The following is a 142049-nucleotide window of genomic DNA, read 5'->3' as shown; positions in this document are numbered from 1 at the left end:
CACCACCTTGCTAAGGTCTCTAGAAGAATCCTGGCTGGCTTGAAATGCCCTTTGCTGAATCACTACCTTTCACACATTCCCTCTTTACAGTCCTCAGGAAGACCGTGAAAAAGAAACACACACACACACACACACAAAACAAAGACAATACTCCATCCAGTAGTTGGGCTACCTGAAAGACACATATTGACTGAACCAAAGGAGATTAAAAAAAAAAAAAAGGAAGACAGCATCACAACCAAGAATTCTGGGGTGCAAAGAAGGGAAGTGTAGGTTAGGTAGGCTTAGGTTAGAAGTCTTGAAGAAGCTGGAGCTGAGGTGGTGGCTCACTGAGTAGAGGAACCCTAGGTTTGGTCCCCCACACTACTTATACCTGAGCACAGCAGCACTCTGTTTGGGCTCTGATATTCTTTTACAAAATAAAATTTTAAAAGAGGAAGGCCAGGCAGTGGCACACCTGGTTAAGCACACACATTACAGTACACAAGGACCCAGGTTCAAGCACCTGGTCCCCATCTGCAGGGGGAAAACATCTCAAGTGGTGAAGCAGGGCTGCAGGTGTCTCTCTGTCCCTTACCCTCTCAATCTTCCCCATCCCCTCTCAATTTCTCTCTGTCTCTATCCAATAATAAATAAATAAATATACTTTAAAAGCGTAAAGAAAATTTGGCAGCCCAAACAGTAGTGCAGTGGATACAGCACTGGACTCTCAAGCATAAGGCCCTTGGCACTGCATGCGGCAGGCTGATGTTCCGCTTCTCTCTCCTTCTCTCTCCTTCATAATAATGAAAGGGAGTTTAGAAGTCAACTCTCAATTTGGAAGAAGCGGAAGACAAACGGCTAGTATCCAAATGAGGAAAAGCAGGAAAATCTAGGCAGACACACAGACAACAAGAGAGGAGGCTGTGAAGGATGACAGTGATGAGTATCTTCTAGCTCCAGACACTCAACAGGGTTGGTGTGGTCAAGGTCAAGTGCCGAGCTGGAAGGCAAGTTCACTAATTGGGCTCCGGCACTAGGCATGCCTCCCGAGTGTCCTTTTTCTCCACAATGTTACAGTATTGCTAGGGCTAACCGAAGTGGTGCAAAATGATGACAGTGATGGCCCCAGTAACACATATGCACATATGCCAGCACTTTGTTCAGTGCTAGTCACATAATCGCCTCAAAATGCCCAAACAGCAAATAACAGAGCAAAAGAATTCAAACCTAGAAAATGTAACTCAACCACCTCACCGGGGGTAAGGTAACTCAAACAGCATGTGGGAAAATAAGACTTTAGTGGGTCGATGTATGAGTCACTGTATTAAGTAACCAAACGACTGGGGCCAGGTGGTAGCTCAGCTGGGAGGGAGCACACACCGCCACAGCTGATGGCCCAGGTTTAAATCCCCCGTCCCCAGCTCAGGAGGGAAGCTTCATGAGAAGTAGAGTAGTGCTGCAGATCTCTCTCCTCTCTTTCTCAACTTCTATCAAAAATAAATAAAATAAAAAAGACTATCAGCAAAGGCAGAGTCATGCAGGCACCAAACCCTGCTAATAACTGGTGACAAAAATAAATATTCAAATACATAAAACCTTTTAAACCAATCTCAACAGCTACTGAGAGGAGGTGCTTCTCATTATCTATAAATACTCCACTACACGGTGCCTCACATCAAGTTCCTGATATCATACAAAGGGTGATGAGCTGTGCAACAAAATTCTCTGCGATGGAAACGTTCTCTTTCTTTACAGAAACTTATACGTGGCCCAGGAGTTTGTCATGCGGTGGATAAAGTATTGGACCCTCAAACTTGACCAGTATTGGACCAGCAACACATAGCCAAAGTGATGCTCTGGCTCACTCTTTCTCACAAAGAACTAAATCTAAATGAGAGGGAGAGAGTTTATTCTACACTGAAAAATTAAATAAAAAACCTTCAGAACTCTCTAAAGAAATAGGAGTGAAAGAAGTTATCTCTCAGAATCCAGTAATAATCTTTATCTTTTCACAAATAAAATAGGTTTCTAGTTATACTTGAAACTACAAACTTCTATGCTTTTAAGGTTTCATTTTTTAAAAATCTTTTTACTTATTATTGGATAGAGACAGAGAGAAATTGAGAGGGGAGAGAAAGAGACAGAGAGAAGAAACAGAGAGAAATTGAAAGGGGAGGGAGATAGAGAGAAGGAAAGAGACAGAGAGACACCTGCAGCCTTACTTCACCAGACGTGAGGCTTTTCCTCTGCAGATAGGGACCAGGGACTTGAACCCGGGTCCTTGCACACTGTGATGTGTGTGCTATCACCTGGCCCCAACATTGTTTCTGCCCTGCACTGATTATTGAGAGGATAAATACAATTCAAAAATGTTCTCTAATAGCATGCTGATCTAAAATTCCAAATCCAGCTAGAACCTACTTTTTCAGTTCTGGAATCTCTGCTGGCTTTACAATTTTTATCAATCCTTTAAGTCTCTGTTGTTCTTTCCTCAGTTCAAAAGTTCTCAGGTGAAGCTTCTTCCGGGACACACCATCTAGAGCACTCCCTGATTTCATTTCGGACATGAACGCATCTAAAGAGTCCTGAGATGGTGACTCTGACAGACCTGTTCAAGACATAGTACATGTTCAAAAAGAGTATTAAAATTCAGCTGAATTTTCCATAGAAAAGTCTCTAGCATATTTAGACAGAGGTCACTACTAATAGTAGTTTTTCCTAATTAGATTACAGCTGGGAGACTGTATGTCACTTTGTTTCAGTCACTTCATTCCCCTCATTTACTAAGTAGAGACTTTACAATGTCCTCTCCAGTCCTAGAATGCTACATTGTACCTTAGAAAGCTTTGCTCCACACTCTTCTGTAGATCTTATTAGCCAGCACAATCTCAGAGCCCAACACAGGGGACTACACACTGTGGAATGTTTCGTGAGTCATTATTACCTTTGCTTGAGGCTTTCAATTTCTCTGAAATTTCAGTGAGTTCCCTTTCAGCATCATTTAACTTTGCAACCTGTAATGCCAAAATTAACAGTTAGCAAAGGTCTCCCTTCTTCCAAACTATAGTAGCTTTTCCTATTGTCCGCCACTTATTTTTACTAGTATTTTAAGTGTTTTCTATCTAGTACTGGCACCTCACCGCATGCACAATTTCATAGCTCTTGGGCTGTTTTCTTCAACCTTTTCTTTTTTAATATTTGTTTATTTATTCCCTTTTGTTGCCCTTGTTTTATGATTGTAGTTATTATTGTTGTTCTTGATGTTGTTGTTGTTGGATAGGACAGAGAGAAATGGAGAGAGGAGGGGAAGACAGAGGGGGAGAGAAAGACAGACACCTGCAGACCTGCTTCACCGCCTGTGAAGCAACTCCCCTGCTGGTGGGGAGCCGGGGACTTGAACCGGGATCCTTATGCTGGTCCTTGTGCTTTGCATCACTTGCACTTAGCCCGCTGCACTACCGCCCGACTCCCTCTTTTCAACCTTTTTACTTTATTTCAATACAGAGTGAAAAGGAAAAAGATTAAAGCACCATCTGCGGAGCCTTCTCAGGTGCTACCAATGATGTTCATATTTGGTATTGGGACTTGAACCCAGAGCCCAAGCATGATAAAGCAAGCGCTCTATTATCACACATTTTGAGAGGCTTAATTCAGAAGTTCATTGAAATCTGCACCTGATGGGCTTAGTACATGTCAATTATTTTATTCTAAAAATTAAGTTAATTTCTGAATGAAAGAACTCAGAAACAGAAGGAATTGAGAACACAGACTTCACTTTACCCAAGAGTTCAAGGAACTTATTTTCACCGATGAATCAAAAGGATGTCGGGAAAGCTTTAAATTCTGGGAACTACTGTGAAAACCTGCCACCTTATAACTTCATAATGAATATACTGTTTAATATACTCTACCAAACTATGTTGCTTATAATTTCGTTCATGATTCTTGACTGTGAGAAACCTAAACTCAATTTCACCCCAGAATGCCCTAATTTGCACCTTTTACCTTTGGGGAGGAGAGATTTAACATATCACAGAATATTTATTAATGACTCATTTTTCTCTCTAGAAGTAGAGTTTCTAGCTACTATTATGGTCCCAATGGTGAGCAATATTTTTTTCAAAATTAGCTAAAGAATGCTTGAAGCTGGTGGTGCTGGGGACTGACCCTGAGGCCTCAAAATCTCAGGGATGAGAATCTTTCATATAACCATTATGCTATCTCCCTAGCCCCGAGTTTCTAGTAACAAGCCAAACATTTACCACCAACAACCTGATTAAGACTACCTGATTGGGGGCCAGGCGGTAGTGCAGCGGGTTGAGCACACATGGCGCAAAGCGCAGGACTCGAGGAAAGATCCCGGTTCGAGCCCCCGGCTCCCCACCTGCAGGGGAGTTGCTTCACAGGCAGTGAAGCAGGTCTGCAGGTGTCTATCTTTCTCTCGCCCTGTCTTCCCCTCCTCCCTCCATTTCTCTTTCCTATCCAACAACAATGACAACAATAGTAGTAACTACAACACTGATGGACAACAAGGGCAACGAAAGGGGGAAAAAAAAGTGGCTTCCAGGAGCAGTGGCTTCGTAGTGCAGGCACCAAGCCCCAGCAATAACCCTGGGGGCAAAAAAAAAAAAAAGACTGCCTGATTGTTATCAAATGTAGACCCCCTTCTCCTCCACCTTGGGGAAATGAAAAACAGTGCACATTTAAATCATCTCTTCAGAAAGTGATTAATTTTTTTCTAATTCACAGATCAAGATCTCAGCACTTTTTAAAAAAAATTATGACAAATTTAAGTAATATATCACTCTATCAAAAAATTAAAACACCACAGCTGCTTGTGTAAATGAACTTGCCAATGACTCAAAGGTCTCTGGCTTCTCATCAATCTTCCCAGCTTTCTTCATTCGGTTCAGCCGCTTCTTTTCAACCAGGCCAGTGCGATCAAGAAAGGTGTCATCGTCACTATCATAAAAGTCTTCATCTTCCCAGTTTTTGGCTTTTCTTTTCCGAGATACTTGAGATAGACAAAACAAATGACAGCAAAATAAGATTTTTTTAAAAAAGATTTACTTATTTACTTTTTTATGAGAACAAGAAAAAGGAGGAAGAGAAAGAAAGAACCAGAGCATCACTCTAGCACATAGTAGGGCTCAAACTTGGGACCTGATGCTTGAGAGTCCAACACCTTATCCACTGAACCACTTCCTGGACCTCAAAAAGTAGATTCACAAACTGAAACTAGGCAAGCAGACTAGAAGCTTAAAATGTCCCCATCATTTACTGAAAGACAAAATTCAACAAGCTACCAACCTACATACAAAAGCAAAAGGACAATAACTTTTTGATATGAAATAAGTCACATAAAAAGGGTAGACTATGCAATGTCACTTACATGAGGCACCTAGAGTAGTCAGATTCAGAGAGAATAGCGCTCTGCCTTATGACAATAAAAACCCTGCAAATCAACATTTCCTCAAGAAAATGTTATTGAGTTGACAAAATAAATAAGTAAATACATTTTTAAAGAAAGCAGAATAATGGTAACCAGGAGTTGGGGCTGGGAAATGTGGAAGGAAAAGGATGGATATCGTTTAATGAGTATAAAGCTTCAGGACGGCAAGCTGAAAGAGGTCTGAGATGTACAGTAGGCATATGGGAACAACAATTTAAATGTGTTTAATGTATTTAATGCCACTGAACTAAGTACTTTAAAATGCTTAAAATATCCAGTGGGGAAGCAATTACAGAAGCCAGACCTTCCACTTTCTGCATCCCATGGCGACCCTGGGTCCATACTCCCACGGGGTTAAAGAATAGGAAAGCTATCAGGGGAGGGGATGGGATACAGAGTTCTGGTGGTGGGAATTGTGTGGAGTTGTAGCCCTCTTATCCTATGGTTTTTGTCAGTGTTTCCTTTTAATAAACAATTTTTTAAAATAAAAATAATAAAACTTTTAAATGGGGCTAGGGAATGAAAAACTGGCGCAGGAAGAACACTCTGGCATAGCACATACACAAGGTGCCGAGTTCATCCCGTGGTGTCACATAGAAATAGAAGAATAAGAAAGGAGGAGGCGGCAGAGGAGGAGAAAGGGGTAACAGCGGTTCGCACATCCTCACCTGCCTCCTGCCGCAGCAATCCCAAAGTATCAAGAATTCGACAAGCTTCAAGTGAACATTGGATCATCGCCTCCTTTTTCTTTCCTGAATGGACAGCCTCAGCCACCAGCTGTTTTCCAGTTGAATCATCCACAGGTAATCTGTATTGAGTAGAAGGGATTGAAAGCACAACTCTAAGCTCCAATTATCATGAAAAAAATGAAGATGCTGTGACCGACCATGGGTGGGGGGCAGAGTAGGGATAGGCCGTCTCTCTGTCTCTCAGGCTTTAAGCTACATGATTCCAGCGCTCTCAGGTCAGCATGTCTCATTCTTTTTTCCAGATAAGGAGTGAGAAATAGAGTGAGAGACACCACAGCACTGCTCCACCAACTATGTCGTGGTGCTCTCATGTTGTCCTGGGGTTCAACCCAGGGTCTTTTCAGTCTCCCAGCTCATTTTGCTCTACTGTGCAAGGAGGGAAATTCAGATCATTTCCTTCCACTTCTTACCAATCCCAACCAATAGCATGAGTACTACTGAACTATGAAGGCCCCGATTTAAGAACAGGCTAAAATTAAGATTAAAATTACTCTTGAGAATGTTATCTATAGTGGAGGTAGGACAGTGGATAGAACACTGGACTCTCAAGTATGAGGTCCCAATTTCATCACGTATGCCAGAATGATGCTCTGGTTCTCTCTTTCTCTCATAAATAAATAAATACATAAAAAAAAAAAAAAACCCGTTGTCTATCACAACCAAAACTTTAACCTAAAATAGGATACTTCCTAGAATGGGTTTTGAGGAGTAAAGAGCATACCTCACCCTGCAGAGCCACGTGCTATGTCCCTGCTCATCAAATTCATATTCTAATTCTTCTCCTGTGGGAGGGAGAAATAGAAGACAATTTTGACAGCGTCCGAATGCTACTAATTGATATAAAGAGAAAAGAAAGCAGAAGCTAGCTGTAAATATAGTTCTCACATGACACTGAAACTAAATTCCAGAGAATAGCACTTCTCATTCCTGGGGACCATAATAAATAAAACTGGAATAAAGCTGGAATGAGGCTGAGCCAAAGAAAATGTATAAAAAAGTAATCTCATATTTTAGTAAGCTGTAGACTTTACATGTTAATTTGCCACTGTTGCCTGGTTCTTTGTTATTGCTGTTTAATTTTTTAATTTTTATTTTTTTAGTTTCTTTATTGAGGTATTAATGGTTTACAGTCAACAGTAAAGTACAATTGTTTGTATATGTGTGACATTTCTCAGTTTTCCATTATTTCCATTCAACCTCACTAGGTCCTGGCCCCCAGCCCTGCTTTTCTCATAGCAACATTAAGTGCCAATTTTTTAAAATATTTATTTATTCCCTTTTGTTGTCCTTGTTGTTTTATTGTTATAGTTATTATTGCTGTTGTTTGATGGGACAGAGAGAAATGGAGAGGAGGAGGAGGAGGGGAAGACAGAGGGGGGAAAGAAAGATAGACACCTGCAGACCTGTTTCACTGTCTGTGAAGCGACCCCCCTGTAGGTGGGGAGCCAGGGGCTTGAACCGGGATCCCTATGCCAGTCCTTGCACTTGGCTTTGAGCCACCTGCACTTAACCCACTGCAATACCGTCTGACTCCCTAAGTGCTAATTTTTAAATTGATAACTTTGTATGGCCTGTGAACGCTACTATAACCACATGGCGCTGGACAGGAGATGGTATATTAAGTAGGGTACCCAACATGGAAGCAAGGATCCTGAGCTTGATCTCTAGCATCTCACATGCCAGAGTGCTTTCTATCTTGTATTGATAAATAAATATCAAAAATGGTCACTGCCAGAAAAAAATTCCCCACCCATGCTCTAGTCACTGTATTACCTCCCTGACCACACAAGTGCCTGTTTTTCTTTTTTTAGATTTTATTTATTTATTCCTGAGAAATGATAGAAGAACCAGACATCATTCTGGTACATGTGCTGCCGAGGATTGAACTCAGGACCTCCTGCTTGAGAGTCTAGTCCCTTGGCCACTGTGCCACCTCCCGGACCACACAACAGCCTGTTTTTCTTTTCTTTTCTTTTTATTCTTTTTATTTATTTTTTTTATAATTATTCATTCCCCTTTTTGCCCGTTGTTTTATTTTTATAGTTATTATTGTTGTTATTGATGCCATTGTTGTCGGATAGGACAGAGAGAAATGGAGAGAGGAGGGGTAGACAGAGGGGGAGAGAAAGACAGACACCTGCAGACCTGCTTCACCACCTGTGAGGTGACTCCCCTGCAGGTGGGGAGCCAGGGGCTCAAACCGGGATCCTTCCTCCGGTCCTTGTACTTTGCGCCATGGGCGCTTAACCCGCTACACTACCACCCAACTCCCTGCAGAAGACTTTCATGCTTGAGGCTCCAAGGCCCTAGATTCAATCCCCAACACTACCATAAGGCAAAGCTGCCCTCCCTCTCTGTATCTCTCTTTCACTAAAAATAAACAAAATAAAATATGAAGAGGCAAAAAAAGCCTCGTAAAAAAAAAAAAAAAAAAAACTAGGAAAGATCAAATGAATTAGAAATAAAGAATTACAAGAAGTTGGCTCAATTCCCCAACCACTTAAGTCCAAGATCTTTTAAGAATCAGGAAAAAAAGGGAGTCGGGCGGTGGCGCAGTGGGTTAAGCGCACGTGGCGCAAAGCGCAGGGACCAGCGTAAGATCCCGGTTCGAGCCCCCGGCTCCCCACCTGCAGGGGAGTCGCTTCACGGGCGGTGAAGCAGGTCTGCAGGTGTCTATCTTTCTCTTCCCCTCTCTGTCTTCCCCTCCTCTCTCCATTTCTCTCTGTCCTATCCAACAACAAAGCAACGTCAACCGCAACGAGGCTGCAACAACTAGGGCAACAAAAAGGGGGAAAAATGGCCTCCAGGAGCGGTGGACTCATGGTGCAGCCACCGAGCCCAGCAATAACCCTGGAGGGAAAAAAAAAAAAAAAGAATCAGGAAAAAAGACTTCCCTTTTTACAAGATGGGAAGAAAAGCAAGGTTTCCACTATTTTTTAAATAAATCTGAAGCAACCGAGCACAAAGGTAAGCACTGAACAAGGAGGACAGCAGATGAAACATGACATTTCAAAATACCTGAAGATCTAGGAAACAATACTGCTGTGGAAACATTTCACTGGCAGAGTAAGAATGTTTACTTACATACCTTCTCGGTCAAAAAACCCTTGGAGTGCCTTTTTGGGATCTTTGATATAAAAGGCCTCCCTTTCTTGTTGAAACTCTAAGACAATGGGGTTCTCTTCCGCTTCATCTTCTATAGCATCTTCTCCTACGGGATAAGAGAAAGACAAAAAAGGGCAATCGGATACATCTAATAATCCATCCACATCCCTGCAGGCTACACAAACACAGAGTTATCAGGGCAAAAAAGAAAAGACAGGGGCAGAGGAGGAAGGAACAAACACAAAACCACACACTACGCATCTGTATGAACACCTTTAGGTTTTCCAAACTGTGTGACGAGCTAAGACTTGCATTTATGGTATTTAATTTTTCCATCATTACATTTCAAAGCAAAACTATCTACCATATTGTCTAAGGGGGAAAAAAAAAAACAGAAATAAAAACAAAAACCTACACTCCTGGAGATGAGATGGCTCACACAAGGCACCCTGGCTTAAAACCCGGGAGCACGGGGACGCACGGGGGAGTTCCGTGTATGGTGGAGCAGTGCCGCCCCGTCTCTCCTCCATCTTTCCCCCTCCCCCACCAATCAAAAGGAGGGGAAAGCTGGGGAGGGGGTTTCAGTGTCTTACCCATCCCCCAGGTACAGCCCATCTCATCCTCTTGACTACTAGAATTCTTCTTCTGTTCCCCGGCATCTACATCCTCCTCTTCATCTGAATCTTCTCCTAGCATCTTCTTCTCCAGCTGGATCTGTCTCTGTTTGCGCAGTTCCTTCAGCTGAGTTACTGTCAGCTCGGATTCGGCCTCTCGGTCTTCTTCTGGCCCCTAAGGAAGCAAGGGGAGGGTGGCTGGGGGGAATCCGCAGAAGAGCTCCCGATTGTGGAAGTCACTTCCATAAACATGGCATCAGGTACCCAGGTCCCGACACTCCTCCACTGATCACCGCTGACCTGAAGAGCCCCCTTCCTCCGCCAAAGCTCCATTAAGAAGCACGGCTCCCAGAGAAGCAATCACAGAAGCCCGAACTCCAACCCTCTGCACCCCAAGAAGAATTTTAGTCCATAATCTCAGAGGGAAAAATTAAAAAATTATTCAGTGGGAGTCCGGAGGTAGCGCAGCGGGTTAATCGCACCTGGCGCAAAACGCAAAGACCCGGGTAAGGATCCCGGTTCGAGCCCCCGGCTCCCCACCTACAGGGGCGTCGCTTCACAAGCGGTGAAGCAGGTCTGCAGGTGTCTGTCTTTCTCTCCCCCTCTCTGTCTTCCCCTCCTCTCTCCATTTCTCTCTGTCCCATCCAACAACAATGACATCAATAACAATGATAATAATAACCACAACAATGGTAAAACAACCACTGTAACAAAAGGAAAAAAATGGCCTCCTGGAGCAGTTGATTTGTGGTGCAGGCACCGAGCCCGGACAATGACCCTGGAGGCAAAAAAAAAAAAAAAAAAGATTCAGAGAAGATGACCAGAGGGCTCTGACCCCCAATTCCATCAGAACCGGGAGAGAGAAGAGGAAAAAAGGAAGGACATTCGGAAGTAGTAACAGGTGTTAAGTGTGACTTAGAAAGGAAGACGGGACCATAGGGGGGCCAGGGCCAGTGTATATATGTATGTGTATGTGTGTATATATATATATTGAAATAATAGTCAAGCCACATCTGGGACCTTGGGAGAACCACCGCAAGCAGCCAAGCGGGACTCCGCCCCGGATGGCCCCCCAGCAGGTAATTCCAGGCCCTCCTCGGCACCTGCAAAATGAACAGCCGGGTGCTGCCCCCGAAGCGAAGCACATGCCCGACGTGGACCCGGCAGTAGGTGCGGGGCGGGATGCGGGTTTTGTTGAGAAAGGTGCCGTGGGTGCTGCCCAGGTCGTAGAGGTAGAAGCCCGGCCCGGGGTCGTCGGGGTCGTCGGGGTCATGGGGGTCCCCGGCGGGGCGCGCGGCCCGGTGCTGCAGCGCCGCGTGGTGGCGGGACACGGACGGATGCTCCAGACACACGTCGCAGCCCGGCAGCCGCCCGAACACGCAGCAGCTCATCCCCGTCAGGCTGCGGCTGCCCAGGATGGCGCCGCCCTTCAGCGTCTCCAGGCTGTAGGGGGCCGTGGCGGGGCCGCCCCACGAAGGCTCTCGGTAAGGGGGGGCCCGGGCCGAGCCGCCGGGGCGGGGTGCGGCCGTAGGGGGACGCGGCGGCTCGTCGGGGGCGCTCCTGGTTTCTCCGTGGTCCGGCCCGGCCGGCGGGTCAGCGGGCTCCCGGGAGTCGGCGCCCGGCGGTGTCTCCTCGGAGTCTGCAGGACTGGTGGCCGGGGCCTTGCTCCGCACGGCCGGGGGCGCCGGCAGGGCTGGCTTTTTGAAGTCGCCATGGAGCTCTGGCGAGGCCGATGGCTCGGACAGAGAGGGACTCTCAGCCATCCTCCGCGGGTGCCGTCGCGAAGTCCGCCCCCCCGGCAACTTCGCCCACCTGTCTCTACGTTCCTCTCCGCGACAGCCTCTCTCGGCAGGCTCCTCAGCGGCTCCTCGCTCGAGCCAACCATGGTGGCCTTGCTCCCTCCACACCTAGAGAGTCGTGAAGTGGCGCAGGTCACTCACAAGTTATAAGGGGTTAAAAGGAAAGGGGACTCGTTTAGAGGTTGCAACCGCAGCCAGTGACTTCCGGTGGCCTGGCCCGACGGCGAGGAATCGCTTCCGGCAGCTTGGGACCACTTAATAACAAACCGGCACTGGGACCTGGCGCGACACTGACCTGGAATCTCCAGGTGTCCAGTGCCCAGGTGAATATCGGCGCCTTCAGGCCTCCGTCCACGTCGCCTCCTAGTCTCCCGGCTGCCTGGGCATCGGAACCCCTATCCTGTGATGGGCACCTGCTGACAGACCAAGAGCCCGACGTTGGACCAGGAGCCTGTTCTTTGGTGACTTCTGGGGAGAGGGTGACTTCTGTTTCCTCGTCACCCCGATCATCATTTATTCATTCCTTCTCTCCGAAACCCATCTCGAGGCAGCGCAGTATAGTTGTTAAGAGCGCGGAACCTGGAGCCTGCCTTTATTTTCCCTCTCAGCCATTTCTGACTTGGAGCATGACCTCCACTTCCACATCTGAAAAATGGGATCATAGTCAAGGGAGGTGGCCCGGAGACAGGGCTGTGGTTTTCTTTCGTGATCTCTGGTTTCGACCACCAGCATCACAATAGAAAAAATATTAGTGAGTGTTCTGGGAGGTGGTGCACCCCATAAAGTTTGGGACCCTCAAGTGTGAGGTCCCAAGTTCAATCCCGGGCAGCGCAGAATGATGTCTGGTTCTCTTCTCTCTCTCCTCTTATTGCTCTCATAAATAAATAAAATTTTAAAACGGGAAAATTTTTTTCTTTTTTTAAATTATCTTTATTTATTAGATAGAGACGGCCAGAAATTGAGAGGGAAGGGGAAGATAGAGAGGGAGACACCTGCAGCACTGCTTCGCCACTCGCAAAGCTTTCCACCTGCAGGTGGGGACTGGAGGCTCGAACCCAGGTCTTTGTGCAGTGTAATATGTGTGCTCACCAGGTACACCACCACCCCACCCCAAAATATTTTTTTAATTGGGTAGTAAGGGGGCAGGTGGTGGCACACCCATGTGCTAGGACCCAGCTTCAACTCCCGGTTCCCACCTGCAGCGTCTTTTTGCATGACCATTCTGTTATCGCCACACTTTAATGTTGAAATGTCCTGTTTCTTTTTCCTCTCTGAAGCTCAGACATCTTGCATTAGCCTTTGTTTCCTCACATTACACCTGGCAGTCTAAATGTTTGCGGAACTTGAAGATACTTATGGGCAATGAATCTAGAAAGGTGAGTTGAAACCAGGTAATTTTGTTGTTGTTGTTGTTGTTGAATGACACACTAAAGAATTTTGCCCAGAGCACTGCTCAGCTCTGGTTTATGGCAGTTTATGTGACATCCAGTGCCTCAGGCATCAAAATATGTTATAGCAGCCTGGGAGATGACATAATGAATAAAATAAGGGACTCTCAGACATGAGGTCCCAAGTTCAGTCCCCAGCGTCGGATATGCCAGAGTAATGGTCTGGTTCTCAAACACTCTCTCTCTGTCTCTTAAGTAAACATATATGTATTTTTCCCCCGGACCACTGCTCAGCTGTGGTTTATGGTGGTACAGGGGATGAAACCTGGGACTTTGGAGCCTCAGGCATGAGAGTCTGTTCACAGAACCACTATGCTATTTCCCCCACCCCTTCCCTTATTATTATTTTTTAAAGTATGTTGCATTACCAGTGGTGCTGTCTCTTCTGCCCAACCATATTGAATTATTCGAGGGGGACATTTCCTGAGTTAAAACAATACTAAGTCTACTCTCTCTTTCTCTACCCCTTTATATTTCTCCCCTTCCCTCTCAATTTCTCTCTGTCTCTATCCAAAATAAATAAATAAATAAAATATAATTAAGTCTTGGTAAGGGAGATAGCATAGCAGTTTACACAACTGACTTTCTTTTTTAAAATTTTTTTGTATTTATTTATTTCCCCTTTTGTTGCCCTTTTTTATTATTGTTGTTGTTATTGATGTCATTGTTGCTGGATAGAACAGAGAGAAATGGAGAGGGGGAGAGAAAGATAGATACCTGCAAGCCTGCTTCACCACCTGTGAAGCAACTCCCCTGCAGGTGGGTAGCCGGGGGCTCAAATCAGGATCCTTATGCTGCGCACCACATGTGCTTAATCTGCTGCACTACCACCCAACTCGCCACAACTGACTTCCCAAATTCAATCCCTGGTACCACCACCATAAGCCAGAGCTATAAGTGACAGATTAGAGATGTGGAGAGGACTGAAGTAAGACATGCTAGTTTGGAAGCAGAAATCTCACATTCTTCACCAGACATGTCAGAAGTTGAATGCATAAAGGCATTTAGGTTACTGGTTCATAGATTTTCCTACTAGGATCATGTAAAAGATTCCCATGCAGGCATGGGAATAAAATAAGACACAGAATAAGAGCCACTAATATCTTTTTTAAAAAATTTTTTTAATTTTTTTAAAATTTTTTAAATTTTACTCCTTTTTCTCCAACTGATGCGAAACAGATTGCTAAGGGTTTCTGAGAAATATTCCCGGTCTCCTTCAGGTGTGATTACCTTATAAAATGGGTCCACAATTTGACTTGATGTTATTATAGTTTTAGTAGTTAGTGAGGTGAGGTGGAGAACATGGGCAGTACCGCGCAGATATCAAATGCAACTGTTTGTCTAACAGTCCAGACTTTCCCTTATGTTTGAGTTCCGTAGGAGCTTCGTTGTGTGAGATTGTGACGAGTGCCATCTGACGGTTATTTTCTTCATTTCTCCAGGGAGAGCGACTTTGATTCTACAGCGTTGCTGACACTGACACTTTTCTAGGGGATCCTGAACAATCTACCTTTTATATCAGGAACTGCCTAAACTTCCAACTTCTCACAAGAGCCTATAACGCACAGTTGCCAGACATTTAAAACTTTGGTGTTTGAGGATATCGCTTCCATTTAACCTGAAAGCACGCCCTCTCTCTCGCTCTCTCTCTCTCTCTCTCTCTCTCTCTTCCTCTCTCTCTCTCTCTCTCTCTCTCTCTCTTATTCCAAAATGTTAAGATACTGGGGAGAGATTCCAATGTCCTCAAGCCAAACCAATAGGAGTTCCTTTGATTTGCTCCCACGGGAGTTCCGGCTGGTAGAAGTGCATGACCCGCCCCTACACCAGCCCTCTGCCAACAAGCCCAAGGCCCCCACGACTCTGGACGTGGTCCCCTCAGAGCCATGCAGCATCACCATCCACACTATTCAGCTGATCCAGCACAACCGGCGTCTGCGCAGCCTCATCGCCACAGCTCAAGCCCAAAGTCAGCAACAGACGGAAGGCATGAAGACGGAAGAGAGCGACCCACTGCCCTCCTGCCCCGGGTCACCTCCTCTGCCTGACGACCTCCTGCCCTTAGACTGTAAAAATCCCAATGCGCCATTCCAGATTCGGCACAGTGACCCAGAGAGTGACTTCTATCGGTAAGGCAAAACTTGGCTGTATTTTGCTTTAAAAAAAAAAAAATCTTTTATGAGTGGTGAAGTAGGGCTGCAGGTATCTGTCTGTCTCCCTCCTTCTCTGTCTCCTGCTCCTCTCTTGATTTCTTTCTGTCTCTATCCAGTAAATAAAGATAATAATAGTAATAATAATAATAATAATAAAATCTGCTTGCTGGGCCAGCAAAATGGTTATCTGGATAGTGCACCTGCTTTGCCATAGAACTGACCCAGGTTTGAGCCTGAGCCCTGTTAACAGTTGGTAACATTTCCATGAGGAAACTAAGACTAAGAGTAACTGACTTGGCCCAAGATGCTCAGGTTGTAGTGGGATGTCTGAGACTTGAATCCCGAGTCTTGGACCCTGCCGAGACCTGCTGAATCAGAAGCTTTATTTAAACAAGATCTCAGGAGATCTGCATGTGCGTTTACTTTGAGAAGCCCTGTCTAGACCCTCTCAACAAAGACCTTCTAACCTGGTCTTATTTCAAGAGGTGTGTCTAAATTTGCATTTGATGTCAAACAGGTACATTTTTCCTTTTGGTATTTGTAAGACCTACAGAAAAGTTAAAATAAGAAGAGTTTCTCTCTCTCTCTCTCTCTCTCTCTCTGTCTCTCTGCCTTCAGGGTCATCACTGGGGCTCGGTGCCTGCACTACCAGTCCACTTCTCCTGGAGGCCATTCTTCCCATTTTTGTTGCCCGTGTTGTTGTTGTTATTATTGTTATAGCTGTTCTTGTTGTTGGATAGGACAGAGAAATCAAGAGAGGACAGGAAGACAGAGAGGGGGAGAGAAAGATAGACACCTGCAGACCTGCTTCACCGCTTGTGAAGTGACTCCCCTGCAGGTGGGGAGCTGTGGCTCTAACCAGGATCCTTACATCGGTCCTTGCACTTTGTGCCATGCGTACTCAACCCATTGTGCTACTGCCCAGCCCCAGTCATGCTCTTAAAAAAACTTTTATTAAAAAAAATTTTAGGGGGCCAGGTGGTGGCACACCTAGTTAAGCAGACACACTACAGTGCATAAGAACCCAGGTTAAATAATAGAGCAAACATCCGAATACACCTGCATTTACCACTTGTTAACATTTTGTCAGATCTGCTCTCTCACACAGATACACAAATGTTCTTGTTAACATTTTGTCAGATCTGCTCTCTCACACAGATACACAAATGTTTTAGCACCAGTGAAATAATAATAGTTAATGAATCTGTATTTTTCTGGTTGTCCCCAGACTTTTCTAGTTTGTCTCCAGAATACCTCCCCCCCCGCCCATCACTGGAGCTTCACCATTGCATGCCTGCTTTACCAGACAGAGACAGAGAGTCAACGAACTCTCTCACTTGGACAGTGCACTGCTTTGCAATATGCAATATGCACAACTCAGGTTCAAGCCCTGGGTCCCCACCTGCAGGGGGAAAGTTTCAAGAGTGCTGAAGCAGTGCTGCAGGTGTCTCTCTGTCTCTCTCCCTATCTCCTCTCAATTTCTCTCTGTCTCTATCCAATAATAAATAAATAAATATTAAAATTTTTAAATTATCTTTATTTATTGGATAGAGACAGTCAGAAATCAAGAGGGAAGGGGAAGATAGTGAGGGAGAGAGACAGAGAAGCCTGCAGCACTACTTCACCACTCGCAAAGCTTTCCTTGCAGGTGGGGACCCGGGGCTTGAACCTGGGTCCTGGTGCACTATAACATGTGCGCTCAACCAGGTGTGCCACCACCCAGCCCCATTGCTCACTCTCTCCAGGTCTCTTTCTCTTAAGAAAAATAAAGAGGCAGGAGTCAGGTGGTGGCGCAGCGGGTTAAGCGCACGTGGCGCAAAGCACAAGGACCGGCATAAGGATCCCGGTTCGAACCCCGGCTCCCCACCTGCAGGGGAGTCGCTTCACAAGCGGTGAAGCAGGTCTGCAGGTGTCTGTCTTTCTCTCCCCTTCTCTGTCTTCCCTTCCTCTCTCCATTTCTCTCTGTCCTATCCAACAACAATGACATCAGTAACAATAATATCTACAACAACAATAAAAACAACAAGGACAACAAAAGGGAAAATAAATAAATATTTTAAAAAATTTAAAAAAAAGAAACTATAGAATAAGTAGCAGAAGTAATTTGCATCAGCTGTGGGGGGCCAGAAGTAGACTCTTCCTTTGCGGTAGGTCTGTGCTTCTCACGTAAAACAGGGCTGCTTGGCTTGTACTTCTGAGGCCCAGAGAGCCTGGCCATGGAGAATGATAATGGAAGTCATAAATGAAAGGTTACCTGGGGGGGCCAGGCGGTGGCACACCTGGTTAAGCGCACACATTACAGCGCTCAAGGACCTGTGTTCAAGCCCCTGGTCCCCACCAGCAGCGGGAAAGCTTCACAAATGGTGAAGCAGGGCTGCAGGTGTCTCTCTTTCTGTCTCTCTATCTCCCCCACCCTCTTGATTTCTGGCTGTCTCTATCCAATAAACAAAGATAATTTTTTTAAAAAATTTACTTGGCAATTGACTTTATTTAGTTTTTTAATTTTTAATTTGTTTCTCCTTTTTCTTTTCCTCTCTTTTCTTTGCACTGCTCAGCCCTGTCTTTATGGTGGCGCTGGGTGCCTTTTGTTGATTGGGACCTCAGAGCCACAGGCATAAAAGTTGTTAACGTAACCATTATGCTACCCCTTCAGCCCTTTAATTAATTTTTTTAAATTGAAGTCATGCTGCCTTACAACATTGCACAAGTTTCAAGTATGCATACATGTGTCACTGCCCAACCCCCGTGTGTAGGACAGACATGTATTTCCTAGTCAACATCCATAATTGGAGCCCAAAGATTTAGCTGGGGTTACTGACACATCTCCTGAGAGCAGCACGATGAAATTCAGCTACATAAACTGCACAGAATTCCCCAGGAAAGCTGGGCCAGCACGGTGATTAGAGTTGTAGAATGCCTGCTCACTCCTTTGCAAGAGCACTGCTAACGCTACCCTGTCTCCTTCCAGTGGGAAAGGGGAGCCTGTGGCGGAACTCAGCTGGCATTCCTGCCGGCAGCTCCTCTACCAGGCAGTGGCCACAGTCCTGGCCCATGCAGGCTTTGAGTGTGCCAATGAGAGCGTCCTGGAGACCCTGACTGACGTGGCCCACGAGTACTGCCTTAAGTTCACCAAGTTGCTGCGTTTTGCTGTGGACCGGGAGGCCCGGCTGGGCCAGACGCCTTTCCCTGACATCATGGAGCAAGTCTTCCATGAAGTGGGCATTGGCAGCGTGCTCTCCCTCCAGAAGTTCTGGCAGCACCGCATCAAGGACTATCACAGTTACATGCTCCAGGTGAGAGGTCCCGTGGAGAAGCAAGTCAACATGCGCAGTCTGGGGGTATCCAACACACCCCACACTTACTCAGAAGTGTAGACCACAGGGCCTTGGGATGGAGTGGACTTTGACCTCCTCTATCCTTACGGTCCTGCCAGTGTTCCCAGGGCCTCGTTTCTGACCGGGCCAGACTCTCAGGTCCTCTATAGTCAGTGAACTTTTGCTAATTCTTCCTGTAGAAGAACTTATGGATGGATGGATGGATGGATGGACGGATGGATGGATGGAATCTGAGAGTGTGGTTAGTATGCTTTTAAAAAAAAAATTAAAAAATTTTACTTATTTGATACAGAGTGAAATCCGAGAGTGAATGAGGAAAACAGAGGGAACTAGGGAGAGAGCTTAACAGTTCTGCAAAAGACATTCGTGCCTGAGACTCTGAAGTCCCAGGTTCAGTCCCCAGCACCATCACCATAAACCTGAGCTGAGCAATGCTCTGGTAAAAAAAAATAGAGAGGGAGTTGGGCTGTAGCACAGCGGGTTAAGCGCAGGTGGCGCAAAGCACAAGGACCGGCATAAGGATCCCGGTTCGAACCCCGGCTCCCCACCTGCAGGGGAGTCGCTTCACAAGCGGTGAAGCAGGTCTGCAGGTGTCTATCTTTCTCTCCTCCTCTCTGTCTTCCCCTCCTCTCTCCATTTCTCTCTGTCCTATCCAACAACGACAACAACAATAATAACTACAATAATAAAACAACAAGGGCAACAAAAGGGAATAAATAAAATAAAATAAAAAATTAAGAAAAAAGAGAGAGACCTGTGGCACTGCTTCACTACTTATGAAACTTTCCCCTCTAGAGGTTGGGACTGGGGGCTTGAACTGGGTCTGGGTCCTTGCACGTGCTAACATGTGCTTAACCAGATGCACCACCGCTAGGCTCCAGTTAGCATGCTTTCACTCAACAAATATTTATTGAGGGCTTGTTATAAGTCAGGCACTGCTGGGTATGGCAGTAAACAAGATAGTTTCCTTGAGCTAGTGTTCTTTTTCTTTTTTTTTTAATATTTATTTATTCCCTTTTGTTGCCCTTGTTTTTTAAAAATATTTATTCTCTTTTGTTGCCCTTGTTGTTTTATTGTTGTTGTTGTTGATGATGTTGGCATTGTTGGATAGGACAGAGAGAAATGGAGAGAGGAGAAGACAAGGGGAAAGAAAGACAGACACCTGCAGACCTGCTTCAGCACCTGTGAAGTGACTCCCCTGCAGGTGGGGAGCCGGGGACTCGAACGGGGATCCTTATGCCGGTCCTTGTGCTTTGCGCCACCTGCGCTTAACCTACTGTGCTACTGCCTGGCTCCCTCATTTTTTTATTACTGTTGTAGTTACTGTTATTGATGTCGTCATCATTGTTGGATCAGACAAAGAGAAATGGAGAGTGGAGGGGGAGAGAAAGACACCTGCAGACCTGCTTCACCGCCTGTAAAGTGACACCCCCAGGTGGGGGGATGGGGGCTCAAACCGGGATTCTTACACCAGTCCTTGCACTTCGTCGCACCACGTGCGTGCGCTTAACCAGTAGTGCTACCACCTGACCCCCAAGCTTGTGTTCTTGAGAGGAAAGCCAAAGTAAGCAAACATAGAATGATGAAAACCAGATTCAGATGGCATCACATGCTAAGGAAAACAGAATGTGAGATGACACTGCCCGCAGGGGGAGGGGACACCATTTGGCATTTCACCAGAAATATCTAAGCTCTTCATCCCTCTGATATTACACAAGTCATTTGTTCACTTTTGACTTTGCCAAATTTAAAATGTGATTAAGAATTTTTTATATTTATTTTCCCTTTTGTTGCCCTTGTTGTTTTATTACTGTAATTATTATTGATGTCATTATTGTTGGATAGGACAGAGAGAAATGGAGAGAGGAGGGGAAGACAGAGAGGGGGAGAGAAAGACAGACACCTGCAGACCTGCTTCACCACCTGTGAAGCGACTCCCCTGCAGGTGGGGGGAGCCAGGGTTTTGAACCGGGATCCTTACGCTGGTCCATGTGCTTTGTACCACGTGCGCTTAACCTGCTGCGCCACTGCCTGACTCCTGTGATTAAGAATTTTTTAATGCCTAACAAATTCTTTTCTGAGTGACCCAGATCTCCTGTGTTACTCATTGCTCACCAAGTGTACATGTCAGCTATTAGTTTTTCTAAAGTGTGATCTTCTGTCCGAGTTCTGATTCATCATTGACACAGTCTACCTTTTCCACCTTATATAACTTTTATGACACATTCTCTGCCAAACAAACCTTTCCATGTCTGTCACTCTCGAATGCACACCAGACACCTTAAACAGATTCCTTCCGTTATGATACTCAGATTTGGGGGTTTTCCATGGGATGTCCTCTTGATTTTAACATTTCCTTGGAAACTCACATCTGACTTGCCAACAGATTAGTAAACAGCTCTCTGAAGAGTATGAGAGGATTGTCAATCCTGAGAAGGCCACAGAGGACACTAAACCTGTTAAGATCAAGGAGGAGCCTGTGAGCGACATCACCTTCCCTGTCAGCGAGGAGCTGGAGGCCGACCTTGCTTCTGGAGACCAGTCTCTGCCCATGGGTGTGCTCGGGGCTCAGAGTGAGCGCTTCCCATCCAACCTGGAGGTGGAGGCTTCACCGCAGGCTTCCAGTAAGAGAAATCAACTTGGGTGGAGGATGTAACAGTGGTTATGCACTTACACACTTGAGGCACCAGCGGTTCCAGGTTCAATCCCCAGCACCATCAAAAGCCAGAGCTGAGTAGTACTCTGGTTAAAAAGAAAAGTTCAACTTAGCTTATTTATTATTATTATTATTGCCACCAGGGTTATCGCTCGGCTCAGTGCAGGCACCACAAATCCATTGCTCCTGGTGGCCCTTCACCTCCCTCCCCCCATTTTTAGATGGGACAGAGAGAAATTGAGAAGGGGAAGAGACACCTGTAAACCTGCTTTAGCACTCGTGAAGTTCCCCTGCAGGTGGGGAGCTCAAACCTGTGTCTTTGTTCATGGTAGTGTGTGTCCTTAGTTGGGTGTGCCACCGCCCAGACCCCAACTTACTCACTTTTATTCTCAGAAATCTGTTAACCTTAGTACTTTCTAAGATGAGAGAACAAAAGTGAGGGTAGGCAGAAGGCTAGGAAAGTCTAGCGACAGATACAGCGTCCCTGATCTAGAGATGATGTTCTTTGTAGTTAGTGGAGACAGTTTTATAGGCATTCTTTAAACTGGCTCCGGACTAGGGTGTAGATGCAACGTGCACCTTTCTGTTTGCTCCCTGAGTTAGTTCAGCTGGCAGGCGGGATGAGAGGTGGCCTTGCTTACGGGGTTAGACTGGCTCTTCCTGATGCATTTACTGCTAATAGCTTCTAGAAAGATGTGTGTGTTCATTGCTGAAGGACCCTTAGTTGGGGTCCCTTGCTGGAGTAACTCAACAAATTAGAGCCAATAGTTAGCCAGTTAGAGGCCTCTGGCCTCTTCCAGACAGACTGATTACTTTAAGAGTGGAGACATTGTGGTCCGGGAGGTGGCACAGTGGTAAAGCTTTGGACTCTCAAGCATGAGGTCCCGAGTTTGATCCCCGGCAGTACATGTACCAGAGTGGTCTGGTCCTTTCTCTCTCCTCCTGTCTTTCTCATAAATAAATAAAATCTTTGAAAAAACAAAAGTGGACACATTACAATGTGTAAGGACCTGGATTCAAGCTCCTGGTTCTCGCCTGCAGGGCTGACACAGTGCTGTAGGTCTCTTTTTTCTCTCCCTGTCTCTTCCTTTCCTCTCAATTTCTATCTGCCCTATCAAGTAATCAAGGAGAAAGGAACAAAGGAAGGAAGGAAGGGTTGTCAGGAGTGCAGAGTTGCCATGCGGGCAGGCACCAAGCCCAAATAACCCTGGTGGCAATTAAAAGACAAAAGATCCAGGACGAGTGGCCCAGCAGATGGTGCAGTGGATAAAGTACTCTCAAGCAGAGGTCCTGAGTTTGACCCTCAGCATTAAATAGCCAGTGGTGCTCTGGTGCTCTACATAATTAAAGGGGAAACTGAGCTCAGAGTCCTGTAGTCACTAGTTTATTCTTCTACGTCCTTGCAGCCATAGCCTGCCACAAGTCCTATATTCTTCCCTGTATTTCTAGGTACAGAGGTAAACGCTTCCCCTCTTTGGAATTTGGCGCATGTGAAAATGGAGCCTCAAGAGAGTGAAGAAGGCACCGTCTCTGGACATGGCGTGCTGGGCAGCGACGTCTTCGAGGAGCCCATGTCAGGCATGAGTGAAGCTGGGATCCCCCACAGCCCAGATGACTCAGACAGTAGCTACGGCTCCCACTCCACTGACAGCCTCATGGGCTCCTCCCCGGTGTTCAACCAGCGCTGCAAGAAGAGGATGAGGAAAATATAAAAGACAAGGGCTCCTGGCTCCTGTCCAGACTGGCACTGCCAACCTTGATGAGTTTGCATTTGTTTCCATAGTGACTTGACTGTTCTTAAACACAATGGATTTTTCTGACTTCGGAGGAACTGGACTTAACTAGACAAGTTTGCTTTTTATTTTTAATCTATTTTTTTGCACCCAGTTTTTGTAGTTTTTCACCACAACCCAGCCACCTTTCACATAGAGATTATGCTTCTGGGATAGCGTGGTCCCTGAGATGTGACTAGACAGTTTACCTCCTAGAGCCATTTCTCTTACACTGCTGTGGAGAATCAATTTAGTCTGTCTTGCAGGGATGTTGTAATACTGAGGAAACTTTTGGGGTTTTTTTATTATTGTTGGTTTTTTTTGTTTTGTTTTTTTATTGTTATAATTTAAATATTTAGTTATTCATTCCCTTTCGTTGCCCTTGTTTTATTGTTGTAGCTATTATTATTGTTGTTGGATAGGACAGAGAGAAATGGAGAGAAGAGGGAAAGATAGGGGAGAGAAAGACACCTGCAGACCTGCTTCACCACTTGTGACGCGACTCCCTTGCAGGTGGGGAGCCGGAGGCTCAAACTGGGATCCTTACGCCAGTCTTTGCGCTGGCACCACCTGCGCTTAACCCGCTGCGCTACCGCCTGACTCCCTGTTTGTTGTTTTATCAAGCACTACTAAGCTCTGGCTTATCGTGGTGCTGGGGACTAAGAGGGAAGATTAATGTTACTAAACCTCAGAGCTGTGCTTGAATCGACTCACAGGTAAACATATGCTCATATCAATGTCAGGTTTCTCATTTAACGTGCTTCATTTTGAGTTCAAGACTTTGGGAATCTAACACTCCTACCTACCTAGCAGGACCTAGTAGTCTTCTATAAAATCAGAGGTCTGTGGCCGTTCTGCTTATTCAGACAGTCCTCTACCATCTGTTTCATCCACGTATTTTCTTCTTCCCCCTATTGACTTTTTTAAAAAAGATTTTACTTACTTATGAGAAAGGAGGAGTGAGAAAGAACCAGACATCACTCTGGCACATGTGCCGTCGGGGATCAAAACTCAGGACCTCATGCTTCAGAGTCCAAAGCTTTACCACTGTGCCACCTCCCGGACTACTCCCCTATAGACTTAATCCATCTAGCTTCATCCTTTCTTGTCTCCTCTATTTTTTTTTAATATTTATTTTATTTATTATTCCCTTTTGTTGCCCTTGTTGTTTTATTGTTGTAGTTATTATTGTTGTTGTCGTTGTTGGATAGGACAGAGAGAAATGGAGAGAGGAGGGGAAGACAGAGAGGAGGAGAGAAAGACAGACACCTGCAGACCTGCTTCACCGCCTGTGAAGCGACTCCCCTGCAGGTGGGGAGCCGGGGTTCGAACAGGGATCCTTATGCCGGTCCTTGTGCTTTGCGCCACTTGCGCTTAGCCCGCTGCGCTACAGCCCGACTCCCTGTCTCCTCTATTTTTAAAAAAAATATTTTCGCTGACATTTTTCGTTTCTTTCATTTTATCCTTTGAGAATGAAGTGGGCAGACTTGTCCAGGGACAAGCTTGTGTTATTTGTTGTACCCTTGGCATACTGAGATAACAGCTTCCGACGCTCAGCATCAGCTCCTGCCCACAAAGTAACCGCCTAGTAGTTACTAGGTAGCGCAGGAGACAGTGTAGTGGATAAAGCAGTGGACTCTCAAGCATGAGATCCCAAGTTTGATCCCCAGCATATGTGGCAGAGTGATGCTCTGGTTCTCTCTCTCTCTTCCTCCTCTCTCACAAATAAATCTTTAAAAAAAATAATAGTAATAATTAATATGTCCTGGGCAAGGGAGATAGCATAATGGTTATCCGTGACTTTCATACCTGAAGCACCAGAGGTTACAAGTTCAACCCCCACCACTGTAAACCAGAACTGAGTAGTGTTTTGGTTAAAAAAAATAAATAAAAAAAAAAGAACTAATGAATGAATTTTTTTAAAAAGTACCCTGCCCTTATGGAGCATACAGGGCAGGCAAAGTTCAGTTCCTTTAAGGAAGGAGTATTTAAAGGCACTAAAGGATAAAACCAAGTATGTTCAGAGTTTTGCTTTGCAAATTGTTTCCTTTAAAAAAAATTTTTTTTTTGTCTTGTTAGAGAACCAGAGTATCATTCTGGTACATAGGATGATGGGTTAATTAGACTTCCTGTTTTAAGACTTCTCTACTATATCAGCTCCCAGGCCCTAAGTGCTTTTCTTTCTTTTTTGCCTCCAGGGTTATTGCTGGGGCTTGGTGCCTGCACTATGAAGCCACTGCTCCTGGAGACCATTTTGTTTCCCCATTTTTACTGGTTGCCTCTGTTGTCATTATTGTTGCCATTGTTGTTGGATAGGACAGAGAGAAATCGAGAGGAGGGGAAGATGGAGAGGGAGACAGGGAGGGGGAAAGAAGAATAGATACCTGCAGACCTGCTTCACCATTTGTAAAGCAACTCCCCCACAGGTGGGGAGCCGGGGGCTCAAACCAAGATCCTTATGCTGGTCCTTGCACTTTGTGCCACTTGCGCTTAGCCCGATGCGGTGCCACCTAGTCCCCTTAGTTTTCTTTTTCTTTTCTTTTTTTTACGAGAGCACTGCTCAGCTCTGGTTTATGGTGGTGCAGGGGATTGAACCTGGGACTTTGGAGCCTCAGGCACAAGAGTTTCTTTGCATAACCATTATGCTATCTACCCCCACCCTGAGTGCTTTTATTTATTTTCCCTTTGGTTGCCCTTGTTTTTTATTGTTGTTGTAGTTGTTGTTATTGATGTCAATGTTGTTGGATAAGACAGAGAAATGGAGAGAGGAGGGGAAGACAGAGAGGGGGAGAGAAAGATAGACACCTGCAGACCTGCTTTACCGCCTGTGAAGCGACTCCCCTGCAAGTGGGGAGCCGGGGGCTCAAACCAGGATCCTATGTCGGTCCTTTCACTTTGCACCATGTGCGCTTAACCTCCTGCGCTACCACCCGACTCCCTGAGTGCTCTTTTAAAAACATTCTCAGTTTTAGACCAGTGGTTCCCACTAAGTATAGAATATTAATATTGATAAATATTGGTAAATTTAAAATATAGCTAATTTGTTTTCAGAATGTTTGAACTGGACAGTAGGCACCAGACAGTCAAAGTCAGGGGCCCTAGTACAGCAGGCCCTGTGAGGACACCTGACTCACCTAGCCTGGAACTGTCTGTCGCAGGCTATTTTAGAACAGTGCTTCTTAGCATTAATGTGTGGCAGACTTCCATGGAGGGGATGATGGTTAAAAAACAGACTGTTGGACACCTCCCTCAGATTCTGCCCAGTTTCTAATGATTTCTGAGGCCATACTGGTGCTTCTGATGAGACACCATCCTCTGATTAGGCAGCAGCCCTTCAGAGGAACATGTTATGCTTTAAAATACTATAAACACGGAGGCAGGGCAAATCCCTGCTTAACCACGGCTGTTATGTAAAGATGTGCAAATGGCCCAAGTTCACAATCTCTTGAGTAAATCCACAGTATAATACAAACAGGGCCTGACTTCTACCTGCTTTCTTGGAAACATAATCTACTGAGACAAGTTTAGACATGTGGCTTTAAACAGAAAGCCTATTCTATTAAACAGAAGTAAATCAAATCGCAACCATAATTGTCTTACTCAAAATTATGACAGGCTGGCTTGCAACAAAATTTGAAACTCTTTATCCAAGTGACCGCTAAAAGCACAATCTTATCCGTTAACCATCTTTGGCCCATTTTTTCCCAGCAACCTTGAAGTCAAACGTGCTTGAGGCACATTTCATATACTGGCTGCCAAGGGGACTCCACTGCCACTCTGGACAAGCTTGTGTTTCCTCTTTCCTTTCTATTAAAGGGGGGTGGGGGCGAGAAGCCTGTGCAGGGTCAAAGGCAAGAGGCTAGAGAAGCAGACACAAGAAGCCCAGCCTAGTAATAGAGATTTGACGTGAGCACTAAGTTCTCTCTCTAGGCCCTCTTCCATCAGCAGCAACAGTACTTGAGTTTAAATGATAAAACTTGAAGTTTTAGGCTTCGAGGGACACAGGTCAGCAGCCAAGAACCATCAAAATGTCTGTTAGATCCAAGGAGAAGGCCCAGGGTAATCAGGATACATCTGCTGATCTGAGGGTGTTTTGCGCTGGGCTTCATCTGAACCAGATTTCCCTAAAAGGAGAAACTGCTATTCTGAGCAGACTTGTCTTTTATAGTAGCCCCTAGATAGACAGCTGTTTTTGTTTTTAGAGTTCGTTACTGTGACCCTGGCGGAACTACTTGGCGCTTCTCTTCCAGTACTGTGCCACTGATTCCTGCATGAAATTCTGGAACGCTGGCTCTTCGTGACTTTCCTCTGTAACTGCAAGGGAAACATGAGATCAGTTCTATGTTTGAGAAACTGTTTCTCTCACTAAGGAAGTATCTCCCAGAGGCATGCTATTGATCATGCTTTGTTTCCAATAGGTCATGAAAATATTTCCCTCACACAGTAACTGAGGCCCCACTCCTAGGTGTTTTTAACCAAGAGAAATGAAAATGTGTCCACACAGAGACCTATCAATAAGCATTAGTCACAGAAGATAAAACCAGGAAACAATTCAAATGTCAGCCGACTTGGTAAATGGCTAAACAAATAAAGGTACATCTGCATACAGGGTACTTCTCAGCAATAAAAAGGAACACTAACAAATGCAACAATATGGACTTACAACAAAAGCATACATTGAATGGAAAAAAGAGGCCACACGTAAAAGGGTATTTACTGTGATTCCAAGTATTGATACCCGGCATTCTGGAGAAAGTGAAATTATAGGAACAAAATCAATGTGAGGAGGGGAGTGAATGTAAAAAGACATGTTGGGGGCTGGTGGTCATGCAGGCTGAGCACAGGCATTACCACGCACAAGGACCAGGGGTTGGGCTCCCGCTCCCCACCTTCGGGAGGGGCACTTCACAAGCAGTGCAGCAGGTCTGCAGGTATGTTAACTTTCTCCCTATCTCCCCATTGCCTCTCAATTTCTCTCTATCCTATAAATAAAATGGGCGGGGGGGAGGCTCTGTATCTTGTTTTTAGTGATGATTATAAGACCATACATATGTGTTAAAACTCATTAAATTAGACCCTTTAGGGGCCAGGAGATAGCTCACTCAGCAGAGCACACATCTTACTGTGCATGAGGCCCTGGGTTCGAGCCCTAGCATCACATGGGAGCACTATGGATGAAAAAGCTGGCCCAGGGAGGCTTCTCAATGGTGATATCAGGCATGTGTGAGGCCCTAGATTGATTCACTGGCACTGCATTAAAAACAAAACAATAAAAAAGAACACACATTTTCAGAGTAGGTTATACTTCGTGTAAATTATATACCTCAACAATTCTGATCAAATGAGGCAATTAAAAATTAGGATCCAACATGTTAGAGTAAAGAAAAGTTTGCTCTTAGTCTTTACAAAAACTTAAAAGTTGTTTCAAGGAATAGATTCTGACAGCTGGAGAGGTGGCTCAGTAGGCAAGACACAGGACTAGCTACTGTAAGAGGTTCAACCTGGTGCTCTGGTCAGGGTCTCTCTTCCCCTCTCTCTCTCTCTCTCTCTCTCTAATAAATAAATTGAAAGGAAGGAAACCCAGGAGATAATGTTATAATGAGCACAGGAGAGATCCCTAGCACCACCATCAGCCCAGAATTAAGCAGTGTTCTGTTATCTCTTTCACATAAAATAAATGAATAGTGGGAGGGGGAGAGAAAGAAGGGGGGAGGAAAAGAATTCTGTTCGCAGTCCATAAAATCATGTCACGTAGAATCCCTTTGGTTCCCAGGGCCTATCCTTGGTGATACTGTTCCTTCTGCCTGGTCTGAGTCCTTGTGTATTCTTTAAAAATATCCTGGATTCCTCGGAGTGAGAGCCAAGAAGGACAATTCAGACATGAATGTGAGCTCCATAATCAGCCCCAGGAGGGAGACCAGGAGCTCGATGTGGGACACTCCTGGTAAACAGCCTTTACCACCTCCCATCCCCTAAGACCAGCTGCTCCCTGGGCTCTCAACCACAAGCAGCTCCTGAGTGACAATGCCAGGATAAGCCCCGTGACTCTGCTTCCCGGAGCCAGCCCAGCCACCTCTTACCTCTGTGGTCAATATCATCTGTGTCACTGTCTGCTTCTTCATCCTCTTCGTCCAAGGTTCCCCGTGTCAGGATCAGGTCAGAAGGGTCCAGCACGGGAGACAACCTGTCTACAGAGAAAACAGCCGTCAGTGGTGCATCAGGGGCACACATGTCCTCATAATGGCAATTTCCATCAGACGGAATTAGGGTTATGCATTGCCAGGATGAAGTGCTATCCTTGGCACCACATGGAAGTCCTAGGCACAAGGGAAAGTGTTCCACAAGCATGAACAGTGCTGTGGTCTTATCCTTCTCTGTCACTCCCTCCCTCCCTACTTCTGTGATTGAAAGGAAGGAAAAAGAAAGTGAGAAGTGGTGGAGTTGTGCAAGTACAAAGGCCCAGGGAAGCCCCAAGGGAAGTAAAAAGGAAAGGAAAGGGGGCTGGGTGGTGGCGCACCTGGCTGAGTGCACACGGTACTATGTGCAACGACTGAGGTCTGAGCCCCCCGCCCCCCACCTGCAGGAAGAAAGCTTCACAAGTGGTGAAGCAGCGCTGCAGGTGTCTCTGTTTCTCCCCCTACCCTCTCAATTTCTGGCTGTTTCTATTCAATAAATAAAGATAATTTAAAAATTTTTTAAAAAAAGAAAAAGGGGGGAAATAGAAAACTAAACATTCCCAAGGCCAAGGAAGTACAATGCACACCGTGCCTGGGTAAGAACCTGGGTTCAATTCCAGCACTGTGTAAGAGTGACAGGGCAGGTGGGGTCACCAAGACAGCTCACTCAGAGACTGTGCCACTCTGCCTCAGGACCCAGGTTCAAATCCGCCCCCCACCATCTTGAATCAGGAACCTTTGGTACTATAGTCTCTTTCACTCTTTCTCTGCCTCTCTATCCAACCAATAAATAAGCAAATAATTAAGAATGATGGGGCAGGGGCTGGGTGGTGGCTTGCCCAGCAGTGCATAAAGCCCATGGGCCCATCAGCAGGGGAAGCTTCACAAGTGGTGGAGCAGTGCTCTAGGCATCTTTCCTTCTCTGTCTCTCTCTCCCTCTCAAGCTCGCACCTTCTGTCCAAACAAGGAAGAAGGAATACATGGCTATAGGGAGCAGTGGTGTGCAGGCATTGAGGCCCAGTGAGAACCCTGGGGGTGAAAACATGAAATTTATTTTTACTTAAAAAAGCAAAAACAGGGTCGGGCGGTGGCGCAGTGGGTTAAGCGCAGGTGGCGCAAAGCGCAAGGACCGGCGTAAGGATCCGGGTTCGAGCCCCCGGCTCCCCACCTGCAGGGGAGTCGCTTCACGGGCGGTGAAGCAGGTCTGCGGGTGTCTGTCTTTCTCTCCCCCTCTCTGTCTTCCCCTCCTCTCTCCATTTCTCTCTGTCCTATCCAACAACGAATAGCGTCAACAAGGGCAATAATAATAACCACAATGAGGCTACAACAACAAGGGCAACAAAAGGGGGGAAAAATGGCCTCCAGGAGCGGTGGATTCATGGTGCAGGCACCGAGCCCAGCAATAACCCTGGAGGGAAAAAAAAAAAAAAAAAAAAAAAGCAAAAACAAAACAAACAAAAAAAGGATGACAAAGAAGGGACTGGGGAGACAAAATAATGGCTCTGCAAAAGACTTTCATACCTGAGGCTGTGAGGTCCCAGGTTCAATCCCTAGCACCAGCATAAGTGAGTTGATCAGTACTCACTCTTTCCTTCGCTCTCATTAAAAAATAAATAAAGGATGACAGAGCAATACTATTCTCTCTAGCAATAAAAAGTACATATATATGAGATTGGAAAAAAAAATAGATAAAAATTCTCTGCTCAGAGAAACAATGAGGGATGAGCTGCAACCATGATGGGAATGGGAGTAGTTCCTGAGCACAGGGCTCCGTCTGCCCCACGCTCAGCAGAGAAGCAGCTACAGAAGCCAGAAGTCCTACCTTCTACTCCCCCAAAACAACCTTGACCCATACTCCCAGCGGGGGAGAAGTGATAAGATGAAGATGACTGCACTCCAGCTCCATCAGCACCCAGAGACAGAGAAGGAAGAGGAGAGGGACATATGGAGGTAGCTTTGATGTCATGAGTGGTTTAGAGGGAAAGAGAGGATTGAATCAGAAAAAGAAGGGGCAACTATGTATAAATGTGGACAGATAGTTGTAGAGAAGATGGTTGGCCCATGTCTACAACTTTAGGGGAACTGCGGTGAATTGCTGTGGGGAGAGTGAAGATTCAGAACTCGGGTGGTGGGAATGGTGTGGATTCAAACCCCTGTTGACATGTAATTCTGGAAAATAAAAATATTTTTAAAAAAATTTTTTTAAAACCTATGTAACATAATTAAAAAAAAGAAATCATGTTGAGTGAAATAAGTCAGAAACAGAAGGATGAATATGGGATGATGTCACTCACAGGCAGAAGTTGAAATAAAAGATCAGAAAACACTAAGCAGAACCTGGACTGGAGCTGGTGGATTGCACCAAGGTAAAAGACTCTGGGTTGGGGGGGATACAGGTCCTGGAACAGAGGACCTAGTGGGAGTTGTATTGTTGTGTGGGAAAATGAGAAATGTTAGGGAGTCGGGCGGTAGCACAGCAGGTTAAGCACAGGTAGTGCATATCACAAGGACTGGTGTAAGGATCCCGGTTCAAGCCCCTGGCTCCCCACCTGCAGAGGAGTCACTTCATAGGTGGTGAAGTAGGTCTGCAGGTGTCTATCTTTCTTTCTTTCCCCCTCTCTGTTTTCCCCATCTCTCTCCATTTCTCTCTGTCCTATCCAACAATGACATCAATAACAACAATAATAACTACAACAATAATTAACAAGGGCAACAAAAAAGGGAATAAATATTTTTTAAAATCTTAAAAAAAAAAGGAAAGATGAGAAATGTTATACATGTACAAACTATTGTATTTACTGTTGACTGTAAAACATTAATCCCCTGGGAGTCAGGTGGTAGCGCAGTGGGTTAAGCGTACGTGGTGCAAAGTGCAAGGACCGGCTCAAGGACCCTGGTTTGAGCCCCCGGCTCCCCACCTGCAGGGGAGTCGCTTCACAGGCGGTGAAGCAGGTCTGCAGGTGTCTATCTTTCTCTCCCCCTTCTCTGTCTTCCCCTCCTCTCTCCATTTCTCTCTGTCCTATCTAACAACGACAACATCAATAACAACAACAACAACTACCAAAACAATGAAGAACAACAAGGGCAACAAAAGGGAAAATAAATAAAAATAAAAACATTAATCCTCCAATAAAGAAATTAAAAAAAAAAGACCATAAGCAGTGGATTCATAGTGCAGGCACCAAGCCCCAGCTACTAGAGGCAAAAAAAATGACACTAAAGTTCATGTGGAACAATAAAGATCCAAGCATAGCCAGGGAAACAGCAAAAAGAAAACTAACCTGAGAGTCAGGTGGTAGCACAGCAAGTTAAGTGCAGGTGGCGCGAAGTGCAAGGACCAGCATAACCATCCTGGTTCAAGCCCCGGTCTCCCCACCTGCGGAGGTGTTGCTTCACAGGCGGTGAAGCAGGTCTGCAGGTGTCTGTCTTTCTCTCCCCCTCTCTGTCTTCCCCTCCTCTCTCCATTTCTCTCTGTCCTTTCCAACAACAACATCAATAATAACTACAACAATAAAACAACACAAGGGCAACAAAAGGGAATAAATAAATAAAGAAAGAAAACTAACCTAACAGGTATTAATGCATACTAGGACGACTTTACATAATCAAAACAGTATGGTACAGGCACAGAATAATCCAGAATAATAAAATAGGAAGTTCAGAAATAAAATCAAGTACGTTTCTATACATTTTTCTTTTACTTTCTTTCTTTTTTTTTTTTTTTCCCTTTCACCAGAACACTGCTCAGCTCTGGTTTATGGTGGTGTGGGGCTTTGAATGTGAGACTCTGGAGCCTCAGGCATAACAGCTTATTTGCAGAACCATTATGCTATTCACTCCTGCCCTATCTACATATATGTTGTTTTAAAGTGGACATGTACTGGGAGGGGAGACAGTACAATGGGTATGCAAAAAGACTTTCATGCCTGATGTTCCAAGGTCCCAGATTCAACCCTCGGCATTATCATAAACCAGAGCTGAGCAGTGCTCTGATAAGAAAAAAATAATAATTTAAAAAATACACACAATCTATAAAGCATACTTATAGGGTAAACGGACATTATTAAATAGTACGCATAAATATAATCTATTATATCACACTAAAGTTATCCTCTCTCTAAAGTGGAAAAAAGTGTAGCCTCCTTTTAGCTCCTAACCCATGAGCCTCTCCAGTACCTTTAGCAGCCCCTGGGTCCAAGGCTATGGAGCCCATGTCCTTCCGAAGGCGCTCCAGCTGCTCTTTCTGCTGCTGGCTCTGTGCACTGGCCTGTACAGAAAGAGAAAAACGCCATCGTGTTTAAGATAGAGTGAGTCAGACGGCAGATCTTCTAACTGAAAATTCTTCTTGTTTAAACATTAAGGCTGCTATGGACCCAGATTAGCAGCTGTCCAGACAGGAAGGCCCTGCAGATCAAATACAAGATTTCAAAATCTTCTATCAAAAGAATTCTCAGATTCAGTGACAGAGCAGGGAAAGGAGGAAGATTCAGTGACAAAGGGCCCAACAAGGCTGATGGAGACAGAACACCTGCTCATTTAGAATAAGAACTGTGGGGACCAGGTGGTGGCACACCTGGCTAAGTGCACATGTTACCATGCACAAGGACTGGGGTTCAAGCCCCCGATCCCACCTGTAAGGGAAAAGCTTCATGAGTTGTGAGGCAGTGCTGCAGGTATCTCTCTCTCTCTCCCTCTAAGTTTCTGCCTCTAAATAAATAAGACTAAGAGCTGTGAGTCATCTCTTTCCTAAACAAAACTCTGTAAGTATTCTTTATGTGTAACTTGGAGTAGAGGTCGAGGAAAGAGCATGAGAAGAGTTTAACATCTGATCTTCAGGGATACTAATAAAGAGAAGAAAACTACTTAGGGGGGGCATCCAGATAGCATACATATAACTTTACAAACCTAAGTATCTGAAAGATACACTGAAAACTGAAACCAAAGCATTTGTGGCAGGAGGGTTCGTAGGTGGCTCTAGATCCCCAGTGCACTGCTAAGTGTGGGAAGGTATACACTGTACTGAAGGAACAGCCCCCCAGCCCTCGATCTCCTTGCTTACCAGTGATTTCTTCAGACGTTCATATTCAGGACGATATTCCCTAGAAAGAGAAACACTTTCTAAAACCCTCTGTTAAATAATCTGTACTGCCTTCCACCTCACATCACTTTTTTTTTTTTTTTTGCCTCCAGAGTTATTGCTGGGGCTCAGTGCCTGCACCATGAATCCGCTGCTCCTGGAGGCCATTTATCCTCCCTTTTGTTGCCCTTGTTGTTGTAGCCTTGTTGTGGTTATTATTGTTGTTGTTGACGTCGCTCACTGTCGGATAGGACAGAGAGAAATGGAGAGAGGAGGAGAAGACAGAGAGGAGGAGAGAAAGACAGACACCTGCAGACCTGCTTCACCACCTGTGAAGCGACTCCCCTGCAGGTGAGAAGCCGGGGGCTTGAACCGGGATCCTTACGCCAGTCCTTGAGCTTTGTGCCACCTGCACTTAATCCGCTGTGCTAACGCCTGTCGTATGCTTTACATTGGTTTGTTCTAGCCCTCCCCCGCCAAGAGAATTGGATCAGTCCAGTTAATTTCGCGGCCCGCTTGGCCCCGCCCCAAGGAACCCCTAGAGAGGGTTCCCCGAGAGAGGGTTCCTGAGTTCGAGAGTGCCAGAGTTGCAGAGTTCCTGAGTTCGAGAGTAAGAGAGAGTGCTTGCGCCGCCGCAAGGAGACAGCAGAGTTCTGTTTGGTGATTAGTTTGTCTTAGTTTATGAATCATTGTTCCTGAATAAAGAAATACAGTTTCCCTGCCCAGCCGTTGTCTCCGCGTCTCTGTTACCCGCCTGTGAAGCCAACCCGCCTGGCAAGAGCCTCCGAATTTTTAATAACAAACGCCCGGCCCCCATCACATCACTTTTATTTTCCTTGGATTCTGACAATAACAAAAGCTGTTACTTCTCGGAACATTAGATATAACAAGTCTTGGTCACTGAGAGGCTATCCCTGTGGAATTAAATGCTAGTTTAACTTTTTTTTTTTTCAAGAGAAGATATTTATTTGATGGATTAATTTGTCAACTGTCTTGACATCTTCAATTCTTTTTTTTAATTTATTTTTTATTTAAGAAAGGATTAATTAAAAATAAATAAATAAATAAATAAAAAATAAAAAAAATAAAAAAGAAAGGATTAATTAACAAAACCATAGGGTAGGAGGGGTACAATTCCACACAATTCCCACCACCCAATCTCCATTTCCCACCCCCTCCCCTGATAGTTTTCCCATTCTCTATCCCTCTGGGAGCATGGACCCAGGGTCATTGTGGGTTGCAGAAGGTAGAAGGTCTGGCTTCTGTAATTGCTTCCCCACTGAACATGGGCGTTGACTGGTTGGCTAGTTTAACATTTTTAGGGTACCTGTCCCTACCCTAAAACCAGCAAAGCAACAGAAGACTGCTGAGCTGGACAAATTAATTCTAGAGACCATGAGACCATAACTGCTGAGCTGATCATCTGAGTATCTGAGATGAATAAAGGAAGGTAGGACTGCTGGGTTCATTCAGGCTAGAATGTAATTATGTGATTTATATGGGGAACCATAAAATGATGGAGAAAAACAATCTATCCTGAAGCTTTGAAAAACCACATACTCAAACACTCATGTGATGAATCAGCATCGAAATAATGCATCTGTATCTAAAAAGACTTTCATGTCTGAGGCACCAAAGGTACCAGGTTCAATACCCAGCACACCACCAAAGCAAAAGCTGAACAGTGTTCCCCTAAGACTTGCCTTCGTCCTCACCTTTCATATTCTTCAGCAGCACTGGTAACTTGCACAAAGAGCTCATCTAAGCCAGTTCCCAGGACCGCAGAGACACCCACCACCTATCAAAAGCATCATTAATGCCACTGAGGGAACAACTGTGTATTGTTAAACAGTGTGTTATTTTCAAACAATCAAGTTTTCAAGTGTCCAAAACTCAAAAAAATCTTCATTCAAAAGGTTTAGATTTATCACCTGCAAGGTGGCACAGCAGACGAAGTGCTGGACTCTCACAGGCAGGGAAACAACATAACGGTTATGCAAAAAAAAGGTTTTAGGCCTGAAGTCTCGAAGTTCTAGGTTAAATACCCTGCAGCACCCTCGGCCCTAGATGAACAGTGTTGGAGGCAGAAGGGGAGGTTTGCAGCCCTTAAGAATAAGGTCCTGGAGGGGGACTCGGGCTGTAGCGCAGTGGGTTAAGCGCAGGTGGCTCACAGCCCAAGGACTGGAGTAAGGATCCCGGTTCAAGCCCCCAGCTCCCTACTTGCAGGGGAGTCACTTCACAGGCGGTGAAGCATGTCTGCAGGTATCTATCTTTCTCTACCCTTCTCTGTCTTTCCCTCCTCTACCCATTTCTCTCTGTCCTATCCAATAACGACAACAATAAGTACAACAATAAAACAACAAGGGCAACAAAAGGGAATAAACAAATTATATATGTGTATATATATATATATATGAATAAGGTCTCAAGTTTGATCCCCAGCATGTGTCAAGGTGATGACCTGGTGTGTTTTCTCTCTGTCTCTTATTAATGAAATAATGAAATAATAAATCCAAAAAAAATTTAAAAGGTGTTAGACTCAAGCATGAAGTTCAGTCCTCAAGACTGCATGTACCAGGGTGATGCACTGTTTCCACCTTAAGTCTAATACAAAACAAAACAGCATGATACATGCTCAAACCTCATGGAAATAAGTCTATGGAAAATTGAGAAATGGAAAAAAAAAGGGGGGGGAAGATAGGCTGTGGCACACCTGGTTAAGCACACATAGTATGAAGCAACAAGGACCCACACAAGGATCCAGGTTCTAGCCCCTGGCTCCCCACCTGTAGGAGGGACACTTCACGAATGGTGAAGCAGATCTGCAGGTGTCTTTCTCTCTCCCTATCTTCCCCTCCTCTCTCAGTTTCTCTGTCCTGTAAAATAAAATGGAAAAAACAGCCACCAAAAGCAGTGGATTTGTAGTGCTGGCACTGAGCCCAGCGATAACCCTGAAGGCAAAAAAAGAAAGAAAACTAATAATAATAAAGACTAAATGAGCAGCAGGAGTTTCTAATCTACTTCCTGTCAATTCAGTTGTTCTCTGTCCTTTTTTTTTTTCCCCTCTCTCCTTTTGACCATCAGGTTATTAATGGAGGGGAAAGTAGAGAGAGAAACAGAGATATGTGCAGCACTGCTTCACCACTTGTGAAGCTTCCCCCCTGCAGGTGAGGGTAAGGGCTTGAACCTGGGTCCATGCACATAGCAAGGAGTGCACTCAACCAGATGCACCCATGCGCAGCCCTGTATGTCCAATGTGAACAAGGTCTCTGGGCCAAAAAAAATCATCTAAACAATGAACGGGAGTAAGCACTTACCCTAAGTGAGCTATAAAACTCATCCAACACCAGGCTCATTGAACGAGTCAGGTTGCTGACGTATGTAGTCTCTTGATTCAAAGCATCTTGGAAAGTCTCAAAATCCTGCATCCATTCCACTGCAAAACTGTGATCAATGATATCAGTCTGTACCAGAGAGAAACCAACTGTGAGCAAGCAGATATGATCTCAGACATCAAAGCAAGGCCAAAAAAAAAGTTTAATTACTGACAGCAAAGAGCAATCATTTATATTTTCCTTTCTCTGCTTCCCCCACTTCCACCTCCACTGCAATAAGTCACCAAGAGCCAACCCTATTGTGTAGTGTACATAATTAACTGAAGTCATGAGCTGTCCTAATTGAAGAGCCTTCCCAATCCTCTGCCAACTTGGCATGGCCGCAGTGGATGCCAGCACACTCAATGTTAAAGGTGAAGTAGTCTATTGCATCCAGGTCATGAACCAACAACAGAGTATTGGTTTGGTCTTAATTGCCATTCCTAATAGAGCAGCAGTCCCTCACCCAGCACACAGTCCTGATTCGGAGGTAGAGCCTGTATGCCATGGTTCAAGGGCTACTCAAGTCTAAAGTGGGAGGGAGGTTATGATAAATAATCACTCAATTTAACAGAATACTTTCTCTAGGAGAGTTCATGACTTTGTGGGGCCAGGTGGTGGCGCACCTCACTAAGCGCACACATTACAGTGAGCAAAGACCTTGGTTCAAACCTCTGGTCCCACCTGTAGGGGGAAAACTTCACAAGTAGTGAAGCAGGACAGCAGGTGTGTCTCTCTCTCACACTCCCCATCCCCTTCCTGTCCCCTCCACCTCTCCTCTCAATTTCTGTCTCTGTCCAATAATAAATAAATATTTAAAAAAGAGTTCATGACTGGGAGTCGGGTGGTAGCACAGTGGGTTAAGCGCAGGTGGCACAAAGAACATGGACCAGTGTAAGGATCCTGGTTTAAGCCCCTGGCTCCCCACCTGCAGGGGAGTCACTTCACAGACGGTGAAACAGATCTGCAGGTGTCTGTCTTTCTCTCCCTCTCTCTGTCTTCCCCTCCTCTCTCCATTTCTCTCTGTCCTGTCCAACAACGACGACATCAATAATAACTACAACAATAAAACAACAAGGGCACCAAAAGGGAAATAAATAAATAAATATTTTTTAAAAAAAAGAGTTCATGACTTTGTTTTGGCAAAGACTGTACCTGCTCTCTAGCTGAAATAGCCCTTCCCACCTATCCAAGGCTTCTCATAGCACAAGATTCTGGAAATAAAATCACTACAAAAGTACCCACTTACTTTATTCATGACCACAATGAAAGGCAGCTTGGTTTTGTACAAGATGCTGAAAATCAAACAAAGACATTATAAGTAAAAGCATGAAGGCTCTTGTTTGCCTGAAATCACTGTGTTGAAACTGAGTAAAAAGAAAGAATGAATGGCTGAGACATTAAAAAGAGGACTGTTGGTCTGCTTCTAAATTCTGCTCTAAGACCCCTTCTGTTGCACTGCTTGTGGTCTATTGATTCATAATGCAGGCACAGAGCGCCAGTAATAACCCTAGAGGCAGAGAGAGAGAGAGAGAGAGAGAGAGAGGGAGAGGGAGGGAGGAGACAGATGCTAGCCATGGCTCTTCTGTATCCCCAAATCACACTCTACCAGCTTGAGCAAAGGGCTGTCTTGCTTCTAGGTCAAAGGCACTAGGCACTATCACCTGAGTGAGGCATGTCCTTCTCTTGTTTTTGGTCTCAGGGTTATTGCTGGGCCTTGATGCCTGCACTAGGAATCCACTAATCCTGGAGGCCTTTTTCCCCACTTTTGTTGCACTTGTTGTGGTAGTTATTATTATTATTATTATGTCATTGTTGGCTAGGACAGAGAAAAATTGGGGGGGGGAGTGAGGGGGAAAGACAGACACCTGCAGACTTGCTTCACCACTGGTGAAGTGACCCCCTCCTGCAGGTGAAGAGCTGGGGGCTCGTAACGGGATCCTTAAGCCAGTCCTTGCACTTTGCTCCATGTGCACTTAACCCGCTACCATCCGACCCCATCCTTCTTCTCTTAATGGTATGACACTAGGGAGAAACCTATACATTTTAAAATCTGAATGGAGATATGTGTGTGCATGTGTGTGTGTTGTGGTGCTGAGGCCTCTCACATGTATAGTTCCACTGCTCCTGACCAGTTTTTCTTTATTTTTAATTTTAGATAGCGACAGAGAGAGGAGAGACACAAAGCCCCACACCCACTGTTTGTGGAGCTCCTTCTGAATCCATGGTGCTCCCATGTAGTGCTGGGACTCAGACCTGGGAACTCGTGCATGGGAAGGTGTGAGCTCTACTAGGAGAACTAGCCCCCACTCACCATTTTGAATGATGGATAAGTCTTTTTGTTTTTGTTTTGTCTCTCTCATGTTATAATTTCACAGTCCCCACCACAATGCAGAAAAGCAACAATTAGACCACGGAGCTCTATTCTATTTAGACTTGGCACTCATTCAATGGAAGGAATCGCCACAGTATCCACCCACCTCCTCTGCATTAATAAGCAAGGAAGGAAGGAGGGAAGTTGCTGATTCAGGATGCCAACACACGTGCGCCTCTCTAAAGAGATGCATAGACACTAAACTGGAAGGAAACTCTGAATGGAGGGGCCAGGCAGTGGAGTGCCTGGGTTAGCACCCATGTTGCCATGCACAAGGACCTGGGTTCAAGCCTCTAGTACCCACCTGCAGGGGTGGGGGAACTTCACAAGCAGTGAAGCAGTGCTACAGGTGTCTCTCTTTCGTCTCTTTCTATCTTTCCCCACCCCTCTCAATTTTTCTCTGTCCTATCAAAATAAAAAGAAATGGCTGTCAGGAACATGTGAATTCATCATGCAGGCACCAAGCCCCAGTGATAATCCTGGTGGCAGTAAAAAAAAAAAAAAAAAATCAACATGAGCACCAATAGAGGGAAAAGTTCTCAGGACTAAAGAAAAAGAAAAAGAGAGAGAGAGAGATCTTCAACCTTGATACAGTGTAATCCCCACCATTCAACTACCTGCATGCATAAAGCATATTGGACATGAAGGTCACCGGATTGGTACTTCTCGATGTGTCCATTACATAAATGACAACTGTCGGGAACGAGGATGCCTAAAACCACAAGATAATACAAGGTTTACTTAGAGGGCTCACAACATGACCCCAAACTCTTTTCCTACTTTCCTTAGCCACTTCAGGCAGATGAGCAAAGCAGACACAACTCTTCTCTTGTGAGGTGCCAGTCAGGCAAGCTCTCTAATCACTGTAGCAAGAGCTCGGATACTCACCAGGGCCTCAGTGATGATTGTCCCGGAAGCTGACCAGGTGAATACCTCAATCTGCCCAGGTGTGTCGATCAAGACATATCTGTGTCAAGAAAGACCATTAAAGAAGTATTATGCCTGCACAATGCTGAAAGACATCATTCACATCATCTGCACTGTTAAGCACCTACTTACTGGAGACTGGGATATATTTTCTTTTTATTTATTTTCCCTTTTGTTGCCCTTGTTGTTTTATTGTTGTTGTGGTTATTATTATTATTGTTATTGATGTCCTTGTTGGATAGGACAGAGAAATGGAGTGAGGAGGGGAAGACAGAGGGGGAGAGAAAGATAGATACCTGCAGACCTGCTTCACCGCCTGTGAAGCAACTCCCCTGCAGGTGGGGAGCCAGGGGCTCAAATCGGGATCCTTATACTGGTCCTTGTACTTAACCTGCTATGTTACCGCCCAACTCCCTGGACTGGGATATATTCTTCACGTTGCCACACCTAACTTCCTCCCGCTGCCTTTAAAATGGCCCCACATTCCTGCAGGCTTTGTCCAATGCCCACTGTTCGGGGGCTGGAGCAACAGTTCTGAAATAGCTACATATAATCACAGAGGAAACTCTTTTAGAAAAACACACTGCATGAAAACTGCCAGCTAAGTGGGGGCTAGGTGGTGGCACAGCTTAAAGAGCGCATGTGCTATATGTACAAGGATCCAGGTTAACAACCAGGGGCCCCCACTGGCAGCAGGAAAGCTTTATGAGTAGTGAAGCAGTGCTACAGGTGTCTCTCTTCCTCCCATCTCAATAAATAAAATATTAAAGAGAGATAAACAAAACAATTTCTTGAGAAAGCATCAGACTTACATACCTGAAATTCACTCTCCCTTTCTCATCAATAAATAAATATTTAAAGAGGGGGGGAAAATGTGTTTTAGAGATTTTAATACCAACAAGCATGATGCCCCAAAGAAGGCAGCTATCCGGGTTCAAACTCCCAGTCCCTTCCACCTGCAGGAGGGATGAGGGACAGGGGACGGGGGATGAGGGACAGGGGGGCCGAGAGGACGGGCACCAGTCCCCGCTTGTGGGGGGGGGCAGAGAGGATGGCCACCAGAAGTGGTGGATTCATCACACAGGCGTGAAGCCTCCCCTGCCATTACCCTGGTGGCAATTATTTAAAAATTAAATTAAATTAAAGATAAAAAAAAAAAAAGCAGCTAGCAACTGAGTTTAGACAAAGACTCAGAAGATTTCCTCGGCAGTCATATGCATATACCAAAGGGACTGGGAGATTAGTCACACTGTATGGCGCCTTAGTGATGCTCTTGGTTGCTTTTTCTGTTTTACTTCTAATGATTTTGTTTTGATCTACATCTTTTCACATCTTGACAACATCCCTAAACCCTTCAAAAAGCCTAGAGATATGTAAACTAAAAATCACTTACTTAGACATGTTCTGGGCCTTCTCAATAAATTTCATTACCTATAAGAAAAAGATGCAAGTCACAACACAATCTAATTTCAACAGAAAACTAGCAGTACACCTTTTACCAGGGCTCTGGCAACTATGGGTCTCTATATTCTCAATCTCAAGACATCAACTAATGCACTGAGTGAAAAGAAGCCACGTCAGTAGTACTGCAACACCCCAAGCACAGCACAAGGATCTGAGAAGCCCAAGACGTGATCTGTCAATGTCAAATCACGTCTCCGGTAAGTGTCTTCAGTAAAATGTTCCCCTCACAGCCTCACCCACATCAACAGGACAGCACTGCAGACCAAGAAAAGAATGCTGGTCTCTTGGATTTTTTACTGGTTGCCACAAGTACTAAATGTACTGTATTGCATAATACCGACCATACCCTCTCACTCTCTACTCCTCTCATTCTACTTACTTTCCTTTATTTATTTATTTATTTATTTATTTATTTATTTATTTATTATTGGATAGAGACAGAGAGAAACTGAGAGGGAAAGGGGAGATAGAAAAGAGACAAGAGAGACACCTGCAGCATCTACTTTACCACTTCTGAAGCTTTCCCCTGCAGGTGAGGACCAGGGGTTTGAACCTGGTTCCTTGCACACTGTGATGTGTGCACTTAACCAGGTGCATCACCACCTGACCTCATTTTCTATAATTATATTCATATTTATTCCTCTTCTTCTCCAATGTGATCACAAAACGCTATTTAATAATCACAAGCATTTACACAGCCATATCTACACAAGTAAATGGAGACATACCTGATCAAATCTGGTAGCAAAGAGATTGAGTGAGGTCACTATGCCACCATTGGGTCCAAGTCCATATCTAGATACTAAGCTGAGGTGTAAATTGCTTATATGTCAGTTTAGCCAGTAAAGTTCATACCAAGGGTTCTCACTTACAAAAAGCATTGTAGGGCTGGAGAAATAGCACAATGGTCATAAAAAAAAACACTTTCCTGCCTGGGGCACCAAAGATCCTTGGTTCGATTGCTAGAACCACCATAAGCCAGAGCTCAGCACTGCTCTGGTAAAATAAGTAAATACAAGTAACATTGTAATACTACTGCCCTACTGATGGAAATTAGCAAATGAATCCCTGACTGGTGCATGCCACACTACCTTAAGCTCCCAGGTGACATTTATGATCAATGTCTTCCCCATTCCACTTCTCTAAAAAGGAAGAGTCAAGCAAAATGAAGAACTACTAGGAACATCTATATAATACTCCTGGCAGTACTCTTTACCAATCAATTAACCTGCTGATTAGAATCTTTCTGCATGGATTTACCTAAAGGCAAAGTGCACATATCTTAATGCAATGTACTAAAAGTTGATCCAGTAAAGCCCTCATAGTTATCAGAGAGGGATAAACCAGTCCCGGAGTAAATGTGGAAAAGGATACTGTTTCATAACTTCTTTATATTTCACAGTGTCACGTATATCTGGAGGAAAAAGAATTTAACACATATAACAAAAGTTTCAGAAACGATATGTAGGCAATCATTTCAGGAAACAATATAGTTTAAAACACTGCATCCAGGAGTCAGGCGGTAGCACAACGGGTTAAGCACAGGTGGCACAAAGCGCAAGCGCAAGGACAGGCTTAAGGATCCCGGTTTGAGCCCCCGACTTCCCACCTGCAGGGGAGTCGCTTCACAGGTGGTGAAGCAGGTCTGCAGATGTCTGTCTTTCTCTCCCCCTCTCTGTCTTGCCCTCCTCTCTCCATTTCTCTCTGTCCTATCCAACAACGAACAACATCAATAACTACAACAATAAAACAACAAGGGCAACAAAAGGGAGAAAATAAATAAATATTTAAAAAAGAAAGAAATAGGTGAACAAATGAAAAAGAAGCAAGAGCAGGAGAACAGAAAGGCACGAGAACAGAGTGCCCCATACCTTTTTTCTAGCTTCACAGTGGTTTCCTTCTTTACAAAGGGTAAATGCCAATTATTCTGAGACTATCAGGCTAAGAGTTCTCAAGTTATACTAGAGGTGATCTAAGACAATGAGAAAGTTCTAAATAGCTTAAATGTCTTTTCAACAAGCATAGGCACAGAAAAGGGGAGTCAGAATTAAGTTTTATGGGGGGCTGGGTGGTGGTACACTCAGTTAAGAGCACCTATTTCAATGCACAAGGACCCGGGTTGAAGCCCCTGCTACCCACTGCAGAGGGGACACTTGACAAGCAGTGAGGCAGGCTTGCAGGTATCACTCTTCCTCCCCCTCTAGCTCTCCTCTCAGTTTCTCTCTGTGGAGGCCAGGTGATGATGCACCTGGTTAACCGTTGACATCAATTTCTCTCTGTTCTATCTAGTAGAAAAAAAAAGAGAGAAAGAAAGTAAGCATAACTGCCAGGCGCAGTGCATTCGCAGTGCTGATACTAAACCCAGTGATAACCTGGTAGCAATTAAAAAAAAAAAAATCTGGGAGTCGGGCGGTAGCGTAGCAGGTTAAGCGCAGGTGGCGCAAAGCACAAGGACCGGAGGAAGGATACTGGTTTGAGCCCCCGGCTCCCCACCTGCAGGGGAGTCGCTTCACAGGCGGTGAAGCAGGTCTGCAGGTGTCTGTCTTTCACTACCTCTCTCTGTCTTCCCCTCCTCTCTCCATTTCTCTCTGTCCTATCCAACAACGATGACATCAATAATAACTACAACAATAAAACAACGACAACAAAAGGGAATAAATAAATAAATAAATAAATAAAAATCTAAGAGAGTCCGGCAGTAGCGCAGCAGGTTAAATGCAGGTGGCGCAAAGCGCAAGGACCAGCTCAAGGATCCCGGTTCAAGCCCCCGGCTCCCCACCTGCAGGAGAGTCGCTTCACAAGCAGTGAAGCAGGTCTGCAGGTGACTATCTTTTTCTCCCCCTCTGTCTTCCCCATCTCTCTCCATTTCTCTCTGTCCTATCCAACAACGACGACATCAATAACAAGTACAACAATAAGACAACAAGGCAACAAAAAGGGAATAAATATTTTTTTTAATTTAAGTTGTATTTTTACTAATTGTTTCTAGTAGCAAAATAGACATGATTTTTAAAAAGAAATTAATCTGCCTAGTAACATATAATAAAGCAGTCTGTATATTCACCCCATCAACTATTAGAATTCTCTCATTTGAGATGAGCAGTTTCCCCAAAAAAAATTATTTCCAGAGGTCAGGCATGATGCACCTGGTTAAGCACACACATTACAGTGCACAAGGACCGGAGTTCAAGCCCCTTGTCCCCACCTGCGGGGGGAAAGCATCACATGGGGTAAAGCAGTGCTTCAAGTGTCTCTGTCTCTCTCCCTCTCTCTTTTTCCTTTAATACTTATTTATTTTCCCTTTTGTTGCCCTTGTTGTTTTTTTATTGTTGTTGTAGTTATTTTGTTGTTACTGATGTCATCATTGTTGGATAGGACAGAGAGAAATGGAGAGAGGCGGGGAAGACAGAGAGGGGGAGAGAAAGACAGACACCTGCAGACCTGCTTCACCACCTGTGAAACGACTCCCCTGCAGGTGGGGAGCTGGGGGCTCAAACTGGGATCCTTATGCTCGTCCTTGTGCTTCGTGCCACATGCACTTAACCTGGTGCTCTACCGCCCGACTCCCATCTCTCTCCCTATCTCCCTTTCCCCTCTCAATTTCTCTGTCCCTATCCAATGATAAAAATAAGTAAACACATTTTTACAATCTTTCCAAAATGATATCTGCTTCTTAATAAGTTTTCCTTTATTAGTCACATTTGGAATTCAAGAGGGTTAATAGGATAAGACGCAAGGACAGGGCCTGGGTGCAGCCTAGGAGGTGGTACAGTGCCAGCTATTGGACTATCAAGCATGAGGTCCTGAGTTCAATTTCCAGCATTGCAGTACTGAAATGATGCTCTGGTTCTCTCTCCCTTGCACCCCAGACCGGTACTTTTTTTTTTTTTTTTTTTTTAAAGGATGGTGCCGGGGAGATGGTTCAGCAGGGACAACCACTCTGCATGAGTGAGATTCTGGCTCTGCATCCTCTCTCTCTCTAAAATTAAAAATTGAGTCAGGGGTCCAGGGGCTGGGTGGTGACGCATCTGGTTGAGCATATATGTGGCAATAGGCAAGGACCCAGATTACAGCCCCCGGCCCCCACCTACAGGGGAAAGCTTCACAAGGGTGAGGCAGTGCTGCAGGTGTCTCTCATTCTTTTTCCCTCTCTACCCCTCCCTACCCTCTCAATTTCTGGCTGTCTCTATCTAATAAATAAAGATAATAAAAGTAATTTTGTGGTCTGGGAGGTAGCACAGTGGATAAAGCACTGGACTTTCAAGCATGAGGTCCTGAGTTCCATCCCCAGTAGCACATGTACCAGAGTGACGTCTGGTTCTTTTTCTCTCTCCTCCTATCATTCTCATGAATAAATAAAATCTTTAAAAAAAAAAAAAAAAAAGCAACTATATAATTTAAAAAATAATTAAAAATTAAGTCGGGAAGTGGTTTAGTGCTAAAGTATATGTATAGGCTAGGGGGAGATGTCATAATGGTCATGCAAAAAGACTCTCATGCCTGAGGCTTCAAGGTCCCAGGTTAAATTTTCACATCACCATAAGCCAGAGCTTAATCTGGCATCAGATTAAAATAAATGGAAGATAAGGACAAGATAAAGGGTTAACACACAGCAGTTGCCTAGAACTCTGGGAGTCTAAATTCTGTCAAGAGTCTTCTATCAGGGAGTCGGGTAGTAGCGCAAGGGGTTAAGTACAGGTGGCGCAAAGTGCAAGGACTGGCCTAATGATCCCAGTTGGAGCCACCAGCTCCCCACCTGCAGGGGAGTCGCTTCACAATTAGTGAAGCAGGTCTGCAGGTGTCTGTCTTTCTCTCCCCCTCTCTGTCTTTCCCTCCTCTCTCCATTTCTCTCTGTCCTATCCAACAACAACGTCATCAATCATAACTACAACAATAAAACAAGGGCAACAAAAGGGAATAAATAATAAATAAATATCTTTTTTAAAAGAGTCTTCTATAAACACAATAAAGTAAAAGGTTTATGTATCCAAACCTGCTAGAGGGTTCATAATCTAAAGGTGAGACAACAGACTTTCTGTCACTTCATGTCCCCAAATTAGCATAGCCTAGGATCAGAAAGAGAGGTGACAAAGGTGAGAAGAAGATAACAGGGAAGAGAGGAATGAGCGCAGACAGCTCGGGTAAGCACAGAAGTCTGCTCAGCGATTCTAGCAAAACTAAACAAGTGAAAACAGAGAGTTTAGAAAAAGAGGGAAATGAAACGGGGCAGGGCTGTGGCGCACATAGTTCAAAGCTCAAGGACCCTCACAAGGATCCAGGTTCGAGCCCCGGCTCCCCACCGACAGGGAGTCGCCTCACAAGCAGTGAAGCAGGGCTGCAGGTGTCTATGTTTCTCTCCCCATCTCTACTTCCCCTCCCCTCTCCATTTCTCTCTGTCCTATCCAAGAAAATGAAAAAAAAAATGGCCTGCAGGAGCAGTGGGTTTGTAGTGCAGGCACCAAACCCCAGCAATAACCCTGGAGGGTAAGGAAGGAAGAAGGAAAGGGAGGAAGGGAAAGAGGAGGAAGGAGAACTAAAGGCTTTCCCATCTCTGAACCACTCCTCCCAATCCCAGTACTGTTTACTCACCAATGTTGGCGGGAAAGGGAACTTCATGCACCGCTGGGTCCAGATTGATCACATAAGGTGGAGAGCCTTGACTGTGCAGGTGTCCCGTAAGCCTCTGCAGAGGTAGGAGACAGGATGGAGTGAGCCCACATGGGCGTTAGACCACAGGAGAGAACTTGATACGAACATACCTGAAATTTTCTGCCAGAGCAATCAGGCAGAAGCTAGGAATTAAAGGGATACAGATTGGAAGAGAAGAAGTCAAACTCTCCCTATTTGCAGATGACATGATAGTATACATAGAGAAACCTAAGGAATCCAGCAAAAAACATCTGGAAATCATCAAGCAATACAGTAAGATGCTAGGCTACAAAATTAACATTCAAAAGTCAATGGCATTCCTCTATGCAAACTCTAAGTTAGAAGAAGTTGAAATCCAGAAATCAATTCCTTTTACTATAGCAACAAAAACAATAAAATACCTAGGAATATACCTAACCAAAGAAGTGAAAGACTTGTATACTGAAAATTATGAGTCACTACTCAAGGAAATTGAAAAAGACACAAAGAAGTGGGAAGATATTCCATGTTCATAGGTTGGAAGAATTAACATCATCAAAATGAATATACTACCCAGAGCCATATACATATTTAATGCTATCACCATCAAGATTTCAGCCACATTTTTTAGGAGAATAGAACAAATGCTACAAATGTTTATCTGGAACCAGAAAAGACCTAGAATTGTCAAAACAATCTTGAGAAGAAAGAGCAGAACCAGAGGCATCACACTCCCAGATCTCAAACTGTATTATAGGGCCATTGTCATCAAAACTACTTGGTACTGGAACATGAATAGACACACTGACCAGTGGAATAGAATTGAGAGCCCAGAAATAAGCCTCCACACCTATGGACATCTAATCTTTGACAAAGGCGCCCAGACTATTAAATGGGGAAAGCTGTCTCTTCAACAAATAGTGTTGGGAAAAATGGGTTGAAACATGCAGAAGAATGAAACTGAACCATTATACTTCACCAAATACAAAAGTAAATTCCAAGTGGATCAAGGACCTGGATGTTAGACCAGAAACTATCAGATACTTAGAGGAAAATATTGGCAGAACTCTTTCCCACATACATTTTAAAGACATCTTCAATGAAACGAATCCAATTACAAAGAAGACTAAGGCAAGCATAAACCTATGGGACTACATCAAATTAAAAAGCCTTTGCACAGTAAAAGAAACCACTACCCAAACCAAGAGACCCCTCACAGAATGGGAGATCTTTATATGCCATACATCAGACAAGAGGCTAATAACCAGAATATATAAACAGCTTGCCAAACTCAACAACAAGACAACAAATAACCCCATCCAAAAATGGGGCAAGGACATGGACAGAATATTCACCACAGAGGAGACCCAAAAGGCCGAGAAACACATGAAAAAATGCTCCAAGTCTCTGATTGTCAGAGAAATGCAAATGAAGACAACAATTTCTTCTTCTAGCGTTTGCCCTTCTTCCATAGACAGTCAACAGCGTCAGGTTGAGCCTGATGTAAAGTTTCGAGACCTCCTCTGAATCTGGAGAGGTGGCAGTTGTTGACTATGTGGGTCATAGTCTGTCTGGAGCCGCAGGGGCAGTTCGGGTCGTCTCTGGCTCCCCAGCGATGGAACATAGCGGCGCATCGGCCATGGCCTGTTCGATAGCGATTGAGGAGGGCCCACTCATAACGTGCTAGGTCAAAGCCGGGTTGACGCTTGCAGGGGTCTGTGATGAGGTGTTTGTTCTTTACCTCAGCTGACTGCCAACTCTGTTTCCAAGAGTCTGGAACAGAGAAGTTCAGTGTAGGCGTAGGGGACCAGATTGGGTGACGAGACGTCAAGCGTTGGACAGGGTGGGCGAAGATAACCGCGTATATTGGCAGGTCTGGTCGAGCGTAGACGTGGGAAATGAACTTTGATGATGCCGCATCCCGACGAATATCTGGCGGGGAGATGTTGCTAAGAACTGGCAGCCATGGAACCGGGGTGGAACGGATGGTTCCAGAAATTATCCTCATGAGGATAATTTCTGGAAGACAACAATGAGATACTACTTCACTCCTGTGAGAATGTCGTACATCAGAAAAAGTAACAGCAGCAAATGCTGGAGAGGTTGCGGGGTCAAAGGAACCCTCCTGCACTGCTGGTGGAAATGTCAATTGGTCCAACCTCTGTGGAGAACAGTCTGGAGAACTCTCAGAAGGCTAGAAATGCAACTACCCTATGACCCTGCAGTTCCTCTCCTGGGGATATATCCTAAGGAACTCAACACACCCATCCAAAAAGATCTGTGTACACATATGTTCTTGGCAGCACAATTTGTAATAGCCAAAACCTGGAAGCAACCCAGGTGTCCAACAACAGATGAGCGGCTGAGCAAGTTGTGGTCTATAAACACGATGGAATACTGCTCAGCTATAAAAAATGATGACTTAACCATTTTCAACTGATCTTGGATGGACCTTGAAAAACTCATGTTAAGTGAAATAAGTCAGAAACAGAAGGCTGAATATGGGATGATCTCACTTTCAGGCAGAAGCTGAAAAACAAGATCAGAAAAGAAAACACAAGCAGAACCTGAACTGGAATTGACGTATTGCACCCAAGTAAAAGACTCTGGGGTGGGGAGAAGACAGGTCCAAGAAAGATGAGAGGGCCTAAAGGGGGTTGTATCGTTATATGAAAAACTGAGAAATGTTATGCATGTACAAAGTACTGTATTTACTGTCGAATGTAAAACATTAATTCCCCAATAAAGAAATTTTTAAAAAGGGGGGGGGGAATACCTGAAATATTCTTAGTTTCCTCTGCCTGAGCTATTCGCTCCAACATCCAACACCCAGATGTAACGCCACCTTTCCTTTCCGCCTGTGCAACAGTGTATCCCACACTTCCTTCCATCACTTACCTGCTTGTGGGGGACACACGCGTCTGTCACCCCCACTAAAACGTTAAGCAGTAGTCTTCATCAAGCTCATTTGTGCTATTCTCCCTGCGCTAGCATACATTCTTTAGCGACCTAGTGGGCTTCTCCTTCGAGGAGTTGGCAATTTTATCGGCAAGTACCAAGTATTCCCTAAGTGTGGGCAGAAGAAAGTTTTCATTACCTCGGCTGGGGTCCCAGAAGGCTCCGCCCAGGGAGAAACTGAAGTTGCTAGCCAGCCCCCCAAAGCCACGCGGGTCCCCAGGAAGCCATCCCTCCAGCTTCTATCTTCCGCAGAAGACCCTCCCCCGTTACGCCCGCGCCGTGCACTTCACCTGCACAAAGGTAGTCTTCCCAGATCCCGCCATCCCCAACACCAGCAGGCACACTGGGGGCCTGGGACCTCCCGAAGCCTGCGGCTCCTCAGCCGCTACAGCGGGAGCCGTGGGCGCCGCCATCTTCCCCCTGGCTCCGCCCCCTAGGTCACAGAGACGCCAGGTTCCCCTGGCTCCGCCCACTCCACCAGCCGGCGCCCCGGCCCTTGGCCCCGCCCATTCTACCATAGAGCTGCCGGGAGGCTAGAGAGGCGTCCTAGAGAGACGTTCGGCTCACGCTCCGCTGGAACCCGGGAGACAGAGGCCAAGGGGCGACGCGAGCTGCGCAACGTCTTCGGCTCCCGACCAGGCTCCTGGGGCCGTGGGTGGCAGTGACTAGGAAGTGCGGGAGCTGGAAGGAGTGCAGAGGGGGCCGGGGAAGGAGCCCGCAACGCGGTGAGGGAGAGGCTGGCGTAGGGGCAGCTTGCACTGGCCCCCAGGAAGGCGAGACGAGCTGGGATCCCAAGAGCAGGGCTCCCACGGAACCGCGATGAAGGGAGTGCGTTTACCTCTCAGCCCGAGCGGAAGAGGGGGCCGAACTGGTGGAAGAGCGGCCCCTGAGTCTCTCCCGGGTGGACCTTCCCGGCCGTGCGAGCCCCAGGGTGGCTGTGCGGCGCGGAGGCCGGCGGAGCGCGGGAGGGAGCAGCTGTCCCCGCGGACCCTCCCTCCGCGCCTGGCGCCGGGCGCCCCCGCCAACACGCGCCCCTGGGCTGTCAGCCCCCGCGAGCTGAGCCAGGGTCCCAGCAGTCAGCGCCTGGAGACCAGGAAGAAGTAGGTCCTGAAGGGGGCCCTCCTGAGGAAGAGGGGAAAGACAAGTGTGTTCCTGCCCCCCCCCTCCACACACACACACACACACACACACACACACACACACACACACACGCAGTGTCTTCCTGGGACCCTGTGCCGCAGCTGCTAAAACTTTGGCCCTAAATTTTAGGGACAAGGCTGCTTGCCATGACCCTAAATCACAAGCGTACCAGCCATGGATAAATGGTGTTGCATGAAAACAGCCCTTTCACTTAGTTTTGCAGGAGTTTCCTCGCAGAAGCAGTAAATACTTGCAACTGTACACCGTTCATGTTTGCCCCCCAAATCTTCTCCATCTCTTTCTCTGTCTCTGTCTCTGTCTCTCTCTCACACACACACACTCCCCCCTCCCTTCAAGTAATAGCCGCAAGCCAGAATTTTCCCATCTTTCCTCCATCTGTGTAAACACTTCATAAAACAAAGGGGCTGGAAGGTGTCATTTGGGCATCAAAAGCTTTTCCTTCCTGCAAAAGCTGATGACAGCAGTACCAAACCCACTTTCTCCTCTGTAATGTTCGGTAAGTCCTTAGATCTTGGGGGCCGGGTGGTGGCACACCTACTTGTCTGAGCGCATGTTGCAACGTGCAAGGAGCCAGGTTTGAGCCCCTGGTCCCCACCTGCAGGGGGAAAGCCTTACAAGTGGTGAAGCAGTGCTGCAGATGTCTCTCTGTCTCTTTCCCTATCTCACCCAACTCTCAATTTCTGCCTGTCTCTATTCAGTAAACAAAGATAAGAAAATTTACAGAAAAAAGCCCTTAGATCTTGGATTTCATACCCAGACTCTTCCCCTTGACAACTGAGATAGTATTGGGGCGGGGGAGACAGCAATATTCGTTATGCAAAAGACTTTCATGCTTGAGGTTCAGTCCCCAGCAGCGCCATAAGCCAGAGCTGAACAGTGTTCTAGCCTTTCTCTCTGCATCTCTTTCATTAAAATAAATCTTTTTAAAATTGAGATAGTACTTGATAAGGTTGTAGTGGACGTGTATTATTAATTATAGGTTATACTGCCTCATCTTTATACCCAATACCTTTGGAAGTTTTTTTTTTTTAAGATTTTGTTTATTAATGAGAAAGGAGAGAAGGAAAGAACCAGACATCACTCTGGTACATGTGCTGCGCTGCTAGGGATGGAACTGAGGACCTCATCCTGAAATTCCAGTGCTTTACCCACTACCCCCACCCCTTTGCGTGAAGTCAGGGACATACTAGGTGCTCACATTTTCTTGTTCCCTCTGCAGGTTTCCTAAAGACTCCAGTAGTCCTCTTCCAGCATACCTTAGTTTAATAAATAATGTTCTTAAGTCAGAGACTCTAACACAGGCCGAGCTGAGGTATAAAAAAAGGGCAATGGTAGAAATGTTGAAGCTGGACCAGAAAATAAAACGAGCTCAAATCCAGCAAGAACCACTAATCAAGGAAATTAAGCAGCTAAATACCGAAAAGTCCCATGTCCAGGCTGAAAACAAAATTTTTCTGGACTACCTGGCCAACAAAACTGAGGAGTACAGAAAGCAGCCTGAGACAGTGTGGAACAACTACATAATGAAAACGCAGGACATTGAAAGGAGGAAGAACGAATCAGCTGTCAAATATGCTAAACAAACGTTAATGCTTAAAAGAGAACTCTTGCAGAAGGAAACATTCCATCACAGTTTGAAACAACAATTGGAGAATATGAGAAATCTTTCCATGTTAAAAGTGAAACAAGATGCAGAAATTAAAAGCTTAGAGAAGCAGCATATGAAAACCGAAGCTGAGACACATAGAAAAGTGAAAGCAGCCCAGTTCTCACTCCTCCAGGAAAAAGCATTACTGGAGAAACAACTGAGTGAGCCAGACATGTGGCAACCTGAAAAAAGAAAAAAGTTTAACAAGAGGATCCAAGCCTTGGAGCTGGCAGCAAAGCAGTACACTTCTGAGTACTACCGTAACGCCCAGAGAGAGAGCCTGCGATTGCAAAGTAAACTGTTGCAACTGACTCAGCAATGCCAGGAGTTGCATGCTACTAAAAACCATTTAAAAAAACAGATGCAGAAGCTGCAGCAGGAACAATGGTATATGGAGAGCTTACGCAGGGGGAGGCAACGTCTGCAAAGTAGGCATAATTGGTGTTCAAAAGAACAGGGTGTCTCAGAGACGGCAGTGATGCCTCCCCTAGGCACCAAATCAAGTTTCAGTCCAAAGTAATTCCTAAAATAACACTTGACTCAATAAGGACTGAAACAGGTATTAATTTAGGTGGTACATTAAGCTGGGTGAGAAGGCTCTGAGATCTTGGATTGCTATGAAGTATCCAGCACAGTGTGTTTGGGGCGTGAAGGATCTCGTGTTCTTCCTCTGCTTACTGCTTGATATTTGTTACCAGCTTCCCTTAAAGGTTTTGCCTTGATTATTTTAATAAAACAAGCTGTCCCACAACTTTCAGATAACCTAATACCATCTGCCAACCACACAACACCCATGTATTCAACCAGCTCAAGAAAATCACCTTGAAGTGATTTGTTTCATCTAGACTTCCTAGAGAAAACATAAAGGATAACATTTCAGGCTAGCTTTATACACAGCAAATTATCAGTTCACCTTCACTCCTTTTGGCCAACTAATTCAGCAAAGTGTTTTTAAGTTCTTTTTAAAAGTGTGTGCCAGTAGTAATCAGGTAGCTCTTCTGTAGTTTTCTCATGAGTAAAAAGGACTATTCTCCTAAGTTCAGTAAGTGCCAGGCAGAATGACCTTTACCCTGGGGCTGGGCTGCTGTAATTCTGGCTTTGAGTATACTGAGAAGAATAAAGAAGAGATGTACATTATTTCAATTATTAATTTTAAAAGTGTTTTCTGTGAAGAAAAAGTATCTCTAGCATTAATAGGGTAACTGACTCCCTCTACTTGTTTGAAGAAAGTCTATTCAAAGTTTTCAAATATTTGGAAGACTTTTGAAAGAATTATGTGATTGATTTTCCTAGCGGTGATCTAAATTCTAAGGTTACAAGATCACTTCATGTTAAATCTAGTACTTTTGTTTTAGGTCAGTTATTACATTTTATTTTGCACATAATTGTACATGAAATGAAAACAGGATGATATTAATATATGCCAAATATGTATAATCAACAGAACTGGAAGTAGTTTTAAATTAATAGAAAATTTTAGTTCTATTTTCTGCGTATATGATGTGTTGGTGATTAGACTATTCATTTATTTGAATTCTTTTTTTTAAATATTTTTTTTATATTTATTTTTATTTATTTATTCCCTTTTGTTGCCCTTGTTGTTTTATTGTTGTAGTTATTATTGTTGTCATTGTTGTTGGATAGGACAGAGAGAAATGGAGAGGGGATGGGGGAAGACAGAGAGAGGGAGAGAAAGATAGACACCTGCAGACCGGTTTCACCGCTTGTGAAGCGACACCCCTGCAGGTGGGGAGTCAGGGCTTGAACCAGGATCCTTATGCGGGTCCTTGTGCTTAGCGCCACCTGCGCTTAACCCGCTGCGCTACAGCCCGACTCCCTCATTTATTTGAATTCTACCACAGGATTACAGACCTGTGTGTTAACTTTCTTCCACTATGGAAAAAGTCAGCTTTGCTTTTTTGAAATTATGATGAATAGCTCCAAAAGAATTTTCAGTTATATTTATAGGTAAGCTGTATTCTGTTAAAAGTGAATTTGAAGGATGCTCCCTTAGTGTGTCTTTAATTTCAAGCATTAACATTTTTCCTACTAAATATGCAATTTGGTATTAAACAAGGCTCGTTCTTGAAAATAAAAACCCTAGGGTGCAGGGCAGTAGCGCAGTGGGTTAAGTGCAGGTGACACAAAACATAAGGACCAGCGTAAAGATCCCAATTTGAGCTCCCACCTCCCCACCTACAGGGAGTCACTTCACAGGCGGTGAAGCAGGTCTGCAGGTGTCTATCTTTCTCTCCCCCTCTCTGTCTTTCCCTCCTCTCTCCATTTCTTTCTGTCCTATCCAACAATGATGTCATCAATAACAACAATAACTACAACAATAAAAAGGGCAACAAAAGGGAATATTTTAAAAATACCCTAGTGTATCTACCAACTTCATTATTATTCCGGTGTATTGTCTGCTCCATCACTCTACCAATTTGCATTTTTTAAATTTTTATTATCTCTTTTTATTGGATAAAGATGGCCAGAAACTGAAAGGGTAGGGGGAGATAGAAAGGGAGAAAGAGCCACCCCGAAAGCCCTGCTTCACCACTCACAAAGCTTTCCCCCTGCAGGTGGAGACCAAGGGCTAAAGCCCAGGTCCTTAAGCACTGTGACAGGTGCACTCAACCAGGTGCGCCACCACGCAGCCCCTCAATTTGCATTTCTTATATTAGCCGGCATAGAATAAAACTAGTTTCAATGTATCAAGTAGAACTTTGAGATCATTCTTAACTTTTTAAAAAAGATTTTATTTATTTATTCATGAGAAATGATAGGAGAAAAAGAACCAGACTTCACTCTGGCACATGTGCTTCCGGGGATTGAACTCAAGACCTCACGCCTGAGAATCCAACGCTTTATCCACTGCACCACCTCCTGGACCACTCAAGTTCTTAACTTTTAACAACTACCTTAACCTGGATACTTTGTGAACTGAAAACAGACTAAATTTCAGGGGGCCGGGCCAGGTGACACCTGGGTGAGGGCACACACTACAGTGCACAAGGACCGGATTTAAGCCCCTGGCCCCCACCTGCAGGAGGAACTTCACAACTGGTGAAGTAGAACTGCAGGTGTCTCTGTCTCTCCCTCCCCTCTCAATTTCTCTGTTTCTATCCAATAATTTAAAAATATTTTTTAAAGACTAAATTTGAAAATCACAGTAGGGGCCAGGTGGTGGTACACCTGGTTGAGCACACTTTACAATGCCTAAGGACCCAGGTTTGAACCCTTAGTCCCCACCTGCAGAGGAAAAGCTTTGTGAGTGGTGAAGTAGTGCTACATGTGACTTTGTCCCTCTGTATCTCCCCCTACCCTCTCAATTTCTGGTTATGTCTATCCAGTAAAGATTATATATATAGTGGTCCAGGAGGTGGCACAGTGGCTAAGGCACTAGACTCTCAAGCATGAGGTCCTGAGTTCTATCCCCGGCAACAAGTGTACCAGAGTGATGTCTGGTTCTTTCTCTCCTCCTATCTTTCTCATTAATAAATTTTATTTATTTTCCCTTTTGTTGCCCTTGTTTTATTGTTGCAGTTATTATTGGTGTCGTCGTTAGACAGGACAGAGAGAAATGGAGAGAAGAGGGGAAGACGGGGAGAGAAAGACACCTGCAGACCTGCTTCGCCGCCTGTGAAGGGACTCCCCTGCAGGTGGGGAGCTGGGGGGTGGAACCGGGATGTTTACGCCAGTCCTTGCGCTTCGCGCCAGGAGTGCTTAACCTGCTGCGCTACCGCCTGACCTCCAATAAATTTTAACTTTTTTATTATCTTTATTTATTAGATAGAGACAGCCAGAAATTGAGAGGGAAGAGGGTGATAGGGAGAGAGCTAGAGAAACACCTGCAGCACTGCTTCACCACTCGTGAAGCTACTCCCCTGCAGGTGGGGACTAGGGACTTGAACCTGGGTTCTTGCGCACTATAACAGGTGCGCTTAAACAGGTGCGCCACCACCCGACCCCCAATAAATATTTTAAAGGTATTTTATTAATATTTATTAATTCCCTTTTGTTGCCCTTGTTTTATTGTTGTAGTTATTATTGTCATCGTTGTTGGATAGGACAGAGAGAAATGGAGAGAGGAGGGGAAGACAGAGAGGGGGAGAGAAAGACAGACACCTGCAGACCTGCTTCACCCCCTGTGAAGCGACTCCCCTGCAGGTGGGGAGCAAGGGGATCGAACCGGGATCCTTATGCTAGTTCTCGCTCTTTGTGCCACATGTGCTTAACCCGCTGCGCTACCACTGGACTCCCCTCCAAAAAAATTTTTTAAATATTATATATATATGAAAAACAGTATTCAAGACATCTGAATGCCTACTCACAGGTACAAAAATTCTAGGAAAATATGTACTTATGCTGATGAGTTGGAAAGCAGAAGTGATGTAGAGCTTTAGTCTTCTGCTTTCAATCTGCAACCACTTTTGTTCCTCTTTCCTACATTTCCAACACATCAGTTTCTCTTTTTGAGCCACAGCTGGGTCTGCAATACTCAAAGTGACTTTTTCAGGTAGAGACGAGACAAGACAGCAAAGGGAAATACACCCGAGCACTGAGTGTCCCAGGAAGTAGTACGATGGGTAAGGTACTGGACTCTCTAGCTGGGAGCCTCCAGTTCAGTTCCCAGCATCTGAGGCAGCAGAGTGATATGCTCTGGTTCTCTTATCTCATAAATGAAATAAATCTTAAAGGAAGGAAAAAAAGAAACATCCGAATTTCCCTGATTCAGGTACAGACCAAGCTTGAAGCTGGGTGGGTGGTGCACACGACAATGCAGGCTTTCCCTCCCAGGCGAGCTGCCTTACAGACATTTGCCTTTTGCCACCGGGATTATTGCTGGGGTTTGGTGCCCTCACTATGAATGCACCACTCCTGGCAGGCTTTTTTTTTTTTTTCTATTTTGCTAGGACAGATATTTGAGAGGGGTGGGAAGATGAAGGAGAGACATACCTACAGCCCTGCTTCTCTGATACTGAGGCATCCTCGCTGCAGGTGGGGAGCAGGAACCTGGGTCTTTGTGAATGGCAATGTGTGCACTCAACCAGGTTCAACGTGAACAAACGCAGGGTTGTACACAGGTCCTCTGTCACTAAGCCTACTCCCTGGTCCAGTTTTAAGTTTGTGGAGCTGGGTCCTCACAAATGTGTTGGATTTCATTACCCTGGGCCATTTTAATTCAGATAGAGGAGGAGGCACCTCAGCATCTGAGCTTCCTCCAGTGCCAGGGCTCGAACCTGGGCTGAGCTCATGATAAAAGAGATGCACCCTACGTGGTGAACTACCTAGCACTCCCCTTTGGTAAAGGCAGAAATCAATAGGGAAGTGGGAGCTACAGAGGAAGAGAGAGACACCTGCAGCACAGCACACCATTTATAAAGCTTTCTTCCTGTAGGTAGGAACTGGGGGCTTGAACCCAGATCCCACACATTATAACGTGTGCACTCAACCATGTGCAGCACAACCTGGCACCCCATCCTTTTTTTCCTATACTGGATAGGAACAGAAACTGAAAAGGGAGGGGAAGACAGAAAGACACCTGTAGCACTGCTTTACCACTTGTGAAGCTTTTTCCTTGCAGGTGGGGACCAGGGGCTTGAACCCAGGTCCTTGTGTACTGTATGTAATGTGTGTGCTTAACCAGGTATGCCACCACCTGCCCCCCCAGCCCTCTTTTTTTTTAATGAAGAGTGGGAGACATCAAAGCTCTGCTCTACCACCCATGGAGTTCCAGCTGCCTGTTCTTAGTACCTCCACGCAGTGCCAGGGATCAGATGTGGGCCTCACCACAGAAGGCATGCAACTTTCCCCAAACCTTTCCCCACACCCCCAAACCTCCTCAGCCTTTCTCAGTTTATTTTGAATTCCTTTCTCCCAACCATGGATTTGGTGAACTACTTAGGCCTGTCTCAGAGCAAGGCATCTGAGGACTAGAAGACTTTAAAGGATGAATCATCTGATAAAGATACTTTGAAATTTGGGGCTAGGTGGTGTGGTACACCTGGTTAAACGCTCACATCACAGTGCACAAGGGACCCAGGTTCAAGCCCTGGTCCTCACCTACACAGAGGAAGCTTCAGGAGTGGTGAAGCTGGGCTGCAGGTGTGTCTCTCCCTATCTCCCTCCCTCTCAATTTCTCTCTTTATCTAGTAGTAATGTTTTTATAATTTTTTAAAATTATCTTTATTGAATAGAGACAGCCAGAAATTGAGAGGGAAGGGGGTGATAGAAAGGGGCGGAGAGAGACAGAGAGGCACCTGCAACATTGCTTCACCATTCACAAAGCTTCCCCCCTGCAGGTGGGGACCAGGGGCTCGAACCTGAGTCCTTGGGCATTGTTAACATGTGCACTCAACCAGGTGTGCCACCATCCAGCCCCCCCTAATGTTTTACAAAATTAAAAACAAATATATGCACACATACTTTGAAATTCCTACCTGCCACTGAGCAACAGGTTGGCCAAATCTGGTTATTTTGCTATAAGGAACATTGAACACACATAGGATGTTACAGAAAACACATTTAGTTGGAAAAGAACTCTGAAGTTAAACTTAGGTTAAAATTTGACTGTTTGAATATAAAACATTAATCTCTCAATAAAGGAAAAAATTAAAAAAAAAAAAAACCTGGGAGTCGGGCAGTAGCACAGCAGGTTAAGTGCATGTGGCGCAAAGCTCCACTGCATAAGGAACCTGGTTCAAGCCCCCAGCTCCCCACCTGCAGGGAAGTCACTTCACAAGCAGTGAAGCAGGTCTGCAGGTGTCTGTCTTTCTCTCCCCCTCTCTGTCTTCCCCTCCTCTCTCCATTTCTCTCTGTCCTGTCCAACAACAGTATCAATGGCAAAAATAAAAGACAACAATAAGGGCAACAAAATGGGAAAAAATGGCCTCCAGGAGCAGTGCATTTGTGCTGCAGGCACTGAAACCCAGCAATAACCCTGGAGGCAAAAAAAATAATAATGAATAAAATTTATTAAAAAAATTTTAAAGCCTGGTATATATTCACAGTGGAATACTACTCAGCTGTTAAAAATGAAGTTATCTCCTTTGCATCATCTTGGATGAAAGTGAAAAACATTATGCTAAGTGAGATAATCCAAAAAGAGAAGGACAAATACTGAGTGATCTCATTTATAAGTGGAACTTAGTAATTGGAGACAGGGAGGGAGATAACCAGGTAAAACATGAACTGGGCATGGTGTATTGCATCAAAGCAAGGAACTCTGGGGGGGCTGGGGGAGAGAAGAAGGGGTGGAAGAGAACTGTGAGGGCTGGGTGCATAATAAATTATATGACAGGTCCTGGAAAAGGATGACAGAGGACCTAGTGGGGGTGTATTGTTATGTGGAAAACTCAGAAATGTTATGCATGTACAAACTATTGCATTTACTGTCGGATGTAAAGCATTAACCCCCAATAAAGGAAAAAATAAATTAAAAAACTTTTTGACTGATAAACTGAATCTAGCAGTGCAGAAGCTGAGGGAGAGACCATTGTAGGCAATAGGAAACAGTGAATCAAAGGCCCTAAAATGAGAATGAGCTCAGGAGGGTCAAGGAACAAACAGGTTTGCACGGCTGAAGTGTATTTGGGAACTGTCTCAGAATGCGGGTGGAACACAGGAACAGGAAAGGCAGCAGGCTAGTGGCAGAGAACAGAAGCTCTTGCAGGGCAAACGGGAGTGAGTGATTTTATCCTAAGTGCACTGGAAAACCATTAGGTTTTTAGCACGTGAAGGAAGTCTTGAGTCACAATTTTAAATTACACCTTTTTATATGGGCAGCAGTTTGGTCTGCAGAAAGCAAAAGAAAGTTTGTGGAGGCCAGGTGGTGGCACACCTGGCGGAACACATGCATTACTATGCTCAAGAATCTGGTTCAAACCACTCCCCCACCCCTGCTGCCCACCTGCAGGGGGAATGCTTCACTGCTCGAGCAGTGAAGCAGGTCTCTCTCTCCCCCCTCCCTTCCATCTCAATTCTTTTGTCTCATCAAATAAAGTAGAAAAAAGATGATGGCAGGGTGCGGTAGGTTTCTAGTACTAGCAACAACCCCCAGTGCTATCCCTGGAGACAATAAAAATAAATAAACAAGAGAAAGCTTGTTGGGAGGCTATTGTACTCTGGGGGAGACTGCCATAGCAGGAGAAAAGGAGAGCAAGACGAGCGGGCGAGGTTCAAGTCAAGATAACACACGAAAATCCAAGCCAGGTTTCTGAAGCGTTTCCTTATCAGAAGGTGAGTGGATGTTTTTGTTTAGAGCTGATTTCTGAAATAAAATATTTCAGACATAAGGCAAATACAGAAAACTATAACAAAACGCATTATCCACCTTAAGAAATAATACCTTCGGATGCCAGAAGCACCATGCTAACTTCAGCGTCTGTCATTCCTGTGCATGTCTGCATGCACTTTCTACACATATATCCTATTTCTAGAATGACAAATTCGTATTTCTAAATTCTATACAAGTATACAACTTTTTCTTTCTTTTGGTCTGCATAATTCCACTGTTCCCAAATGTCTTTTTTTTCTCTCTCCCTTGTAATTTTAGTCAGAGACAGAAAGTTAAAGGGAGAGACCATGATACCACTTGTGGATCTTCCCTTTGGTGCCAAGTAGATGTTCTTACATGGTTCCGGGTCCACAAACCAACCCAGGTCCTTGTGAAGGACAAAATGTACACTCAACCAGGCAAGTTACTTCACAGTTGTGTTTTTGCGGGTCTTTTAACGAAGAAACTAGTGATCTATCAATCTCCACAGATGTTTATTTCTTCTCATGTACTAGCCTCAGGTACATCTTCTTCGTCTTCTGTGAGGTAGCTTAGGAAGTAAACTATCTTCTATTTGATGCTCCACCATCCCTCAGAGTCCTATCATCTTCTACACCTGGTTTGAGGTAGGGTTAGCATTACAAAAACAATCATGGGGATATATTCGCTCTCCTTTTAAAGAGTTCTAGCCTAGAAGTAATGGGAGAAGCTAGCTAGTCATCTCTATAGAAGAGCCCTGCTCCACTCTGGCTTATGGTGGTGCAGGAGATTTAACCTGGTGCCTCAGAGCCTTAGGCATGAGAGTCTTTTTGCAGAACTATTAACGCTGCCTCCCCTACCCTAGGGTAACATTAAGACCTGCTATCCTGGTCTCGAGGGGGAAAAAGAAGTGGCCTTCTAGAGACCCAGATTAGACTGGGCAAGTTCCCTAGATAAATTCACTTTAATCTCAAAAAGAATTTCTTTTAGTCAGCTAATTTCAGAAGTTAAAGAACTACGGAGACAATGGTGTTTCAAATTTATGTCAAACTCATTCCCACCTCTAGCCATCTTCTTAGCTCCCACAAACTATGTCAGCAAGGACTAAATTAACAACTGGAAACATTCCAAATGAGAGAAATTTATTCCTTTTGTCATTGTCAAACATTCCCCCAAGTCTTACTCACCAGAAATTAACATAGCTTCTTCATTTCTCCTCCCTGACAATCTTCATCTACAGAAAGGGCTTTAAAGGGTGCAACTATCAATGAAAACGGTGAGTGGAAATACCGTATCCTTCATGTGTCTCAAAACTACCGATTGTGACAGTATCCAAGCTGGGTTTAAGTGCTCCCTTGTTTGAAAGTGGTCTTCACAAAAAGCCCACATTTTAAAGCTATATGGAGGAGCACAGAGAATGGGTTTAGAGTGGTAACAGTCTTCCAGAATTTGGGAAGGTAGTATCTTCTTCATATTAGGTGACGGGCTCCTTGCTTTTTATGTGGCAAGTGCAAAAATTTAGCAAGAATACATAAGACCAGAATACATAAGACCAGAATTTATGAGAAAAGGAAAGAGAATTCAGAAACACAACAATAGAGCTGTTTTAACCAAGGCTTCAAAGAAAGCCAACTTCAAAGAGAAACAGCCCATTAGACATTACCAGGTAGGTGTGAGGTACAGAAAAAAACTTTTCTCTCCAAATCCAGACAAGTATCTACATCTGGTGTCAAAGTCTCAGGATACAAAGAGGACAGAACACATATAAGTAAGGGCAGAGGACAATATTCTCAGAAAATTCAAAGAGACTGGTCAAAGGAGGACTGAGGACTTGGGGGCAGTAGTGGGGCAGCACAAGGGGACTCACAAGTGAGGGTCAAGTCCAGGGGATAAAGAATGAGCACCTTAGCTTCCAATTTTAGTGCCATGATGAGGAACATCAGGCAACTGTGTCAGAACATCAGGCAACTGTGTCAGAACATCAGGGGCCATGTGGTATTTCTCTGTCCTTCAAACTGAGGACTGTTTTTAAATACTTTCTAAACAAGCTACAGAAGGGCACTGAAAATAGCAAGAAAGGAGGTCCTGGGCCCCAGGAAAGTTGGGGCAGTATTTATTGCTTCTTCTACTTTCTTCTCTCCTGTCATTCTCATGTCTGAAACAGTTTATTCCTAAGACTGATTTCATGCTTGTGGGTCTAGCTAGTCCCACTTGGAAAAAAAGCATCTCTTAGTAAAGTCAGTGCAGGGAGGATCTAACTTTCTCATCTTAAGTCCACTTTCCTGCTTTTATTCCTAAAGCCAGGTTGACAGAAGTTTCTGCACAGCCTATGTTTCCCAAGGAGACAGGGCAAGAAACCCCATCAAGAGACAACAGACCTCAAGTGTAAACTTATCATATCACAAATGCAAAATGATCAAACCGTATGGTGAAAAAAGTTCAGAGTTGTTTTATAAGCTAGTTTATGGTGTCAATACTAAATCAGTGGAGCTTCTAAGAACATTCTACACCCCTGGAAGGAAAGGACAACCAAACAGGTCTCTTATGTTTCGTACAGGGCAAGAAGGGCCTACACTCGGCCTGAGAAGGAGTTCTTTGGGCAAGATAAGAGGAAAAACAAGAGGGCTCCAGTGAAGAACAGCAGGGAAAGCTATCCAAAAGGGAAGGGTGGGTGGGTGTGTGTGTGTGTGTGTGTGTGTGTGTGTGTGTGTGTGTGTGTAAATGAATTAAGTGGGGCAAACCGTGAAATTTACACAAGAGGAGGGAGCTGAGAATGTCACAGCCTACACAAGCAGCTGAAAGAGAACACTTCTCTTTGCTCAGCCCCCTTCAGTTGGTCCTCCCAGCACAGTCCCCATGGCCAGAGCACCCGATCCTCCACTGGGAGTGCTTTCACACGCCTGCCTATTTCCTTCCTCGCTTCTGATTCGTCTTTGGGGGCCTTCCTTTCTGGAGCTGTGCTGGCACTGGCTCCTGCTCTGCTTCTTTTAGTATATGTGCTGCCGAAGCGAGCACCTGCTCTGCTTCTTTACAGGAGGCCGACACCAGCAGTTCCTCATTATTCCTCCTCTGATCCTTCCCTACTTTAAGACTCAGCTCTGCCTCAGGAAGCTCGACGCTGGCTTGCTGCCGCCTCCTCAGGGACCTTCTGCTCCTGTGTTGCTGCCTCCGCTTCTCCTCTTCTTGCTGCCGCTCCTTGATCTTCATCAGCTTTTCAAAACTTTTGGTTGTTGTGGGGTTTACAATGAACCAATCCTACAGAGAAAAAGAAAAAAGAAAAGAAATTATCACCCACTCAGAAGGAAGTAGAGTACATCAGGGGGTATGGGGAGAGTTAGAATACAGAAGCCACAGTGAGAAAAAAATGGATTTGGGGCGAAAGTTTAGAACTCTGTGTTCTAAACTGGAGAAAACAATTACCAGGAAGTCATTAGAAACATGGATTGGGTGTCACATGGCTTGAGTACTTCAATACAAAGTCTGTTTGTTTAGCACAATCACACCTACTTATATTCTTTGTATTAGGGAAAAAAAAAATCATGAGATGTAAAGCACTGGGCCAACAAGATTTTTCTTTGATACCGGAATAGAATTCTGCAGCCAGACTGCCTTTACAATTTCTTGCCTTGACAGACCTAGCCCAGAAAAACAAGCACCAAACCCCCTGCTCTGTGGTCTACTTGTGGGAGCCACAAGACTGCAAAAAGTGCCGTGGGAAAGAGGGGACCTCACCTCAGCGTGGACAGAGTTGATGTGATACTTGACACCACTCTCTGACACAAATTCTTTTTGACAAAGAAGACACTTGTATTTTCCAGCCACAAAGTTTCCCTATTTCCAAGAGAGAAAGAAAAGAGAATCACTGCTAAGTCTAGGTATATATACCCGAGTCATGTCTGGAGGTTGTCAGAGATGAAAAGAGCGGATTCTGCATAAGCAAAGGGGAGGAGAAGAAAGTCCCAAAGAGCAACACATTCAGGAGAACCAGCCTGGGCAGATTACTAGCAATATAAATCTAGTCTAATGCGGTTCTGTACCAAATACTCAAAGACAATCTACAGCCCCCCAAACAGAGACCTGGAGTTAACCTCATTTCATAACACATCTTAATCTCCCACCCTTCCGTTTCTTTCACATTACTTCTGGGTGTTCTGGTTCCTCCCCAAAAATAGCCACCACCACCACCCCCCCAAGCTCATCAGAGGCACTAAGGTGCAGGTATTCCCACTCTGATCCACTCTGCACACAGTGCCTTCTGGAATCCGGCATTAGAAGAGCACCATCCACGATACCTAGTTTTAGAAATCAGAAACTAGGATCAAGATGACAAATTCCTAAGCACTCCGGAAGGCTCTGGCTTGGAGGACTACAACTCCCTTACTGCCTTGAACTGAGACTTCGCTCCCCTCCAGAAGCTTCAGGTTTCTGTGATACTCATTTTGTGGGAAGAGAGACTTCTGAATGGAACTGAATGGTGGCAGCATGCTGGTGGGTTACAGGGTACCTGGGTCAACATGGAAAAGACTCAGTGAGGTGACTGGCTGTTAGCCTGGCATATGGGGATCCCATCTCCCCTCCCCAGAGGTCATGTCAGTTCAGTTCAGATGGGCTTAAGGTGTAGATATGTTGATTCCAGAAAGTTTACAGCCCAGTAAGACAAGATGGGCACGCCCAATGTGGGAGAGGCTCAGGTAGAAGAATTTGAGTCACAGATTGGACTGAAAGTGAAAATTTCCTTTTCCAAATTCCATTAACTGATATAACTTAGGACTTTGTTGACCACTTTTCTCACTGTGTTCATACTTTAGCAGTCCAACCAGTAACAGGCCAAGAATATATGGGGCATAAAAAAAATTAGACAAGCCTCACAAAAAAAGCACAAACAGGCAGAGTAACAGTTCACCTAAACTGAATTCTCTTTTTCATGTCAGACTACTTTAGAGATCATGTTGTAGTTCAAAAAGTTACTAACCAATGTACAAGAGCCCAGGTGAGCTTTAAGGCCTGATACACTACTGTAGACAGCCTCACATCCCTAGAAGAGAAAAGAAGAAATAACATGAGCCAACAGTAGCTTTCCCTTAGCAGCCCGGCTGTTTACACTGACCCAACCGTGCACCTGGAGGAAGATGATGATGATGATCACCACCACCACCATCATCATCATCATCATAGCAGCACAAACCAGAGGAAGAATTCCCATGCAAGTTACAAAACCAAGAAGGAAACTAAGGAAAAGAGGTGTGAAAAGGTTGCTTAGCAAAGCTCAGGCACCGCTCTCTGTGATACACTGAGAAACAGAAAACTGTATGGTTAAAATTTGTTCCACATTTTAGTGCAAATATGACTGCTCTTTCGAAAGTGCCACTTATAAAATTATGCAGAGATGGCTACTGCTACAAATAAAATATAATTCCCTGCCATTCTTCCCATCCAGAAACAGAGTCTATATATCCTCCTCTGAATGTAGTTCTTGCACGCCTTTGGTCAAAATTTTGAATGCTATGGAAATAGTGTTACACAAATTCTAAAGTCAGGGCTCTTTCTCTGATAGTTATAGTTCATACTCTCTCTGAGACATCCGCCACCCTGCTGGTGATCCAACAACTCTGCCAGAAGGGCCATGTGGAAAATCAAGCTCACAGCTACATTAGCTACACTGAAGCCATCTTCTTTATTCTGCTGCCTTGTAAGGTTCCAGTCAAATGCACCCTGAGTGATTCCAGCTGGTCACCATGTAGAGTAAAAGTGGCCTCTGAGTCCTGATCAAATCATTAAAAAAACAAATTTTTTTTTTTTTGGTGTACCCTGGAAAATGAATTCAGGGCCTCTGCTGAGTACTCTTCCTTAGTCAATGTTCCTCATTATTCATTTAAGGCAGGGAGATAGAAAGAAAGAGAAATGAAGACACACCACAGCACCTCTCTGCCATTCATGGAGTTCCCCCAAAGCTGTTCTCAGTGCTCTCATATGATACTGGGTTTTGAGCCCCAGGCCTTGCTCATGATAAGGAGAAGGCTATTTCCTGGCCCCTGGATAAATTATCCATCTACAGAATTGTACAAATAAAAACATTTGTGTTTTTTTTAATTATTTTTTTCTTTGTTGGGGAGGATTAATGGTTTGCAGTCAATAGTAAAATACAGTAGTTTGTACATGTGTAACATTTCTCAGTATTTATGTATGTATGTATGTATGTATGTATTTATTTGTTTATTGCGTACAGGGTTACCGATAAGGCTTGGTGCCTGCACTACGAATCTACTGCTCCTGGAGGCTATTTTTGTTGCCCTAGTTGTTTATTGTTGTTATTATTATTGTTGTTGCTGCTGTCATTGTTGTTGGATAGGACAGAGAGAAATCAAGAGAGGAGGGGGAGAGGAGGATAGGACACCTGCAGACCTGCTTCACTGCTTTCGAAGCAACTCCCCTGCAGGTGGGGAGCTGGGGGCTCAAACCAGGATCCTTATGCTGGTCCTTGAAGCTTTGTACCATATGTGCTTAACCCGCTGCGCTACCACCTGGTACCCTCTCAGTTTTCCACATAACAATTCAACCCCCTCTAGGTCCTCTTCTGCCATCATGTTACAGGGCATGAGCCCTCCCCTCACCCCCAGTCTTTTTTTTTTTTTTTTCTTTATTGGGGAATAAATGTTTTACATTCGACAGTAAATACAATAGTTTGCACATGCATAATATTTCCCAGTTTTCCACATAACAATACAACCCTCACTAGGTTCTTTGTCATCCTTTTTGGACCTGGATTATTCTCCCCACCCACCCCAGAGTCTTTTACTTTGGTGCGATATGCCAAACACTTAATGGTTTTGTTTGTTTAAATTTTTTTCCCTTTTGTTGCCCTTGTTGTTTATCTTTGTTATTATTGTTGTTATTATTGCTGTCGCTGTTGTTGGATAGGACAGAGAGAAATGGAGGAAGGGAAGACAGAGAGGAGGAGAGACAGACACCTGCAGACCTGCTTCACTGCCTATGAAGCGAACCCCCTGCAGGTGGGGAGCCGAGGGCTCGAACTGGGATCCTGATGCAGGTCCATGCACTTTCCGCCATGTGCGCTTAACCTGCTGCGCCACTGCCTGGCTCCCAACACTTAATGTTTTAAGCCACTAAGGTTCAGGTACTTTGTCACAAAGTGATACTAAGAGAAACAATAGATATTTGATAAGTATTTACAGAATAAATAAATGAGAGTCACCTCGTTAGGACACTGAATGCGATGATACTTTTTGACATCTAATTTCCATTTGTGTAGTAACTCCTGGCTGAAGGTGGGTAGACCAGGGCGAGTATATTTTAGCTGCAAGATAAAAAACATTTTATTGGAAGAATCCAACTTCCAATCAGCGCACTCCAAAAGTTTGATACCCAACTCTTCAGGTAATGTAATACTAAAGTTCTACCAGTATACTTTGACAGATCAAAAATTCTACTACGTAAGACCCTTTCAAGTTCTAGTTATAGTTAAGTCTTCAAAAAATTTTGATTTTTAACAAAGAGCAGGTGACTTTCAGACATAGTATTTCATCTACAGTGAAAAGAAAAGCTAGTGACATCAGTATACTTAAGATAATTACTCAGAGGAAATGGGTGGAAGGTTCCATTTGGTGAGACAGCATAGAATTCTCATGGTGGGTATGGTACCCTATACACATATGCATACGCACATGTGTGTGTGTGTGTGTGTGTGTGTGTGTGTAAATATACTTCTAAAAACTTATAGGATTGTAAAGCAATGTTAAATCAATAAAACAAGGAAAATAAAATGATTGTTGGGGGTCGGGTGGTAGCACACATAGTGTGAAGCGCAAGGACCCCCATCTGCGGGGGGGGGGTCCGCTTCACGAGCAGTGAAGCAGGTCTGCAGGTGTCTGTCTTTCTCTCCCCCCCTCTGTCTTCCCCTCCTCTCTCCATTTCTCTCTGTCCTGTCCAACAACATCATCAACAACAATAATAATAACCACAACAAAGATTTTTAAAAAAATGGGAAAACATAGCCTCCAGGAGCAGTGGATTAGTGAGTGGGGCAGGCACCGAGCCCCAGCAATATAACCTTGGAGGCAGAAAAAAAATAATCAATTGTTTAAGAAAAAAGGGATATAAGTGTGCACTGCTACATATACAATTAAGCATACATACTATATTCACAGAGTACACAAAAAAGATACATTCAGGGGGCCGCGCAGTAGCACAGTGGATTATAGGGGGCTAAGTGCACATGGTGCAAAGAGCAAGAACCAGCGCAAGGATCCCAGCTCGAGCCCCCGGCTCCCCACCTGCAGAGGGGGTCGCTTCACAAGCGGTGAAGCAGGTCTGCAGGTGTCTGTCTTCTACTCCCCCTCTGTCTTCCCTCCTCTCTCGATTTCTCTGTCCTATCCAAAAACAACAGCAATAGCAACAATAACAGTAACAACAATGGCAACAAAAATGGGAAAAAGATGGCTTCCAAGAGCAGTGGATTCATAGTGCAGGCACCTCGAGCCCCAGAAATAACCTTGGAGGCAACAAATAAATAAAAATTAAAAAATAAAAGATACACTCAATAGAAATACAAGCAAACTGGTAAAAGGTAAGAAGATTATAAAACAAATTCTAGTGGTATTTTTTCTAAGTGGTTCCAGGTTTTTTTTTCTATTTATCTGTATTTCTCATTTTTCTTTAATGACAGGTTAATCTTCAATATTTCTTTTTTTTAATATTTATTTATTTCCTTTTTGTTGCTCTTGTTGTTTTTATTGTTGTAGCTGATGTCGTCGTTGCTGGATAGGACAGAGAAATGGAGAGAGGAGGGGAAGACAGAAGGGGAGAGAAAGACAGACACCTGCCAACCTGCTTCACTGCCTGTGAAGTGACTGACTCCCCTGCAGGTGGGGAGCCGGGAGCTCGAACCGGGATCCTCATGCTGGTCCTTGCGCTTTGCGCCACGTGCGCTTAACCCGCTGTGCTACCACCCGACTCCCAACCTTCAATATTTCTAAGTCTATCACACACACACATACACAAACTAGTTCACTTTGGAGCAAGGACATGAGAAAACTTGGAAAATAGCTCATAATCTTTGCTTCTACTGTGATTATTCCCAGAATTCTTTTTACACATTAATCTCTTCTTACAACCTTGGAATCTATAGATTCCAGAGGAAGGACCACAAATGTAGAGACAATTCCTACAAAGTCCACCAAGGGCAGTAGTTGTACTTCTGGTGAATAAACAGTCCTCCTGCTTCAACAATGGAAGAGTCTTCAAAGAAGCTGATTCTCTGAGACAGAAAAACAGGATTAAAATCCATAGGGTAATACGAGATGTAAAGACGGCCTGAAAAATCCTTGGCATATTCATGAAAGAAATCAGAGCAGAGATAGCTGGTTAGCTTTAGAAGTATTTCCTCTGCAGTTAATGAGCACAGGTTTAAAACCCCTTTAAGGCGACAAGGAGGTTTATATAAAGTACATATGTCATAAAGTTATATGTCTGCTAGTACAAAAATGAAGGTGATCTCCATGAAGATGCTGTAAGTGAAATAAAGCAAGTGAAAAAAATTTATAGTAAGAGAGAAGAAAAGATATGTGTATCTGATCATTCATGCCACAAAAATGCATGAAGCATTTACCAGAAATATGAATTTGCTTAGTTTGGGGAAGGAATATAAAAGATATAAGTTGGAAATAAAAGGAGGTCTGGAACAGGTACTTGGGAAGAAGGGCAGTAATGCATCTCTGAGAAGACCTTTTTATACAGGTCTGACATTTAGAACCACAATTAATGCTTGACAACCCCCAAATAATGCTTATGTAAAACACTGGCATTAGGCGAAGAGAAAGAGCATATGGAAACTCTACACTAATTCTGCAATGATTTTATAAGCAGAACTTTTTCCCCCAAAATTAAGAAAAGGAAAACAGACTTGTAAGACTGCCATTTGTGTATATATATTCAGTTTCTGCTAATACTTGGTCTCTGACCTCACTTCCTGACCCAGAGCTCCTAAAACTATCTTAATCGCCTGAGTGGTAGGAGTATCTGTGACAGAGTTGCCAAATCCCTTGGAATTTCCTGAGTGACAGGAGAAGCATCTTTTGTTCCAGTGAGTTCTGATTCCTAGAAGGAGTCTAGACAAGGTCAAGACATGATTCGTGGGCCAACAAAATAGTTCTCTTTGATAGTGCACTGCTTTGCCGTGTGCATGACCCAGGTTCGAGCCTACTACCATCACATTAAAGGGAGCTTTGGTGCTTTGCTCACTCCCATACCCCCACCCTCTCTCTCCAACCCTCTGTCACTATAAAAAAAACAAAAACCATGATACAAAAAATCTTGGAACTTTTAGTTCTACACCCCATTTCATGGCAAGAAGGGAGGGGCTGGAAATTTAATTAATAACGAATCATGGAGATGTGATGGGACCTCCTTAAAACCCCAAAATTGTGCAAAGCACAAGGACCAGTGTAAGGATCCTGGTTCAAGCCCCGCCTCCCCATCTGCAGGGGTCTTGCTTCACAAGCAGTGAAGCAGGTCTGCACGTATCTCTCTCTCCACCTGTCTTCCCCTCCTCTCTCCATTTCTCTCTGTCCTATCTAACAACAATGATAACAAGAATATCTACAACAATAAAACAACAAGAGCAAAAAAAGTGAATAAATAAATATTTTTAAAAAACCAAAATTACAGAGATTGGAGAGCTTCGTGTGTGTGTGTGTGTGTGTGTGTGTGTGTGTGTGTGTGTGTGTCAGAGCACTGCTCATCTCTGGCTTATGGTGGTATGGGGGATTGAGCCTGGGACCTTGCAGCCTCAGGCATGAGTCTGTTTGCATAACCATTATGCTATCTACTCCATCCCCGAGCTTCCTGTGTTGATATCAAGAAGGTGGTGATACACCCCAACTCCACAGGGACAGGAATATGGTATGAATGTATCTCTTCATATCAATGTTTGTTTGTTTTATTACATTCTTTTTTAAAAAATATTTTTTCAGGGAGCCAGGAGGGAGTGCAGCAGGTTAAACGCAGGTGCCACAAAGCCCAAGTACAGGCGTAAGGATCCCTATTCGAGCTCTCGGCTCCCCACCTGCAGGGGAGTCACTTCACAGGCAGTGAAGCAGGTCTGCTTTCTCCCCCCCTCTCTGTTTTCCCCTCCTCTTTCCATTTCTCTCTGTCCTATCCAACAACGATGACAGCAATAACAACAATAACAATAATAAATAGCAGGGGCAACCAACCAAAGCCTCCGGGAGCAGTGGATTCATAGTGCAGGCACTGAGCCCCAGCATAACCCTGGAGGCCAAAAAAAAAAAAAGATTTTTTTCAAACTTTATTTATTTAATTTGATAGGACAGAGAGAAATTGAGGGGGAAAAGAGAGACAGAGAGACCTACAACACTGCTTCACCACTTGTGAAGCTTTCCCCTACAAGTGGGGGTTGGGACCTTGAACCCAGGTGACATGCACTTAACAGATGCATGGTAACATCTACACTCACACAGCCCGTTTTATTATATTCTTGACAGTAAATCAGCAGATGTGGTAAGTGTCTCCCTGAACTCTGTGAGCTGTTCTAGTTAATCGCTGAATGCATAGAGGGGCCATGAGAAGTCCAATTTACGGCCAGTTATCAGAAGTACAGATGATAACCTGGGGCTGAGCTATGAATGGGTTCAAAGTTGGAACAGACTCATGGGATTGACTGTGCCTTTAACATGCAGGATCTGACTCTAACTCCAGGTAGAAAATGTCAAAACTGAATCAGACTGTAGGACACTCAGCAGGTGTCCGAGAACTGTTAGTGTGGGGAAGCCCAGTCTGTTGTCAGAGTGTGAGAGTGAAGGAAAACAGGGGGCTTTCCCAGACAGACACTGCTGTTTCCTTTCTTTCCTTTTCAAAATATATTTTATTGATTTTATTTGAGGAGGGGGAGAGACAAAGACACACACAGGGAGAGAGACAGAGAAATACAGAGAGTAAGCACTGCTCAGCTATGGCTTATGGTAGTGCTGGGGATTGAACCTGGGACCTCAGAACCTCAGGCATGAGAGCCTTTTACAAAACCATTATGCTGTCTCCCCTGCCCCATGCTGTTTCTAATTGTGTCAGGAAATACCGGAAGAACACAAGATGTAATAGAGTAGAATGATGATAGGTGGGAGGTGAGATGGCACAATGTTTGTCATCATTTTGACTTTTGAACCACAAGAATGTATTATCTATACAAAAAACCTGAATTTTAGTTTAAAAAAACCACAAAGTGATATTGCCTTTAACTCCTAAAGCCCTTTATACTGGCATACAAACCTGTTTGATGATTAAAGAAAGATTGCTATCTGCCTGATAAAGGCAACCAAACCTTATCAATGAGGTTAGCAAGTATTTTATTTGTTTGTTTGTTTGTTTATTTACTGCCTCTAAGGTAATCACTGGGGCTCGGTGCCTGCACTACGAATTCACTGCTGCTGGAGGCCATTTGTTCCCCTTTGTTGCCCTTGCTGCTTATCATTGTTGTTATTATCATTGTTGTTACTGCTGTCACTACTGTTGGATAGAACAGAGAGAAATTGAGAGAGGAGGGGAAGATAAGGAGGGGGAGAGAAAGGCAGACCCCTGCAGACCTGCTTCACCACCTGTGAAGCAACCTCCATGTGGGTGAGGAGCCAGGCGAACCGGGATCCTTGCACTTTGCACCATGTGCACTTAACCCACTGTGCCACCACCCAGCCGCCACATTTATAGAATTTGACTCATTTTCTTCTGACACATAATAGTCCTCTTACATGGATAAAACTTTAAGCCAGAGCTAAACTATTCTTTATCTTTGTGTAAGATCACTGATTTATTTAATGAGAGCTTGAGCGAGACAGAGGCCAGAGCACTGCGCCAGCATATGTAGTGACAGGGATCAAACATGGAGCCTCCACAGGCAAGTGCCACACTCTCCCACTGAGCGGCTCCACTAGCCACTGGGATGCCCCTGAGAGTAAAAGATCCCTAGCTCTTACTGACACCCTTAGTTCTCCCACGAATACCCTGTCATCACAGAACTCATGTCTCCTTTTATTTATTTTTTTTAATATGGAACGCTTCACGAATTTGTGTGTCAGTCTTGTGCAGGGGCCATGCTAATCTTCTCTGTATCATTCCAATTTTAGTATATGTGCTGCCGAAGCAGGCACGAACTCATGTCTCCTCTGGGCCAAATGAAATTTCTCCTTTTTAAATTTATTAATATATTTTTATTTGTTTATTTTGGAGAGAGGTAGAGAGAAATTGAGAGAGAAGGAGAAGATAACAGGGAAAGTGAGGGGTCTGGACAGTGGAGCAACAGGTTGAGCACACACATTACCATGTGCAAGGACCTGGATTCATACCTCTAGCCCCACCTCCAAGAGGAAAGCTTCATGACTGGGAAAGCTTTGGTGTCTCTCTATGGGTGTCTCTCTTCTCTTCCTCTCTCCTTCACTATATCTCCCTCTTCTCTCCCAATATATATATATATATATATATATATATATATATATATGACAGAGAAACACCTGCAACACTGCTTCCTCTGCTACAGATGGGGACTGGGTGCTTGAACCTGGGTCCTTGCACACTGTGATGTATGTGCTTGATGAACTGTGCCACCACCTGGCTCCTAATGTTTCTTCCTTCTATGATCTAGCTAAATCAAATGCTTTCAAGCTGGGTTCTGCACCCTCAGAAGTACACCTGGGAGCCATGCACGGAAACATAAAAGCAACAAGGAGAAGGCCGGGTAGACAAGGCTTTGAGTTGAACATGTCCAATTTCTCAGAGCAACTCTGCCTTTAATTACTTTATATTGGGCTTTCATATGCTTTCTGGGAAAAAAAACAAAACTAAAAGCACTGAGCTGATTATAAACTACTACATATGAACCAACAAGGTAGAAATATAGTGAAGAACAGGTGAAAAGAAAAGAACATTAGTTTCCTTTGGATATAGTTGAAAATTAAGAGGGCTCCTAAGGGAACTTGTGAATCATTCTCTTCTCTTCTTCTCCCCACCCTCTTCTCCTACTCTCTCTCTCTCCCTCTCTCTCTCTCTCACACCTACCTGAATTCAAATATGAGGCTCAGGTGTACTCCATCTTCAAGGATAGTAAAGCAAAGTACTGCTTAGCAGGTATCCATCCAAGTGCGCATGTTTCTGTATGTTGTGAGCATGGTATCAGACATGTTTAAAAGATTAATACAAGTTTCCATCTGACCTTCCGATCATCAGGTACCAGGTCCTGAAGCACCTTCCTCTTGGGCCAGTCCTTGGCCAGTTCAGCAGAGGCCAGCTCCTGTAGGTGGTAGACCGCTATCTTGGCCGACCGCCTCTGAACTCGGCCTCCGCACTTTGGCTCCAGGCTCATCTCCTTTAAGCACTCTGGCTGTCCTGACTCTGGAAATAAGGAGATCTGCAAAAATGAGACACCGCAAAGCAAAGACCTGAGAATTGGCTTCCAAGAGAGCCCACGATTTAAGGCTGGCTGCCCTTCTATAAGCATAAAAGGAGCTATTTGTTAGCTTGCTACCAGCATAAAGCTCTAACCCAGCAATGCATACTTCATTCATAAACACAAAAAATAGCTTGAGAAGCAAAAAAGGTATTGTATTATAAATAATACAATAATGAAAGTGGCTAAAAGTCAAGACATATCCATATGCAAAGTGATTACATAAAACTCACACCTCATGAGGAATATCAAAGGAGACCACGTATGTCCGCAACAAGACAGGTCTAAAAAACTATTCTGGGAACCCACCAAATCACCAGAGCATCCAGAGACCATAACTCTGCCCAGACCTCCAGCTCGACCAGTGGAGAAACTTCTTTAAAGAACAAGGAATATCAAAGGTCACCTGAGACTGCAACAAGACGAGACGGACTGCTTTGGGAACCCACCAAGTCACCAATGTGTAAAAACACATGTGGCTCGTGGACAGAGAGAAGCCTAAGGAGAGATCCCAAAAAGACAGCTCAAGGGAGGAGAGGACTCCCCTAAGACCTACCAAATGTGACTGTGAGTCTCCATTTGCAACTGCTGTCAGAGGCTGGAGCAGCAGGGGGGAAGAAGCCCTGTGTTGACATTGGGAGGCAGAGAACTGACCTGGAAACTCAGGAGAAGATCTACACACCTGTGGTAGAGCCTTTCCACATTGTTCTCCTGATGGGAACATGGTAAATAATTGCCTCAGAACCTACATACTATAAATGGGACTTGTTTAGAAACTCACAGGGCCCAGCAGTGCTGCCCAGCTTGGCAGAGAAGCTGAATTGAGCCTGGAGCTTTGGATCCTTGGGGTGTTGAGTCTCTTTGCATAACCACTGTGCTATCTCTCCCCCACCCTGCTTTATCTCTTGGTCAGGAGTGAGTGATTAAGCTAAAAAACCTGTTTATAGGTAAGAAAAAGCCCTCAGGCTACCATAGCCTACAGGGAAAAAAAAAGAACAAATGTGGCTTTAACAGGCACTGTGCTACAACTCAGGGATTGAGTTAACATTGAAACAACTGTTAATATCCACAACTGTGAACTCTTTACGTACTTTACTCAGACACAAGTCAATCCAGGCAGGAGTGATCAGTGGACTGAAAAGTACTGAGAGAAGGACCTCATAACACACTATAATAATGGTCAGACCAAGGAGAAACATTGGAGAAATGAACCAGGACAAAAGTCCAACTAAAAGTCCCCCAAAGGTAGAAACACAGAAGAATGAGACCAACATCCAAACACTAGCTAAGGAATTAGTCACAGGAGTGAGGAAAGAGTTTGAAAGAATTGTCATCAGAAATGCAGAAACAACAAATGGGTCTCTGAAAGAAAGAACTATCTTGAGGTAATTAGAGGGCTGAAAGTTGAAATAGCTGAGCTAAAAGCACAACTAGCTAAACAAGCTAATATAGTGGGTTAAGGCCATGTGGCGCAAAGTACAAGGACCGGTTAGGATCCCTGTTTGAGCCCTCAGCTCCCAACCTGGAGGGGAGTCACTTCACAGGCAGTGAAGCAGGTCTGTAGGCATCTCTTTGTCTCTCTTCTTCTCTACCTCCCCTTTCTCTATCAATTTTTCTCTGTCTCTATCCAATAAAAAATAAATTTTAAAAAATTAAAAAAAAATAGATGAGCTACAGAAAATAAGAGGGGAGGATAGAATAAATGAGGCAGAAAACAGAATTAGCAAGACTGAGGACAAATTAGAGAAAACTAAAAAAGAAGAGATCTCAAAAAGACATTAAGAGATACTGAAAATAACAACAGAGACATATGGAATGACCTCAAAAGAAATAATATATACATTACAGGCCTACCAGAGGAAGAAATAGAGGGAGGGGAAGAAAGCATTCTATAGGATATAATAGATGAGAACTTCCCTAGTGTAGGCAACATAAAAGACATAAAGGTTCAAGAAGCTCTCTCCATTCCAACAGCAACAACAACAACAGAAATAACAACAATAACCAAAATGATATAACAAGGACAAGAAAAGGGAAAAAAAACAGCCTCCAGAAGCAGTGGATTCCTGGTGCAGGCACCGAGCCCCAGCAACAACCCTGGAGGCAAAAAAATAAAATAAAATAAAAAAGATGTAAAAAATAAAAGCTCACACCTCATAATACATAGGAAAAAAAAAAGACTCAAAGTGGATCATAAGTCCTAAAATGTAAAACAAAGTCATAGGGCTAAGGAAATCACTCATAGGGGCCAGATGGTGGCACACCCGGTTAAGCACACACATTACAGTGCACAATAACCTGGGTTCAAGCCCCTGGTTCCCACCTATATGGGGAAAGCTTCACAAGTGGTAAAGCAGGTCTGCAGGTATCTCTCTCTCCTTCTCTAGCTCCCCCTGCCCTCTCAATTTCCCTCTATCTCTGTCCAATAATAAATAAAATAGTTTTTTTAAATAATCGCTCATGTGGTATACCCCATGCCTTGTCACACACATGGCCCATATACCACATTCTATCAGTTAGCCTGTCTGTCTGTCACTCTCACTTTCTGGAAAAGATGCCTCAGAGAAAGTCGGGTGGTAGTGCAGTGGGTTAAGCACAGGTGGTGCAAAGTGCAAGGATCCTGGTTCGTGCTCCTAGCTCCCCACCTGCAGGGGAGTCACTTCACAAGCAGTGAAGCAGGTCTGCAGTTGTCTATCTTTCTCCCCCACTCTGTTTTCCTCTCCTCTCTTGATTTCTCTCTGTCCTATCCAACAATGACAACAGTAATAACTACAATAATAAAACAAGGGCAACAAAAAGGAATAAATAAATAAATATTTTTTCAAAAAGATGCCTGGGAAGAGTAAATTATGCATGCAAGAGGCCCTGACTCCATTAAAAAATAAGATAAATGAATAAATATAATAAAATTATGAAACTTAGAGGGCTGGGTGGTGCTGTACTTGGTAAAGCACACGTTACTATGTGCAAGGACTCAAGTTCAAGCCCCTGGTCACCACCAGCAGGGGGAAAGCTTCATGAGCAGTGAAGCAGGGTTATAAGTAGGTCTCTCCCTCTTTATCTCCCCTTTCCATTTGAATTTGTCTCTATCAAATAAATACATGATTAAAAAAAGAAGCCATCTTATAAAAAAAAAAACAAAACTATGAAACTTCCAGAAGAATCAAGAGGAGAAACTTTTTTAAAAGTCAAAAAATATTTACCCAAGAAAAGTTAAAAATTATTTTCACACAAAAACCTTTATATGAATGTTTATAACAGCTTTTTTTCTTAATTGCCAAATACCAGAAACCACCCAAATATTCTTTAACTGGAGAACAGAAGGATAAACAAGTTGAAACATCCATACACCGGAGCCCTAGACAGAAATAAAAAGGAATATACTAAAGATATGTGAACACATGGATGAAATTTAAAGGCACTACACTAAAAGAAAGATATCAGGTTCAAAGGGCTACTTACTGTATTTCTAAGACATTCAGAAAAAAGGCAAAACTACAAGGACAGAAAATAGATCAGTAGTTGCCAAAGGCTGGGGAAGAAAGCTGAATACAAAGAACACAAGATCAATGATCAAATGGCAGTGATCAAACCGCTCTCTACTTGGACTGTGGTAGCGCTTATACAAATCTGTCAAACATGTAACTGTACCATAACAGTGCAAATATTAATTATAATATATATATTATACCTTGAAATTTGAGTCTTAAAAATAGGGCTGGGGAGCCTGAAAACATATTCGGAGGATAAAAGTCAATACAGAAAAACTGGAAACGAGAAATCAGTTTGACAGACTGCCTACAAAATTTCTAACTCAGAGGGAATGCCTTTAGATTTAAAAATACGAGTTTATTCTTTTCCAGACTATATAATATAATCTGATTCCCTGAACCTAATGCTCAAAAGGTAAAAATATAAGAGCAATAGAAAACACCAAGGACACAAAAAGGCACGCAAAGACTAAAAGGAGAGACAAACGAGGATGTGTGAAAGATGTAGGGGGAAGTGGTGAGCACAAAATATAACCCCAAACAGGGACTGCAAAGTCATCAGTACTCACAGGTGCATGTTCTGACCTCAGGTGGTATGAAAGTCCAGCTTTGGATCTGTATGGCTTCCCACAGTGCTGACATTTCAGGGCCAACTTCTCCAGCTCTGCAGCCCCTTTGCCACATTTTCTGACATGGTACATATATCCCATGATGCTAGTGAAGCTACTCGAGCAACTCTGAACACAGGAGATAGGGTTAAACTATAATCTTAAGTAATCTGAACAATCCCAAAGCACTCAAATACCACATGATAACAAATAAATCCCTGACTAACACTGGCCCCTCACCAGTATTTCCCATCAGCACAATCCTTCCTTATCCTGGGCCCAAAAGCTGTCCTATTTCCCACTCAATTATTTTAGTCAGCATTCTGTAAACTAGAACTGTGTACCTCCTATTAATCAGTTTTCTTAGGCTATATAGCCTAAGATCCAAAACCACACAATATAAAATGCCCAGCGTATCAACATCCCTCACGAGGTTACTACTAACCTCTTCATCACATTAAAGAAAGGGTACAGTAATGAAATTCCTTTGAGCAAAGGGAAAGAGGGAGGAAAATGAATTTTTGGAGGTGAGAAAGGAAATAAAGATTAATGAGTTCTGACAGCCTGGAAAAGCAAGAGCTACTCCTGTTCTGGAAGATGGCACAGAAGCAAATCTATAAGGGAGAAGGAGAAATGGAAAAGAGTAACACAGAGGCTTTGGCCTTTGACTCCAGGCAGCAGGAGGAGCTGCTCCCCTTGGTCTCTTACCTCACGCATGCACCTAAGCTTGCCCAGTCTCTTCAGGACTGTTCGGAGCCGCTCCCTCTCACTTGGCTCGTCTATTTCATCACCAGTCTTCAAAATGGGCTAGAAAGCAAGAGAAGCAAGCACGCAGATGACTCACGGAAAAGACAGATATAGACAAAGAAATATATATAGTATGTATCATAGGAGAATCAAGGACTGGCCTAGCACCTAAGCTGATGTTCATGAAGTCTAGGTTATCTGACTCCTGGCTTCTCCATCTTCTCCTAGACAGACAAGGGAGTGAATGTAATGGAAATAAAGAGTTCTGAGTCTGTCTCCCAGGATATGAACCTTTGGTGCTAATCTAAACACAAAAACCTATGACTCTACCAGACTGGGCAGAGGGAGTCTTACCAAACTATTATGATTTGCCATGACGTGATACTTCATCCCTGCCACTGAACGAAGCTGTTTCCCACAATGGTGACAAGTAAACATTTCCTGCAAGGAAAACACACTGCTCAGCACCCAGCTGCTCAGCAGAGGAAGAGAATGTCACAAGGCCCCTGACCGAATGTTCTCAGCTGGCTCTCCTCTCCCTAAACTCAGTAGCAGTGAAGCTCACAACCCCACAAGCTGATTGTCTTCAAAGGTTACTCGTGAGCAGTAATAGCTAGCATAATGGCTATGCAAACAGACTCTCATGCCTGAGGCTCCAAAGGCCCAGGTTCAAGCCCCCGCACCACCATAAACCAGACCTGATCAGTGCTCTGGTTAAAACAAAACAAACAAACAAACAAAAAGGTAACTCATTTTCTCTCCTTTTTAAATTTTTAAAATTTTATTACTGATATTAATATTGATTTACAAAGTTATGAGATACTAGGCATATAATTCCACCCTGTTCCCACTACCAGAGTTCTATGTCCACATTCCCTCCACTGGAAACTGTAGTAGGTCTCCAAAGGTCACGGATACAGGTTGCCATTATTTCTGTAACTATATTTTTATATATTTGCCCATTTATTCTTTTTTAATTTTTCATTTACAAAATGGAAACACCAGCAGGTAACTCATTTTCTCTCTCTTTTACTTATTTTATTTATTTATTTTTTACCAGAGCACTCACTCACTGCTCATCTCTGGTTTATCATCATGCAAGCAAATTGAACCTGAGACATCAGAGCCATAGACACAAGAGCCTTTTTACTTAACCGTTAATGTATCTTCTGAGCCCTGGCAACTCATTTTCAAAATAAACAGAACTACCACTTACGAAGTGCAAATATTTGCCAAGTAAAGGGATAGGCAACTAATAGGCTTTATTCCTTTCTCTTCCTCTCACCAACCAAACCAAGGACATTACTTCATCTCTCGTTTGTAAATGAGGAAGCCAAACTCCACACAGAACAAACTCAGTGACACCAGTTAAATGGCTGTGTGAAGAGCCAGGCCTAAGTCTGCAGACTCTTAAGCCTGGCTGGGTGACGAGCACGTCCCTGCCACTTCTCTTCAGCGAGCACACCCAATACATTACAAAGGTCCTAAGTCTGGGTGGCAGGTGACAATGGTTATCAAACACCACAAAGTATCTAACCTGTTTGCAATTTTCCATGTGTTTCTTTAGGCCCTCTATGGTTTTTCTTCCTACTGTCTGGCAGGTAGGACAGGAGACACTGCCTTTATCCACGATTTCCAAGTACCACTGCTCCTCCAAACTGCCTACAGAGGAGAGAAAGGAACACTGCAATCTGTTGCTTCCTTTAGGAACAAAAGACACAGTGCCAGAATTTGGGAAAAGTATCAGAACGTTATGTGTCCCACTCCTCGGAGATAATAAAAGAGATTCTGACTATGCATAGATTTTTAGAAATAATTTCTGCAGGCTGTGAGGAGTTTTTGAAGCTCCTACTCATTTCTCCATGGTAAAAACTATTTGAAAGACAACTGGAAGTTCAGTTCCTAAAAGAACTGGGTAACACTTCCTCCCTTTTTTTTAAATATTTATTTATTTATGTATTCCCTTTTGTTGCCCTTGTTGTTTTATTGTTGTGGTTATTATTGTTGTTGTTACTGATGTCATCGTTGTTGGATAAGACAGAGAGAAGTGGAGAGAGGAGGGGAAGACAGAGAAGGGGAGAGAAGACAGACACCTGCAGACCTGCTTCACCGCCTGTGAAGCGACTTCGCTGCAGGTGGAGAGCTGGGGGATCCTTACGCCAGTCCTTGCACTAGTTCTTGTGCTTTGCGCCACCTGTGCTTAACCTGCTGCTCTACCACCCTCCTCCCTCCTCCCCAATTTCTTAAGGTAAACATGACAGTGAGCAACACTTTCACTCAAGTATGCAATATATAGTAACAGATACTGAGATAATAACAGCCAATTTTCTGAGTGATTCTTACATGCCTGTCACTGTCCTAAATGTTTTAGTATCATTTAATTTTCATGACAGTTCTGCCTATATTATCCTTATCTTCAGACAAAGAAACTAAAACCTGTAGGAGTTAAATAAATTGAGTGGGTCAGAAAATGAATGAAATGTCAAAAATTTAACCAGGGTCTATGGGACATCGAAATCCTTGTCCTTAAGAACAGTCTCCTTAAAGAAACACTTAGGTGTACCATTCCTTTATCAACAGCCACAAAAGAAGAAATGACATTCCACAGGGTTCCAACAAAGAAACATACCTGCAGCGTAACTTGGTGGTTCCTTCCGAATACGACGTGTCTGAGGTTTGGGATTAGGCTGAGTTTTAGGTCGTTGCTTCCTCCCTGATGCAAGACAAAAAATTGAAGTCCATCTTTGCTAACCCTCCTCTAGCACTCAACTGCCCAACTCTGAGGTGCCCATGCGAATAAAGATTTGTGTTCCCTCTTCGCTTTGGATCTCCTCTCTCTTCTCTGCGGTGCAGCCCAACACCTGCCCTCCTTTCTCTCAATACCCTTGCCCACTCCCTCAACTAACTGCCTCCTTTAAGCCATAACAAAAGGAAAGATAAGACAGGATGGAGGTCACTCTTGTAAAAATATCCAAGGGGCTGTCTCAAAAGTGCTACAGGTATGAGAACTTAAGGTGTGTCCCCTCTTTTGCTGTCGAAGAATAAAGCCCAAACAATCAGGGAAAAAGAAAGAGCAAAGCTACTCCCTTACCATATAGCCTGTGCTTCTTCTGAGGGAATTCCCGGTAGTCTTCATCCTCTTCCTGCCTGGGCTTTCTTTTTCCTTTGGCTGATACTCCACCTGAGATACCACACAAAAACCAAACTGAAAACTCAGGAAGGTTTGTAAGCAAACTTCCAGATCTGTCTTCAAAACATCATTCCCAAAACGATCAAAGGGAGAATCAGATCATCAGAGAACACAGACCTCACAGATAACGCCTGTGACATGTCTCGCAGAGTCGGTATTTTTCATTAACTAACTCGGCATTCTTTTTTCAGTGTGCATTGTTCTCAATCCAAAATGATCAATTATTTCCTATGAATAATGAGGGCCTTCAGACACTGTGCTTTGTTTGATCGTGGTTTGACAATCTATTCAAATTAAAGGGCTATTAAGGACCCTTGAGACTAAGACAACCAAGGAAATTCTACCCAGTATAACCCTTTTTTTCCTTTTGTCTATCTTTTTTTTATTTAATAGGACAGAGAGGAATTGAGAGGGGGGAGGGAGATAGAGAGACACTTGCAGACCTGCTTCACACTGGCAAAGGGTCCCTCCTGCACAGCAGAACAGTGGTTTGAGCCTGGGTCTTTGCACATAGTAACACGTGCACTTGGTGTGCCACTGCTTGCCTTCCCATCCCAGAATAACACTTACACCAGCCCCTAAATGCTCAACAGAGAATCAAACTAGAAGAATAAAAGGAAAGAGAGCCCAGGAGGTGGCTCACTGGCTAGCACGCGTTGTTTACCATGCATGAGGCTCTGCACTGAACCCCTGCTTGTGAGCACACATAAACAGCACTAAGGAAATGCTAGGGGCGGAAAACAGTGCTCTGGTGTCTCTTCACATCTCTTTCTCTCTCTCTTCTTCTCCCTCTCCCTCTCTCCCTCCCTCCTTCCCTTCAAAAATTGGGCTGAGGCGGCAGCTCAGTAACAGCACACACTCACTGGGTCTTTGGTTCATTCTCTGGCACATTAAAAACAAAACAACTAGAAGAGAGATTCAAATTATCCAACTAAGAAGGCTAGTAGCAAGATAATGTAGAAGAAGAAGATCACAAATGCTATCGTTTCAGTATAGGAACAGTGGACAAAAACCTAACACCTGAACACATGTTGATCATCGAAAAGAAACATATATGACAATTCATACTTTAAGAGTCACTTACAACAGTTACACTACAACAGGACTTCAAAGGCTGCTCTGCCACTGAAACAGACATTGGCACTGGTACCTTCAACAGGGGAAGCAGCAGCTGGCTTGACCCTTCTCATCTTCATCCAGCAGGTAGATTTTTGCAAAGAGGCTGGAAAGTCACTGGCTGGTTCACAGGAGGAGGCAGACGATGAGCCACTCAAGGAGTCATCGTGAGGGTCAGTGTACTGGAAACTATTATCCTTTATGGAGCACTGGGTCCTGCTACTAACACGGCACAAAGAGAACACGAGAGAGGATAGGGAGTAAAGTTCCTATTTGTTATTTTATATAATGAGAAGATAATCAAGTTGGTTACCTATGCAGAAAAAAAAAACAACCTAAGAATATGACAAAAACAAAATTTAGTTTCTAATCCCTTAATAATTACAATGGCTTGTCTAGTATAATGTATACAACTGTTATATTTCATTGTGACTAGAAAGATTAAGCAGTCCAGGAAAATGATCACTCTCTGGTCCTCAAGAAGGTATTCTTAGATTCCTCAAAGTAAAAAAAAAAAAAAAAAAAAGTGGCCACAATAATAGTGTTCTGTGGCACTTCAGAGTTCTCTATGGGCTGGAAGACAGTTCATCTGGTGGAGCGAACACTTTATCATGCACAAGGCCCTGGGTTTGCTCCCTGCCACCACAGGGGAACACCATGGATAGCGCCAGAGGGAGCTCTATTGATGACAGAGTGGTGCTGTGGTTTGGTTTTTCTCTTCTCTCTCTAAAATAAAAAAATGAAAAAATAAGTAAGTCAGCCTAGGGAAGCTATTCAGCAATGGCATCACACAAAGTTGTGGATCAATAAGACACTCATCTGGACAGTGCACCTGCTTTGTCATGAACATGACCTAGGTTTGAGTCTGGCCCCCCACACTGGGGGAAGGTTTGGTGCTGTATCCCCCCCCCTTTTTTTTTGCCTTCAGGGTTATTGCTGGGGCTTGATCCCGGCACTATGAATCCACTGCTCCTGGCAGCCATTTTTTCCATTCTATTGGCTAGGACAGAGAGAAACTGAAAGAGGAGGGGGAAATAGAGAGAGAAAGAAAGATGGACACCTGCAGATGTGCTTCACCCCTCAGGAAGCATCCATCCTACTCCTCGCAGAGTTCTTGCACTTAGTACTATGTGCAGTTAACCAAGGGTGCTACCACCCGACACCCTCTGTATTTTTCCATCTCTCTGAAAAAAGTTGGTCTGGAGGGGTGAAGACACAGCAGCAACAATAATAAGAGTAACAGTAAAAAAATACAATGGGGGTTTAGATAGCATAATGGTTGTGCAAAAAGACTCTCATGCCTAAGGCTCCAAAGTCCTAGGTTCAATCCCCTACACCAGCCTAAGCCAGAGCTGAGCAGTGTTCTGGCAAGTAAAATAAACAAATACCTTTTTTAAAAATACAATGAAAGAGTGGCCAGGCAGTGGCATACCTGGTTGAGTGCACATATTACCATACGCAAGGACCCAGGGTTGAGCCCGTTCCCCACCTGCAGGGGAAAGCACTGCACATGGTGAAGCAGTTCAACAGAGTCTTTCTCCCCTCTCAATTTCTAATAAAATAGTAAGAAAAAAAAGGCTACTGGGAGCAGTTGATTTGTAGTGCCAGCACCAAGCACCAGCAATAACCCTTGGTGGTAACAAAAAAAGTAAAATGAACGATCGATCCCCTGAATCTGGATGTAACTGGGTATATCACAGCTCTCCCTATGTCTGACAGTTAACTAAAGGGTATCCCAAGAATAACAAAGGAAAGGAATGGTTTGTAGGCCCTAGTAAGTTCCATCCTCCTTCTCTCTTACCTTCCTCCCTAACTCTGACGTCATGATGTCAGGGCTGCTGTGTCTTCCTTAACATACTGTGATACTTAACTACCGCAGTGAAGGAAGTGGGCAGCAATCCTGTCAGAGCCAAACTGGCCAGAGAAGTCTGAAACACAGCTGAGTCCAAACGCCCAAGTCTAACACCAGTCAGCATTTTCTAAGTACACAATGTCTTAGGAGGCTCTGGATGTCACAGAACTGCAGTCTCAGAGTATGTATGGGCCAAGCACCCCTAGCACATCCCTTTGAGAACTAAGGGAATCTCTGTATGAGGCCTGCTTTAGACTGCTCATTTGGGAAAGTCTGGTTACTGAGAGAAAGGTGAGCCTTGAGGCTTGAGGAAGAATAAGGGAAGGAAGAAAAGCTAGCAGGGGTTTCTTTTTCTTTTCTTTTTTCTTTTCTTTTTTTTTTTGTTGTTGGGCAGGGGAGATTTTTTTAAAAAAAATATTATTTATTTATTAATTATTGGTAAAGACAGAGAAATTGAGAGGAAGGGGGAGGGAGAGAGGGAGAGAGGCAGAGGGACTCCTGCGGACCTGCTTCACCACTTATGAAGCTTTCCTCTTCCAGGAGGGGGCGAGGGGCTGGAGTCCAGGTCCTTGCTCACTGTAATGTGAGCGCTTAGCCAGATGTGCCACCACCTGGCCCCAGGCAAGGGAGATTTTTATCCTGTGTCATCAGTCTTTGATGTTAGTATAAGGTTGGGTTTTTTGTTTGTTCGTTTTTTGCCTCCAGGTTATTGCTGGGGCTCGGTGCCTGCACTACTGATACACTGCTCCTGGAGGCTTTTTTTTTTTCCCTAATATTTATTTATTTATTCCCTTTTGTTGCCCTTGTTTTACTGTAGTAGTTAGTATTATTGTTGTTATTGCTGTCATTGTTGTTGGATAGGACAGAGAGAAATAGAGAGAGGAAGGGAAGGCAGAGGGGGGAGAGAAAGACAAGACACCTGCAGACCTGCTTCACCACTTGTGAAGTGACTCCCCTGCAGGTGGGGAGCAGGGGCTTGAACCAGGATCCTTACACTGGTCCTTGTGCTTTGCGCCACCAGCGCTTAACCCGCTGCGCTGTCCTACCACACTAGTATAGGGTCTCTTTGCTGATGTTCTAGCCTCTGGCAGAGGCTGAAGAGCATTATGGTCTTGGAGAATTCCTAGAGTTCAAAGAAAAAGCAAGGATTATGGCCCCCAAAATACTGCTTTCCTTCCTCTGACTTTGTGTTTTGTTTTCTAAGTATTAAACTGGCCCCTCCGCTGCTGAACACAGCCTCTGGTATTTGAGACCTTTTCCCTCACTTCTGATGAGGCTAGACTATACTCACTTGTGGCTAAGTGAATTACTTAAGAAGTCATAGTTGTGGTGAAGGGGAGTTTTGATCCTGAGTCACGAGGCTGGTTTAGGGTCTTTGATGTCAATATAGGGTCTCTTCAGTCTGTGTGATGTAACAGAATGGGAAACTTAAGGAGTCACAGCTGTAAACTGATGATATTTTAGGTGTTTTTTTTTTTAATTTCTTATTGGGGAATTAATGTTTTACATTCGACAGTAAATACAATACTTTGTACATGCATAACATTTCTCAGTTATCCATATAACAATAACACCCCCACTGTCATTTTTCTTGGACCTGTATTCTCCCCACCTACCCACCCCCACCCCAGAGTCTTTTACTTTGGTGCTACACGCCAATTCCATGTCAGATTCTACTTGTGGGGCTTTTTTTTTTTTCTTTTTCTGATTTTGTTTTTCAACTTCTGCCTGAGAGTGAGATCATCCCATATTCATCCTTCTGTTTCTGACTTATTTCACTTAACATGAAATTTTCAAGGTCCATCCAAGATCATCTGAAAACGGTGAAGTCACCATTTTTTACAGCTGAGTAGTATTCCATTGTGTATATAGACCACAACTTGCTCAGCCACTCATTTGTTGTTGGACACCTGGGTTGCTTCCAGGTTTTGGCTATTACAAATTGTGCTGCTAAGAACATATGTGTACACAGATCTTTTTGGATGGGTGTGTTGAGTTCCTTAGGATACATCCCCAGGAGAGGAATTGCAGGGTCATAGGGTAGGTCCACTTCTAGCCTTCTGAGAGTTCTCCAGACTGTTCTCCACAAAGGTTGGACCAATTGACATTCCCACCAGCAGTGCAGGAGGGTTCCTTTGACCCTACAACCTCTCCAGCATTTGCTGCTGTTACTTTTTCTAATGTATGACATTCTCACAGGAGTGAAGGGGTATCTCTTTGTTGTCTTTATTTGCATTTATCTGACAATCAGAGACTTGGAGCATGTTTTTCACGTGTTTCTTGGCCTTTTGGATCTCTTCTGTGGTGAATATTCTGTCCGAGTCCTCCCCCCATTTTTGGATGGGGTTATTTGTTGTCATGTTGTTGAGTTTGGCAAGCTCTTTATATATGTTGGTTATTAACCTCTTGTCTGATGTATGGCATGTAAAGATCTTCTCCCATTCTGTGAGGAGTCTCTTGGTTTGGGTAGTGGTATCTTTTGCTGTGCAGAAGCTCTTTAATTTGATGTAGTCCCATAGCATTATGCTTGCCTTAGTCTACTTTGTAATTGGATTCGTTTCATTGAAGATATCTTTAAAATTTATGCAGGAAAGAGTTCTGCCACTATTTTCTTCTAAATATCTGATAGTTTGTAGTCTAACATCCAAGTCCTTGATCCACTTGGAATTTACTTTTGTGTTTGGTGAAATATAGTGGTTCACTTTCATTCTTCTGCATGTTTTTTTTAATATTTATTTATTTATTCCCTTTTGTTGCCCTTGTTGTTCTATTGTTGTAGTTATTATTGTTGTTGTCGTTGTTGGGTAGGACAGAGAGAAATGGAGAGAGGAGGGGAAGACAGAGAGGAGGAGAGAAAGATAGACACCTGCAGACCTTCTTCACCGCCTGTGAAGTGACTCCCCTGCAGGTGGGGAGCCGGGGTTCGAACTGGGATCCTTATGCTGGTCCTTGTGCTTTGCGCCACCTGCGCTTAACCCGCTGTGCTACAGCCCGACTCCCTTCTTCTGCATGTTTTAACCCATTTTTTGCAACACCATTTGTTGAAGAGACTCTGCTCTCCCCATTTAATAGTCTGGGCATCTTTGTCAAAGATCAGATGTCCATAGGTGTGGAGGCTTATTTCTGGGCTCTCAATTCTCTACCACTGGTCAGTGTGTCTATTCATGTTCCAGTCCCAAGCAGTTTTGATGCCAATGGCCCTATAATACAGTTTGAGATCTGGGATGTGATGCCTGTGGTTCTGTTCTTTCTTCTCAAGATTGTTTTGGCAATTCTAGGTCTTTTCTGGTTCCAGATAAACATTTGTAGCATTTGTTCTATTCTCCTAAAAAATGTGTTTGTGGTCTTGATGGGGATAGCATTAAATATGTATATGGCTCTGGGTATTATATTCATTTTGATGATGTTAATTCTTCCAACTCATGAACATGGAATATCTTTCCACTTCTTTGTGTCTTTTTCAATTTCCTTGAGTAGTGACTCATAATTTTCACTATACAAGTCTTTCACTTCTTTGGTTAGGTTTATTCCTAGATATTTTATTGTTTTTGTTGCTATAGTAAAAGGAATTGATTTCTGGATTTCAACTTCTTCTTAGTGTTTGCATAGAGGAATGCCACTGATTTTTTGTTGGGTAGTTGCCATCTCCCCCTGGCTTATGCTTAACCATATGCCTATATAGGGATTTTACTGATCCAAAGCTTTGGTCTATTTACATAAATCACTTTTACATAAAGCACTCCAGGGCATTGGTGGTTCTATGATAGGATTCTCTCCTGCTCCACCCCCTCCTTGTCACACACTGATCCCTTCTTTGTCACACTCTGATTTTCACCAGTCACTTTTCTCTCCACCCTCTCTATATCACATCCTGTTTCCACCCTACTTGGAGAGTATAAAAACAGCTGCTCTTCTGATTAAAGACACTTGGAAATTGCTTTCCGACTCCGAGAGTTCCAGAGTGTATCTCCTGCGGAAGTTGGTGCAGCATGAGTTCCTGATCCCTCTCCCACACAGCAGCCTAGATCAGCTCCAGTTGAGTTCTCTCCAACCCAGAGAGCACTAGCTCGGGAAGAAGTACCCTCAGGCTATCCCGGCATCTGGCGCCCGGAACAGGGACCCGTAAGCAGCAGATTTACAAGAAGACATCTTAGATAAGTACACACCTTTTGGGTATCTGCAATATTGTGTTAAGGCACTGTGATTTTTTTTCTTTCTTATTGTTTTCCGGAGATCTCTCCACCATGGAAAATCTTTTCCAAAGCCTGCATTCTTTTTCCAGTATACAATTTTTATATATCTGGGACATTTTTCTCGGGGCTTCACCTTATATTCTGTTGATCATCATAGCAGCTTTTAAGGGATATATAGGTCAACCTCTCAAAAGGCTTAAGGACCTAGAGGCTGAGGTCAAAGAGATAAAGGAAGTAATCATAGAACTTAACCAGCACCTTAAAAACAAGAAGAAGCAAAGGCCTGTCGTGATCTTGACCCACCCTAATTCCTCTGCATCTTGCCCTGAGGCCCCTATTTTGGCATCTTGCCCTGAGGCCCCTATTTTGGTAGACACGTGTCCGAATTCTCCTTTGGACTCCACAGCCACTTCTTCGGCCACCCCCATTTTGGCAGAAACGTGTCCGGAACCTCCTGCTGCCTCCACGGCTGCTTCTTCACCCACCCGTTTTGATAGACACATGTCCGAATTCTCCTATAGCCTCCAAAACCATTTCTTCGGCCACTTGTCCAGAAGCTTCCACTTCGATGACTCCTCCTACCGCTACACACTTATCAGAGCAAGTCCACACATTTCCGGTCAATGTTGCCCCCAATAGACAAAAACCTCAGGCCTGGTAATCCATATTCCGCCACAGACCTGAAGGAACTACGCCAGGCTATCAAAGGTGACGGTGTTCATGCCCCATGGACCAGGTCCATTTTACAAGGCCTGCTTCAGAACCTTAATACCCCTCAAGATTGGAGAGATGTGACTCGTGCTACGCTCCCAGGCCCCCTCTTCCTGCAATGGGAGGCATTCTTTCGTGACGAATGTTTACAACAATCGCGGAAAAATATTCAAAATCAGCCAGAGGGTAATTTTGATGCATTGTTTGGAACAGGCCAATTAGAAACAGGGATTCAACAGGCGGAAGCCAAGTTTCCAGCGGGGTATTTTGATCAAGTACGCCTGTGTGCATTAAAAGCATGGGAGCGATTAACACCACCCATGGGAGCAGCCTCAGCCCCCATTCTCTCTCTGCAACAAGAACCTGATGAATCCCTCGCTAAATTCATTGCCAGGGTCCAGTCGAGTTTGGAAAGGAAGATTTATAATCCTGACGCTCGTTTTCTCCTTCTGCGATCCATAGTCTGGGATGGAATGCTTCCGCATTTTCGACAGGCCTGTATCACTCTTAAAAACGAACACCCAGATACTTGGATTCTAGCTACACAGGATCTCAGATCAAGCTCTTTTCAAGGACCTATGTTACAGGCCTATGCAGCTACCTTACATAAGCAAAAAGGAGCTTGCTTTCAGTGCGGTCGCCAAGGGCATTGGCGTAACCAATGTCCAGAAAATAGACTGCGACCCCGCCTCCAGTCAGGGCGACCCCACCTCCAGTCAGGGCGACCCCACCTCCAATCAGGGCAACCCCGCCTCCAGACAGGGAATCAGAGACCACGAATGCCTTGTCCCAGATGCCAGAAAGGATTTCACTGGAGGAGAGATTGTTGGTCAAGGTTCCATAGGAACGGCACGCCTCTGCCAAATGTAAACAGGGATTTAAACTAGGTATGGGGCTTCCCTTAGCCCTGCCCCCAAGAGGGAAGGAAGCAGGTCGCCCGCTTGGTGCTGTGCTCTTCTTCCACAAACAGAAGCCCAGCTTGGGACCCAATCCATCGCTACACCCACCACGCCAAGTAACAATAACAGAGGGTGAGCAGAAGGAGGAACCCGCGGTATGTGGGAACTTCCAGCATAGAAATAACCGGCTGGAGCAAGAGAACAGCTCGAATTCAGAGCCTGAGATTTTATGGACCACCCCTGTTTTAGAAAGGGGTCACCCAACTATGACAGTAAAGATTGGTAATATTCCTTTTAAATGTTTGATTGACACGGGAGCAGATAAGACAATATTAAGACAAGCAGAGGTTCCCCAGAGTTGGGAACTCCTCCCAGGACCACGCTTACATGGTGTTGGAGGATTGACTCAGGCATTCCGCACACGAGATTCCCTTGTGTGGGAAGATCCAGAAGGGACTACCGGATGCTTTCAGCCTTTAATAGCTGATATAAGCACCAATTTATTGGGAAGAGACTTGCTGGAATCTTTAGATGTAGTGATATCCTCAGACACCTCTGCAGGACACCACACTCACTCCTGTGAGACTGCTAGACCCAACCAGCACCCCCAATACTAACTGCCACTGTTCGTAACAGAACTCCCCGCTTAGATTGGCTTTCTAATGAGCCTGTCTGGGTGGAACAGTGGCCTTTGCCTAGGGAGAAGCTAGAAATTTTTAAAAAACTCGTCCAAGAGCAGTTATCTTTGGGACACATTCGTCATTCTCGGAGCCCATGGAATACTCCAGTCTTTGTAATTAAAAAGCGCTCAGGAAAATGGCGCCTCCTCCAAGATCTTCGTGTAGTTAATAAAACCATGCAGGTTTGGGGCTCCCCCCAAAGGGGTTTGCCTCTTGCTTCCGCAATTCCCACAGGAATTCCAATCATAGCTATTGATATACAGGATTGTTTTTTCTCTATTCCCTTACACCCACAAGATTGTAAACGTTTTGCTCTGTTCCTTCTATTAATAATGCCAGCCCTGCCGATAGATTTGAATGGGTGGTACTGCCCCAGGGCATGGCTAATAGTCCTACTATTTGTCAAGAGGTTGTTAAATCTGCCCTTTTTCCATATATTCATAAGGGCCTTAAGGTTTTTCATTATATGGATGACGTGTTAATATGGGGAGAATTAGATACAGATCTCTCCGCCCTACGTGATTTTCTAATCCCTGCCTTAAAGAGAAGTGGACTTAATGTAGCTCCTGAGAAGATACAGCTAATCCCTCCAATATCTTTCTTAGGCTCAGAGATTTCCCTAACGCAGATTCGTCCTTTAAAACCTTGTGTTACTTTTCCTTCTAATCTCACTCTTGCTTCTTTACAAAGTTTTCTTGGAAATTTGAATTGGCCTAGGCAGTATCTTTATCTGCCTACGAGCTGCCTGCAACCACTGTTCGATCTGTTAAAAGGAAACAAACAGCCCTCCTCAAAGCGTATGTTAACCCCCGAAGCATCCTTGGCTCTGGAAAAAGTTAACCAGGCTCTCCAGGACATGCACCTCGTTCGATTCTCCCCCTCCTCTCCAGTAAATCTTCTAATCTTTAACTCCACCCCCACGGTAGTGGGGGCATTGTGGCAGAAACATGGCGTTCTCGAATGGCTTCATACGCCAGTAGGTGGAGCTCCAAGACTCCTTACCGAGATTGATGCCTTAGCATTTATGGTTCGCCAAGGAAGAAACAGATCGGTTCATGTCTTAGGAAGGGAACCAGATTCAATCATTCTTCCCTTTTCTCTCACTGATACAGAATGGCTCATACGCCACCATTCTCGTTTTGCCATAAGTTTAATGGGTTTTCCAGGACAATTAGATAATCATTTTCCCTCCAATAATTTGATACCTTCTTTACCTCTGTTGCCTCTACTGGTACCTAAACTTTTCTCTCGAGATCCCATCCCCTCTGCTCCTACAGTGTTCACTGATGGTGGAAAAAAGGGAGCTGCTGCCCTTATATATTATCCAGACCAGCAATACCCCAAACCTCTCTTTACTGAACTTCCTGATAATTCCCCTCAGTACAAAGAACTTTATGCTGTTTTCCTTGCATTAAAAGCTGTACCAGAATCCTTCAACCTTTTTTCTGACAGTGTGTATACTGTTAACTTACTTCCATGGCTTGCTCGATCTTATGTAAGAATTGATGACAACCCACTTTCTCCTCTTTTAATTCAAATTGCCTCTATGCTCTGTTCTCGAACCCATCCACTGTATGTTCAGCACCTACGTTCCCACAGCCCTCTTCCTGGTCCCCTGTCCGAAGGGAATGCTGCAGCTGACCGCCTTGCCTCCACAGGAATTCTCCTAGCCTCTGTCTCTAATCCTGCTGACTTTCATTCCCTAACCCATGTTAATCTTAAAGGTCTTCGAGCTTGATTTCCTGATATTCCTCTGCCACAGTTAAAACGTATTCTTGCTACATGTTCCTCCTGTGCAGGTCTAATCAAAACACCTGCTATTCAGACTCTAGGGGTTAATCCTCGAGGTTTAAAAGCCAACGCTCTTTGGCAAATTGATGTTACCCACATACCTAACTTTGGCAAACAAAAATATGTGTTTGTCTCAATTGATACCTTCTCTAAGTTTATGTGGGCTACAGCTCAAACTGGAGAAAACTCAAAAAAGCTTATAAGCCATATGCTCTCCTGTTTTGCTGTAATGGGCTTACCTCTTCAACTTAAAACGGATAATGGACCTGCTTTTACCAGCAAACAATTTAAAGATTTTTGTTCCCTCTGGAACATTACTCATACTAAAGGCATTCCGTATAATCCACAGGGACAAGGCATTGTTGAGAGGGCCCATCAAACTCTTAAGGCTCAATTAAATAAAGAAAAAGGGGAAATGTACCCCCCTAATATCCAGCTGGCAAAAGCCTTAACTACATTAAATCTCTTTAATATTTACAAAAACTCAGACCAACCTCCTATAATTCTTCATTGGCAAACACCACCCACCCTCCCAGCTATTAAAGTCAAATGGAAAGACCCACTTGATAAAATTTGGTTTAACCATTTTATATAGTATGCTATGAGGTCCCTCTCTCAGTACTTTTCAAATTACTGATCACTCTTGCCTGGATTGACTTGTGTCTAAGTAAGGTAATTAAAGAGTTCACAGTTGTGGAAATTGACAATTGTTTCAATATTATTTTAATCCCTGAGTTGGAACTCAGTGGCTTAAAAGCTTCTTTTGTTCTTTTTCTTCCCTGTAGGCTATGGGAGCCTGAGGGCTTTTAAACTATAAGTAGGCTTTTAAACTATAAGTAGGCTTTTTAGATTAATCACTGACTCCTGATCAAGAGATAAAGTAGGATGGGGCAGAGATAATCCAGTGGTTATGCAAAGAGACTTTCACAGCCCCACCACTAGGCCACGGATTTACAGATCTTCTCCTGAGTTTCCTGGTTAGTTCTCTGTCCCCTGGTGTCAACACAGGGCCTCCCTGCCACTGCTCCAGATTCTGAGGGCAGTAGCAATGGAGACTCAGAGTTGCACTTGGTGAGTTTCCAGGGAGTCCTCTCCTCCCTTCAGCCTTCTTTTTGTTGGTGAAACAGACTTGAGATGGTGTCTTAACTGGTAAACTGCCAGACTGTTACCAGCCACTTAATCTCTCCCTAGGCTCTTCTCTGTCCACAAGCCACATGTGTTTGCACTCACTGGTGATTTGGTAGGTTCCTGAAGTTGTTCCAGTCTGTCCTGTTGAGGTCCCAGTGTTTTCCTTTGGTATTCCTAGTTGACCATATTTTAATTTTCTTGTTTTGTTTGTTTTGTAGTATAGACAAGAGGTGATGAAGATGTGAACAAGGCTTTTTGAGTAGAGATGAAAGCCAGAAGACTCAAGCATTTTAAAAAGAGTGCTGGTAAAAATGAAAGACAGGGGCCAAAAGGTGACGCACTAGGTTAAGTGCACACGGTGCAAAGTGCAAGGACCAGCATAAGGAACCCAGTTTGAGCCCCCAGTTCCCCACATGCAGGGGGGTCACTTCACAAGCAGTGAAGCAGGTCTGCAGGTGTCTATCTTTCTCTCCTCCTTTCTGTCTTCCCCTCTTCTCTTGATTTCTCTCTGTCCTATTCTACAATAACAACAATGACATCAACAATAACAACAAAGAAAGGTAGGAAAAATAGCCTCCAGGAGCAGTGCATTCGTAATGCAAGCACCGAACCCCAGCGATAACCCTAGAGGCAATAAATAAATAAGTTTGTGGCTGTAGGGAGATAGAATAAACACAGTTGACCTTTCATAGAAAAATATACAGTATGGTATACTATATTGTTCTAAGAAGCAATAAACCACTTCTGTGCATAAAGAAACAAACATTACTGAAGAACATATTATTGAATGTAAAAGAAATGAAACAAGATCTATAGTACAGGGGCCGTGTGGTGGCATACCAGGTTGAGTGTACATGTTACAATGCACATGTTTAAGCCCCTGGTCCCCACCTGCAGGGGGAAAGCTTTGTGAGTGGTGAAACAGGGCTGCAAGTGTCTCTCTGTCTCCCATTTCCCTCTCAATTTCTGGCTGTCTCTATCTAATAAATAGATTATTAGAAAATTTTAAAAAATTATACTACAATGTCAATTCAGTAAATTAAAAAACAAATACACTGGTAAAACAGGGTATACTATCTTACAAGGACTCATAATATTTAAGGATCACAATCAATGTAGAACATGGTTGTCTTTGGGAGAAATGAGGTGGCAATGGGGGCAGTGAAAAGAAAAACTGGACTAAGGAGCAGTGCAGTGGATAGGGCTTTCAACTCTCATACATGAGGTAACAAGTTCAATCCCCATCAACAAATATGTCAGACTGAGGCTCTGATGTTCTCTCTCTCTTCCCCTACCCCTTTCCTCATTAATAAATATGTCTTCAAAAAATAGTTAAAGAAAGATGAAAGCAATGGACATAGTGGGACATGCCCATGAAAGTGTCACTGCCTATAGTCAACAATTAACAACTCTGGACTCTGAAAAGTAAGCAAGAGCACACAAATTGTAGAGTATCCAATACTGGCAGAAGTGAAAATTATTTTGAGTTATTTTGCAGTTATTTTCCTTTCCACCTGTAGTTTTGCCAAAAAAAAAAAGCTAGGGCCTCATTTGCAGGTTAGCATGGGTAACCTAAATGCAAATGGGAATTCCATCTTTCTGACCAGAGGAACCAGAACAGTGGGCTCCACAGACAGAGAATGTGAAGGAACCATGGAGAAAGCAAGTGGGTAAAGCACCTGATGCTGAAATTCCACATAAACACATACTCGTCATAACTTACCGTGAGTTATATGTGTATGAAGCACACAAGCCAAGAGCAAAAGCTTTGAGAACTGGAACATGATTTGAAAAAGTCTCAGCCTGACCTCTGAGCTACTTATGTATAGACATACCTAAGCCATCATAGCAAGGACCCAAAAACTGGAACTGAATTTAAACTAATGCTTTCAAGAAGGCAAAAGAGAACTTACCATCTCAACCTAAGCAAGTTACCTGCAACAGTGAAAACAGAAACATTCCTCAAAAGATTCTAAAAATGTCCAATGTCTGCACAAATTAAGAGACAATCTTGAGAATAAATTCCAAAACAATGAGATGTGCAAAGGACCACAAAAATGTGAACATTCTCAGACAAGATCAGATGTGTTCAGGGTGGTATGACCATACACAAATGTGAACATTCACAAAGAAACAGAGGTCATAGACAAAGTCATCCAAATATTAGGATATCTAAGACTTTAAGCCAGTGTTCTATGAAACAAAGGGGGAAAAATCTGAAATAAAGAAAAAGGTAGGAATTATCAGCAAAGAAAGAAAATATGCAAAAAGAACCAACAGAAATATTAGACATGAAAAGCACAGTCTGAAATTAAAACTCACTAGGTGGGATCAGTAACAGAATGGAGACAACAAAGGAAAGAGTCTATGAACTTGAACACAGAACAACATAATTTATCCAGAGCCAGCAAGATGCTCACCTGGGAGTGTGCCTGCTTTGCAATGTTGGCAACCAAGGTTCAAGTTCTAGCCCCTAGTAGGGGAAGCTCCAGTGTTGTGGTAACTTTTCCCCTGTCTATGGCTCTCTGTAGCTGTCTCTCTTTTTGTCTGAAAGTCAGAGCAGTAAAGCCCTAGAGATTAAAAATAAAAAGCAATATGAACAAAGAAAAAAAACTGAACAAAAGTCATGGCCTACATGACCCCTCCCCTCCAACCACCACCTGTGGATCAAAGTTAAAAGCCTCACTTAAGGGTAGTTGTAATCCCAGAGAGGAGACTGAAGGAAAACTGCATTTGTAAAAACAAGTAGTGAAAATACCCTCCAAGTTTAATGAAAAATTCAAAGAGCTCAACAGGATAAAAACTGTTCAAAACTGACTGTTTTCTTGTTTCTATTTATTTTTTATTAGTGGCTTAATTGTGATTTATGAGATTGTAAGATTACATGGCTATAGTTCTACCCTATTCCCAACGATAACCATCATAGTTCTCTCAAAGTCTTAAGAGACAGGTTGCTATTTTTTCTTTCTGGTAAATTCATGTGTTTCAATTCTCTATATCCCACATAAGAGTGAAACTTTGTGGCAGTTGTCCCTCACGTCTTTACTGTTCAATATGTAGAGGTAGCATAAATACATTACAACATAATGCTTACCATGCAGGGGTTTAAAGAAATCTTTATGATTATGGGACTTCTATATTTAAGTGAGGTAGTAGGATACTAACTCAGTGGGCTGTGGAAGGGTTAAGTATGCATAGTGTATTTCCTAGAGGATTATTTAAAGAGATGGTATAGAGAGCATTCAAAGAAATTATAGAGAAAAAAAAAAAAAAACAGGGCAGAGATTTCAGGCTCAGGGGGAAAAAAAAAAACTAGTATAGCCACAGGCCCTTTGGAATATAACTAAAATATGCCTACTAGCTATGTACAAAATGGAGGGCCTCCCAACTCTTCATCTGTACTATTCCAGCCTTCAGGTCCATGATTGGTCAACAATTTGTTTGGCTTTGTATGTTAAATCTCTTTTCAGCCACCAGGTTCCAGATGCTAGCAGGATGCTGACCAGACTTCCCTGGACAGACAACCCCACCAATGTGTCTTGGAGCTCCGCTTCCCCAGAGCCCTTCCCCTACATGCTGCCTACAGGAGACACACTTTAAATATTAAAACACATAAATTGGGAGTAAATGTATGCCATGTGGTCAGGAAACACAAGAGGGATGGACTGGACTGTCTAATATCAGATAAAACTGTGCCTGCAAAATAGCTCACTTGGCTTAAGCGCAGGTGGCGCAAAGCACAAGGACCGGCATAAGGATCCCGGTTCGAACCCCGGCTCCCCACCTGCAGGTGTTCACAGGTGTCTATCTTTCTCTCCCCTCTCTCTGTCTTCCCCTCCTCTATCCATTTCTCTCTGTCCTATCCAACAACAAAGCAACGTCAACAATGGCAATAATAACCGCAACGAGGCTGCAACAACTAGGGCAACAAAAAGGGGGAAAAATGGCCTCCAGGAGCAGTGGATTCATGGTGCAGGCACCAAGCCCAGCAATAACCCTGGAGGAAAAAAAAAAAAAAGATTAAAAAAATAAAAATAAAAAATAAAAAAAAAGTTAAAAAAAAATTAGCTCACTTGGACAGTACGTAGCTTTGCCTCAACCCAAGCTCATTCCCAGCCACTGCATGAGGAAGCTTTGGTCGTGTGGTCTCTTTTACTCTCTCTGCCTCTCTGTCACTATCTTAAAAAAAAAAAAATCAAATGAAGGGGGCAGGAAGTGGCACATCTGGTTAAGTGCACACATTATAGTGCACAAGGACCTAGGTTCAAGCCCCTGGTCCCCACCTGCAAGGGGAAAGCTTCATGAGTGGTGAAGCAGGGCTTGTAGGTGTCTCTCTCTCTTCCCCTCTCTATTCCTCCCTCTCCTCTTGGTTTCTCTGTCTTTATCCAATAGTAAATAAAGTAAAATTTCAGATGAAACTGACTTCAAGATAAAGATGACTTAGCAGTGTGAGAGAAAGAAAGAAAGTTAATAAAGGCAAAAAAGGACACTTCAGGATGGCAAGATAGCTCAGTGGTTAAGAAGCTTCAGTGCTGTGGTTTCTGTCTGCCTATCTTAAAAAGTCTACCTGGAACAGAGAAGGCCCCATGGTAACCAAGGAAAAAAAAAAAGACACCTCATAATGAAACAATAAAAAGGAACAAATCATCAGACAGATAATTACCCATTATTAGTGTCTAATAATACTCAAAACACAAAGCCAAACTGAGAAAACAAAAAGGGGAAACAGACAATTCCACAAGTAGAAAACTTTAAGCTCTCCTCTCAGGAACTGATAGACCAAAGATAAATACAAAGTGTTTCTAAACTTTACTATTAGTCACTTTGCTCTAGTTGGCATTTACACATGCCCAGCAACTTCAGGACAGCATTCTTCTCCAGTGAACTTTTGTATTTTCACCAAGACAAAATCATACATGAGCCCAAAGACTTTAAGGTCAAGAAAACAACAACAAAAAGCTATCTAAAGTTTTAAAAAAATATCTGGAAGGGGCGAGGCAGTGGCACAAGTGCCTGAGTTTGAGCCCCACTCCCCACCTGTACAAGGCACACGCGCATGGGGGGGGGGGTGTCTAATTATCTGGAAATTAAGTGATCTACTTCTTATTTGTTGATTTATTTATTCTGTTTTGTTGCCCTTGTTGTTTTATTGCTGTAGTTATTATTGTTGTTGTTATTGATGTCGTCGTTGTTGGATAGGACAGAGAGAAATGGAGAGAGGAGGGGAAGACAGAGAGGGGAGAGAAAGACAGACACCTGAAGACCTGCTTCACTGCCTGTGAAGCGACTCCCCTGCAGGTGGGGAGCCGGGAGCTCGAACCAGGATGCTTACGCCGGTCCTTGCACTTTGCACACGTGATCTACTTCTAAACAACTCATAATTCAAAATAAAATCACAAGGTTCAAGTTCAATTTCTTGCATCACCAATAGCCAGAGCTGTATGGTGCTGAAAAAAAAAAAAAGAAAACTGAAAGAAGTCATAAGGACAATTCAAAAGTATTTGAAGTGAATAACAACCAAAATACAGGAATCAAAGCTTATAGAATACAATTAATGCATTACTTTGGGAAAAAAAATATATATGTTTAACTGATGTTTTCTTTTACAATGGTCACTGAATAAGAAAAATCTTTCAACAACTTACATAGTTAATTTTTCAATGATATACACCTGAAGAAAAAAAAAAAGGCTAGCTCAGCTGGTAGAACACACACTTCCCCCCCATGCACAAGGAACTGGTCTGGCCACCATATGGGAGCACTATGCAAGGAGGAAGCTCCTTCTTTAAAAAATAGTTTATTTTATTACTTAACTACTTTTAGTGAAAGAGAGAGAGATGGAAAAGACAGACAGACTAAAGCACTGCTCAATCCTGGCTTATGTTAGTGCTAGGAACTGAACCTGGGACCTAAGAGTCTCAAGCATGAAAGTCTTCTGCAGATCCATTATGCCGTCTCCTGAGTTCAAAGAGGAAGCTTCCTAAGTGGTGGAGATATGCTGTGATGTCTCTCCCTGTCTCTCTATCACCCATCCTCCATGGGGTGGGGAGAGCAGAGTTGCCCACTGGAAGCAGTGGAATTATGCAGGCTTGAAGCCTAAGCAAAATGCTCGTGATACAAACAAATAAATAAAGCAAGTCTACCTCAATTAAGAAACATTTATGGGGAGTACTGTACTTGGTAGTACACACATTACAGTGGTCAAGGACCTGCGTTCAAGGCTCAGTCCCCATCTGCAGGGAGTAAGTTTCACAAGTGGTATAAAGCAGGTCTGCAGCAGGGGTCTCTTCCTCTCTCTTTTTTTTTTGCCTCTAGGGTTAATGCTAGGGCTTGGTGCCTGCACTAAGAATCCACTGCTTTGATGGCCAATTTTTCCATTTATTTAATTAATTTATTTATTGGAGAGGACAGAGAGAAACTGAGAGGGGATAGGAAGACTGACAGGGGGAGAGAAAGACAGATACCTGCAGACCTGCTTCACCGCTCATGAAGTGACCCTCCACCTTGTAGGTGGGGAGCTGGGGACTCAAACTGGGATCTTTAAGTGGTTCCTGGTGTGTCACCGCCCACCCTCTCTGTCTCCCTCTCTAACTCCCCTTTCCCTCTCAACTTTTCTGCCTCTATCCAAAATAAAGTATTAAAAAAGAAACACTTACTGGCAATAATCTTCTTCTTCTAGCGTTTGCCACTGGCAATAATAATAATAATTAACACTGACCCCACGGTATAGCACACACAAAAATGAGCGCTATGTGACTCAGCGGTATCTGGGGGAGGAAAGCTTGGCTGGCAGAGCACTAGACTTGCATGTCTGCGGTCCCAGCTCCATCCCTGTGTCCCCGTGCGCCAGAGTGGTGCTCTGACTTCTACCTCTCTTTTACCCTGTCTCGTGTGAAACTTCCTCTCATGTAACAGAAATAAATCTTAAAAAAAAAACAAAAAAGACTTTATGAGCACTATGGTAGTTACTGTTGGGAGGAGAGCAGGAACACAGAACTTTGGTGGTGGGCGCAGTGTGGGATCATACCCCCAGAAATCTCACAATCTTGTAAATCGCTATTAATTAGAGACTTAAAAAAAAAAAAAAAAGGAAAGAGAAAATACAAAGAGAAACTTGGGAGTGGGTAGAGTATATTAAACCAAAGCAAAGGACTCTGGGAGGGAGGGGGGAGTGAAGAGAAACTTGGGGTCCCGTTGCATGATGGAGTTGTGGATGTGAGTGTTCTGCAGAAACATTCCAGGAGAGATGAGAGATTGTACCCGTGTGTTAACAACTGCACTCTAAACCTTTAACCTCCCCCACCCCCATACAAATAACTTAAACTCAAACCTGTAACACTTATGAGATCTTTGTGGATAATATTTCTTTTATAAAAAGGAGTTATTTATTGAGAAAGAAAGAGAAAATCAGAGCATTGCTCTGGTATTGCAATACCATCAGATATCAAACTTGGGACGCCATGCTTCAGAGTTCAATGCTTAATCTACCGTGCCACCTCTCAGAGTGCTAAGTGAATAAGTTGAAAGACAGAGAGAGAGAGGAAGGAAGAAAGAAATGAGAGAGAAGCAAAGAAAGAAAAAAGAGAGAGAGAGAGAGAGCAAGCAGCCTGGAAAGTGGTGCAGTGGATAAAACATCGAACTTTCAAACATAAGGTCCACAGCTCAGTCCTCACCACTGCATGTGCCAGAGCAAAGTTCTCGGTCTCTCCCCCATAAACAAACAAACAAATAAATAAAACCTTTAACAAAATATGAGATACTCATTTTAACCAAATATAAAATAGTTCCTTCAGACAGCGCACTGCTTTGATTTGTGTGCAACTAGGGCTCAAGCTGGGTCCCCACTCCATTAAAGGAAGCTTCTGTGCTGCAGTTTCTTTTCTTTTTTAATTTTTTTATTGTCTTTATTTTATTTACTGATAGAGACAGCCAGAAATCGAGAGGGAATGAATGGGGTGATAGAGAGGGAGAGAGAGAGACACCTGCAACACTGCTTCACCACTTGCAAAGCATTCCCCCTGCAGGTGGGGACAGGGGGCTCGAACCTGGGTCCATGGGCATTGTAACGTGCGCTCAACCAGGTACGCCACCACCCAGCCCCTGTGCTGTAGTTTCTATAGCCTCTGCCTCTCTCTTTTCCCCTCCCCCCCCTTTTTTTTACCGGAGCGTTGCTCAGCTCGGGCTTATGATGGGGGTGGGGGGAACAACAGGACACGACACACACTGAACCAACGACCTCAGAGCCTCAGCATGAGTCTGTGTGCATAACCACTATGCAATCTACCCCACCCTCTCTCTCCCCATATTTTCCTAAGAAAGAAAGAAAATGAAATTCAAATCAAAGATTGGGAGGAAATATTGAAGACCAAACAAGCAAGAAAATTGTAATCAGAATCTATTTTCTTATGACTAAAATTCAATCCTAAAACTACATTTTTTTTTTTTTTTGCGAGTGGGGAAAGATATGAATAGACATTTTCCAAAAGTTGATACATCAATGGTTCAACTAGCACATGAACAGATTTTCTACATCATTATTCATTAGAAAAATGCAAATTAAACCACAATAAAAGCTCAAGAATAAAAACTACTTTAGAGCCAGAGATCAGCTACTAGACAGAACACCATGGCCCGTCACAGACTCATCTCCAGCTCAGGTCCCGGCAGCACACGGGAAGAAGCGCCAGAGCAATCAGGGCCGGGCTGGTGACAGAATGCCCCTCTCTCTACATGAAAAAAAAGGGAGCAGTGAAAGCACTCACGCGCAGAACTACAGCTCCCCACTCACACAGAAATCCAAAAACATTAGTGAAATAAATGCAAAAGAGCCAACACACTAAATGATGTAGGACAAGTCTACAGCCCAGGAGGTGGCACCATATAAATAAAGTGTTGGGCCTTCAAGCATGAGGTCCTGAGTTCAATTCCCAGCAACATGTAAGCCAGAGTGATGCTCTAGTTCTCTCTCATTAAGAAATAAACAAATCGGGGCTGGGTGGTGGCGCATCTGGTTGAGTGTACCTGGACCTGGGTTCAAGCCCCCAGTCCCCACCTGCAGGGGGATAGCTTCACAAGTGAAGCAGTGCTGCAGGTGTCTGTCTCTCTCCGTTTCTATATCCTCCCTTCCCTCTCGATTTCTGGATGTCTCTATCAAAAATTAAGTAATGTTTAAAAAATTTAAAAAAGAAAAAGAAAGACCTCAGAGCTGGGCAGTGGCACACCTGCTAGAGCGCATATGTTACTATGCACAAGGACTGGGTTCAAACCCCTGGGCCCCACCTGCAGGGGGGAAGAAGCTGCACAAATAAGGAAGCAGTGCTACAAGGGTCTTTCAATTCCTTTCCATCCAAAGTTCAAAATAGAAAGTAAGAAACAAAGGAGGGGAAGAAGAGGAGAAGGAGAAGGAGAAGCAAGAGAAAGGATTCGAGAAGGAGAGAGAGAAAGGAAGAATGGAAGGAAGGGGTCACCAGGAGTGGTGGATTCATTGTGCAAGCACCAAGCCCCAGCAAGAGGCCTGGTGGCAATGAAATTTTTCTTTGAAATAAATAAGTAAATAAATACATCTGTTAAAAAAAAAAAGTCAGAGGTGTCTAGGGACAAGAGAAGAGGGAGGAAAGGGCTACAAGGGGAAGCAAAACATTCTTTTTTTTTTTTTTTTGCATTGTTCTGACTTATAGTGGTACAGAGGATTGAACCTGTGACATTGGAACATCAGGCATGTAAGTCTTTTGCATAATCACTATGCTATCTCCCCCCCACAGCAAAACAGTTTCTAGGTGCATCATTAGTAAAGTATACTAGTATGAGTTTTGATAAGAGCATCATATTTAATAATTGAGGAAGACAAACTGCTCTGCTTATTTTAAAATAAAAAAGATTCTTTCTGCAAAAAAAAAAAAAAGTATACTAGTTCATCTGAGTTTCCTTTGGAGCCTTTACAAGCTGAGTTCCTCAGTAGAGTCATTCTTCACTCCCTTCCACTCTCACATGTCACTGCTGCTTCGCAAACCTAGTTAAGCCAGTTTAAAGTAATAATTCGGACACCCTCATTCCAATGATTCTGATTCATTTCATGGGTGAGGATTCATTCTTCATCTTTATGCATTTTAAGACAATTACTAGCTGTGTGTTCCCTGAGATGGTGCAGTGGATAAAGCACTGGACTCTCAGGTGTGAAATTCCAAACCTGATCCCTGGCATTGCAGCCAGTGATGCTTTGATCCTTCCCCCCCCCCTTTTTTTTTGTCTCCAGTGTTGTCTCTGGGACTGGTGCCTACACTAGGAATCCACTACACCTGGCAGCCATGACCCCCTTCTCTTTCCCCCCTCTATTTTGTTAGAGGATAGAGAGGAAATTGAGAGGGGAGAGGGAAATACTGTGTGTGTGTGGGGGGGGAAGAGACACCTGCAGACCTGCTTCACAGCTTTGAAGCTTCCCCACTGCAGGTGGGGGTTGAGGGCTCAGTCCTTGTGCATAATTGAGTGTGGCAATGGCCGTCCCAATTCTCTTTATTAATATTTTTTGGGGGAAGTAAAGCTATTCAAAATCCCTGGTCTCTTACTTTTCATGTTTCTTAGTCATACTAAACTTAAGAGCATGTGGTGTCAATTAGGTCTTTTCTAATATGCATTAATTTACTGGCTTTTATTAATAATTTAATCCATTTGCTATCTCATTAAATCTTTTTATTGGTTCACATTCCTTTCTTCTGGGAAAACAATTCTCGCTAATTTCAACACTCCGTGACTTTCACTTCTATTTAGGAGTGATCTGACCTACCACCATACCCTTCCACTTTCTCTCCCCAAGACAACACTAAATTCCCCTTAGCACACAGCAGATATATATTAAACGTTATCAGGATGAGTTAATCACCTCCCAAGGAAGATCTACACAACAGAAATCTTCTTTGTATTATTAGCATAGAAAGGCTCAGCATACTCAGTATACAAAATAAGCCTGTCTTGAAGCCCAGTGGTTTGAAAATTCAAGGACTTCGACAGTCATTTGAATCCGCTCTTCCCATTTCACCAATGTATTCAGGTGTATGCACTTGATGTCTGAAGAAAGGCAAGGCTACACGGAGTCACACGATCCATTTTTATTACAATTCGAACTTCTGGAGGGGAAGGGGGGTTTCTCTCTCCCCCACTCGAGGCTTTAAACCTTCATTGCTCAATCAGGTAGCCATTAGCTACAGGTGGCTTGGAAAACTGAAAGGCACGAAAATGCAACTCGAAATGCAATTCCTCCACCACGTTTCCAAGTGCTCAAAAGCCACCGGTGGCCAGTGGCCGGGAGTGCCAGGGGCGGAGGCAGGGCACAGAAGTTCTCCGGACAGCACTCGGGGACACAATGATCAATGGCCCCGAGAAAAGCCTCACTTACTTCTTAGCTCCCACGATCCTCGAGCTCCTCTGCTGCTTAAAAGCCGTGGGTCCCGGAGTCTAGCGAATCGCAAGCACAGGCGTGAGTGCCCGGGCCACAAAAACACGAAGCCCCCACTGGCCCCAGTAAGAGATAGCTCTCCCGGGAGGGGGGCACGCCCTCGGAGGGGAAGGAGGCACGACGTTTTAGGCAAAGGGCGCCCTCCCATCTTGCGACTGGGTCAAGGCAGGTGACAACCCCGGAACCTTCAGTTCCCCCATCCTCAAAAGGCAGATTTCACACAGAGGCTGGGGAGAAGAAGAGGGGGCGAAGACAGAGAACAACGGGTGGGGGGACACCCGGGTGTCGGAGGCTGAGCAGCGAAATGGCAGTCTGGCGAGGCACTGGGTCCAAGGGGGTGGGGTCGGGCCGAGGCTAAGTGATGCGGGGAGGGAAAACCGGGCCGGCGGTAGGGCCCCAGAAGGGCGGGGCCTGCGACGGGCTCTGCTGAAACCAACTCAGAGCCCGGGACAAAAAAAACGAGGTAGCGCCTGTCGCCGGGCTCGACCGCGCGGCCCCGCAAGCAGAACGGTCAACGAGAGCAACTCACGGCGGGGACTGCACCGAGCCTGGAAGTCATCACTCCCTCTCCACGCCTAACCACTCCAACCCAGGGCTCCGGCCACACCGACGCCACTTCCGCTCGCCTTTCGGTTCCCGGATGTAGAGGCGGCGCTGCGGGCCCGAGGGAGGATGGCGACTTCCGCCCGGCTGGTTGCTAGGGGCTGCGGGCCGGGGCCGGTCACGTGACGAGCTCCTACACACAGACAACCCCTCCCTCGCCCAGTCCGCCCCCTACTCCATCTTCTGAGACTCTTTTCCCTGGAGGGCGCTGTGGGGCCCCGGGAAACTGAGGGCGGAGTTGGGGAGTTGGGAGGGCCTGAACCTGGTCTCCATGGCCCTCCTTGTCCCTTCCTGGTCAGTGACACCTAATGGCTCGCCCACCCTCTATGGTCCACCCTCCCCGCGAGTGATCTTTCCAGAGCACATGGACGTCAAGTTTTGCCTCTTTATTCATCATAAAGTACAAATCCATCCCCCAAGCACCTCTCCCTCCACATAGAGACCCAGTGCTCTTCATGACTGAGGGAAGGGATGGCGGCTGAAAAGGAAAAGCCAGGAAAGGCCAGTTCTGCTGATGCTTGAGGGAATCAAGGATTTAGAGGGCAGGACCGAGCTGCAGGCCTCTGACTTTGGCCTGCTTTGGGTTTTGGGGGGGAGGCTCCAGATGAAAGCTTTGAGTGACTCTTGACATCTTTAAACAACAAGTGTCTAGGCCTCTCCTTAGGGCCATTGCTCTTAACTCTCTCCTGAGAAGAGCTGTGAAGGGTCTTCACAGAGGAACTGGCAGGGGTTTTCTCAGACTGGCTGTGTCCACGCTTCCCAGAGTGACTGCGTCTACTCCTCTCAGAGTGACTGTGTTCACTCTTTTCAGAACGACTGTGTCTGCTCCTCTCAGAGTGACTATGTTGGCTCTTCCCAGATTGACTGTGTCCACTCCTCCCAGAGTAGCTGGGCCCACTCTTCTCAGAGTTACTTGGTTGGCTCCTCTCAGAAGGATTTCGATGATTCTTTTCTGAGAGCTTGTGCTGTCGTTTCTCATAAGAACCAGGATGATTTTTTTCAGAAGGAGTTGGATAAGTTTTCTCAGAGGGATTGCGACCTCTCCTCTCAGAAGAACTGCGACATCTCCTCTCAGAAGGACTGCGGCATCTCCTTTCAGAAGGACTACGACATTTCCTCTCACAGGGGCTTTTCTGGCTCCTCTGAGAAGGACTTGGATGGTTCCCTCCAGAAACAGAGAGATGGCTTCTGTCAGAGAGATTGTTTTGACTTCTCTCAGAAGGACTATAGGGGTTTCTATCTCTACAGACACCGGTGTGGTTTTGTTCCTTATGTGTGGGTTTCTCTTTAAATTGTGAGGTTTTCCTCACAGCAGAACCATGTAGGACTCTCTCTTGGACCTGATCTCTGGTCCCTGTTTTGGAGTTCTTAGACTTATGACTAGGGGTTTCATTTCTGTAATTTTTCTTGATTTTGTTGCTGCTATCATTTTGAGCCATTCTTGGATGCTCTGAATTCTTGGATGAATTGGTTTTGGAAATTGTACTTTTTTGAGAAGCTGTGGACTTTGGCTGGCATATAAGTCTAGACTGGAAAGAGCTATCACTTTTTGGTTGTTGAGCTGACCTTAGTTGTTTTGTTTCTTCCCACAGCATGTTTTCCTGCTTAGTGGTTGAGTCAGTTGACCTTAACTTAACAATTGATATCTTTTTTGTCGTAGCCTTTACTGAGCGATAGTCTACATTTTTTTGTCTTGGGTAGTACTTTTTACTTGGCCACAAATGGTCTGGCCTTCTACTGTCTTCTGGCTTCTGACCAACCAAAGCCACAAATCTGTGGGCTGTTTGGAATGCCTGCTTTATGCCCTTAAAAAGCAGTTGAATGAATCTGGGTTGGGGAGAATTTATAGGTTGTCTTTTTAAAGGAGTAGTTGTCTGTGATGTTCCACTCTTCGTCTTCCTTAACTGAGTAGGTAATTCCCTAGAGGGCCTCTGTACTGTGGTTTTGTTGTTTATGTAAGACTTAGTGCTCGATGTTTTTGACCCTTTGGCGTTTTTCTTTGAATATCTTGAATGAGGGGTCTTTCGGATTTTCCCTTTAGCCCGTTTTCTATACTGACTGTTTTCAGAGTCAGTCTCTGGCAGAGACTGAACTAAAGTAGATTCATAATGCCCAAGTTCTCCAGTGCCTGTCTTTCCCACTAAAATAGGGATACCCCTTTGCCTTTGACTGGTGCCAGTGTGTATAGGTGAATACTGAGAATGCTCAGACTGAAAATCTATTGTAGAAGTAGGGCTCTTGGAAGCTTGAGTATAAATTTTAGTCTTTCTCAGTGATGGTGATTTAGAGCTCCTTGGTGTACCAGATGTGTCTCTTCTATGATACTTTGGAACTTGGGGTCTTTTCCCAGTTCGCAACCTAAAGCCAAGATGCAGTCTTATCTCTCCGTGGCCTTCAGGAGTGCTTACAAGGTGGAGCTGTGGATAGATAAGAAGGTAAGGCCCAAAAGTGGCCTGTAATTTATGACAGCAATTAAATCCTGAACATCGACCACACTGTAAACAGATAGGGTATTTTAGAACCAGGCCTGAAGCTAGAGGTGGAGGCACATCGTGGGGTATTTGACACCTTAGTAGTTTTGCTGCTATTTTCAGCTGCAGGTCTTGTAGCAACTGGAACTGTTCTGAAAAATCATTCTTGGACTGGGAAAGATAACTTGACTTGAGGGAGTGTTGAGACTCAATAATCCTTGTCTGTGAGTCATGTGAGCTCACACTTTCTCCCATTAGAATTGGATCTTTACTAACAAAAAGTAAATTGAGGGAAGAAGACCCTGATTTTACTGAGACAGGAAGCTGGCACTCTTTATATGAAACAGGTATGTGCTGAATTGTTTCCTGTGGTATATTACATGGCTCTGGGTTCCTTTCCTTTATTCTTACTTGACTCCTACAGTATTGCTGTATTATGGAGGACAGGGAGCTACGTGTCCACATCTTTAAGGCCAGGCCTTTCTCATCACTATGGAATGAAGTGTGTCTTTGAATGTAGTGTTTGACCACTGAAGGCTGCGAAATAGCACCTCTAGCCTTCTCAAGCAGACTCTGGGAAAATTCCATCAGTTCAGTTGGAATCCCGAATAAATTATGAATAGATTGACAGGCACTGGCAGTTGTTCTTTCCATTAGAGATGTTGAAGGGCAAAGTGTCCTTTCCATATTGGTCCCCAAAACATTACCAAGCATTAGCATAGTGGAGAGATATTTTCTAGGTAGACGCTGCCTCTGGGAGTGATTCTCCCAGACATTCTGTTTTCTGCCTAAGAAGGATGAGGAAAGACCTCTTCGAGCACCTGATCCTGCCTGGTAGGCCTTCGATGGTGATCGCTGTCTTTGTGGCAGATGTTGGAAGAGACTCTGGAATGAGTTCTCTATCTCTTCCACCTGCTTCCTCTTTGTCCTCTCCTTAGATAAGACATCTATTCTTGGAATCTCAGATTGTGTGGTTTCTGTCATATCATAAAATTGATCATGAAAGGCTAAGGAATGGATTGAAGATTGTATCATCTCTGGGGTTAGGAAGGATTCTCCAGGATGCAAAATATTTCTCCTAAGATTTTTTATATTCAAAGTTCTTGCTACTTCTGGATCCTCAGAATCCCAAAGCTCTCCTAATTCAAATGATGTTTTGGCAGAATTTGAGATAAATGAGTTTGAAGAACTGTATAGAAACCTAGAGAAGTAATTCTCTACTTGTAATTCTCCTGATATTAACTCCTCAGATTCCCTATTCTGACACACCTGCCCTAAATTCAAACCCACAGGCTCCATGACTTGAGAAGGCCCTGTTTTCTTCCCTATAGAATTAACAGTCTGAAACTGTTCTTCGTAAGTCAACACTGTAGGAGTTGAAAATGGAGGTGTTGGTTGTGAAGTGAACTGTGCAGATTTCACTTCAGCATTTGACCTTGGCGGTTGTGCCAATTTTTTAATATATGATGTTGGGAGTAAATCCAAACAATCAATTACTTTAATCCCTGTTCCCAGGGCATCTCCTTTTAGTTCAACAACCTGAGGCATTGGTCTTGGTGTTAATTCCTCAGAGTTCGCAATTTGAAGTGGTGGCTCTGGGTTTAACACAGTCTTTACAATTTGAAACCCTGCTAACTCTGTTGTTTCCAAAATTAGATGTGTTGGCTCTGTGGTTAACTTCTTAGATTTCGCATTTTGCAACCATATCCCTGACATATACTCTGAAGGTCTCACTTTTTGTGGTTTTGAAGACTCAGCATACCCTGCCATCTGAGATGTTGACTCTGGCACTAATGGCACAGAATTCACAACTTGAAGAGGTGGACCAGGAGTCACTTTCACATACTCAACCACTTTTTCAGGGGGTCTTATGACTACCTCTATTTGCTGAGTAACTTGAAGCTGTGTTTTTGTAGGTCTTGTGATTTTCTCTAGTGACTTTGGACTAGTCTGATCCAGTGGTCCTGGAGCTCTCTCTGAGGATTTCATACTTTGCATCTGTAACTGTGTTGGTCTCATTGACCCCTCCCCTTGCTTCCAAGTCACAGAGATGGGCTGTAAAGAGTCTATATTCCCCTCAAGTTGACTTGTTTGCTTTGGGGGTAACTCTAAAGATTCCTCCTTTTGAGTACATTGTTTAGGGGTCAAATCCACATATTCTAGGACTTGATATCCTAACCCAGAAGATTCCACATGATCCTGTGACTTCAGGTTTAATTTCATAGGTTCCTTCATTTGGAGTCCTGTCTTGGATGTCAGCCCCACAGGTTCAGGAACATGCTGTATTAACACTGGTATCATCTCTGAAAATTCAGGTACATGATTTGATGGCTTTGTAAACAATGTGACAGATTCTTCCCTTTGTGCTCTTTTTCCAGATGTTATCTCTATAGCTCCTATGACTTGAGGATAGGGTCTTGATGATCTCTTTAAATATCTAGTGGCTTTACTTGTTGACTTCGTCTTGAGGGCCATTCCAAGGAATTCCTCCATGTGTGGCCTTACTTCAGAGGCAAACTCCAAAGTTTCTGTAATGTGAAGTTGTGGAGTCATCCCTTCAGATTCCACAACTTGCTGCAGTGGTCTTTTATATAACTCCCCCAAATCCTTAACTTTAGGCCATGTTTTCTGAGAGAGCAAATTCAGGATTTCCGGGATTTGGTTGCTATTCTCTAAGGGTGACAAGCCTTGATCCCCTAGCATTGGAGTCAGGTTTGTAAACTCTGGTACTTTCTGATCTAGCTCCAGAGGACTCTCTAAGGGTTCCATGAATTTATGACTTGAATTTGGGGTCAATTCTACAGATTTCTTTACAGATTTTGTGCTTTGACATTCCAACCTTTGTGCCGTGTCTGATGCTTCTGTTACTTGATAAACTGGTGTTACTAAATTCATTGATTTAATGACTTGATTCCTTGGCTTTAGAATCATCTCTTTGTAGTCTATAACCTGATGCTTTGGTCTCAGGCTTGTCTTAAAGGAATCTACCATTTGACAGCTTGTTCGTGGATTTGAGTCCACCGATTCCATTATTTGAAGCAGTGATCCAGGTGCTGACTTCACAGATTTTGGAGCTTGCTGAAGAGATACTGAAGACAATGCCACATGTTTTATACTTTGCAAATTTGATTCCGGAGTAACCTCCAAAGATTTCACACCTTGAAATTGTTGATTCTGTGATTCTAAAGACAAATTTGAAATTTTGACACTAGTCATCATTGGTCCTGATAGGAGTTTCTTGGTGGGTTCTGGTGCAGATGCCACTGATTTCATATTTTCCCATCCTGAATGCAACTCTTGGCGAGTACTCCACTGTTGGGACTCTGGTATCAATTCTACAGATTGAATGTCCTGATGGCATGGCTCTGGTACAGAGATCTCAGAGTTAACACATTGTGGACTGGGGCATGAGGGAAACTCTGAAAAACTTTGAGGTTGTGAACAGAAGTCTGACTTAATAGATTTCACATCTTGAGAACACAGATTTGATTCCAACACCATAGATTTATGCCTGAAACAAGGATTCAACTTCTTAGAATTCACATCTTGGGGTCTCCGGCCTACTTTCAACCCCAAAGACTTTGCACCTGGAAAAGTCGACTCTGAGTCAGATGCTACAGACCTCACCCTATGCTGCCTCCGGTGTGAGGGAAACTTTCTGCAATTCACTCTTTGAGGATTTGACCCTGGACTTAACTGCATAGGTTTTACTTTTTGAAAACCTGACTCATGTGTAGACACCTCAGATTTTATACCCTGCATCTCACAGCCTGAAGTCAATTTCCCAGAATTTGTACTACAAGCCAGTGCCTCATTTTTCACCTTCTCAGATTTGACCTCTTCATGTGTTACCCCTGGCGCAGACACCCCTGATTCTACACCACTAGTGAACACAGATTGCACAACTTGTTGTTGTGACCAAGGATTGTTCTCCAAACACTCGACTTCTGGGAACTTTGTCCCTGAAGCTAACTCTGAAGATTTCACATCATGTAAATGTGGTTCAGAATTGAGTAAAATAGATTCACCTTGAGATTCTGACCCAGGATTCGAGTCAGAGGGTTTTGTGCCTTGCATATCTGGTCCTACATTAAATGTAATGGAATTTACGCACAGACGTTCTGACAGTGAATTCAACTCAGAAGGATTCACACCTCGTGGCTGTCGGTCAGAGTTTATCTCCATTGATGCAGTGCCTTGAAGCTTTGTCCCTGGAGTCATTTCACATTTTATATTGTGTAAAAATTGTGCAAAGTCAAAAATAGAAGATCTTGTACCTTTAAGTTCTGACATTTGATTCAAATCAGAAGATTTTATACATTTACATTTTGCCCCTGAAGTCAGCTCAAAAGAGTTTATACCTTGCAAAGGTGGTGCATGGGTGTACTCCACAGAATTTACACATTGTGACTTTGAACCTTGATTTAACATTGAAGAATTTACACACTGTGTCTGTGGCCCAGGGCTGCAGCTTCTCCCTGCTTCATGTAGGAACTGTGTCTCTGAAATTGATCCAGGTCTCAATCCTTGCCTCTGTGGGCCAGGACTGCACATCTTAGAAATCTCACTTTGAATCTTTGTCCCCAGATTACCTTCAAATCTTGTATCTTGACATTTTGTCTCAGAAGTCAACTCAGAAGAGTTTACACTTTGCAAATGTTCAGGGCTGCACACCATCAATGGCTTGCTTTGAATTTCTGTCTCTGGGTTCAACTCAGAAGATGTTATACCTTTACATTTTGTCCCCAAAGTCAACTCAAGCAATTTTACATCCTGGGTGGGTGGTGTGTGTATATACTCCATAGGATTTATACACTGTGATTCGGACCTTGGATACAGTGCAGAAGAAAGTGATCCCTGCATCTGTGGACCAACACTGGACCCAGTAGGTACAACACCAAAGGACCATGACTCTGCAATGAATCCAGATTTCAGATCCTGACTTTGTTGTTCAGGAGTGCACACCTGAAATGGCTCACTTTGAATCTCAGTCTCTGGATTCAACTCAGAAGACTTCATACCCTCAAGTTTTGAAGCTGCAGTTAATTCAGAACAATTCATAGCTTGTAATTGTTTCACAGGGTTGTACTCAAGAGAATCTGGATATTGAAGCTTTGGGTCTGGAATTAAGGCAGAAAGAGTCATATCTTGCAAATGTCCAAGGCAGAATGTCTTAGATTTTATATCTGGAGGTTTTGATTCAAGATTCAGTTCAGATCTGATGCTTTGCAAATCTAAAGATTTCATATCTTGAAGCTTGGTTCCCAAGCATAACTGAGAAGATTTTGTATTTTTTAATTGTTGGTTAAAAGCAAATTTCAAAAGTTTCATATCTTGAAGTTTTGTCTCTTTGCATAATTCTGAAGAGTTTGTATGTTGTAAATGTGGTCCAGGATTGAACATGAAGTTTAAATTTTGAAGGTCTGGCCACGGGTTTACTGTGTAAGGTTTCTCATCTTGCCACTGCTTTCCAGCAGTGAGTTCAGAAGGTATTTTATTGTGAATCTTTGATTCCAAGGCTAGACCAGATAGTTTTGCCACCTGAAATTCTGGACCATGACTAACTTCTGTAGAGTTCTTTATTTGAAGCTTCATCGACTCAGGTTTTTTACTTTGTGGCCCAGAGTTCAACACTGATTTCACTTCTTGAAATTTTGACTGAGGGATCACTTCAGCTGGTTTTATACCTTGAAAATGTGATCTAGATCTAAAGCCTGTAGACTTTGTATCTCTAAGTTTTATACCCATGATCAGTTCAGAGCATTTTATATTTTCTAGTTGTGGATCTGGGCGTGACTCTACAGATTTTGTACCTGGAAAGTTTTTCCTTAGAGTCAAACCAGAAGATTTCTTATCTTGTGACACTGGGCTAAACTTCAGTTCTACAGATCTCACACCTTGAAGCTTTTCCCTTAGGAGAGATTCAAAAGATTTTACTCTCTGTGATTGTCGTTCAGGCCTATGACTCATAGATTTCACATCATCAAGCTGTATACCTGTGATCAGCTCAGAAGATTTTATATCTTGTAACTGTGGGCCTGACTTGTATTCCACTGATTTGATTTTTTGAAGCTCTGCTCCCAGTTTCAACTTAGAATATTCTGCACCCTGCAACTGTGGCTCAGGTTTGAACTTCTTAGATTCTGTATCTTGAAGCTTTGTGTCTGGAATTATCCTAGAAGATGTCAGCCCTTTTAATTGTGACTCAGGGCTGAATTCCAATTTCATGTCTTGAAGCGTTGGTCCTAGGATCAGTTCAGAAGATTTTACAACTTGCAGCCGGGTGCCGTGGCAGCATTCTTTAGATTTTGCACCTTGAAGCTTTATCTCTGAGGTTCTTTCAGAACATTTCATGCCTTGTAACAATGACCCGATATTGACATCCTTAGATTTGAGACCTTGAATATTTGTCCCTGTGTTTTCTTTAGAAAATGGCAGGCTTTGCAACTGTGAATGGGTGTTTAACCCAGTAAGGACTATATCTTGGGACTCTGCCTCAAACGGCTTCTTAGAAGGTTTTAGACCTTGCACAGAATTAAACTCCTCAGATTTCACACCCTGAAGGTTTTTCTGAAGAGTCGATTCAGATGTCTTCATACTTTTCAAGTACAATGAAGAGTTTAATCCTGTGGTTTTATTACTTGGTAGTTGTAGTCTTTGGTTTAATATTGCAGCTTTCAACCCAGGAAACAGTGACTCTTCTGTAGCCATTGGAGACTTCACACCTTTAAGCTGTGCTCCTAGGCATGACTGTATGAGTTTCACTTCTTGAGGATGTGATCTTGGATTAAACTCAGGAGACTTCTCATCTTGCAACTGAAGCATAGGTTTGGACATGATTGATTTTACATCACAGGGCTCTGACGTCAAAGCCAGGTCACATGACTTCATATCCCTAAACTGTAGACAACGGTTCAAATCAACTTGAGGCTCATGGTACTGGAATTTTGAACTTGGAGTCAACAGAGATGATGTCACATCTTTTAACTGTAGCAAAGGTTTCCATTCTATAGGATTGATAGGTTGAGATTGTGACCCAAAACCTAGCAAAGAGTTCATACCTTGAAACCCTAGTACAGGCATCCACTGGCTTGACTCCATACTTCCAAGCTGTAGATCTTGGCTTGTTGCCACAGTTTTCATATCTTGAAGTGGTGGTGCTGAGGCTGACACAAAAAGTTTCTCTTTTTGCAGCTGTGGCCCTGGATTCAGCTCTGGGTTTTTCCCTCTCTGCAACTGTGGCTGGATATTGAATTCTGTAAATGTTGTACCTTGAGTTTGAGGCACTAATGTTAATCCAGATGACTTTGTATCTCTTGAGTTTACCAAAGACATTGAGTCTGCAGATTGAACACCTTGAGCTTGTGACCCAACATTTAAGCCTAAAGATTTCACCCCTTCTAACTCAGATTTTGGTGTCCACTGAACAGAGTTTCTACTTTTAAATGGTGATTCTTGTTTTGATATAAGAGTTGTCATGTCCTGAAGTTGTGCTTCTGAAGTTAACTCCAGAGGTTTCACTTGGAGCTGCTCTGGTTGTTGAGTCAACTTGGAAGAATTAATTATTGGCTTTGGAATTAACTCCAAATATAAGCCATCTTCTGACTTAGTACCTTTTCTCAACTGTTCTGAATTCCCATATTGCTGTGCCAGTGAGATTCCGGACAACTCACTATCCTTTTGTGAGCCAGGAGTTAAATTCATAGGTTCCATCCCATGAAACTGTTGCCTTGGGGCTAAATCTATAGATTGTACTCCTTGAGGCTTTTGTCTTCTGGCTGCATTTGCAGATTTTACCACTTGCCTCTTTAACTTTGGGATCAAGTTTGCAGATTTCACATGTTGCATCTCTGGTTCTGTAGTCTCCTTTGCAGATTTTAAACTTTGGATCTTTAAACATGAGGTCTTCTCCACAAATTTGCTATCTTGTATTTGTGACTCTGAAGTCAATTCCTCATGTTTTCCAACTTGAAGGTGAAGCTTTGGGCACAAAGGTCCTAGGGCAAAAGGCACAGAATTATCACCCTGCATCTCAAGACTAGATTTCAGTTGTATACCTGGAACCAACCCTATAGCTTTAAACTCTTCAGTTCTTGAATGCAGAGTGAAGTCATCCAAGTTTGCATCTTCACATTCAGAATCTGGAATGGCTTCCACAGATGTGAGATCTTGTAGCTGTGGTCCTGAGGTTGTCTTCACAGATTTCTCATCTTCCAGGTGTGAATTATGGGTTTGAAACATGGATTTTATATCTTTTAGGTAATTTCCTAGAGTTGAGGTTGCAGAATTTTTATCTACCACCTGTGGCTCTGAAGTCAATAAATCAGATTTAAAATGAAGCTTTGAGACTGGGATCCACTCCACAGTTTTTGTGTCTTGCAACTGTCGTTGTTGGATCAATTCAGACGATTTCCTATCCCCTAACTCACAAGAGTTTACACTTGGCAGCTGCAACTCATGAGTCAATCCCATATATTTTGCATCTGGTTTTTGTTGTTTTGAGGCTAATTTATAAGTAATGTCACTTTCAAACCTTGGTGTATGGTCTTGAAACTGTTGGTGTGGTACTGACAGCTTAGGCTTGACCCCTTGTTGCTCAGGGTCTGAGCATAACTCCACAGATCTTATACCATGTATATTTGATTCTGGGGGCAATTCAGAAAATTTCACACATTGTAACTGTGGCCCTGCCTTTAACTCTGAAGATTTCACACTTTGTGGTTGAGTTTCTAATATCAGGTCACGAAATTTGACATCTTGTAGCCGTGGCCCAAGGTTATGCCCTGCTTGTTTCTTATCTTGAAGTTTAGGACTTCCCTTTACTGAACTAGAATCTTGACGTCCCAACTCTGGAATCACAGCCACAGGTTTCACACCATGAAACGTGAACCCTGGGGCTTGCTCCCCAAATTTGACACCTTGAAGTTTTGGCCCTGAAGTCAATTCAGAAAATTTGACTTCTTCCTGCCTTGGTCCTACATGTATTTCCTCAGACTTCACACTGTGGGAGTGTAGTTGTGACGCTGATTTCATATGTTCCTTGCTATAAAACTGTGATACAATAGGAGACAGAACAGATTTCATATCCCTAACTGGGAACAGTTGGCTTGACTGTAGAGGTAACTCTGCTACAAACTTTAAGGTCTTCACATCTTTAAACTGTGTTTTTGGTATACTCTGCACACATTTGAAATCTTGATTCTTTGGTTCTGGGGTCAAATCAGGAAATATTACATCCTGCAAGCACGGTCCTGAGCTTAGTTCCCTAAATTTCCCACCTTGAGTTTGTGGTTCTGGAGTTAACTGTATACTTTGATGCTTTTGCCCTGGGATACAATCTGACAATTTGATTTCTTGTATTGGGGAACCTGGGGTTACTTCATTAGATTTCACCCCACATTGTGGGGTAAAACCCAGCGGTTTTTTTCCTTGAAGAAATGATCTTGGAGATGACTTTGAAAATCTGACACTTTGCAGTAGTGGCCCTGGGATTGATTTCACACCTTGGAGCTGTGGGTCTTTAGTCAATGCCTCTGGTCTGGTACTTGATAGTACTGTCTGTTGTATCACTTTCTCAGAATCCACCACTTTGGGAATTGATTGCTGAATTAAATTAGCACATTTCATGTCTTGTAGTTTTGATTCTGGGCCCAACTGCCTAGGCTTTACTTCCTGGGACTGTGGCCTTGAGCCCAACTCCCCAACATGTGGTTTTAGTTCTGTAGTAAACTGTTTAGATCCTAGCACTATTGGGGCTAATTTGGAGGTTAATTTCACAGACTTCAAAATTTCCAGCAGTGGCTCTGTTTTTTTATACTTCATCTCTGATCTTAGTGACACTTTTTGTGAATATGATGGTGCTGGCATTGCCTGCTGGATGTTTTTCACCGGGAACAATGCCCCTCCTACCATTTCTATGTTTTCAGATTCTGGCCTTACGGATGTCTCTGTAACTTGAAGGTGTGGCCTGACAATCATTCCTGTAGATTCCATAGTTTGACCTGTTGATTTTTGTGCTAATGCTTCATAAGTTGGCCTCACAGTTTTTGTGTCATGGTAGCCTAGCCCTGGAGTTGACCTTGAAATTTTTTGAAAATAGTGCCTTGGCTTTACCCCAGCAATTTCTGTAACTTGTTGTGGTGTTAATTTCATGGACTCCTCCTTTTGTGGCCAGATAGCAGAAGCTAATTCTGCTGGTGCTGTTTCTTGATCCGTTGGTCTGGTAGTAAAACCTTTCACTTGTAAATGGGGTTCCATGGACAGTCTCCTTGATTCAGCATGCAGCAACTGTGGCTCAGGAATGAATGGCCTAGATTCTTCCTGTGGAGTAAAGTCCATACACTGTTTCTCAGACATTAGAGGTTCTAGAGTGAGTCTCTCAGGTTCTATACTTTGGGACTGTGGTCCTGAGGTCAGTGGCATGGATTCTACGTTTTCAAATTGTGGTTCAGTGATCAGCTCCTCATAGTTTACAACTCCTGAATATGGCTCTGCATCCAGATGAACAAACTTCATACGTTGGAACTCTGGAGTGAACATCTCTGATTTCACACTTTGTTTCTCTGGTCCTGGTACCAACCCCAGAGAGCCCTGGCTTGTGTGTTGCATCACTGGCATTTCCCCCATGATTTTTACACTTTGGAGCAGTGTCTCAGGAGTACATTTAGGTGACAGTGGGTTCATCTGCAGAAATTTGGAAGTTGGGCTCAGTGACCCTGAGATGTATCCTAAAGATGTTTGTGTCGCCCCCACAGATTCTTTTACTTCATGACAAGTGTCAAAGGTCAACTTTGATTCAGTTTCTTGCTTCACTGGCTCCAAGATCATCCCCCAAGCTTTTGGAGTTTGATTACATGAGGTCAGTCCTTCAGGTTTGATGATTTGATTATTTGGTTTGGGCTTCAACTCTACAGATAGAACTGTTGGAATGTATGCCCCTGGAACCACCTCCACATGTTTTATATCTTGCTTCCTACATGCTACCATTTGAGGAGTTTTTACCTCTTCAGGTGACAATACTGAGGCTCTATCTTTAGATCTTATATTTTGTAAGCATGGCTCTGGAACCAGATCAACAGATTCCTTACCTTCCTTTGGTGATCTTAGGGCCTCCTCCACAGTTCTTACACTTGGAAGCCCCAAGGTCAAAGGAGCATATCTTATACCTTGAGACTGTGAACTAGGTATTACCTCTATAGGTTTCTTACTTTGCCACTGTGATGCTTGGGATAATTCAGCAGATTTTACACTCAGTGGTTGAAATTCTGGGGGCAATTCTTTAGAGTTCACACCTGGGATCAGCTGTTCATATTTTACTATATGTGGGGTTGAATTTGTGGTTACATCTACAGATCTTATACATTGTAATTTGGGTCCCAAGGTCAATTTTCCAGATTCTGCATTTTGTAATCCTGGGGGTAACTCTATAGCATCTGTAATTGTAAGCTTTGGTGCTGACTCTATACTTTGAGGCAGTAGTACTGTAGTCTTTACTGCAGATTCTGTTACTCTTTGCTGTGGCTTTTGATTTATTCCCATAGATTCTATACCTTGACCCAGTGATGTTGGAATTGTCCCTAAAGATTCTATTACTTGATGACTCAATTGTGTCAACTCTACAGATTTCTTCCTTTGTAGGCATGTGTCAGAGGTCAATCCAGTAGTTTCCATAACTTGGTGACTTTGCTTTGGAATCATCTCTAAATGTTCTAGGATTTGATGTTCTGGAGTCAACCTCAAAGATTCCTTGGCTTGAGGAAGTGACCCTGAAGTTAATGACATAGATTCTATACTGTGTTGATGTGATGGTGAAGTCATTCCTATAGAGTCTAGTACTTGGGTCCATGGGATAGGAGTAATCTCCAGAGATTCCTTATCTTGAGATGCTAGTGTTGGGGTCAGATCTTTAGTTTGTACATCTTGTGGCTGTAAAGCTGTGATAATTCCCACAGGTGACCCTCGTGGGGTTATCTTTAGAGAATGTATAGAATAATGTGATGGTGCTGAAACCTTTTCTTCTGATTTCATGACTTTAGGTATTGCTTTTAGAGATAAGTCCACAGATTCTGCAAATCCAAGTGAACCAGGAGTAGTAGGACAGTTAGAAGTCAAGACATCTGATTGAGTTATCCTTGGGTCCAAAGTTGCAACTTGAGACTGTGAGTCTGGGGTCAAACCAGCAGGTCTTGTAATGTGTGGTTGTGCTGGTGGAATTAACCCCATGGAATCCATAGTCTGTAATAATGCTACTGGAGTTACTTTCATGTAGTCCATGACTTGAGGTGATGTCCCGGAGATCATTTCTGATGATTCTGTTTTTTGACATATTGATGCTGGAATAGCCTCTAGTTCTTTGACTTTACTTTGTGAACTAGAGGTTTTCCCCACTGACTCTATAACTTTATGCTGTGACTCTGGGGTCATTTCCACAGTTTCAGTGGCTGTATGTTGTGAGCTCATCTTTCCTGGTCTTAGAACTTGATGATCTGACAGTGTGTTCATTTTCATAGATTCTTTGTCTGGGTATTGTGGCCTTGGGGTCATTTCCACAGATCCTAAGATACATGGGTGTGATTTTTCAGTCATTCCCATAGAATCCATGACTTGAAGCAATGCTACAGGAGTTACCTTCACATTGTCTGTGTCTTGCTTCACTGATCTTGACATCAGCATTTTTGACTCCTTAATTTGACACTGGGATACTGGGATTACTTCCACTGCTTTAGTGACTTCAAACAATGGTTTGTGACTTTCAGTCATTGTTTTCATGCCTTGTGTTCGTTTCATAGCTTTATTTTGCAACTGTGTGAATAAACCCACAGATTCTATCACTTCTGAATGTGACTCTGGGATCATCCCCATTGAATCCATTACCTGAAGCAATGCCAGAGGGGTTACCTTTATGCTATCTGTGTCTTGACATGGTAGCCTTGGGGTCAACTCCATGTTGGTCACTTGGGTCTTTTGTTGCTGGATATTTTTCTCTGGAAGACCTATAACCCTCTGCTCTATACTAAGCTCTAGTATATGTTTTGGGTCCTTTTGCAGAAAAGTAGTTTCCTCTTGAATTATGTCAACTCCTACACTTTGCGGAGGTCGAGTGCCCATCGATGTAACTAAAGGCTTCAATCCAAGCATTTGAGGGCCATCTCCAGGTTGCAATGGTTTAGCTGGTATAAGTGACTGTGAAATTTTTGTTTTTGTTCTACTTAATCCAGACTCCACTCCAATGTTCATTTTTAACTGAAATGATGATAGGTCTGAGGATTTGTTGTTGCTGTTTTGCTCAGTACTTTGATGCATGGGCATAGATAATTGGACTTGGGTTTTCTCTGGCTCTGGGACTTCTCTTTGTACCTCAGATAAATAATTCAGCATAGCCCAGGATTCTCTCACAGCCAGAGGTACTGTTTGTTTCCGCAAAGTGCAAACTTTCCAAGCCATGTGTCCTTCTAACTCCCATTTAGCTATAGGAGAGAGCTGGATTAATGTACACTCTGGGAATTGTGGTCTCATTTCGGAAATAACACCTGGCTCTTGATCTGATGTCAGGTGACTTTTGCTCCTTCTCTCAGCCTTTGTTTTCTTCTGTTCTTCAAAGACATCTGAGCATTCAAAGACTGAATTGGTAAAAGAGTTTTGAGACATTAAGGGTGAAAAAGCTTCCAAATTCTGAAAAAATGTGGGTTTGCCAAGCTCTGAGAGCTGAAGAGAAGGTAGAGATGAACCTTTGTCCCTGAATACCGTCGATTTTTTTGTAGAGAATGTAGGTAAACTAGAGCTGCGGAATTGCCAATTTGTTTCTGAAAAGACTGGAAGATGAGACAGACTAGAGTCACTGCTTGAAGTTCCAGAGGAGATTCTCTGGTCAATATGTTTGGCCTTCTTACAGTCACAACTGGGAGGAACAGGCTCCTGAGTCATAATAACAGATGAGGTGGAAGAAGCAATCACATTCTGTGACTCGGGCAAGCACAGTTCCATAAGACTTGACCTAAAAAAATAAGAGAAAAGTCATTTGCTTTGAGGCAGGAAAAGGAATAGTAGGGAAAGGCAAGGACATGGCTATTTTGACTATAAAATATGTTGCTGTGGGGCTGGGGCTAGGCAGTGAAGCCTAGGTTCAAACCCCTTGTCTCAGTGCAAGGACCGGCATAAGGATCCCAGTTCGAGCCCCCGGCTTCCCACCTGCAGGGGAGTCGCTTCACAGGCGGTGAAGCAGGTCTGCAGGTGTCTATCTTTCTCTTCCCCTCTCTGTCTTCCCTTCCTCTCTCCATTTCTGCCTGTCCTACCCAACAACAACAACAACAATAAGAACAATCACTACAATAATAAAATAGCAAGGGCAACAAAAGTAAATAAATAAATATTTTTTAAAAAAACCTGGTCTCCACCTGCAGGAAAGAAGCTTCATGAATGATGAAACAAGTGCAGCAGGTGTCTCCCACTCTCTCTCCCCTGTTAATTTCTCTCTGTCCTGTTAAATGAAATAATAATAGAAGGGGGCTGGGCAGTAGCACAGTGGGTTAAGCGCACATGGCACAAAGCACAAGGACCGGTGTAAGGACCAGATTTGAGCCCCTGGCTCCCCAGCTGCAGGGGGGGTCACTTCACAAATGGTGAAGCAGGTCTGCAGGTGTCTGTCTTTCTCTCCCCTCTCTGTCTTCCCCTTCCTCTCTCCATTTATCTCTGTCCTGTCTAACAATGATGACATCAATAACAACAATAATAACTACAACAACAATAAACAACAAGGGCAACAAAAGGGAAAAAAATGACCTTCAGGAGCAGTGGATTTGTGGTACAGGCACCGAGCCTCAGCAATAACCCTGGAGGCAATAATAATAGTAATAATAGAAAAGAAAAAAAAAAAGAAAATCATCACTGGAAGTACTACCACTAATCATGCAGGCACCAAGTCCCAGGGGTAACTTGGTAAAAAAAAAAAAAATTAATCGGCCTGAGAGAATTTCAAAAAGAAAAAGTTGTTTTTTCCCAACATTAATTATTTATAGAAAGAATTTCTGCCCCAGTGCAAAGGGAGATGATTGTCTCTATTTTAATCAGAAATGATCCGTAGTAGCTCTTTTTTTAAAATTAAATTTTATTTCTTAGTGACTTAATATTGATTTACAAAAGTGTGAGACACTTAATTCCACACTGTTCCCACCACCAGAATTCTGTGTCCCCACTCCCTCCATTGAAAACTGCGGTAGCTCTCACAAGGTCACAGACATGGGCTGACCACTATTTCTATAACTATATATATATAACTATATATATATATTTGACCAGTTCTTTCATGGTCCTGTCCTTTCCTCCCCCTCCAAGTCACACTTACACCCACTACCACTTCCAAATGTCCTTTTTAACTCTTCTCTCTCTGGGTACTGATGGAATTGAGTTCAAAGCCCTAAAATTCAAAGCCTAAAGGGGGGTCAGGGAGTATGGGCCAAAACTTTTTTTGTGGTGCAAAAAGGTGGGATATCTGGCTTCTGTAATTGCTTCTCTGCTGGACATGGGCATTGGCAGGTTGGTCCATACCCCCACTCTTACACAGTAGTTATTAAACTCCCTTTGAATCCAGAACTTTCCTGCCTTGCCAAAACTAATTATTACTCTTCTCCCTCTTCACCTTCCTCACTCCCTCTTACCCTCTTAAACATCTCCCACCCTCAGTCCCAATCCCAAAACTACATTTCCTGACCTTGCATTTTCTAGGTGTTGGAAGATCTGCTGAAGACTTCTGTCCATTGACCAGAGTATATACTCCTGGGCCCATCCCATAGGGAATCCTGAAAGACTGAATATAACCGATTATATCAGTGTGACGAAGTGGTATTAAAGGCTGGTAAGGAAACAGGTAAAGTGATTCACAAACAAGACAGCTATTATAGTGGGGAAAGTTGAGTCCTAGGTATTTTACCCTCAACACTTACCAGGTTTGTCAGTATCATAGGCTACAAAGAAAGAAAACAGACACGGGGAAGATGGGCTTCACTCACCATGTCAGGTTACCTTCCATGAAGTTCATCCTGAGGTTTTCTTCCCACTGTGGAGCTGCAGGTAGGGGTGAAAAATTTTTTTAACATCGTGATAACTGACATTCTCTAGTCCTTATTTTACAAACAAGGAAACAGGCAAAGTCATGGTCAGTGACAACGATAATTAGTGACAGTGCGGTATACTTTGTTGCCTTCACCAGGCAGTATAGACTTGAGTCATTAGGAAAACCAGGAATAAGTAAAGGGAGTTGGAGTGGGGGAAACAGCCATCATTATTCACCAAAAGAATCGGGAGGCCGTTAGGCAAAATGTATTTATTTAGGACCCGAGAATTGCAATCAGGGAACACAGACTTAGGTAGGCACCAAAAATGGGTCCTGGGGAAGAGCTAAAGATGAGAAGTGTTTTCTTTTTGCGGAAAGAGAGAAAGTACCTCAGCATGATGAAGTGATATTAAAGTCCTAGTCAGGAGATTACTGACTTACAAACAATTGTGTTATCATGGAAACAATGGAGGTCATGGTCAAGTAAAGTAGTCAGACGATCAAATGTTCAGGTGGAGCAACCACAAGCTAAAAGTAAGTGAATGTTCTCTTGATAACTGATAATGTTCCTTCCAAGAAGCAAACTATTCTCATTCTTGCAGTCTTCTTAGAATGTTAGAAGTTTGGCCAGTTCATGTGACACTATTCCTTTGATACAACTTGCCCTATCTTCATTTTAAAATGGGATATATTTGTGTTACCTTTTCACACTAGACTGACTTTCCCCCTCACAATGGAATCTATCCAGTGGCTAGGATGGGGGTGGGGGGAGCACAGTGTCTCCAAATGTTGTTTTCATGCTTTCAATTTTGCTCAAAAGGAATTTAGGAAAGGAAGCATGTAAATAATCATGGAGTTCTTTACATCTCTTTGGAAATAGAGATGCAAGAAAGAAGGGGCACATTTATTCATTTATATAATATTTTCCAACTTTCCTCCACCTGCTACTAAAGGCTGAAAGGAAACTCACTTGGTATGTCATTAGCCTTGAGTTAAAGAATAAGGAATAGGAAGAAAAAAAAAAAGAATAAGGGATAGGGAGGCCAGGCGGTAGTGCACCTGGTTAAGTGCTCATGTTACAGTGCACAAGGACGAAAGTTCAAGCCTCTGGTCCCCCGCCTGCAGGGGAAAAGCTTTTGTGAGTGGTGAAAGTGTTGCAGGTGCCTATCTCTATACCTCCCCTCTTGATTTCTGGCTGTATCTATCAAATAAATAAATATAATTTTAAAAAGAATAAGGTATGGGGCTTTCTGACCTGTGAATTTCTGAATATCTTTCAACTTATGCTGCTTTGAAATCTAGAGAGGTACAAAAAGAGAAAAAAATTAGGCAATGTTCTAGATTAAGCACATTTCATCTTGCAGACACAAATATTTTTACAATTGACTTTTACTGCAGCAACAATTACTACTTTGCTTATCCATTAGTAACTTATTGTATACTTAATAAGTGCTTTTGCTATTGAATGGGCTAGTGGGACCACAAATAAACAGAATCCTTGTATTCATGGATTTACAGTAGTAGGAAAAATGATATCTAAACAAATTCTGATGCCATGTGGCTAATGCTTAACAGAAATCTAAGTGTTAGGGAATGCAGACTGTGACTAGTGGTCTCTCTGGGAGAGAAAAGAAGAATTGCTCATGATTGTCATTGTACTGGAGTTGAAAAGAATCTACGGAAGGTTCTTAGGAAAAGAGCAGTTCAGACAGGTAGAAACATAGTGAGCAGATTAAAAAGCTGTGACTGTCAGATGCACTTTTGCTAAACATAGATAGATGTGAAGTTGAAAAGGTTTAGATGCTGGGAGTGCTGGGCCCAATTGAAATCCCTTACAATAATCCCATTGGTTTGACCAACCGATATCTAACAAAGGCAACACCAGGACCAATCTGAACAAGTGGTTACATTTGCGTAGAGGAGACCAAAGGTGAGGGAAGGTTCATTATAATAGTAAATTTACCCCTCTAGGTGGGATTTGGAAGCCATTTTCTGGACTTGCAGCTCAGCCTCTGCATCCTTTGATGCTGCCCACTGTACCCCAAATTCCCTAACCCCTAAGAGATAAAAAAAAAACCCTCTTGCTTTTCTGCTGCTTAAGAGCCCCCTTCTCTTACTATATCACCCATAATAAAATTCTTACTTGTTTTAAAATGTTTTGGTTTCTCTTTGAGTCAAGAAAGGACCACTGAGAAAGAACATTCTGTGGATTTTTAATTTCACCAAATAGATCTGAATAATCAGTAATTAACTGATGTTGTTTTGTATTTGTTTGTATCAATGACTTTTACTGACTGAGAACATTTACTGACAGAGTGGGATGTGGTGGTTCCCAGCTGTAAAGGCAGCTGCTGAAAACAAAGCAGTAACTCCAAAAAAAAACAATAAACTACTAGGGGCTTTTTTTTTATTTTTTATTTTTGCAAGCATGTTCTGGGTTATCATAAAGGTGGAAATGACTTTCTCTACAACTTCAAATTTCTTTCCTTTTTTTTTTTTTTTTTTTTTTGCCTCCAGAGTTATTGCTGGGGCTCGGTGGCTGCACTACAAATTCACTGCTCCTGGAGGCCATTTTTCCCATTTTTGTTGCCCTTGTTGTTGTTACTGGATAGAACAGAAAGAAATCCAGAAAGGGGGAGAGAAAAATAGACACATTCAGACCTGCTTCACCACCCGTGAAGCCACCCCCCTGCAGGTGGGGAGTCTGGGGCTCAAACCAGGATCCTTATGCCAGTCCTTGCACTTTGTGCCATGTATGCTTAAGCCACTGTGCCACCATCCAGCCCCTTAAATTTCTATCAAGACATGAGTCTATGACTGTGTAAACAAAAATACCCAACAAACCAGCAGGGATTCATAAATGTACTAGTGATTTCATCACTCACTTATTGTTCAGCTGACTACACCTAGCTGAAGTGGTGTTTTTCTACTTCAGGCAGTTTTAAAATTGACCTTATGCATAGTCACATATTACTGATGTCCACATATTAATTTATATTTAAAAACAAAAGGCATAAGGGAAGTTGATATTGAAAGGCTATGTACTTGCAAAAAGTCTTTCTATATATCACAGATTTACACCATTTTCTACAACCCAATGCTTGGAAAGGCTAGATAGAATACAACAAGTGTGTGGCATGAAGCCCAAGGACTGGAGTAAGGCTCCTGGTTCAAGCCACCGGCTCTCCACCTGGGGGTCACTTCACAGGCAGTGAAGCAGGTCTGCAGGTGTTTATCTTTCTCTCCCCCTCTCTATCCTCCCTTACTCTCTTGATTTCTCTCTGACCTATCAAAGAAAAGAAAGAATACAAGTGTCCTTTCGAATTTAGCTCCTCACAAGAAAGTAGAGGAAATCTCTAGCCCTCCAAATAAGGGAAAAACAAGAGAGAAAGGGCAGCTAATATTTCAATGCCCTAGGTCATGGTTAGTTTTAGTCACTAAGGCTCATGAATATTTGGAATTGAAAAATATGCAAGACAGAGTGTGGGGTTAGTGTTCTCCATATGCTACTTATTCAGTCATATCTACACAGTAAACATGGAAGGTTAAACTCTGCAAAAAAAGTTCCCTGAGAGCTGACCAAGAGGTGGTTTAGATGTCCAGAATGTGGGACTGAAGAGCACAAAAGTTCCTGTTCAGCCTCTTGGCATTGCATGTGCCAGGGTGATGTTCTGATCCTTTCTACCTTGCTCTCATTAATCAATGACTAAATCTTCCTAAAAAAAAAACTATCTAAGATTTTGAACCAAGAGTCCATCAGACTGGTTTGAAAATCTAATGAATATTTACTGTATAGACAGGAGCCCTCAAATTGAACATAAAGGTGGCCTGGGCTGGTGATGCCTCCACAGCAAAAGGCAAAAGTAAATATAATTCCACTTGGAAACTGAAGAAGAAGCAGGGGAAGGAAGCAAACAGATAGCTTGGATAACACTATACATTAATAAACATGAAGTACCTATGGGATGGTAAAATTTTTAAAACTATGTAAAATATCAAAGTTGGGCAGAGAAGAAATAGATCAAATGAGTTAGATCAGTTAAGTATTAAAACAAACTGATTTTTAAAAATTATTTACTGGGGGTCGGGCGATAGTGCAGTGGATTAAGTGCACATGGCAGGAAGCACAGGGACCCGCGGCTCGGCTCCCCACCTGCAGGGGGTGGCTTCACAGGTGGTGAAGCGACTGAAATGATTTGACTAAAGAAGTCAGTACTACCTAAATTAAGACATTCCAAATTTTAGTTGGAATATTTCAATAATCTGTCAAACTCTCTAAAATTTACATGGCAAAAATAAAGGCTCACTAATCAGCGAAGTCCATCTTTAGAAGAATGACAAAAAGGGGATTTGCTGCACCAAACACTATGTCACATTACAGACTCATGACAATAAAACAACAGAAGTGTCTCCTTTCTTTAGAAGTTTTGTGAGGGCTGGGCAGTAGCACAGCGGGTTAAGCGTAATAGGGTAAAGCGCAAGGATCTGTGCAAGGGTCCCGATTTGAACTCCTGGCTCCCCACCTGTGTGTGTGAGGGGTCACCTCACAAGCAGTGAGGCAGGTCTGGAGGTGTATATCTTTATCTTCCCCATCTCTCTCTCAACTTCTCCCTGTCATATCCAACAACAACAAGAGAAAAAAAAAAGATAATCACCAGGAGCCCCAGTGATAACTCTGGAGGAAAAAAAAAAAGTTTTCTGTTAATTTATAATGCAATTGGGCTGGGCATATGGTGAAATAGATTATTATAATTATTTTATCAGAGCACTGATCAGTTCTGGTTTATGGTAGTGTGGGAGATTAAACTCAGGACTTCAGAGCCTCAGCAGAAAAATCTCTTTGCATAACCATTGTTCTATCTATCTCCACCCTACATTATTCTTAAATGAACTATCATAAATGTTTACACTGGGTACTACCTAAAGTTATTTTACTATACTATCAGTAGCTGATTAAAATGTTTCTAGTAAAAAAAGAAAAATAGTAATATGTCAATGAAACAAAATAAAAAACTCAAAAATGAACTGGGACTGGCAGATGTCTCACCAGTAAGGCATATGCACTCTCATGCATGAGGACCTGGGTTACTGCATGACAGCACATGGAGAGAGCATAATGGTTCTGCAAAAGACTTTCAGGCCTGAGGCTCTGAGGTCCCAGGATCAGTCTCTTGCACTACCATAAGCCACAGTTGAGCAGTATTCTGGAAAGAAAAAAAAAAAGGAGGAGGAAGGAGGAGAAGAGGAGGAGGACAGGGATGAGGAGGGGAGGAAAAGGATGAGAGGAAGAAGAAAAATTGACACATCTAATATTTAAGGAAATAAAATATCAACATAAAGCCACAAAAGATGATCTAATGGATTTTTAAAATAATCAACTCTTGGGCCGGGTAGTGGTACACCTGGTTGGTTGCACGTTACAATGAACAGGGACACAGATTTGAGCCCCCAGTCCCCACTTGCAAGGGGAAAGCTTTGTGAGTGATGACACAGGGCTGCAGGTGTCTCTCTTCCTCTCTCCCTTTTACCACCCCCCTCTCCCTCTTATTTCTGGCTTTCTCTAGCCTATAAATAAATAATAAATTTTTTAAATCAATTCTTACTTCTAGAAGTTAAGAATGCAGTGCTGAAGTCAAAACCTAGCATGACTGGACTTGACTGTATTGATAAAATACTTCCCAGTAGAAACTGCATAAACATGCATATTGAACTTACTGAAGTAGCCACCAGCTGGACAGAAACAAAATGTAAAATTTTCATGCTTTTAGAAGGGGGAGAAGTGGGAGCAAAAATCAAATATATGATTTTAAAAATAATAATGATTTAAATTCTTCAAGTGAAAAAAAATAACCAAGTTGAAACAAACACATTTTGTTTCCTTTTTTAAAAAAATATATTTATTTATTTTCCCTTTTGTTGCCCTTGTTTTTTATTGTTGCTGTAGTTATTATTGTTGTTGTTGTTAGATAGGACAGAGAGAAATGGAGAGAGGAGGGGAAGACAGAGAGGGGGTGAGAAAGATAGACACCTGCAGACCTGCTTCACCGCCTGTGAAGCGATTCCCCTGCAGGTGGGGAGCCGGGGGCTCGAACCGGGGCCATTAGCCGGTCCTTAAGCTTCGCGCCACGTGCGCTTAACCCACTGTGCTATCGCCCGACTCCCTGTTTCCATTTTTTTTTTAATTATTTATTTATTTATTTATTCCCTTTTGTTGCCCTTGTTGTTTTATTGTTGTAGTTATTATTATTGTTGTCGTTGTTGGATAGGACAGAGAGAAATGGAGAGAGGAGGGGAAGACAGAGAGGAGGAGAGATAGACACCTGCAGACCTGCTTCACCGCCTGTGAAGGGACTCCCCTGCAGGTGGGGAGCCCGGGTTCGAACCGGGATCCTTATGCCGGTCCTTGTGCTTTGAGCCACCTGCGCTTAACCCGCTGCGCTACAGCCCGACTCCCCCTGTTTCCATTTTTTAAGAGCTCTTTTTTAAAACTTTTTTTGTAATTTTATTTATTTATTTTCCCTTTTGTTGCCTTTGTTGTCTTTTTATTGTCGTTGTAGTTATTATTGTTGTTGTTACTGAGGTCGTTGTTAGAACAGAGAGAAATGGAGAGAGGAGGGTAAGACAGAGAGGGGGAGAGAAAGATAGACACCTGCAGACCTGCTTCACCGCCTGTGAAGCAACCCCCCTGCAGGTGGGGAGCCGGGGGCTGGAACCAGGATCCTTAACACCGGTCCTTGCACTTTGTGCCACATGCGCTTAACCCACTTTGCAACTCCCCACATTTTCTTTCTTATGGTGCAGGGGTTCAAATTTAGGGCCTCATAGCACTGAGCTATATTCCCAGCCCTTGGGCCAGCAAAAACATTTAGTTATCCACTTGAAATCAGTAGGTTTAAGGTTAAAAAGAAGATATCAGGTTACAATTTTTTTCAAACTGATAAATGAAAAATTTGTTATTTCAAAGATTATTAAAAACCAATGATTAGTAATCCCATTAAAGAAAATCCAACAGGGGGCCATGCGGTGGCACATCTGGCTAAGCACACACACTTAACAATGCACATGGACTTGGGTTCAAGCCCCTGGTTTTCCCCCACCTGCAGGGGGAAAGCTTCACAAGTGGTGAAGCAGGGCTGCAGGTGCGTCTGTGTCTCTCTGTCTCTCTCCCTCTATCTCTCCCTGTCCTTCTCAATTTCTCTGTCTCTATCCAATAATAAGTATTTTTTAAAAATCCAACAGCATAGTAACTATATTTATTCGCTAAATGCCATTCAAGTGTTCTAAAACAGAACTTGAAAACATCCATCATGCATGTTTAATCTCAATGCAATGAAGGCCAAGTAAACATGTTACATGAATCCAGGCTTGATGACACATTGTCACAGCCATTGTCATAATTATCTTCACACTTTCTTTCCAAAGCATTGGATGATTTTCTGGCAGTATTCTGTGATGATACCATATTTGTGGTTAGAAGAATGTTTTTGGACACAATAAAACATTCTGGCCTGCTGGTGTTGTAGGGCTTGGTGCCTTAGCAGCTGGGGCCTATGCAGGAGACATTGGCACTGTAAACATTTTCCCTTTTTTAAAAATCAAGACATGCAGAGAGCAGAGAAGCAAGAGCCCCAAAGAGGAGAGAGGAAATGAAGAAGAGCATTTGAAAAGTGCAGGACTATGTTGAATTCTCATAATTTTATAGTCAATTTTGCTGTAAACTTAAAAAATAGTGCTATAAAAATTAAGCTTTTTTGAGAGGGGATGAAGGTTAATTTTAGAAAAGTTAGATAGCTCTTTAGGAACTTTTCTAAACTTTTTTTAGCTTTCCTTTATTTATTTACTTATTTGTCTCCAGGGTTATTGCTCGGTGCCTGCACTATGAATCCACTGCTCCTGGAGGATATTTTTCTCATTTTGTTACCCTTGTTGTTCACCTTGTTGTTGTCGTTGTTGTCATTGCTGCTGTTGTTGTAGCTTTCTTTTATTTTTGAGCTTTCCAAAACTAAGAAAGTTGGAGCCAGCTGGTGGCTCACCTAATTAAGCACACATGTTACAATATGCAAGGACCAGGGATTGAGCCCCTTGTCCCCACCTGCAGGGGGAAAGCTCTCCAAGTGATGAAGCAATGTTGCAGGTGTCTCTTTGTCTCTCTCCCTATCATGCCTGTCTTCTTGATTTCTGACTGTGTCTATCCAATAAATAAATATTTTTTAAAAGAATTTAAAAATAAAACTAAGAAAGTCTGAGATTCACTCTTAGATGTGTTTGAATCAGCACAAAATACCAAAAAAAAAAAAAAAAAAGTAGAATGGGCCAGGCGGTGGCGCATCCGGTTAAATGTACACATAACAATGTGTAAGGACCCAGGTTCAATCCCCTGGTCCCCACTTGCAGGGGGAAAGTGTCACGAGTGGTGAAGCAAGTCTGCAGTTGTCTCTCTGTCTCTCTACTGCTCTACCTCCCCCTCCTCTGTCAATTTCTCTCTGTCTCTATCCAATAATAAATGAATTAAAAAAATTTTAATGAAAGTAAACAAAACAAAACAAAACCCAGAAACTGTTGAAAACCGAAGACAAAAATATGTAAGAGAATTATTTTGGGGGGCTGAGCTATGGCACACCCGGTTAAGTGCACATAGTACTAAGCACAAAGACCCATGCAAGGATTCAGGTTCAAGTCCCTGGCTCCCCACCTGCAGAAGGGAGCCTCACAAGTAGTGAAGCAGCTCTCTCTCTCCCTCTCTCTCTCTCTCTCTCTGCCTCCAGGGTTAATGCTGGGACTTGGTGCCTGCATTATGAATCCACTGCTCCTAGAGGCTATTCTTTCCCTTTTGTTGCTCTTGTTGTTTATTGTTGTTCTGATTGTTATGGTTCTTGTTGGGTAGGACAGAAAGAAATTGAGAGAGGATGGAAAGACAGAGAGGGGGAGAGAAAGATAAGACACCTGCAGACCTGCCTTACCGCTTGTGAAGCGACTCCCCTGCAAGTGGGGAGAGGGGGGTTCTCGAACCAGGATCCTGAGGTGGTCCTTGTGATTTGCACCATGTGTGCTTAACCCGCTGTGCTTAACCCACTGAGCTACCACCCAGCCCCCTTTCTTTCTCCCTTTCTATCTCCCCCTCTTCTATCAATTTGTCTGTCCTAATAAAATGGGGGGGTGATTGCCAGGAGCAGTGGATTCATAGTGCTGGCACCGAGCCCCAGCAATAACCCTGGAGGAAAAAAAAGAAAGAAAGAAAATTTTGCACAAAAGAACAATAAGATTAACAGTTGATACATATTTAGAAATCAGTGGAATGGTATCTTTAATGTGCTAAAAAAAATTGCCACCTAGACTTTTTTTTTTTTTTTTTTGCCTCCAGGGTTATCGCTAAGGCTCCGTGCCTGCACTATGAATCTACTTCTCCTGGAGCCTATTTTTTCCCTTTTGTTGCCCTTCTTGTTTATCATTGTTGTTGGATAGGACAGAAAGAAATCAAGAGAGGCGGGGAAGATAGAAAGGAGGAGGAAAAGACCCCGGGATCCTTACACCAGTCCTTGTGCTTCGCAGCACTTAACCCTCTGGGTCACCACCCATCCCCCTACCACCTAGACTTCTATAGTCAGTGAAATTATCCTTCCATTTTAGCATAAAAAGAATATTTGGGAATCAAGTTAATCAAGAAGGTGGAATGTTTATACACTGAAAACTGTAAAGCATTGATGTGCAGATTAAAGACCTACAGAAGGAGTGGCAATACTGTGTGCTTATTTTGACATGCACACAACCCAGGGCTCCTAGGGTCGAGCCCAGCCTCCACCACACTGAAGGAAGCTTTGGTGTGCTATGGTCTCTTTATGTCCATTGCTCTCTCTCTGTCTCTCTCCTTTTTTTTCTTTTTCTTAACCCTGTGAGCTACTGCCCGATCCCCACTTTCTTTTTTATTTTTTAAACATTTTTATTTATTTATTTATTTACTTATTTGAGACAGAGAAATTGAGAGGGGAAGGGGAAGTAGAGAGGGAGAGAGACAGAGAGACACCTGCAGTCCTGCTTCACCACTTGTGAAGCTTTCCCCCTGTAGAGGAGGACAGGGGCTTGAAAATGGGTGCTTGTGCACTGGACTGTCTTCAGTTAACCAGGTGCACCACCATCTGGCCCCTGTCTCTGTCTTTCTGTGTGAAAAGTTGTCCTGAAACAGTGAAACCCCAGTGACAACAATAGCAGTAACAACACAGAATCTAAATAAATGGAAAGTCATAATTTGTTCATGAACAGGAAGATTTAATATTGTTAAGATGCTGATACCCCTACATTGGCTTGTAGATGCACTGCTATCAAAATCACAATGTCTTTTTTTCATAGAGATGGAAAAATTGATCCTGAAATCCCTGGTGTCTTTAAACTGTACACAGAAAAGTATTTATATACAAAGTACTAGGGTGGCATTCAAAGTCATCTACATCATCGCTATATATTGGGCAGTCTGTTTTCTCAGTAAGTTTTATATACTTCTGCAGCCCAGACAGAAGTTCTTAATTCTCCTCAAACACACCCAACACTCTTCTGCTTGTCATGTTCTCCCGCAGCCTGTTCCTTCTGTTTAGAAAATCCTCCTCTACTCTCTTTGCCCTATTCTGCTCACCTTCAAAACTCTCCGTTACTCTAAAGCACAACTCAAACCCAAGTTCTCCCAGAAAGCACCTTGTAGCTCCCCAACTTCAAAATTTCCCTTTCATTCCCTTCCCCTATGTCTTAAAAATATCTATACTCCTATGTCTTAAAAATATCTATACCCCTATTAACTCTCTCTCCCCCCCCCTTCATATATATCTGTTCAATTCATCTTGAGCTTCTAGAAAATGGAGTTGAGGTTTAATTCTTCCATGTCTGGTGCTCTGCTATAGATAGTAAGTATACAAAGTTTGGTGAAATGAACTGAAAGGAAAGGATTAAGAGTGAACTCCAGGAAGACATCCATAGGTACTATTTCAACTTTCCTCTGTCCCCCATCTAAATCTTCCCCTGTTCCAAGATTCAGGACTTTCTCTAAGTTTCAAAGGGAAATTGTCCCACATACCTCTGCGTCTGCCTTGACTGTCGCCTGTGTCCGGCTCAGCTTTCCAGAAAACAGCATCCAAAACCCCCAAATCAGAAAGCCTGATAATAATAGAAGGCTGAGACATGATGGTTCTGGGATGGCCAGTTCCCAGAGTGGTGCCATTACTCAACCCCATGTCCCTCTCAACCCAGCAGTTTTCTCTTTTGAGGCTATGACCCCCATGTGACATCACAATGGGAATTCCAAAGCTAAGATGACAGAGTCCAGCCAGTGTGCATGTTGTCTGAGTCTCTTCTCCAGCTGCTCCCCTCTAGCTGCCCATGACTCTGCCCCTATAGCTGATGCTAAGGGAAAAAGCTCTCTTAGCAATAGGTTGGACAATTTGTCATAAAGTGGATGGAGGCGAGGTTACAGAGGAGTATGACTTCCATGTGGCCTGTCCTGACATATAAATTTCCTCTGGATTGTGATTATACACTTCAAGTCACAAATTACAATCAAGATAAAGTACCTTTAAGAAAGTTGAGATAGCGGACAAGTGATGGCACACTAAGTTAAGTGCACATAGTTCAAGCCCCAGCTTGAACTAGAAAATCGTCCATTTCGTCCAGGTTTTCTAGCTTGGTGGCATATAGTTGTTCATAGAAGTCTCGCATGATATGTTGAATTTCTCAATGTTATTTATTTCTGCCCTAACTTTAGTGATTTCTGTCCTTCTGGTTGCTTTAGGATTCCTTTGTTGTTCTTCTTCTAGGTCTTTAAGATGTGCAATCAGGCTGTTTATTTGTGCCTTTTCTTGTTTCCTAATGTGTGCTTGTATAGCTATGAACTTCCCTCTTAGGACTGCTTTAGCTGTGTCCCAAATATGTTGATAGCTTGTGTCTTCATTTTCATTGAACTCTCAAAACATTTTGATTTCTTCCTTGATTTCCTCTTTGACCCAGAAGTTGTTAAGAAGTGTACTGTTGAGCTTCCACATTTTGGGACTCTTACTAATCTTTTGTTGATTGTTAAGTGTTAGTTTAATTCCACTGTGGTCTGAGAAGATGCTTGGGATGATTTCAGTGCTCTTGAATTGGCTGATGCTGTCTTTGTGGCCTAACATATGGTCTATCCTTGAGAGTGATCCATGTGGATTTGAGTAAAATGTGTATTCCAGTTTCTTGGGATGAATGACTCTGAAAGTGTCCAATAGTTCTAGTTTATCTATCTGTTCATTTAGCTCCCTTATGTCTTTACTGACTTTCTTCCTGGATGATCTGTCAAGTTGAGATAGTGGGGTGTTGAAGTCCCCTACTATGATTGTGTTACTGTTAATATATTGCTGTATCTCTTTCAGTAGAAGTTTGATGTATTTAGATGGCTTCTCATTGGGTGCATAGATATTAATAATTGTTAAGTCCTCTTGATTGATTGATCCTCTGAGCATTAAGTAGTGTCCATTCCTATCTTTTTTTAATCTTATCTATTTTAAAGTCTATCATGTCAGATATGAGAATAGCTGTTCCTGCCCTTTTTTGTGGGCCATTGGCTTGTATGATAGTTTTCCATCCTTTCACTTTAAGTCTGTGTTTGTCTTGTTGAGTTAGGTGAGTTTCCTGTAGACAACATATTGTTGGGTTGTGTTTTCTGATCCATCTTCCTACTCTGTGTCTTTTAATAGGTGAATTCAGGCCATTGACATTTATTGATATCAAAGATTGAAGATATTTTAACGCCATTCTTGTAGAGTTTTAGAGTGTTTTGATATATGTCCTATTTGTGGTGGTCTGACTGTTTATAAAAGACCTTTCAGAACTTCTTTCAGGGCAGGCTTGGTGATGGTTGCTTCCTTCAACTGTTGCTTGTCTGAGAAGGTTTTGATGCTTCCATCTAGTCTGAATGACAGTCTAGCAGGATATAGTATTCTTGGCTGAAAGCCTTTCTCATTGAGCACTCAATAGATATCTTGCCATTCTCTTCTGGCCTGTAGTGTTTGTATGGAGAAGTCTGCTGCTAATCTTATGGGTTTTCCTTTGTAGGTGACTCTTTGTTTTTCTCTTGCAGCCTTGAGGATCCTTTCTTTATCCTTATTCCTTTCCATTCTAAGTATGACATGTCTTGGTGTCTTTAGGTCTGGGTTAATTCTGTTTGGGACCCTCTGGGCTTCTTGAATCTTTATGTCTTTGGTGTTGTCTAGACTAGAGAAATTTTCAGCTATTATGGCCTGGAGAATGCTTTCTTCCTCTCCTTCTCTTTCTTCCTCTGGTAAGCCAATAATGCGTATATTGTTTCTTTTGAAGTCATCCCATAGGACTCTGTTGTTGTTTTCAGCATCTCTTAATCTCTTTTTGAGATCTCTTACTTCTTTTTTAGTTGTCTCTAATTCATCTTCAATCTTGCTAATTCTGTTTTCAGCCTCATAGATTCTATTCTCTCTGCCCTCTACTGCTTTCTGGAGTTCATCTATTTTGTTGCCCTGCTCTGATACTGTTTTAGCTTGTTCAGCTAGTTGCCTTCTTAGCTCAGCGATTTCAGCTTTCAGCTCTCTAATAACCATGAGATAGTTAGAATTTTCTTCCATATTCTCATTTGTTGTTCCTGCATTTCTGATTACAATTTTTTCAAATTCTTTACTCACTCCTGTTATTATTTCCCTAGCTAATGTTTGGATGTTGAACTCGTTGTTTTGTGCTTCACCCTCTGGAGGACTTTTAGCTGGACTCTTGTCCTGGTTCGAGTCTCCATTATTTTTTCTTGTTGTTTTAACCATTTTATTTATTATGTTATGAGTTCCCTTTATCAGTACTTTTCAAATTATTGATCACTATTGCCTGGATTGACTTGTGTCTAAGTAATTTAATTTAAGGGTTTACCGTGGTGGAAGTTAACAGTTTTTTCAATCCCTGAGTTGGAGCTCAGTGGTGTAAAAGCCTCTTTTTTTTTTTCTTCCCTGTAGGCTATGGGAGCCTGAGGGCTTTTAAACTATCAATAGGCTTCTTAGCTTAATCACTGACTCCTGACCAAGAGATAAAGCAGGGTGTGGCAGAGATAATCCAGTGGTTATGCAAAGAGACTTTCACAGCCCCTCAGCTATGCCACCGAGGTATAGGTCTTCTCCTGAGTTTCCCGGTTAGATCTCTGTCCCCTGGTGTCCCTCCCTGCTGCTGCTCCAGATTCTGAGGGTAGTAGCAATGGAGACTCAGAGTTGTACTTGGTGAGTCTCTGGGGAGTCCTTTCCTCCCTTCAGCTGTCCCCTTGTTGGTGGAGCAGACTGGAGGTGGTGTCTCCACTGATAAACTGTTGAACTGTTAGCAGTCACTTAATCTCTCCTTAGGCCCCTCTCTCCTCTCTGTCACCAGCCACGCGTGTTTGTACTCACGGTGATTTACTGGGTTTCTGTGGTCATTCTAGTCCTGTCTTGTTTCGGTCCGGGTGGTCTCCTTTGGTATTCCTAGTTGATCTGGGAGAGGAGAGGAGAGTAG

The 142049-nt window shown here is 43.5% G+C and overlaps 6 protein-coding genes and 1 non-coding gene across 16 annotated transcripts in view; 2 read left to right on the top strand and 5 right to left on the bottom strand.

Annotated features, from left to right (window-relative positions):
- The window catches only part of SLC4A1AP (solute carrier family 4 member 1 adaptor protein), a 30523-nt gene extending 18493 nt beyond the window's left edge, over positions 1-12030 (bottom strand). The window contains exons 1-8 of one of the 2 annotated variants that reach the window (XM_060186768.1): positions 11006-12030; positions 9882-10077; positions 9272-9394; positions 6905-6965; positions 6103-6242; positions 4836-4996; positions 2927-2996; positions 2404-2590 (exon numbers count right to left, since the gene is read on the bottom strand). In XM_060186768.1, coding sequence (XP_060042751.1) covers positions 2404-2590; positions 2927-2996; positions 4836-4996; positions 6103-6242; positions 6905-6965; positions 9272-9394; positions 9882-10077; positions 11006-11665 — 1598 coding nt within the window. In that variant the 5' untranslated portion in view covers positions 11666-12030. The remainder of the gene's footprint in view (positions 1-2403; positions 2591-2926; positions 2997-4835; positions 4997-6102; positions 6243-6904; positions 6966-9271; positions 9395-9881; positions 10078-11005) is intronic. The other variant, XM_007537802.3, reaches the window with a different exon arrangement.
- A 2803-nt stretch (positions 12031-14833) lies between these two features.
- SUPT7L (SPT7 like, STAGA complex subunit gamma) lies at positions 14834-24184 on the top strand. The gene is made up of 4 exons (XM_007537804.3): positions 14834-15275; positions 18268-18592; positions 21021-21258; positions 22740-24184. Exons 1-4 carry the CDS (start codon positions 14860-14862, stop codon positions 23000-23002), a joined length of 1242 nt encoding a protein of 413 aa, XP_007537866.1. The 5' UTR covers positions 14834-14859; the 3' UTR covers positions 23003-24184.
- A 2506-nt stretch (positions 24185-26690) lies between these two features.
- On the bottom strand, positions 26691-52037 carry GPN1 (GPN-loop GTPase 1). Of its 4 annotated transcripts, none has more exons than XM_016194641.2 (14): positions 51879-51909; positions 48044-48137; positions 43829-43868; positions 43183-43249; positions 42384-42421; positions 40952-41030; positions 40681-40775; positions 38939-38984; positions 37633-37779; positions 36031-36113; positions 34298-34337; positions 33415-33505; positions 29143-29250; positions 26691-27376 (listed from the first exon to the last, which is right to left on the bottom strand). In XM_016194641.2, the coding sequence occupies exons 3-14, from the start codon at positions 43834-43836 to the stop codon at positions 27291-27293; spliced, it is 888 nt and encodes a 295-aa protein (XP_016050127.1). In that variant the 5' UTR covers positions 43837-43868; positions 48044-48137; positions 51879-51909; the 3' UTR covers positions 26691-27290. The 4 variants fall into 4 exon arrangements, with proteins under 4 accessions (XP_016050127.1, XP_016050128.1, XP_060042745.1 ...); XM_016194642.2 differs by lacking the exon at positions 51879-51909 and adding an exon at positions 51331-51490; XM_060186762.1 differs by lacking the exons at positions 43183-43249; positions 43829-43868 and having other exon boundaries at positions 51879-52037.
- CCDC121 (coiled-coil domain containing 121) lies at positions 51581-55691 on the top strand. The gene is made up of 2 exons (XM_060186765.1): positions 51581-52140; positions 53421-55691. Exons 1-2 carry the CDS (start codon positions 51860-51862, stop codon positions 54367-54369), a joined length of 1230 nt encoding a protein of 409 aa, XP_060042748.1. The 5' UTR covers positions 51581-51859; the 3' UTR covers positions 54370-55691.
- Positions 55692-63221: 7530 nt separating this feature from the next.
- On the bottom strand, positions 63222-109082 carry ZNF512 (zinc finger protein 512). 6 transcript variants are annotated; one of them, XM_060186756.1, is made up of 15 exons: positions 108952-109040; positions 108363-108421; positions 85754-85941; positions 84505-84594; positions 84043-84126; positions 82951-83075; positions 81768-81854; positions 81375-81473; positions 80628-80795; positions 76334-76528; positions 69314-69415; positions 67073-67135; positions 65833-65931; positions 65116-65355; positions 63222-65073 (listed from the first exon to the last, which is right to left on the bottom strand). In XM_060186756.1, exons 1-15 carry the CDS (start codon positions 108979-108981, stop codon positions 65005-65007), a joined length of 1698 nt encoding a protein of 565 aa, XP_060042739.1. In that variant the 5' UTR covers positions 108982-109040; the 3' UTR covers positions 63222-65004. The 6 variants fall into 6 exon arrangements, with proteins under 6 accessions (XP_060042739.1, XP_060042740.1, XP_060042743.1 ...); XM_060186757.1 differs by having other exon boundaries at positions 85754-85938; positions 108952-109039; XM_060186760.1 differs by lacking the exon at positions 108363-108421 and having other exon boundaries at positions 108952-109082.
- Positions 75169-75275, bottom strand: LOC132537832 (U6 spliceosomal RNA). The gene has a single exon (XR_009549257.1). It is a non-coding gene; the product is annotated as a U6 spliceosomal RNA (small nuclear RNA).
- Positions 109083-109396: 314 nt separating the features above from the next.
- SPATA31H1 (SPATA31 subfamily H member 1) lies at positions 109397-138747 on the bottom strand. The gene is made up of 5 exons (XM_060186766.1): positions 138604-138747; positions 128800-128842; positions 127501-127555; positions 127203-127298; positions 109397-125489 (listed from the first exon to the last, which is right to left on the bottom strand). Exons 1-5 carry the CDS (start codon positions 138745-138747, stop codon positions 109553-109555), a joined length of 16275 nt encoding a protein of 5424 aa, XP_060042749.1. The 3' UTR covers positions 109397-109552.
- Between the last annotated feature and the right edge of the window lie 3302 nt (positions 138748-142049).

Source organism: Erinaceus europaeus, chromosome 3, assembly GCF_950295315.1.
Source record: "Erinaceus europaeus chromosome 3, mEriEur2.1, whole genome shotgun sequence".
NCBI lineage: Eukaryota > Metazoa > Chordata > Mammalia > Eulipotyphla > Erinaceidae > Erinaceus > Erinaceus europaeus.
Note: the sequence above shows the minus strand (reverse complement) of the source record. Positions and strands in the feature narration are given on the sequence as shown.

Bases quoted from the DNA above. Each gene is read 5' to 3' on its own strand.
- SUPT7L (XM_007537804.3), top strand. From the start codon at position 14,860: ATGTTAAGATACTGGGGAGAGATTCCAATGTCCTCAAGCCAAACCAAT. The intron at 15,276-18,267 runs GTAAGGCAAAAC...GTCTCCTTCCAG, and splicing joins CCAGAGAGTGACTTCTATCG to TGGGAAAGGGGAGCCTGTGG. The intron at 18,593-21,020 runs GTGAGAGGTCCC...ACTTGCCAACAG, and splicing joins ATCACAGTTACATGCTCCAG to ATTAGTAAACAGCTCTCTGA.
- GPN1 (XM_016194642.2), bottom strand. From the start codon at position 51,453: ATGGCGGCGCCCACGGCTCCCGCTGTAGCGGCTGAGGAGCCGCAGGCT. The intron at 41,031-42,383 runs GTAAGTGATTTT...TTCTTGACACAG, and splicing joins AAGGCCCAGAACATGTCTAA to ATATGTCTTGATCGACACAC. The intron at 27,377-29,142 runs GTAAGAGGTGGC...TTTCCCTTGCAG, and splicing joins AGATGATATTGACCACAGAG to TTACAGAGGAAAGTCACGAA.
- CCDC121 (XM_060186765.1), top strand. From the start codon at position 51,860: ATGAAGGGAGTGCGTTTACCTCTCAGCCCGAGCGGAAGAGGGGGCCGA. The intron at 52,141-53,420 runs GTAGGTCCTGAA...TTCCCTCTGCAG, and splicing joins CGCCTGGAGACCAGGAAGAA to GTTTCCTAAAGACTCCAGTA.
- ZNF512 (XM_060186756.1), bottom strand. From the start codon at position 108,981: ATGACTTCCAGGCTCGGTGCAGTCCCCGCC. The intron at 85,942-108,362 runs GTAAGTGAGGCT...GTGCCGTGTTAG, and splicing joins AGGATCGTGGGAGCTAAGAA to TAGCAGGACCCAGTGCTCCA. The intron at 83,076-84,042 runs GTATGTTTCTTT...TCTCCTCTGTAG, and splicing joins ACCACCAAGTTACGCTGCAG to GCAGTTTGGAGGAGCAGTGG.
- SPATA31H1 (XM_060186766.1), bottom strand. From the start codon at position 138,747: ATGGCACCACTCTGGGAACTGGCCATCCCAGAACCATCATGTCTCAGC. The intron at 127,556-128,799 runs GTCAGAAAGCCC...CCCTACCTGCAG, and splicing joins AGATATTCAGAAATTCACAG to CTCCACAGTGGGAAGAAAAC. The intron at 127,299-127,500 runs GTGAGTGAAGCC...GGTTATATTCAG, and splicing joins ATGGAAGGTAACCTGACATG to TCTTTCAGGATTCCCTATGG.